This window comes from Panthera pardus, unplaced genomic scaffold (genome assembly GCF_024362965.1).
Source record: "Panthera pardus isolate Hobbes unplaced genomic scaffold, ASM2436296v1 HiC_scaffold_23, whole genome shotgun sequence".
Taxonomy (NCBI): Eukaryota; Metazoa; Chordata; class Mammalia; order Carnivora; family Felidae; genus Panthera; species Panthera pardus.
This window is the reverse complement of record NW_026526799.1, coordinates 5201004-5330740: the sequence shown is the minus strand read 5'-3', so window position 1 is coordinate 5330740 and position 129737 is coordinate 5201004. Positions and strand designations below refer to the sequence as shown.

Below are 129737 nucleotides of genomic sequence, written 5' to 3'. Positions count from 1 at the left end.
GCACTTACAAGAGAAGTTCAGAGCAGCATAAACTCTGGGACACAAGTAATGAAAAGGGTAATGCGGTAGTGCCTGGGGGAGGGGGTGGTCTGCTGCTCCTGGGGTAGTCAGGGAAGGCTTCTTGGAGGAGGTGATATTTGAGTCGAGGCTCAAGAGAGACACAGTGAGGTAGAGATCTGGAGAGAGGGCGTCCCAGGCCAAGGAAACCAGGAGGTGACAGGCCTGGACATGAGCTCGTGCGCTTGGAAAGCAGACGCTTCTTGGTGCAGTGGGAGCAGTCAGAGCAGAAGAGATGAGAAGGGAGGGGAGGCCAGGCTGGGTCATGGAGCCCGGTGGTGGGCTAGTCAGGGTATTGAATTGAATTCTCAGAGCACGGGACAGATTTTGGAGAATTTTGCTAATTTACCCTTCTGAAAGCTTCTCTAGGGTGGGGAGAGAAGCCACATAGGGGTTCAGAGGGGGAGCCCCACAACAGCCCAGCCCAGGAGGCACTGTCTGTGACCCTCCCACGTTACCTGTGAGGTCGGGGACTGCCTTGGGGAATTTGAGCGACTTTCGTAACTCAGTAAATGGGTTTGTGGGCTCCGGTGCAAGCCTGGGAAAGACGGGGTGTCTGTCACTCATCACCTTGAGAAACCAGCCCTTAGGCAGGTTGGCCAGGGTTGTTAGGCCTGGGGTCCCACTGCCCACCTACTTGGGTGGGTTCAGGTACCGCTTCCTAAACCATACCTACGTGGGCATCCTAGCAGGTGACTTGGCAACAAGAGTTTCTTTGGGAAAGGGCGCCTGGGTGGCTCAGTTGGTTACGGGTCTGACATCGGCTCAGGTCATGATCTCGCAGTTCCTGTGTTCGAGCCCCGCGTTGGGTTCTGTGCTGACAGCTCGGAGCCTGGAGCCTGCTTCGGATTCTGTGTCTCCCTCTCTCTCTGACCCTCCCCTGCTCATGTTCTGTCTGTCTGTCTGTCTCTCTCTCAAAAATAAATAAACATTTAAAAAAAAAAAAGGAAATTTTGGGCGCCTTGGGTGGCTCAGTCGGTTGAGCGTCCGACTTCAGCTCAGGTCATGACCTTGTGGTCCGTGAGTTCGAGCCCCGCGTCAGGTTCTGTGCTGACAGCTCAGAGCCTGGAGCCTGCTTCAGATTCTGTGTCTCCCTCTCTCTCTCTGCCCCTCCCCTGCTCATGCTCTGTCTCTCTCTGTCTCAAAAATAAACAACAACTTTTTTAAAAAAAGATATTTTTAAAAAATTATGAAAAAAAAGAAAAGTTTCTTTGGGTTAACACTGGAAAGTTACAGAGCACTCATTTGCTGATTCTCTAAGTGCTTTATGCTAATTGCTTCATTTACTGCTCAGAACGACCCTGAGGCAGGCTATTATTATCCCCATTTTACAGGTTAGGAAACAGGCCTAGACAGCTTGCTGGGAGTCACAGTGAAGAAGAGGGAGACCCAGGATTTGAACCTGGGGACCCGTAACGGAAAGCCCCCACCCTTAAACCACTCAGCTATCTGCCTCTAGAAGAGGGTGAACCATGGCTGAATCAGACGCTGGTTCCCTCGAGCGTGGTGGTGCGGGCTGCTCAGCTGTGATTCACATTTGACTCTTTCTTGGACGAGGCCCGTTTGCCTGTATCCGGCCCGTAGTACCTGTGGCTGCTTCTGGAATGTGTGTACCACTACTGAGCTGCCCTCCCCCCTCCCCCCCCCCCCACAAACGTTGCAGGAGACCTCCCAAGTGTGCTGATTACCAGTCCAAATCCCGCTCTGAACGCCCCTGGGCAAATGACGTAAACTCCTGGGTCCCCAGTGTCCTCATCTGTGAAATGGGACAAAAATCTACCCAGCTCATCAGGTGACGCCTGCAGAGTGCTCCGCACAGCATCTGGCCAGATGCACTGGCTGCTGGGATTAAGTGGCCTCCTTTTTCCTTCCGAGACAGGAATGCTTTTCCCATGTTTATTTATTTTTGAGACAGAGAGAGACAGAGCGCGAGTGGGGGAAGGGCAGAGAGAGAGGGAGACACAGAATCTGAAACAGGCTCCAGGCTCTGAGCTGTCCGCACAGAGCCCAATGCAGGGTTCGAACTCACAAACCGTGAGATCATGACCTGAGCCGAAGTCGGATGCTTAACCGCCTGAGCCACCAGGCGCCCCAGGAATGCTTTTCTGATGCTTCCACATGGGCCTCAAACCAGGCTTTTGGGGATGAAATCTCTGCCCTCACCCCAGCTCTTCTTTGGGAGCTGACAGATGACCTTTTCCTCCCCTAGCCAGGAGAGCTGCTAGCCTCCTCACACTGCTCTGTGCTCAAAGCAGCCTTTGGTGTGGTCTGGTCCCCGGGTGGCTCACAAGGTGCCTGTACCCATTTTACAAGCCACCTACTCCTTTGACCTCTTGCCTCCAAGGCCAGAGATCAGCGGATAGTGAGGCAGTGCTTCTGGACCGCAGAATATGCGGGCAGCCCACTGGGGCGAATGGACCAGCTGAGGGAGGCCGGCAGGCCTTGCTGGCAGGTGCCACTCCACACCCTGATGCCTGCTGGGGGGCTGGGGGCTGTAGAGGCCGTTTCAGGCACACTAGCGGGCACTGCTCTCCAGGGGGCACCTGGCAATCTGGCCACATGGGGGCCAGACCGCTAGGTGCCCCTCAGAGACCATGTCCCCGCACCGGCCGCAGCATCGTGCTTTCTAGGCTTTCTCATCAGAGTCCTGCCGGGGCTGATCTTCCTGACCTGCGAGTCGTTGAGAGAGAAGAAATACTTCCAGATAGGATTCTAGGAAGATCGTTCTCTTGGGAAGCAACGGGTATCTTTATCACCGACATCGCGCCTCTGATCTGAGCCCTTGCACATTGCCTTCCTGGGACAGACACTCCTGCAGCCTCCCCAGTGGTGATTGAGATAAATTATTTTTGTTATATTAGGTACACATTCCTTTTTCCAGTTCTTTTTTTGGGGTGGGGGAAGTGGGGAGAGAGAGAGAGAGAGAGAGAGAGAATAAGTGAGGGAGGGGCAGAGGGAGAGTGAGACACAGAATCCCAGGCAGGCTCCAGGTTCCGAGCCATCCGCACAGAGCCTGACATGGGGCTCGAACCCACGAGCTGTGAGGTCCTGATGTGAGCCAAAGTCCAGCGCTTAACCGACTGAGCCACCCAGGCGCCCCCCCTTTCCCCAGTTCTTATGCAACCATCAATCCAAAATGATTCAAAGGTCAAGACTGTACAGAAAAATACACATAAAGCAACCCTACCTCTGCCCCTACTGTGTAGTCCCCCTCCACACCCGAGTACCAATTTTGACTAGATCCGATTTATCCTTCCAGTGTTTTCTTCCTGAAAAAAAAAAAACAAACATACACATTCATCGCTCTCCATATGTATGCTTGTACTCTTTTTTTTTTTTAATCAAAAGGTAGCATATAACAATTTGTTTTCTATCTAGCGATACACGTTCTGGAGAAATTCACATGATAAACATAAACAAGTCTACAAACCCAATACAGTTCAGAATGAACATCAGTCTAAAGGGAAGGATGATGTCGTTGGGCCGAAACCAATGGCCGCTTGCAGGGATGTGGGACGGACCAATGAGAGCGGGTCTCCTCGCGGCTGTGACATGCCTACGGGACGCCGCCTTGTGCTGGGCGTGACTCAGTTCTCCCACTACTTTTCTCTATTTGAATTACTGCAGTGGTTCTGTTTACACAGCGGGCTGTTACATCATTTGGCCCTCACTTGGCTTCAACGCATCATTGACGCATTAAATCCGCCTCTGTTCTTTTCTTGTTAGCCAGCAGCAATTAAAAAGGACTGCTGGATGCCAATACAATCATAAACACAAATGCAAACTCGGGCAGTGAAATCCCGTGTCAAAAGGAGATTGTAAGGCGGTCAGGCCGACAGTAATGATGATGAAAATAATCATAGTGGCCAACGTGTACTGAGAACTTGCTATGTGCTGGCCCTGTGCTACATGCTGGACAAAGTCTTATGTAACCCTCCAAAAACCCCATCAAGAAGGCACTACCCATTTTACAGATGAGAACATTCGGCCTTGGAGGGATTAAATCACTTGCTCCGGGTCACGTGTACAGGAAGTGTGGAGTCAGAAGTTTGAACCCGTGTCAGGCTGACCCCAGTGACCACCCTAAGGGCTGGTGGCCGGCGCAGGGGGCTTCCTAAGCTCTTTGCCATCAGATCCTGGGCGTAATTGCTCACCTTGGCCAGGCCCTGCTGGGCTGGGTGAAGCAGGATATACGGGGGTCTGGAGCAGAGGGCAAAAGGGGAACGTGGGGGTCACAGTCCCTGATGGGACCTAGACTCCCAAGGGACCGGCCCCCTGAAGTTCTGCGCACCGAGCCTGTTACGTGACCCTGCCTCCGCTCTCTCGGTATCAGAGCGAATGAACACACACACAGATGCCAAAAATACCATTTGGAAGAAAACGATCTATGTCCGTGACTGTAACAATGACACTTTGTCAGGTCCTGGCAAAGGAACGGATTGAGAGTTCTAAATGTGCCTTAGAGTCCCCGGCCGGCCCTGCTGGGCTGGGGCCGGGCAGGGCCCAGGCAGTGCCCAAGATAAGAGGCAGACTCTGTGGCCGTCACCTCCCCGGTGGCCTTCTGCTTCCCCCTCCTCTTGCCCCGACTTGCCTCACCTCCCAACCCCCGCCCCTCTTGCCGCTGCGTGTTTGTTCTCTCCCTGTCCCCGGCCCCCCGGACAGTCAGGCTGCTGGGGCTGACTCACCCTGAGGTTCACAGAATGAATGGCTGGGTCCTCTCTGTGTCTGGACACTCCCACCCTCTGCCAAAAACTCTTCCTTGAGAGGCACTCACAGGCCCGAGGCAGCCGGCTTGGGGGGGGGGGGGTGGGGGTGGGCGGGGGGTACCATTCCACGCCCACCTGTGCACCCTTCCTCAGACCCAGGCCTGAGAACACGATACCCTCTCCCTCCCCCCAGCTAGGCCCATCGAAGCCCAGCCCTTTCTGTGAAGCCTCTTACCAAATCACGTAGTCATTTGCTTTCCATTTTCCCTACGTCAATACAATTGCTTGTAAAACGAAGTTGCCCCATCTCTTCGGCTCCAGGTGATGATGGGCCAGGCACCATGTGACTTCCAGAAATGCTGGTCCCGTCGTGCGGCTCCCAGTGCGGTCTTCACTTGGCTCGCCAGGATTGGATCAGGGCATTCTTTTCATCTGGGTTTGAGCTTCTATTCGAACCCCACCAACCCTTTCCTATTTAAAAAAGTTGGCTTCTTGCGTCACCAAAGACATCCCTGTGCCTTCCCGAGGTCCCATCTCCCAGTTCTCCACCTGGCTCGTTTGGCTTCAGCGCACTGGCCTCCCTGCTACTTCTCGGTCCCTCCAACAGCACTCTCACCCCAGGGCCTTTGCACTGGCCATTCCAGCTGGACTTCTCTTGCACAATGCTCATCTCTCTCAGGACTTTGCTCGACCATTGCCTTCACTGCCTACAGTATGTTAACATGCAAATACGTGCTCCCATCCCCCTCTCCTTGCTTCATTTTTCTCCAATGACTTTTCACCACTGGACATACTCTATATTCTCCTTACGGGTTGATGTATTGCCTTTCTTCCCTCACTAGATTGTCAGCTCTGTGTGGGCGGGGGCTTTGTCTGTTTTGTTCACTGCTTATCCCCAGGGGCTACAACAGTGCCTGGCACACAGTAGGCCCTCCATAAATATTTGGTGAATGAGGGGCGCCTGGGTGGCTCAGTCGGTCGAGCGTCTGACTTCGGCTCAGGTCATGATCTCACCGCTAGTGGGTTCGAGCCCCACATTGGGCTCTGTGCTGACAGCTCAAGAGCCTGGAGCCTGCTTCGGATTCTGTGTCTCCCTCTCTTTCTCTCTCTCTCTGCCCCTCCCCCACTGGCTCTCTCTCTCTCTCTCTCTCTCTCTCTCAAAAATAAATAAAATATTAATATTTGGTGAATGAATGGTTTCATTCATCGTGGTAGAAAACCTGAATCTACATAAAGGCACAAAGAAGGAAGAGAAGATGCTTTAGAATTTCCATTCCTTTCCAATGAGCTCCCCATCTCTGGAGGCGTCTCAGTGCAAACTAAGCACCCGTTCCCGGACGAGTTGCGGGACGGTGAGCGCTGCGTGGAGGTGAGATTCCTACGCTCTGCAAAATGCTCTCTGCCACTCAGAGGCATCCTCTGCAATTTAGAGCCACTGGCCAGCACAGGACTTTCCCTTTGGTGCCCAGCACCGGGTGGGGAGCCCTCTGACCCAGAAGGCCTGGGAAACAGGGTGGGGCGGAGTCACCTATCGGAGCCAAACAAGACTGCCCCAGGAGGAAATACAAGAGACCTGCAAACGGTGACAAAGGTGGACGGAAGCCGGTCCAGACGCTCACCGGCTGGACGGATTTGAGATAGGTCAGGCCATCCCCCCATCACCAGTCACGTCCCAGCCGCCAGCCACGATGTCTGGAGCTCCGGCACTGGAGAGACCACGTGAGCCACAGAAACCAGGCCCGAATTTGCGTGTCGGCCCTGAACGGGTCATGGGGGGACGGCGAGATTTGGTAACGGGGGCATTTATTTATTTTTTTTTTTTAACGTTTATTTATTTTTGAGACAGAGCATGAACGGGGGAGGGTCAGAGAGAGAGAGGGAGACACGGAATCTGAAACAGGCTCCAGGCTCTGAGCCGTCAGCACAGAGCCCGACGCGGGGCTCGAACTCACGGACCGCGAGATCGTGACCTGAGCCGAAGTGGTAATGGGGGCATTTTAGAAGCAGGGGCGCTGCCAGGAAAGGAGGCGGCCCGGAAGCCCTGTTCTCCATGACAGGAGTCCCCAGCGTCGAAGACATCAAAGGGAGCGTGACTTCACGGATACACCCCGGCGCAGGTACTGGAGAGCCAGTTATCTGGGACAGGAAGTGGCTACGAGAAACACGCACCAAGGCAAAATCCCCTCTCGAGAGCTGCGTAATCTCTCCAAGGAGTCCATCTGCACAGAAACGGGGTTACTGGGGCACGTCACCCGTGGGGCGCGTTCGGGGAACTCCTTGAGGGTTCACTTGGGACACTTGGGGGATCACAGGTACGGCAAACGCACAGCACACCCGCCCCCTGCGTCTGTCCTCGCTCGTGGCGGACCCAGCTAAGCCGTCGCCACAAGGCCGTGGGATCCTTCTCTCTACCGTGTTCCGGTCACCGCTAACCCACCGGCGCCCGCACGGCTCTCCGCTGGCGGAAGGGTCGTCCCTGAGGGAGGAGCCGACGAACTGTCTTCACCTCGCCTGCCCTGCGAGGATCATGGGGTCAGGATACCTCAGATGAGGAAACCGAGGCTCAGAGAGGGAGTGAGACCCGGCCAAGTCACGCTGGACGCTGGTGGGGAGAAGTGGGTCCGGAGCGCTGGTCTTCTCCCTGCTCACCCAGAAGCTGTCACCTATGGCGGGACAGTTGGTGCGGGAGACACGGCACACGTGTATGTCCCCGTGTCCCCGTGCCCGGTGGAAGAAAGCATTCCGGGTCTATCTGCCACCAAGTGCAGAATGTGAAGTCCCAGGGTGCTTGGGTTGGCCTTACAAAATTTGGACTTTCTGGGCTCCCTGGGTCAGCAGGGCTGCGGTGGGCAGGTGTTGGGGAGGCCCGGTGCCCGGAACGTGGCTGCTGGCTGGACATGTCCTTTTGAACCTTAGTCCCTGGCCTGTGTCCGGGGCCAACTGCCCAGGACCCTCAGACAGAGGCAGCCTGGCCCAGTCCAGGGGACAGGGCTTGCTTTAGGGTGGTGCCCATCCTGGGCAGGCCGTCTCTGCTCTCTTGGCCTCACACGCCTGATCCGTCGATGAGGAAGCTGACCTATGACTTAACTTTGCCGAGCCTCAGTTTCTTCATCCATTAAGTGGGGATAATGATACCTCCCTGCCGAGATGTCACAAGAATGGGATGGACTAATTCTATAAAATGCTTGGCACAATGCCCCGCACATGGCAGGAGCTGAAAGAAGGCAGCTGGAATTACCTGAGGACTTGTCCAGCTGTGAGAGCCCAGCCTGTGACCCACACCGTCCTGTGGGAAACAGGCCACCTGACAACTGGCTCTCTAGTCACTGGAACTGATATACCTTGGCCAAGCTTGGAGGGTGAGAAAATGGATTTCTCTTGGATTTGCAGAGCGGCCCAGAAGTCCCCAGACGGCTGCCCCTGGTGCCCACGGTCTGTGGCGAGAGCTGCAGACAAAGGGCCCCTTACATTCGTGGGCCGAGTGGCCGGCTGGCTGGGGACCGGGCAGGTAGGTCAGGGGATCTCCTGCTTGGAAGCAGTTTCTGGCAAGGAGAGGCCTGTGACTCTCCTTACCTCTGGCTTCCCAAGGGCCCTTCCTCAGTGACCTCAGCTCCTTTGTGCCCACCCACGTCACACGGGCAATGCTGGGATGGGAACTTTGGTGGCACTGAGTGGGAGAAGGACGAGCCGGCTGTGCCTTTTGTCTGTATCGTGTTTTCAAACAACAATATGGCTCATGCTGTAATTTTATTTTCTTAAAAAAATTTTTTTTAATGTTTATTTATTTTTGAGAGAGAGAGAGAGACAGAGACAGAGCGCAAAAGGGGACAGGCAGGGAGAGAGGGAGACACAGAATTGGAAGCAGGCTCCAGGCTCTGAGCTGTCAGCACAGAGCTCGACGCGGGGCTCGAACTCACAAACTGTGAGATCATGACCTGAGCTGAAGTCGGACGCTTAACCAACCTAGCCACCCAGGTGCCCCCATACTGTATTTTTAAAAGAAAAAAAAAAAGAGGAACTGGTTATAAAATAGTACATATAAATGAAGTTCATATGCATGCACCGAAAAAGAACTAGAAGGAAATACACCAATAGGCTGAGGGCAGTTGTCCTGGGTGACAGGCTTGAGGCTGGATTTTTATTTTCTTCCCCGCGCCTTTCAACCTTCTCGACCGTGAACACGATTTGCTTTTACCATCAGGGTAGCAACAACAAAACCTGCTACCTTTAAACAGTGTCCACGGGGCCGGCTGTTTAGGCCCCAGCTCTGAGCAGGGGGCAGACTTTGTCAAAGCACCCGCCCTCCGCCCGGGGCTGGGGACCCTCAGGCAGGAGCGGGGCCAGGTCCACTCCTCCAAAGGGTGAGATCTGGTTCTCCGTCCCTCAGGCTGGGGAGACGCCTCCTCCCTCTGGCTCAGGGATCAGAGCCAGCCCTCTGATCCCGAAGGTGGCAGAGGTCCCGGCAGCCACCAAGCCGGCCCGCTGGCCGAGCCATAGTTTGGACTCCCCCGCCACCCCGGGGAGGGGGGTGGCGACTCCCTGCCTGCCGGGAACTGGGCCAGGCGGAAGGACATGGTAACGGTGACGTTTCCCCCACTTCCTTTTACCTGCTCCACTGTGTCTGCTGCTGAGTCAGGGTCCCTTTGGGGACTGACCAGAGGATGTGGCATGACACAGCAGGATGTGGTGACGCTTTGGGCGGCCCCCTGGGGGCCAGGCAAGAAGTTCCAAGGAAAACGAGAACATGAGCGGAGACATCGTGTGTCCCTGCACACATCACCTCTTGGTCCTACAGTTGGTTCTCTCTCTGCCTTGGCCGCGGGCCCGCTCTCCAGATGCTAACATCTGCGTGTGCGTCGGCCTGAGCACTTACCCGTGCGCCTGGCAGCAGCCTGTGAGGGGAGGGTGGCCGCAGACACCCCTGGGCTGGCCGAATGGCCCACATTCCCAGCCCTTTCTGTTCCATTGCTTCCACTCTAGACACACAAGAGCTTCCGAGTTGAAAATGCTCGTGGCCTTTCCGGGGGAACGTTCTTCAGGTACAATTGTTCCATGAGCTGCGGTGCCCCACCCCGCCTCCACTAAAGGACCGGCCACTGTGACAACCTGAAACGTCCCTCCCACATTTCCAAACCCCCTGTTGAGCTGCGGTTCCGGCCCTTGGTTGAGAACCTGTGAGCTAACCCTCCGGTCTTCATCCTCACTGATGGTGGACTGCTCACGTGACCCCACTAGGGGCAATGAGATCAAGGGGAGGTCTTGGGCTGAAGAGATTTTCCTTTCTTTCTTTTTCTTTTTTAAATGTTTATTTACTTATCTTGTGAGAGACAGAGTGTGTGCGCGCCAACAGGGGAGGGGCAAAGAGAGGGGAAGAGAGAGAGAATCCCAAGCAGGCTCCACGCTAACAGCACAGAGTGTGAGGCGGGCCTTGAACCCGCAAACCGTGAGCTCACGACCTGAGCTGAAACCAAGAGTCAGACGCTCAACCGACTGGGACACTCAGGTGCATCCGAAGTCGGATGCTTCAACGGCTGAGCCACCCGGGCGCCCCTGGGCTAGCTCTTTATGCCTGTGCCTGGGTGCACTTTTCTTACCCCGAGGGGAGCATTCCATTCCTTCTACCAGATTCTCAAAGGGTCCACAACAGAACGGGAGCCCTCCTGCCTTCATGTTTTCATCTCATTCATGTTGTAGGTAATACAGGTAAGCCCCAAGGAGGACAGTGACTTGCGGCACTGGTGACCGAGCTGAAGTGATCAGTGGCCTCACCTGCAGTTCTGTCCCCTCCTCTTAACCGGCGGCCCCTCCTCACAAAGGCCTGGCCTCGTGCGGCAGCCTCCTCGCTGCCTCCCTGCCTCTGGTTCCCCTGAGAGGCCTTCAGGGTGCTGCGATTCTGCCTCAACTCAGTCCTGGCTCTAAATACTAGGGTTTTCTTATGTCTATCATCTAAAAGTGGCCACAGAAATCTCTTCAGTCCCACGTGGCCTGAAACCTCGCCCACGGGAGGTGGAGTCAGTCCCTCTTCTCCTTGAAACTGAGCAGGCCTTTGCGGCTGCCTTGATGAATAAACTGTGGCGGGAGCGATGGTGTGTGGCCTCCACAGCGAGGTCATAAAGATAATAAGGCTTCAGCCTCTCTCTCCCCAAGTCTCTCCTGACCTTTGAACCCATTGCCACGGTGCCAGGAAGTCCCTGGCAGGGCCTCTCGGAGGCTCTGGCCAATGCCAGGCCAAGGTCTCTGCTGATCAATCACCTCATAGGAGTGAAGGGCTTTCAGGATTCCAGCCTCTGCTTGCAAGTCTTCCAGCTGAGGTCCGAGGTGTGGCAGACAGATACAGTTCTCCCCTCTGGGCCCTGTCCCAATTCTTGGCCCACAGACTCTACGAGGCCAGTTAACAGTTGTTCCCTTGAACGGGAGACCCCTACGAGCTTGGGCTCAGAGGTCAGGAGCCACGGGCGCTGCCGGATGCTTTGTAGCAAAGGAGCGTAGTGACCACAGGGCTAAGAGAGGAGGGGGCCTTCCCGATCTCCTCCTCCAGCCACGTCTGAGGCTGGGGTCCACATTTGGTAGCAGCAGTTTTTTGTTTGTTTCTTTTGCTTTTTTTAAATTTTATTTATTTTAATGTTTATTTTTTGAGAGAGAGAGAGAGAGTGTGTGTGTTCAAGCAGGGGAGGGGCAGAGAGAGAGAGAGAGGGAGACACAGAATCTGAAGCAGGTTCCAGGCTCTGAGCTGTCAGCACAGAGCCTGACGCGGGTCTCGAACTCACAAACCACGAGATCATGACCTGAGCTGCAGTGGGATGCTTAACCAACTGAGCCACCCAGGAGCCCCTTATTTATTTATTTTGAGAGAGAGCATCGCATGGGTAGGGAAAGGGCAGAGAGAGAGGGAGAGAGAGAATCCCAAGCAGGGAGTCGATGTATGGGGCTCGACCTCACAAAACGTGAGATCATGACTTGAGCCGAAATCAAGTCTGACGCTTAACCGATTGAGCCACCCAGGCGCCCCTTGTTTGTTTTCTTTTAAGTTTTGCCAATCTGATGGGGGAGACAGAATATCTTGCTATTGTTGTAATCTGCATTTCTCTGATATCAGTAAGCAACAGCATCTCTTCTCCTGTGGTTGGCCTTATGGACTTTTTTTTTTCTGTGAGACGTTTGCTCACAACTTTTGCTGACTCTTCGGTTGGGTTGGTTGTCTGTCTTTTCTGATTTGCAGAAGTCATTTACATGTCCTGGAAACTAATCTCCTGTCGGTTGTATGTATTATAAACATCTCCTCCCAGATTGTGGCCTATCTTATCGTGTTGGTTGTGGTATGTTTTTGTGTTGAACTGAAGATTTGAATGTAAATGTTATCAGACTCATTTAATATTTTCCTTTATGGCTGATACTTTTTGTACCCAGGATAGTCTTCCTTATCGAGAGGCATGAGGGGACTTTCCAGGTTGCTGGCTGTGTCCTATTTTCACGGCCTGAGTGCTGGGTACAACGCTGGGTTCATTTTGTGAAATTTTATCACACCACACACTTATGACATGCACTTTTCTTTATGCATGTTGTTAATTAACAAAAAGTTTATTTAAAAAAGAAATCAGGGGTTCCCGGGTGGCTCAGTCAGTTAAGTGTGTGACTCCTGATTTCGACTCAGGTCATGATCTCTGGATTGTGAGTTCCAGCCCCGTGTTGGGCTCTGCTCTGACAGAGCGGAGCCTGCTTGGGAGTCTCTCTCTCCCTCTCTCTCTGCCCCTCCCTCTCTCAAAATAAGTAAACATTTAGAAAGTAAAAATAAATAAAAAAGAAATAATTCTTTCCCCTGACGTCATAAAAAGATTCTCCTAAAGCAATACCTATCAAAACAACACCAGCATTCTTCACAGAGCTAGAACAAACAATCCTAAAATGTGTATGGAACCAGAAAAGACCCCGATTAGCCAAAGCAATCTTGAAAAAGAAAACCAAACCAAGAGGCATCACAATCCTGGACTTTAGCCTGTACTACAAAGCTGTAATCATCAAGACAGTATGGTACTGGCACAAAAACAGACACTCAGATCAACGGAACAGAATAGAGAACCCAGAAATGGACCCACAAACGAACGGCCAACTAATCTTTGACAAAGCAGGAAAGACTATCCAATGGAGGGGTGCCTGGGTGGCTCAGTGGGTTAAGTGTCTGACTTCGGCTCAGGTCATGATCTCACGGTTCGTGGGTTCAAGCCCCGTTTCAGGCTCTGTGCTGACAGCTCAGAGCCTGGATCCTGCTTCAGATTCTGTGTCTCCCTCTCTCTCTGCCCTTCCCCTGCTCGTTCTCTGTGTCTCTCTGCCTCTCAAAAGTAAAAATAAAGATTAAAAAAAAAAAAAAAGAATATCCAATGAATAAAGACAGTCTCCAGCAAATGGTGCTGGGAAAACTGGACAACGACATGCAGAAGAATGAACCTGGACCACTTTGTTACACCATACCCAAAAATAAACTCAAAATGGATGAAAGACCTAAACGTAAGACGGAAGCCATCAAAATCCTCGAGGAAAAAGCAGGCAAAAACCTCTTTGACCTTGGCCGCAGCAACTTCTTATTCCACACATCTCCAGAGGCAAAGGAAACAAAAGCAAAAATGAACTATTGAACTATTGGGATCTCATCAAGATAAAAAAACTTCTTCATGGTGAAGGAAACAATCAGCAAAACTAAAAGGCAACCAACAGAATGGGAGAAGATATTTGCAAACAACATATCAGATGAAGGGTTAGTATCCAAAATCTATGAAGAACTTATCAATCTCAACACCTAAAAAACAGATAATCCAGGGAAGAAATGATCAAAAGACATGAATAGATACTTGTCCAAAGAAGACATCCAGATGGCCAACCGACACATGAAAAAATGCTCCACATCACTCATCATCAGGGAGATACAAATCAAAACCACAATGAGATACCACCTCACACCTGTCAGAATGGCTCACATGAACAACTCAGGCAACAACAGATGTTGGCGGGGATGCGGAGAAAGAGGATCCCTTTTGCACTGCTGGTGGGAATGCAAGCTGGTGCAGCCACTTGGAAAACAGTATGGAGGTTCCGCAAAAAATTAAAAATAGAACTGCCCTACGACCCAGCAATTACACTACTAGGCATTTATCCATGGTATACAAGTGTGCTGTTTTGAAGGGACACACGCACCCCCATGTTTATAGCAGCGCTATCCACAATAGCCAAAGTATGGAAAGAGCCCAAATGTCCATTGAGGGATGAATGGATAAAGAAGATGTGGTGTATATACAATGGAGTATTACTCGGCAGTCAAAAAGAATGAAATCTTGCCATTTGCAACTACGTGGATGGAACTGGAGGGTATTGTGCTAAGCGAAATTAGTCAGTCAGAGAAAGACAAATATCATAGGACTTCACTCATATGAGGAACTTAAGAGACAAAACAGATTAACATAAGGGAAGGGAAGCAAAAATAATATAAAAACAGGGAGGGGGACAAAACAGAAGAGACTCATAAATATGGACAACAAACACAGCATTACTGGAGGGGGTGTGGGAGGGGGGATGGGCTAAATGGGGAAGGGGCACTAAGGAATCCAGTCCTGAAATCATTGTTGCACTAGATGCTAACTTGGATGTAGATCTTAAAAAGAAAATGAATTAATTAATTTAAAAAATATTCTCTTGGAGTTTCTTCTAAACGTGTTAAACTTTTGTTACTCACAGTTAAGCCTTGAACCCACCTGGAGTGTGTGTGTGGCTTGAGGTGGGGATCTCATTTTACTTTTCTTCCATATGGATCACAACTGTCTCAACACCACGTATGAGTCTTTTCCCCACCCGTTGGTGGTGTCTCTCCGTCACAAGCACATGTTCTCCTTCATGCATGGTTGTGCCTCTGAGCTCTCCTCCTGTTCAGTTCATCTCTTCATAGCCTGATGCCAAAGCTGCTGTGCTCAGTTTCTTTAAAAAGCTTGAATAGCTGACAGGATCTGGTGGAGGCCAAGAAGGCGGGTGGGGTGTGGGTGGGGGCCTCAGAAAGATGGTGTGGCACCGTCGTGCCGACGAGTGGAGAAGGATTTTAGAGGCCAAGGCTGAGGGGTCAGGAGGTGACCCCAGCGAGGTAGGGTGGCTGTCCAAGCGAGAGGCGAGCAGCTTGGGCGTGGGTGGCGGCGGCCAAGTGGCTGGAGGTAAGGTGGACGGGACTTGCCGTGGGTTGGAAAAATTAGGATCGAAGAGGACTGCTTGGCTTTATGGGCAAGCCTGGGGTACGGCTGACAGGTAGGCCTCCCAAAGTGCCCTGATGGACGGAAGGAAGAGCGGGGGTAGGGGCAGGGTGAATGAGCAGGCCGTGCTGTCTCACCTCTGGCAGCTCTAGAATCCTCCGGGGGCGGGGGGGGGGGGGGTTGAGCACCGCCCTCCTTGTTTCACACCATTTGCTGTTCTAGGGCACCTGTGTCACACCCCCCCAGCGGCACTGTCCTTGTGGGAGGCGAGGTACACCTTCCCTGCCCTGCGAACTCCAGCTCAGGGCTGGGCCTCCCAGAGTTCTGGTCCCAGGACCCTGGCTCATGGACGGCTTCTGGTCCCACAGGAGGCCCCGGGGCATCCGGGAAGGACAGAAGCAGGCGTCTAGGCCACGGGTCTGGCTCTGTCACTCGCTTCCCTCCTGGGTTACAGATGCGGCTAGGTGCGTCTCCACGTTATTTTGGGAGTCTGTGCTGTTTGCCAGGACGAGCCCAGGGGCCCGTGGCCCCACCTGGGCGTGAAGGAAGCACCGCTGTGGAGAAGCTGACAACCTCGGAGGCCCTGCTTGTGGGCGGGAGCTCGGACCTGGGCGTTTCAACCAGATCACTGCTCTGTTTACAGCCTGCTGCTGGCTCATCACCCCCAGTTGTTATGAAAACACCTTTAGTTCATAAAACGTGGACAGGGCATCTGAGCACTCGGGCTGAGTCATTTCTCTGAGCAAGCCGTCAGCTGGGGCGACAGTGTTGGCCGGGCCTGGCGTGGGGCCCTGTGTGGGTCTGTGTGGCACCCGTGGACGGCCCCAGGTGGCCTGGCAGGGCCACTCAAGCCCAGGCCACGGGCTTCATGCACTGAATCAAGGCCGATTTTGAGCTCCTCCTTTGTTTTGTCACCAGGGTGGCTGAGGAGAACAGAGGGACTCCCGGGGTCCTCCAGTCACCAGATAACTGAGCGGGCACACGGGGGGGGGGGGGCGCGGCGAGGAGGAAGAGAAGAAGAAATGGAAGGGGGCACCTCAGCCGGTGGGGGAGAAGGTCAGGCCCGGCCTGGGGCTCTGTCTGTCCTACCACAGCCCTGGCCAGAGGTGACCTCCTGACTGGGGGCCCAGATGGCTGTTGGAAGGGAAGGAGGAAGGAATAGAAGAAACCAGTCTTTACTAAGCACCTACTTCATGCCAAGCCCTTGGCTGGCTCGTTCTTTGGGCCTCGTGCCTGGTCGGAGAACCTTGGCCCCCTGCCAGCTGCAGGGCCTTGTGGGCCTGTGAGTTCACCTCCCGAGCGAGCTGTCCTCGTTGGCCTTATCTTCCTCATCTGGCCTCAGCTGAAGTGAGGGTCAAGCAAGATGACACAAAGACAAGTCAATAAATGGCACGTGTTTTTATAAGTAATAGTGACACAGTTACCACTGACTGAGGACAGACTGTGCCAGGCTCTATGTTGCAAGTCTTCCTCCCAGAAATTCATTTAACCTCCTCCCCGCCCCCCGCCAGCCACTTTGAGGCGATTTCTCTTTCTAGTCCTGTTTTGGTTTGTTTTTTTAATGTTTATTTATTTTTGAGAGAGAGACAGAGCACAAGCGGGGGAGGGGCAGAGAGAGAGGGAGACAGCACCCAAAGCAGCTCCAGGCTCTGAGCTGTCAGCACAGACGGCCTGACACGGGGCTCCAGCTCACAAGCCGTGAGATCATGACCTGAGCCGAAGTCGGACGCTTAACCGACTGAGACACCCAGGCGCCCCTTTAGTCCCGTTTTATGGATGGAGCCATTGAGGTGCGGAGACGTTAAGGAACTTGTCGAAAGCCACACAGGAGCTCTAACGCTGGGGCCGGCACTCTGACACAGGCAGTAATGACGTCTGCACCACTCCATAAATCAGGAGGGCTGGATTAAATTGGTCTTTCTCATTGTGAATTTTCCAGAACCCTCATCTTTCCTTCATTTTTAAAGAGTTGCTTCGCCGTCAGATAAGCACGGAAGACGCCGGGATGTTGCCTGCTCCTTCTGAGACATTCACGGGGGACTTCGATACGGTAAAGGCTGTCGGAAGTGCTGTGGTGAAAGGGGAGAAGCAAACAACCCGTTCGTGTTTAACCTAGTACTTCTGAGCTTGTTTGCTCTCGGGGCTGTATTATCTGAGGGGCCCTGAGTAAGATCAAGCTTGAAACCGACACACTTCCACAACCTGCAGGTCTTTGCCTGTCTTACAGCGGTGCTCCACGACCCCTGGTTTTAGGCCGTTACTCCTTTGTTCGCTCATTAATTCATCTATTCAACCATCTATTCAACCTCGAGTGCTCCCTCACAATCAGAGGTAGACACAAGTGGTGATTTTAAGCATCTTACAAGACCGATGGGGGAGACAGAACGGTGTGATAAGGAGTTCAAGGGACTGGGGGCACCCGGGTAGCTTAGTCAGTTGAGCATGTGACTCTTGATTTCGGGTCAGGTCATGATCCTAGGATCGTAGGGTGGAGCCTGATGTCAGACTCCGAGCTCAGCGAGGAGTCTGCTTAAGATTCTCTCCCTTTCTGCCCCTCCCCTTCTCCAAAAAAAAGAAAGAAAGAAAGAAAGAAGGAAAGAAAGAAAGAAAGAGAAAAAAAAGAAAGAAGGAAAGAAAGAAAAAGAAAGAAGGAGGGAAAGAAAGAGAAAGAAAGAAAGAAAAAAGAAAGAAAGAAAAAGGAAGAGGTGTCTGGGTGGCTTAGTCAGTTGAGTATCTGACTCTTGATTTCAGCTCAAGTCATGGTCACACGGTTCAGGAGATCAAACCCCAAGTCAGGCTCTGTGCTGAGCATGGAGTCTGCTTAGGATTCTCTCTCTCCCTCTGCCCCTCCCCGCTGAGTGTGTGTGTGTGTGTGTGTGTGTGTACTCTCTCTCTCTCTAAGTAAACAAACATTAAAAAAAAAAAAAAGTTCAAGGGACTGGGGGAGTCCAGTGGATGGCATCATCCACGCTGGGAGCCAGGGGGGCCTCCTGGACAAGATGGGGGTTCAGTGGCCAGGTGGTCGGGATTGCAGGGAAATATTTGTACACCTGTGGAAAAGCGATGCATTATCTTGACTCTTGGGAAACACCTCTTGGATTATCTGATTCCATTCTATGAGGGTTATTTTACAACTCTGCAAATTATAGATAAGTAATGCAAAATTATTCTTGTTACAGACCTGTGGACTCTGGCCCGTCTCATAGAACACCAACTGACTTCCCTCCCCAGTGTTGCCTTCATTTGCGTGTTCATTTCAATATTCCTGATCGATAATTGTGCCTGTTCTTCAGATTCTCTTGTGAACTGGTAATAACATGTGCCTGGTTCCCCCATTGATTTAGGAGTTTAATAAACTTTAACACATGTTCAGTTTTATATGACAGTCATGAGTCTGTGTCTTTTTTTAAGGGCTGATAATAAGAGGTTCCCTGGGCAGAGAGACACATGTGCAAAGACCTGGAGGCTTGTTCTCAGCATCAGGCAGTGAGTAACAGGTAGCCTGACCCGGATCCTTATCAGCCCAGACCATCAGGAGCTGCCGAAATGGGCTAATTTTTCAGCCCCGACTCATGAGAGGTGGGGGCAGCTGGAGTCAAATGAAAACACACTGGTGATCACTTGTCAGGTGTTGATGTGCATATAACCGGGGACGGCATGACTCGGTGTCACGTTGATTGGTGTGTGTGCAGGGGAACTAAATGCACTTCTGTGGTGGAACCCATCACATCTGACGCTGCCGTTGAGGCAGGCATCCCTCACTCGTTGGGGAGCACAGGCCACTTTGTGTAATGAGCTCATTCTGTGCACAAATGCAGGCAAAGCTCACCAAGAACAGAGGGGAGCAGGGACACAACAGCCTTGTGTCTGAAACCTGGGGGGATTCCACAAATGCTTATCAGAGTTGCCAATCCTAGGTGCAAGAGGCCTTAAATCGATTTGCTAAGAGGCCTGAAATGTTCAAAAGAAGGCAAAAGAGGGGCGCCTGGGTGGCTCAGCCGGTTAAGCATCTGACTCTTGATTTTGGCTCAGGTCATGATCTCAGGGTTTGTGGGTTTGAGGCCTCCGTGGGGCTCTGTGCTGACAGTGTGGAGCCTGCTTGGGATTCTCTCCCACTTCCTGCCCCTCCCCTACTCATGTGCTCCCTCACACACATGCTCTCTCTCTCAAAATAAATAAATAAACGTAAAAAAAAAAAAAAAAGCAAAGAAACTGGCGTCTCCAATTTGGAACGCTAGGAGATGGATGCAGCATCTGAAGGAGACTGGCTTGGGCTCCTCCGGCCTCACCTGGACTGGCCTGCAGGCCCTGGTTAGCTTGAGGCTCTGGGGTGGGCTCCCTCTCGATTTTTGGCGGCAGCTCTGGCTAGGAACCCTGTTTCTCGTCATTCCCACGGACAGGCCCTGCGGGGGGCAGGGGGGTGGCCCTCAGCCAGGCAGGCACCAGCAGCTCCCGGCCAGTGTGACTTGGTCAGGATGTTCAGTGACAGGCAGCACTGGGCAGCTGCCACCTGCTGGGCCCCTGTGACCCACTCTGCTGTCCCGGAACTCACAGTTAAGGAGACAGTGTCACGCTGAGGGATCGGGGCTGGGATGGGCGCCCCGGGAGCTGTAGGCACCAAGGAGGCCCCACTGGACGTTCCTACATCACCGGTGGGCACTGTGGTGGGCAACTGGGATGCCAGCCTGGGCCCAGGGGAAGGAAACGGCCGTCCTATTATAGTATCTGTCCATACTGGACTCTGAGCTCAACACAGACACCCTGTAGGGACCTCTAGGAACACAGGGGATAGAACGGAGGGGCCAGGGCCATGGCAGGACCCATTCCCCTGGGAGTGGGTGGTCCGTGGGCCCTTTCCTGAACCCCTCAGGCCTCCTGCAGGGAGAGGGGATGCGCCTAGTTCAGCTTCTTCCCTGGCAGGGAGCCCAGAGCCAACCCTTCTGCTCCCCTGAGCCCTACTTCCTTGTTTGATTTGCATAACCACCTGCCCAGACCAGCTCTGTACCTTCTGCAGTTAGGGCTGGAGCCCAGCACTGCCCCCCCGGCCAAAACGACGACAAGGACAACCACAACAACGGATCCACCTGTAAAAGGAACACCTGTTGGGGTTCCTGAGTGGTCTCTCTCTGGGGAACCCGCTCTTGGGAGCTGGCTGGCTCTGGAGGGGTCCCTGGTGAGGGGCCCTCCTCGAAAATCTGCATCCTCTGGCATCTCACCTGTGGGACCTCGCAGAGCCCTTGGAAGATTTATTCTCCACACACCGCCGTGCAAAGGGATGTCCTCACAGCACTGCTCGGCTTTGCAGAAGGCTGGAAATAACCTGCATGTGCCACAGCAGGGGGTTGGTGATCCTGAGTGTCCGTGCAGCAGAGTCCTCAAGAGCCCTTAAAAAGATCAAGGTTGGGACATCTGGTGGCCCAGTCAGTTAGGCCTCTGACTCGACTCCATCTAGGCTCAGGTCATGACGTCACCGTTTGTGAGATCGAGCCCTGTGTTGGGCTCTGCGCTGACAGAGTGGAGTCTGCTTGGGAGGCTCTCTCCCTGCCCTCCCCTCCCCCTCCCCCATGCTCGCGCGCTCTCTCTCTCTCTCTCTGTCTCTCTCAAAATAAATAAACTTAAAAAAAATGGTGAATATGGGGCGCCTGGGTGGCTCAGTCAATTAAGCGTCCGACTTCAACTCGGGTCATGATCTCTCATTCCTGAGTTGGAGCCCCACATTGGGCTGTCTGCCTTCAGCAAGGAGCCTGCTTTGGATCCTCTGTCTCCTTCTCTCTCTGCCCCTCCCCCGCTCATTCTCTCTCTCTCTCTAATAAATAAGCATTTAACAAAGTTAAATTTTGCCTAGTGGGAAAGACAGGGGTGCAGACAGGGGCAGGGCCGGGCTCAGGGAGGCGCCGCGAGTCGTCTGCTGGCAGGAGATGTGCCCTGCCTGTCACATGCTCTGTGTGAGTGTTTCGGGTGTTGGGCTGGGCTCCCCAGGTCGCCCCCACAGCAGACGACACGCCCCTGAGAGGAAGAGTTCACGCCACTACTTCTGAGGGCGGAGGAGGCACGTCAGGCCACACCGTGGTGACAGCCACAGCCCTCATCCCTGCCTGCCCTGAGGTCCCCCCCCAGCACTGCTAGCGGTGGGGTGACCTCAGTTCACCACTGGTGCTGGGACTTGCCCTGGAGACGCGCTCACTTGCCCTGCGAGCAGAGCGTGATCTGGGGGGCTCTGTGGGAACGGTGGACACTGGGTGGCGGTGCCTCCCCAGGCCCTGGGAGGTGTGGGGGGCCGAGAGGGCAGCTCCCGCTGGGACTCAGCCCTGTCTGACCCTGCAGCCCCCACAGACCTTCAGCTGGCTCCAGGAAAGTGAGACCTTTCTCCCCATTTCCTATTACTTTCCTTCCCTTACTGACTTGATGATTCCCCCTTTCACTTCCCCCTCCTCCTTCACACTCATTGTCATTCTTTTAACAAACCTTAAAATAGAAATGCGCACTTTTTACTCCTTTCAACGACCTCAAGAGGAAGACTTGACTGTGACCCTATGTGGTCACTAGGCCACAGGAATGAGTAGAGCCATGCTGGCTGGCCTGTGGGGAGCTCAGAGCTGGTGGCGCGGGTGCCTGCCCTCTGGGCTTGGGAGTATGTCGGGAAGGCTTCCAAGGGAGAGACCTGGGATCTGGGGCAAGGGAGGGCAGGTGGGAAAGGGATTCTGGTGGAGGAGAAAGCATGTGCAAAGGCCCGGGGGTGTGGGGAAGGGGAGCTTAGGCCAGTGGGGCTAAAGTAAGGGTGCAAATGGAAAAGGGCAGGAGTCAGGGCTCCACCCAAGAAGTGAGAGCAGATGAGGGTACTGGAGTCAGATAGGGCTCCCAAGTCGGGAAGGAGGAGAGCCTTGGCTGTCAGGCTTGTCCCAGACACTCGTCAAGGCTGGGCTGGGCCCCCAGCTGCCTGGGTCCAGTGTCAGCTAGAACACGCATCTGTTTCACTGGCTTAGGATCCTAGGACAGGGACAGGAACCCCTGGCAAGGGGGGCTTGGGAGACAAGCTCAATGGTTCTTCCAGGCCAGAGAGGCTGAATTCCTCGGGGAGCAGCTCACCTCTTCAGTTTTTCCGAGGATTTAGCTGCCTGGGTTGGGACCTGCAGAGACTCTGGGTCCTCACACTGTCTTCCTGAAAACGTAATTCACACTAGAGTGTCAATGGCTCAAATGAAATGTAGCAGTCCTCAACTCTGGCTGTCTAGAAGAATCATCTGAAGTGTGTGTGTGTGTGTGTGTGTGTGTGTGTGTGTGTGAAGGTAATGGCCACTGCTTTTATAAAAATAATACATGCTCGTTCTCAAACAAGACAAACAATACAGAAAAGCACAAAGAAGGAAGCAACGCCCCCCAGCCCCACTAGAAGGCCAGCTTCCTGATGGCAGGGTCTTTACCTGTTCTGTTCTCTGCTGTATTCCCATCACCTAGAACTTCCCCCTGACACAAAGCAGATGCTTAATATGGCTCATCATCCAGTGTTAACATCTGGGGAAATGTCATCTACAGAGAACTTTGGAGACATAAAGAAGTTAGGTAGACAGGTAAATAGGTCCAAATAATTAAACAAAAATTAATGTTTACTTATTTTGAGAGATAGAGAAAGAGAGAGGGAGGGAGGGAGGGAGAGGGAGAGGGAGAGGGGGAGAGAGAGAGAGAGAGAGAGAGAGAAAACGTGAGTGGGGGAGGGGCAGAGAGAGAGGGAGTCACAAAATCTGAAGCAGGCTCCAGGCTCTGAGCTGTCAGCACAGAGCCCGATGTGGCACCTGAACCCACGAACCGTGAGATCATGACCTGAGCCCAAGTCAGACCCTCAACCCACTGAGCCACCCAGGAGCTCCTGGTCTAAATAATTTTAAAAGATGGGATTGTACCATACATGTTAGATATAAAACTAAAAGCAATTTTACTTGAGTTGAGCAGAAAAAAAGAAAAAAGCTAAAAAATTGCTGAATCTTAGATAAGTTTTTACTTTCCACAGAAATATTGGTTCATAATGAACTTCTCTCCTGTTAAGAGAAAAGATTATGAAATTCATCAAGAGATTGGAGTCTTGGGGGAAAAACAATAAATGCTTCACTTGGGCAGGCTCAATCATTCCTTGGGATGCAAAAGGCGATCACTTCCCTTACGCATCTTGCCTGGGTTCCTGACTTTGATTCTAATATTTTCCTTTTGTCAAGGTTTCTAACACTTAAATTCTGTTCTGCAACCATAATTCTCCTAGTATTTCATCTCAGTCCTGCATTTCAATAGATTCCTTTCCTTTTTTTTTTTTTTTTAAAGCATATTATGTCCCTGGATTTTGCACCCGGAGTCATCTCTTAGTTGTACCAAGAGAAATTGAGAGAGACTTTGAAAGCCACTCACCCCCGGGGGTCCTGTATTTCGTCACCTCTGAGCAAATCTAGGTGGTAGAAAATGCAAATCATTCTGGTTCCTAGAAACGCAAATGCATTTTGCCTGGAGGAATGCAACTGATTGATGCCCTGTGGCTACTGATCAGTTTTGCACCCGTCTGCAAATTCATTTCGGGGGTGTTCTAATTTTCCTTTAAACCAGTTGGAACGTATTGCTTGTTCCCTAATTATTTAATGAGTTAAATACAATTTTTGACAGGTGCTCATTTTACACTGTATCAGAGGCATGATTTTGCCTTCCAAAACATTGACCCTTTTAACTCTCAGCTAGATTTCATTGCTGAGTAATTTTTTTTTTTTTTTTCCAAAGGCAGCCCGAGGGTGCCGTTTTCCCCTGATCCTTTCCGTGTTGCCTATAAATCCGAACAACCTCATTGGGCGTAATATTCTCGGCGCCCCCCCCCCCCCGCCCCGCTCCACACACACACCTTTGAAGACTAAGTTCCCCTGTCTTCTCGTATTGAATGTTGCTGTGGAAAAATGTGAGGCCAGCTTGACTTTTTTCTCCCCTTGTTCGTGACTTGGTTTTTCCTCCTGGGCACCTGAACAGTTGTTTCCTTTATCCTTAGAGTCCATTAACTCAGCCCGAGTCAGCATGTTCCTGATGCTGATCATACCGAATCCCTCTTGTGTCCCCTCAATGTCTAAACATTCTTCCGCATTGCTGTTGGATAATTCACTTCAAGGACCCCGATCCCTCTATGCTGGAAGGTCTGGGCTCCAATCTCTAATTGTTGGGGTTTGTCCTTTTTCTCTGACTTCACTGTGATGATCTTGACTTTTTCTCCGTGCTGTTAGTTTGCTTTTCGGATGTGCGTGCTACGTCATGACTCGGTTTCTAGATGCGCAGGGGTCCTGTTCGGGTTCTCCATGTCGGTTGGTCTTCTGGTCTTGAGCTTGCTTTGCAAGCCCTGATGTTGTTCCTTGACTGTCTATTCTTCCCTCTGATTCATATGCTCATGCACTTTCCTCCAGTCTGGGGCTACTGGCTTCTTGGCCGCTGCCTTTGATCCTGGGCCCCTGCTCCCTCTCGCTTTCGCACCCTCCTGTGATTTCTTCCCTTTCCTGGCAGTTGGCAGGGTGGCCTTGCAAGTTCTTTTCATCTGCATGGTTAACTGGAGCAAGACCCAAGTCCTGTGTCCTACGGGAACCAGCCTGCGTCCCCCCCCCCCCGCCCCGGGACGGCCTCGAGGGCTTCGTGGTGTTCAGCCGCCTTCTGGGTAGCCCGAGTATCCAGGCAGGGGCTGGTCTTTCCTGCCGCCCTCTCAACACTCTGCACCCAGCCGGGGGTGTGCCCTTCTCCTGCCATGGAAGGTCCTGGAGGCAGCGGCCAGAGACTCTTCTTGGTTTGTGGGTCATTGTTTTCATAAACTGTCATTGTTAGTTGTCTGTATGGGGGAGGGGAGCCCAAGCTCTCCCCTCAGCCTGCCCTCCTGGGCCGCCTCCTAAACATGTCAGGCTCCAGGTCCTGCTGCCGAGGCCTAGAGAAGCTGATTCCGTGGGTCTAGGTGGGACTTCTCCCTCCCCAGGCAGAGGGATGAAGGTGTCTAGGCCTGGGGGAAAGACCTGCTGAGTCATCTACCAGGGCCATTTGCATTTTGGTCAAATTAAAGGAAGACAGACGGCTCTGATTATGTGAAATCACGTGGGTCTGAATGTTTCCCGGTTTTAGAACGTCTAAGTGGGTGGGCAAATTGGATCACTCGTTCTATTGCTGAGGCCTCTGAGGCCCAGAGAGGGGAAGTGACTTGCCCAAGGTCATACAGCAAGTTAGCAACAGGCAGGTTTGAAGAAGTAGAAATGCCAACCCCGGACCTGGGGCCTGGGGATCAGGTAGCCCACCTCTGAGGGCAGGAAGGTCTTTGTCCGCGGCAGGAGGAACCCCCTTCCCATCTACTGGCCTCAAAGAGAGGAAATGATCGTGGCCCTGCTCTGGGAAACTTTGGCCATGAGTTTCCCTGGCGGTGGGTGGTCGCCCCAGGAGGCACACTATCAAATCCCAACCCTCCCAGAAAGAGTGGCCCCCCTTCCTCTCATGCCTGCCCCCGCCATCCACCCACTGCTCTGGCAGCTGAGCTGAGGGCCGGGTGATGACTTAGGGCCAGGCAGCAGGTGCAGCGGTCCTGGTGAAGAAGCAGCAACAGAAAAGGCCGGGAATCTGGGACTAGTGCTGGAGAGGGCTCGGGTCAGGCCTTTCTGAGAGGGTTCCTCCATCTGCCAGGGGAAGGGGCTGCCAGAGCAGTTAGGGCCATGACTGGGCAGTGCGGCTTCACCCTCCCACCAGAGGGCCAGGGCAGCTGGGGTGAGCCACTCGGCGACTACTGGGTATGGTTGGCCCCCGGCTCTGTTCTCATCAGGCCCCACCAGCCTGGTGACATCAGGCAGCCTGAGGAGAATCCCGGGGCCACCCCCTTACTCCTTCCACGGCCCTTCACGACTCAGCTGGCTTGGGAAAAGAACAGGACGCTCTCCATGGGCTTGTGGCAAGGATTAATTCCTGCAAAGGCACATGGGAAGCAAGGCGCTCGGGTAACGGAGCCACTGAGCCCAAAATAGATCTATTCCACAAGGTAACAAGAAATACTTCATTGGAGTTTTTCGGTGAGGTGAGGAGGAAAAGGAATCTCACCGTTCACCACAGGGCTGCAATTTCGTTTCTCTCTGGGGGCGCTTCTGATCTTTTCCCGCTCAATTCCCCTCCCCCTCTCCCAACCCCCACCGTTGCCACCGTCCCTTCTACTGCTCAGTCCCAGCCCCCTCACCAGAAGGGGGCCGACAGCGGCCCCCAGGTGCGTCCCGGCAGCGTGTGAATCAGCGCTGAGGGTGTACACGGCAGGGGACACAGGGGAACCCCGGGAGGGAGGGCCGGCTCTGGATTCAAACTCAGGGGCCCCGGGCCGAACACATCGCCCCCATTCGTGGGCTTCCTGACTCTTCACAGCAACCCCAAGAGGAAGATGGGCCAGGCAGCTACCACCGGGATTCTGGCCCCAAGGAAACGAGAAGTTAAGGGCTCGTGTGGCTGACGAGTGCAGGGCCCGGACCCACCCCATTCAGAAAGTCATCCAACCACTTTTGTCTGAGCTTCGGCCCAGACTCCCATCATCCCTCCACATCCGTCCGGCTGGCTCCGAGGCTGCCCGGCCATCCCACTGTGCTATTCATCTGCCGGGTCTGTGACGGGGCCTGCCTCCCGGACAAGGCCGCACATGCCTCTTGTGACCCCCAGCCATCGTCCCCCAGTTTTGCCTGGGATCTTACGCTCCGAATTTCCTCTCGCCATCTTAGTGTGGCGAGTGAGCCCTCCTCCCCCTTTGGAGAAAGCCTGACTCTCTAGGAAGGAGAGGCTGGGCCGAGCTGCTCCCATCTCTGCCCCGGGGCCTTGATGCCTGTGTGTCCCGAGGAGTGGCTATCCTGTCCAGGCCAGGAGGGGTGGGGGGCGGGGTGCTGGCAAGGACTTCAGCCTCTCTGAAGTGGGTCTGTTAACAAATCAGGGGTGCTGGCCCCTTTGACAACCTGATGAAAGTTGTGGCCTCTTTCCCAGAAATCTGCACCGACTTACAAACGTAAACCTGACCATTTGGGAGGGGCACCTGGGTGGCTCAGTTGGTTAAATGACCAACTCTTGGTTTTGGCTCAGGTCATGATCTCACAGTTCGTGAGTTCAAGTCTCAAGTCGGGCTCTGCGCTGATAGTATGGAGCCTGTTGGGATTCTCTCTCCCTCGCTCTCTGCCCCTGCCCCACTTGCATGCACCTGCACACTCTCTTTCTCTAAATAAATACATACATACATACATACATAAATGAGTATTTAAAAAAACAAAACAAAACCCTCTTATAATTTAGGAGGTTATACATCCTCTGACCTCTCCTTGAGTTCTCCAGGGGTTCCTGGTCTGGATTAAGGCCTCCTATGTTACGGGGTGCTGTCTGCCAATCTCCAGGACCCCAGAATCTGGATGCTTCTGATGGCTGGATAGCTGGGTGAGGCCATACTTCAAGGAGGCAGCTTGGTTTGAAAGAACGATTTTATGAAAGGATCAGGTTGAAAATGGCCGAGCCCACTGAGTGAGAATGATGTCTGGATTATTCTGCAGTCAACTTTGGCACAAATATACACCACAGACGACAAATACGCAGAGCAGATCTATGCCAGGGTGACGACGCCCATGTTCAGTGGGTGCCAGGCACCGTGCTGCGGGTGGCTCATGCATTATCTTGTGAAGTCCTTCTCACGCTCGGTCCCACAGGGTTATGCTATTAGGAGCTCTCTGAGGCGAAGGAAAGCTAAGTAAATGACTCAAGGTCACACAATAAGTTGACCTGACTGGCCTCTGACCTCAAGTACTCTGACCCAGCAGCCATTTGACAGTCTTCCTTCCTACGAGCTGGTGAGACTCACCACCAGGGGAGGCCGGGCCCCATTCTGTTCTGAGCCTATTTTGTTTCCAGCTCGGCTGGATCCTGTTGGGTTTGGGCAGAGAGCAGGCTTCAAGTCAACACCGAAATGGTGTTTTTCTGGAAGGCCTCTGTAACACACTGGTGCCCCAGCCCCCTTGTCTGAGTCCCCAGTGGACCGTATCATGAAGTGGCATTTGCCTGGCCTGGCCGGGAGACAGAACTCCACTCTCAGGCAATTTTGGGTGGTAACGTGATTCCATTTGACCCCACAGGCTGGCAAGGCCTGGGAAATGTCAGCTCACACTTGTTTCCACAATTTCTAAGGGGGTTTCCTTTGCCCTCAGTATATCCTGCAAAGTGCCTACAGGGAATGGCCGTCCTGCTTCCTTGCTGCCGAGTCACTCTTTAGGGTGTCCCTCGGTGCCAGAAGGGGCTGTAGAGCCTTGGCTCCTGTGACACCAGACCCCTGTCTACAAAGGGCTCCCACCAAACAAGGCCGTTCCACTGTCATCTTTTTAAAAAAATTTTTTTAGGGGCGCCTGGGTGGCTCAGTCGGTTAAGCGTCTGACTTCAGCTCAGGTCACGATCTCGCGCTCCGTGAGTTCGAGCCCCGCGTCGGGCTCTGGGCTGACGGCTCAGAGCCTGGAGCCTGCTTCAGATTCTGTGTCTCCCTCTCTCTCTGCCCCTTCCCCGTTCATGCTCTGTCTCTCTCTGTCTCAAAAATAAATAAAACGTTAAAAAAAAATTAAAAAAAATTTTTTTAATGTTTATTTACTTTTGAGAGAGAGGGACAGAGCATGAACGGGGAAGGGGCAGAGAGAGAGGGAGACACAGAATCTGAAGCAGGCTACAGGCTCTGAGCCGTCAGCCCAGAGCCCGACGCGGGGCTTGAACTCACAAACTGTTAGGTCATGACTTGAGCCGAAGTTGGACACTCTACTGACGGAGCCACCCAGGCGCCCCTCCACTGCCACCTTCTTAAACACCCTCCAGACGGTTCTGACCCACCCAACAGGCACGTCCGACAACATGGATGGAGGTAGCCTAGCCATCACGGGAAACCAAGAGAGAAAGAGAGGAGAATGCCTTGCCCAAGGCCCAGAGCTAAAATTCCCAGCAGCTGAGGTCTGTATCCACCCTGAGGGCTGACCTCAGGGCACCGTCTCCTCTACCTGAGGCCAGTGGTTCTCAAAATGTGGGCTGGGGGTGACTGGCAACTTCGGTCTTACGGGGGGGGGGGGGGGGGAGCTTGAAAGGACTGCAGACCCTCGGGCCCCAGATCTTCTGAATCAGAAACAGATTTAACTGGCCCTCCAATGATGCTGGAGCTGTTGAGAACCACTGGCCTAAGCCTCTGCCTTCTCAGCTGGAAGGTGGAGCCCGATACCAGTAGGAATGACTGAAATTTGAATTCCAACCCCTCTATGCATCTTGGTCCTTCCCTGAAGCCTGCCCCACACGTGAGTGACACCAGATACACAGGGGGCTAGAAACAGACACTGGTGATCGTACAAATCTTAGCACATGGTGAATGATGCATTGCCAAATCAATAAATGGGGAAATCGGCTAGCTCTTTGAGAATAACACACTAACAACCAAAAACGTCAGCAAACACACACAAAAGGGAACCTAAGTGAAAACCAAAGCCAGCTTCCACTTGTCTTGGTGAATCCAGAAGTGGTGAGGGAAGAAGCCTTTAGGGACTGGTCTGCCACTGTGCTCCACAGGCCCGGAACTGCCAACTGGACTGTGGGAGTCTAAGGTTCAGCAAGCCCTAGGCCCCTGTCCCCACTCTCCTACCCTATCCTCCCATGAAGAGGGCAGTCTAGGCAGGTGACTTTACAGTGGCTCTCTTCATCCATCCATCTATCTACCCATAACCCATCCATCCGTCTACTCATCATCCAACCATCCATCCATCCACCCACCTATCTACCCATCACCCATCCATCTGTCCATCTACCTATTACCCATTCATTCATCCACCCATGACCCATCCATCCATCCATCCATCCACCTCCTGTCCAACAAATGTTATTAGGCAACTGCTGTGTGCCAGGTCCTCTGGCCAAAACCCCTGCCTGGGGCCAAGCACAAAGCTAAGCTAAGAACTATGTTGGAAGTGATGGGGACTTGTGTGGCGAGGGTCCTTGCAGGCTGACAAGGGCCCCCTCCCCCATCCCCTGTGCAGCACCTGCTCCTTGAGTGGGAGTTCCTGCTGTGGTCCTTGAGGTCACCTAAGCAGGTGACCCAGCCCCGGGCACTTGTCCTCTTGAAGTCAGGTGGCAAAGTGTCACTTTCTGCTCAGGAGTGGGTTCCTGGGGGGGCTCTTTGGCCCTGTCACCCTTCCCAGAAAGTGAGGAAGAGAGCAGAGGAGGGGGTACAGGGGACCCGCGTGGGGCTGCAAGAGCCTGGGACCCGTGACCTGGAGGCTAGGTGGCCACTCCAGCCTCCACCCCATGCAAGTCCCACGCCACTGGCGCGAGCAGGCCTGGCTTGGCCCTGGGAGAGGGTGGCTACCATGGCCCCAGAGCCTGTTCTTAATCCATGGGGGTCCTCCCCCATAGCCCTTCTGGAGCAAAGCTGAACCCCATGGTGGCTGAGCGGCTGTCTCCTTGCTTTATGTGATTATAAAAATGATACAGAGCTTGTTGTAAAAGTCAATCAAGTCAGAAAAGTAAAAATCACCTCAATCTGGCCACTTTTACTATTTGATGAGCAACTTTTTACACACACGCACCCCTCTTTAGCCTGTGCTGCTCTGTAGCCTGCTTTCAAGGAAAAAAGAGCTATTGTTTCCAAGGCGAGGACTTCTGAGCCCCCTGCGCTGGTGTGGCCCTGTGGCCCCAGGCTGGGCAGTGTGACGGGAGGGACTCCCCGTGAGGCGGTGGCCCCATCTGTTCCCCAACAACCACTGTGGGTGACTCTCCAGGCATTGCCCAGGGCATTCACCACATGCTCTTCGATAAAACATAAATTAGCACAGAGCTGGATTTCTTCCTGTGGGGGGGGGGGGTGTGGCCTTTGAAGGATTACTTGCCAAGCTTGGGGGAGGCAGCGTGGGCGAGAGAACGTGCACACGCACACCCCACACATGGTGGGAGATCTGGAGCCCAGGGGGCTGAGGTGGGGCCTGCTCCAGGGGCCCCCGGTTGGCCCTTCGGGCAACAGAGTGACCTCCAGCCTGCGGGCGGTAGGTACTGTTGATATCACTGTACAGACGTGCCATCTCGCCGGGATGTCATCAGAGCACATCGGCAACCCCTCTCCCTGCCCATTCCCCCTGCTTGGCCAGTGGGATCGCTCCTGTGACCTGTGACCCTGGAAGCTGCCATAGTCTCTCCCTGGAGCCAGAGCCTTACTGTGCGTCTGCTGGCGTCCAGCTCAACCGCTCTGGGCTCTTCCGACCCTGTGGTCAGCTCAGATCCTAGACCTCCCCTCTTCAGTGCCTTCCCCGGGCACAAGGCCACGCCCCTCGGTGGCGACCACCCGGGCTGGCTTCTCCGCCTCCCTCAGCCTGTCTTGAGCCTGGGCAGGTCCCCTGTCAGGTTACACTCTGTCACACCTCCAAGCTCTTTCGCCAGGGGCCTCCTTCTGTTCTGAATTCCTACTCCTTTTTCAGGGCTTGGGCCTCACTTCTTGTGTCCCCTGGACTGGACTAGGCCTCACCTGGGGGGGCTCCCCCAGCTGCCCCAATACTGCTTCTGTTCTCCTCCTCCTGGGCTGTGAGAGCATCTGTCCCTCACTGACTGAACCCTGCTGAGGGCCGGGGCCATGCTTGAGTCTCTGTGTTCCTGCCAGCAGGTGTTTGTGGAGCATCTGACCACAGGGGTGCCCACCACCACCTTAGGACGCAGGGGCCAGGTAGGTGGTCCCTTTCTTTCTTGTGTAGGTGAGAAACTGAGGTTCAGAGAAGCCACGGGGCTTGCAAAGGTCACTCACCTAGCGTGGAAGGAGCAGGGCTGCTCAGCTGGGCGCGGAGGAGCCGGCGGTGACAGATGGACCACAGTTCCCGTTCTTGCCTTGCACACGTGCAGTGAGGCTCGCGTGGGCGACTTCTCTCTGGCACTAACTGTCAAACCACAGCTGCCGCAGACACTCACGCTTCTGACTTGAGGTTAGCTGGGTTACAGCCTCCCGAGGGTCACGAGAGGCTCCGGGTCCCTCGCTGGGGAGGCCCCAAGGTGCTGGGACCGGGCAGGGCTCCAGCCAGAGGCCTCGGCTCCTCAGACACACTTCCTTCCCGGCTGGGATTCAGTCTGAGGCAGGCTCTTTGGACCCTTCCTAAATCAGCGAAGGTCTGCTGGGTCAGGGTTCGCAGCTACCCCCCTACCTCCTATTTGGGGGTTCACTGCTCTGGGTTCTGCCCAATGGAGGGGGTTTTCCCGTGGGAGGCAGGGCCCTGCGTGCACCACTCTGACCCAGAGCTGGGCAAAAGGCCAGGGCCTGACCTTTGTGGGGCCTCAAGGCTCCTGGCAGTGACTGAGGACATGGGGCCAGGACAGGCTGACGCTTGCAGCCTGTGTGTGTGCCAGGCTCGGTGTGGGACCCAAAGGGGCAGAGGCCCACTGGGGTGAACTCCAGCATCCTGAGTAGGTCTAGGTCTTCTGAGTCACCGATGGTCACTGACAGCCACCGAACCCTCTGTGGGATGGTGGAACCACGCGGTCAGGCTGTGAGGACACCAAAGGCCCAGCCTCAGGCCCTCATCCCTGCCTGGGGGATGCTTCCCCTTCCCAGCATTCTGTGGATTCAAGTTTGGACTTCTGTCCACCCCCTTATCCCGTCCTCTGTCCTCCCCCAACAACCAGGAGGACAGGGGCCCAGAAGCCACCCCAACCACTGTGGGGTTTGGTTCCCTCGCCTTTCTTTCCAGCCAGCAGGAAGCACGGGCCTGGCTGAGGAAGGCCAGTGGTGGTGGTGGGGGGGCCGGCGGAAAGAACAGGACAATGAGTGCGCAGCTGCAGACGTCGAGGCCTTGCCTCACGGCGAGAGGGCTGAGCCCGCGGACTGAAGCGCCGAGTGGGGTCTGGTCAGGGCTGGGTTCCCCTGAGCGCGTCCCAACAGCTGGCTCGTTCCGACCGTCTGGGAGGCCATGTGGGGGCCGTGGCAGCTGCACTGAGGGAGAAGTGGCTGTCGGAGCCTCTTGGGGACTCCACCCTATGCTCACAAGGGGCCCAGAGGCCACTGTCTCTCGCCCAGATGCCTCTGCCGGGGTGGGAGCCCAAGGCTGGATGAGACCCGTCCGTGGCTGCTGCCCGCCTTGGCAGCTGCTCAGAGGAGAGACCCGGGGTAGGTGGGCCTCGGGGGCTTGGAGCAGGTCCAAGTCAGAGGAGACGCCGTTTCTTGGGAAGAGCCAGGGGGCCTGGAGCACGGCCTCTGCTTCCTCTTCTCGCTTCTGGAGAAAAACCGCAGGTCAGCTGTGCTAGCTGATAATTCTGCAGCTCCATGCCCGCAGGCTCCCCCAGGGGCCTGGTGTCTTAGCAGGTGGCGGCAGGTGGCCCTCAGGGTTTTGGATGGAAAATCGGGGTTGGGAGAGGAGGCTAGATTGTCCAGGGAAAAGGGCACAGACCTGGATTCCTTACGGTTTATGGTCTAAACTGGAGCACTTTCCAGAATGAAAGTGAGCGGTCTTAATTACACCAGGACAGCAAATGTAAACTGGGACTCTTCAGGGCAAACCAAGGTGCATGTTACCCTACTTATCGGCCACTTCCTAGCTGTGTGGATTCGGGCAATTATATAACCTCTCTGAATTCTGGTTTCTGCATACAAAAAGCTCTACTATCATGTGCTTGCCTCTCAGGGCTGTCGGAGGGATTAAAGGAAAGAATGAAATTACGTGAAGATTTCTGGAACAGCCTTTGGCATAGAGTGGGCTTTGCTGGTCTGTTCTCCTCCTGTGAAGAAGTGGGGTCCCCGTCCTTAAAAGTAAGCAAGGACCTGTCAGCTCTTCGGGGTCCTCATGGCGGGAGAGCCTAGCGAGGGTGTGTATACAGCTGGAGTCGGATTCCAATCCTTGTGTCCTCCAGGGGGCTGACGGCGGCAGGTGGTAGAGCCCCAGACTCCGGCCCTGCCCTCATAACTTCCTGTATCTGACCAGGGTGGGACTCTGGCGGACTTGTCCCCTACCTTCCTTCCAGGCCGTGGTGGCTTCTGTGCACGTGGAAGCCCCACCAGGGCCCAAGAGCTTTGCTGACAGCGGCTCTTTGGCCGCCAGGAGCACAAAAAAGCCTGTGTGCTCCTGTCGTCCTGAGATTGCCCCCGTGTGGAAGCAGCCGCCTTCCCCGCAGGGGATCTGGGAAGGCTGGAGGCAGAAAAGGAGGACGCTGCTTGCATTTTCTGTGCCCGTTCCTGGGGCCGGAGTTAGGGAAGGAGACTGTTCCAACCCAGAATTTTTAAAGGGCTGAGTGCAGGGTGCCGCTCTGCCATAGGACCCTGGGCTGGTCACACGTCTCCAGGCCTCAGGTTCCTGCTGGGAGGTGGGGTCAGGGTCGGCTCTGTCCGCCTCAGCTCCCCGTTCCCGTGGCCGTGTCCATTGCTCTGGGAACCTCCGGAGATAGGGGCGCTCCCTCAGACACCTCGGTCTCCTGTGTCTGTCTGGGCAGAAGCAGCCTCAGCGAAGGAACGAACGCGTGAGGCCGGAGCCAGGAAGTGAGCCGCTATTTGTGGCGTCGGCGCTGTGCAGAGGCCGCCCCCACTCCCAAAAGCCGAAGCTGCTACAGGTGGAAGGGTGTGACCCGCCAGACGCCCTCGTGCGTCGCCCACACTCCAAGGTGGCCTTATGCGGGGAACACTGTCCCAGCAGCCTCAGCCACTGGCTCCTTTGTCCTCGGTTTCCTTTCTTCACCCCGAGAAGGTTCTGCTGGCTACTGGAGTCCGTGCTTGCTGGAAAGACGGTTTCTCTGAAGATGTCAGCTCCGGGGAGGTCTTGAGAATAGGGTACGGCCCTCAGCAGACTCCTGCCTGGCCAGTCTCCTCCACGAAACGTGCAGCCAGAGCCCCAGGTGGCAGTCAAGGAAACAGGAAGTAGGTGTGCAGCCCAGGGTTGCCTCTCAGGGTGGGTGCAGAGTCCACCTCAGTGCTGAGCCAGCAGGTGGAGGCCACATGGCTACCAGCCAACTCCGACTTCAAAACCTTCGTCCCAGGCAAGAAGGCCTCCTCACCCCCAACCCTCCGGAGATCAAGGAGAGAAACTGGGACACCAAACAGGTCACCAAGGTTACTTACAGCTAAGAAACAAGAGGTTTCCAAAAATGAGGCACTAAAGCTCCAAAGAGGAGCTAAAATCCCACTTTAAGACTTGCTGACCAGGGGCACCTGGGTGGCGCAGTCGGTTTAAGCGTCCCGACTTCTGCTCAGGTCATGATCTCGCCGTCTGTGGGTTTGAGCCCCACGTTGGGCTCTGTGCTGACAGCTCAGAGCTCGGAGCCTGCTTCGGATTCTGGGTCTCAAAATAAAACAAAAATAAACATTAAAAAAAAAACACCCCAACTTTCTGACCAATCAGCCTATCAATGGAAGGTCTTGAAAAGTCAAGTCTCCCTACTATTAAACATAAACAGCTCCTATATTCTTACCAAGAGAATGTTTGACCATTCTCAACAATCCCAAAAAACCACTTTTTGTGCCAGGGGGAAAAAAAAAGGCGATTCTCTTTGTTTTTTGGTACAAAGAGGTGATTTTATTAAAGCACAGGGACAGGACCTACAGGCAGAAAAGAGCTGCCAAAAAATGACCGTTCTCTTGTTGACCCCAGATTTGGGGATCTTCTCCACTGTTGGCAATGTAACTTATATGTTTTGAAATTTTACTTACTTTCATTTGAAGGGATGGGCAGAGGGAGAGAATCTCAAGCAGGCTCCACGTTCAGCGCAGACCCTGATGTGGGGCTCGATCCCAAGACCTGGGATCATGACCTGAGCCGAAATCAAGAGCTGGGGCGCTCAACTGAGCCACACAGGTGCCCCAGTTTTAATTTGTATTTTTAACTGGGGAGATTAGGTGTTTTCCCCATATTTGTGGGCTACTGTATTTCCTCTGGGAACAGCCTACTCACATCCTTTGTTCATTTTTTTCTACCGACTCTTTTTTTCTTCTTAATGATTTATAGGCACTCTGCATTATTGACATTGTCATGTATTTTTTTTCCTATTTTCTCTGTCATTTGTCTTTTAATTTTGTTTATGTCTCCTTCTGCAGTTTTACACTTTCACAGTGTCCCACGCGTGTCTCTTCCTGCGGCCTCAGTGTTTCATGTCGTGCTCAGAATCTCTCTGAGATGATTCAGCTGCTGCTTCAGATGTTCTGAGAAACAACGGCCACAAGGCTTGCCGTGGCGGCAAATCATGCTTATTCAAAAGAAAACGTTTATTTTAAAAATAAGAACTGTCACCCCAAGCATTTATTTAAATATTAATAGTTACGGGTAAAAATTACAAATGGTACAACAAAACTAACAGCTTTATGTTCACAGATGGTGAGACGCTGACAAACGAGAAAGGAGATCTATGTACATGGAGATTTGGTTGTTATGAAAATGCATACGAAGGCTTAAGAAACGGTCTATTTATAGGCTTTGGTGGAGCCATAATCCCCAATTTTCTACTGGCTCCCGGTGCTGCTTGGGGACCAGGCAAAGGCGAACGGGGTCCAAATATGTTGGAGGGTTTACTTTTAGCAGATATCCTTCTGCACGTGGTGGACCCCCTAAAATGTGACAAAGAAAAGAAAACGAAAATGTTAAATAAAACCAAAAGCGAACAGTCTTCTTGCTCTTAACCTGCGCGGACCTATATAATCAGTCCGTGATTTTCCTTGGTCTTCCGTGTCTGTGCATTTGCTGCCCGCAGGGGCCCCTGTAAGGAAGTTTCTGTTACAGTTCGAGGAATGAAGGATTACTGCCCTTCACACACTTTTGCCTTGAATTTGTCTTAGACGTTTCTTAATTCTGTGACTTGAGATGGACAGCCCTCCTGTGCCTGCCCCCACCCACCCCTTTCACCGCTGATCGTCAAACCTTCCCTCTGGACGACGACATGGCCCAGATCCATATTCCTTAATCTATTCTGACCAAGTGAAGGAAGCGAGAATACTTCGGCTTACGGTCCCAAATGCCCGGACAACAGACACTCTGGAATGACTGTGACTGCCCAGTTCGGAGAAAGGTAGCTGCGTGGGCGAGTGCCTGCCCGCAGGGCTGTGAGCAGAGCACAGAGGGGCCTCCTCCCGGCTGGACCCGCAAGGGGGAGGCTGCAGATGTGGCTCCCCGGGGAGGCGCTTGGGTCTGCGTGCGTGTCAGGGCCACGTCACCGGCAGCCGGCTCTCTAGCCCACTCTCACCTCCTGCTTGCTGCCTTTCGAACCAGGCAGGAGCCCTGGCCCAGCCAATTACAGAGTCCTTCCCGCACCTCACCTCCCTCACTGACCCAAAGATATCAGCTTTTCTTTTTCTCCCCACAAAGAAACCAAAGGAAAGGGTCAGGGAGCCAGCATTCTACTAGGATAACAGCAGAAGCCTCTCCCTGTGCGGGCATTTTCCAAGGCTTGTAACCGCGCTGAGTCTATGCCCAGAGGTAATTCCATGGCATCGGGGTATCCAAGTGGCCTCCTATCTCTGAATTTGGGGGCCAGGGTCTGAGGACATTCTGGTAGGTCTGGGTGAAGAGTGGTTTTTCCACATTTTTAAACTCTTGCTGGAGGGCAGTTTTACTGCAGAACTGGCAAAGATCTGCTCCACCGGCGGAGAAGCAGCCTTAAATTTCCCTACGCTGATTTCCTGCTGAGAAATTAAGCCCTGAGCGAAAACCTGCTGTTTATGTTGATTTACAGAATGAATCTGCCAACAGCAGTTTCCATTTCACCCGGGCCATCCATTTTACTCCCACTCAGAGGGCCCGGAACACAACCGGTTCATTGTGTGTTATTCTGGAGATGTAAAACTCTGAGGGCGGGGTGGGGACTTAAGGTCTCTGGCAAAGAGCCACTTGTATTCTGTTGCTGCGCAGACTCCCAGCCAGGTGAGCAGACTGGAGACTGGGAAACCATCACAGCAGTTTAGTGCAAATGAGGAGAATGAAGCACACGTTCGAGGCTGCTACAAGGGCGGGGAAAAAAAAAAGTTACAAAACTCCGTGGTTTTGGCCAGTAGGGATTAGAAAAGACTCCCATTGTAAACACGCAAGCTAATTAACAACCAGCATCAAAATTGGTACTGGCGTTTGGGTAAGTGTGAGTTTTACAGTTTCTTCTTAGGTTAGCTCTAACCCACAGGGCAAAGTGCTTCACTCTTATAAACAGAAGTCGGGAAAACTGGAAAGGGAGCCAAGGGCAACGAACACTGAAATATGGGGTGCTCTGTCCGAACAAGTAAGAATGGTCAGATCATAATCATGTGTGAGGGATCTCCGTGGGCGACGTGCAGAAATGAGGGTGCTCGGGCCAGGCGTGGGCCAGCCAGAGTCCAGTCCTACCTGGGACCTGGAGCCCCGGGGCTGGGGAGAGGCTCACGCAAGCCTTCCCCTCGTCATAAACCCCAGGGGTCTAGACCAGATGCCTTTTACATTCTCCTTCTACTCCATGATCTCCTGAGGAAATGGCTATTTCCCCAAACGGAGGAGTAAATGAGCAAAGTACGAAAATGTCCCCACCAAAGAACATCTGCTGGTCACTTGCGCACTAAAAGCCACAAAATTAAAGTAACATTTACTAATGCCTTTAACTTCTGTACCCTGGCAGAAGGATTAGCATGTACAAGATGCTTGTTTATGGACTTAACAGGAAAATGACAATTTGGTAACATTTGCCTTCCTTCCTCTTCCCCCAGCCCAGTTTTGTTTTTTATTACCCAGAAGGAAAGGAGGAGAAAAACTGCAAAGAAAAACACAACAGCTTGTAAAAGTTTACCGAGGACTTGTTCCCTCTTTTCTGTAAGCCCTTTGTGTTGGAATGTGCAGGTAGCTGGGGGCCGGGTTCTCCAAACTGATGGGAAGGTCACGGTCCCGCCAGACCTTACTTACCCACAAGGCAAAGGCAGAGGCTGTCAGAAGAAGGCGCTGTCAGGACCAGTGCAATTACCAAGAATAAGGACACTGCACAGATCATCACCCAGGACCCGACTCCCTGCAGGCGTGCAGACAGCGCCCCAAAGTCACCGCATCCCAGCCCAGGGGCCAGGAAAGTGTGGGGGAGGGGAGACACAACCCTTAGAGGCCTGGTTGACATGACCTTTGGGTTCACCTGCTGTGGCCTCTTCTCTGCTACCCTGCAAAGGTGGGGAGATTGGCTCTCCCCAGGTATAACCGAACTGGGAGCGTGGAGGACTGCCAGGTGGAGGCCCGCACATTCTGTAGCAGTGAAAGTGGCATAGCAGGTACTGATGGTCATAAAAAACAAAACCCTTTGTTTACTCAGCCAGGATATTATTTATAATATTTTAGGTGGAAAAGTCCCTTAAGAAGAGCACTGATAAAACCCCCCCCCCCCCCCCCCCCCCGCCCCAGGGTAATGTCAAAACGGGAGATGTTCGTGCAGACTAGAAAACCGAGGCGATAATCAATTTAGGAGTAGAGATTAAAAAAAATCTGAAACAAATGTTTCTGTTTGGGCTCAAACCTTAATCATCACCCCATTAACTGGAGAGGCGACGTTTAACGACAGTCTGTTTTAATAAGAGCTTCAAAGCGAACCGGGGCCGCTCCGCTTCTGGCCGCTCCTCCCTGACCCGCCACCCCACAGACCGCAACGCAGGACGGACGTACCCTTTTGTCTTGGAGCCACCGAAACCAGTCTTCCTCCTCTTAGACCTCTGGGAGGCTGGCATCCTTTTTCTCTTTCTTTCATTTCTGGTCTTATTTGCAAAGTAGTGAGAAGATACGGGCATTTCCTCATCGGACTCCACAGGGGCATTTCTTCTGGTGCCTCTGCTGCTGCCCGGACTCACCCGGGGGGAACCGTCATCGGCTGCAAGCAGACAAGGCAGACGTTTACACGCGATGCTGTGCTGGCCCGGGTGTGCTGATTGATGGTCCCTATGGACGGACACAACACAGGGGTGCGGTCTGGCGGACACCCAGCTGCTTCCCGGGGGTCCTCCTGCCACACGGGTTCAACAAGTCTGCAAGAACTGAACATTTCTCTTTCATGGCACAGAGCCCCAAAGTCCTCAGTGGAAATTTACTTTTAAAGCAAAAAGATCAGAATTCATTAAAAAAGCTTGAGATTTTTTTTTTTTTTTTTTTTTTTAAAGTAAACTCTACGCCCAATGTGGGACTTGAACTCACAACCCTGAGATCAAGGGTCACTTGCTCTACTGACTGAGCCAGCCGGGAGCCCCAGAAGTTTGTGACGCTCCTGAACTTAACTAGAGACGTCAGGTCTAGCTCATACTCTGTTGTGTATGGCCTTCGTCCCTGTGATCCTTCCGGCAGCTAATCCCGTGAGGCTCTTCGAAAAGTAGGGAGTGCTACATAAGACCAATTTACCATTTTACACGTGCTGGAAAAAGCGCCCAGTGGAAGAGAAACATAACCAACTATGTTCTGCACCTCATCTTTGAATGGTTACTTAGTGAACGAGTGTCAGAAAACCCTGGGCCCCATTTATATTCTTTAAAGTCAGAAACCACTTCTTTACGTTATAGCTGTAAACATTTCATATACTATGCAGGAAACGGGTCTGCATGAAAGCGCCACTTTGCAAAAAAGGTGGCTATTTCCACAAGCACTGGCACCCTAAGGCACCTAAAAAGCATAAAACCTCTCTGTAGGTCAACAGGGATCCCAGCTACATCTCCTTTCCTTTCCTTCCCCTTCCTTCCTCTTCCTCCCTCCCTTTCCCTTTCTCCTTTCCTCCCTCCCTCCCTTCCTCTTTCTTTCAGTTTTAACTAGGCTCCATGCCCAATGTGAGGCTTGACTGAATTCACGACCCTGAGGTTAAGAGTCTGAGGTTAAGAGTCACAGCCTCTACCGACTGAGCCCGCCAGGTGCCCCCCAGCTCCATTTTCTGAAGGAAGGTATTTCCTGGCCACTCCAGCCACCCTCCTGCCTGGCAGGAAGGGCCCTAATCCCCGGGCCTCCTCATCCGTCCAACACTGGTTCACACGGGGAGGCAGCGAGGCTCTGGCAAAGCTGTCGTCCCGTCATCCTAGCTGTGGGACTTGGACATAAAAAGGCTGTGAAATGGGCGTAGTTCTGAGGATTGAATGATACAAAACAGGCAAAGCTCTTGGCACAGCGTCTGTCCCTCAGTAAGTGGGAGCGATCGTCACCACACTGTGGGCTGTTTCCACAGAGCAGCCCGTCTTATGTGGGCAAGAATCCCCTTCCAGACAAGTTACTACACTAAACAAATGTTAAGTTCCTACCAATATTCAAAGCAAGGCTCTTAATGGAATAATTACCATGCAGAGGAATTTTTTAAAAATCCCACTTTTCAGCATTTTGTTAATGGATAAAAAACGAATGAGGAGAGACAGAACTTGAAACACAGGCTCACTCATTTCTCATCCTGCTAATCTTTTCCATTAGCCTTGAGAAGAACCCCCAGCCATTTGTTACAGAAACAGGAAAAACACTGAACTTGGCTTGTCTTTTGCGTCTCACTGCATGGCAATATGCTGGAGGAGGGCAGAGGAACCGGCATCTTCTATAACAAAACCTTCCTCGTGCCGATCTTCTCCTAGTTAATCCTGTCTGGTAGCTCAGTGATGAGGTTCACAAGGAGAGGGGCGACGTGACAGGCCGCATCCTCGGGATCGTCTGCTAACAACAAGCTCACTTGGGCAGATTCTTTCCAGTAACGATGAGATTATCTAGCATTCCAACTACACGTTCATTTTCCCCAAACATTTAAACTCCTGAATTTTATCTTTCCACGTGTTTGTCAGATAACGTGTGCCTTCCGCAGATAAGGAAACCAAGCACAACGAGGTTATTGTGGCCTGCCAGGGATAGCAGAGTGCGACGGTGGCAGATTTGGATTTCCTTGGGCACTTGCCTTTAATAGAACAGGAACTCCTGGGCCCAAAGGTTCTCCTCTGGGCCCTATTCCCAGGCCCAAGGACTGGCACTCCCCGGGGGGCTCACCAGTGTCCTCTAAGAGGTGCCTGGCACATCACAAACACCGGGGGCTGCTCTGGGCACTTGAGCGTCAGTGTGACAGGGTGTAGGAGGCACTGACACAACCCAGAAACCACAAAATTCTAATTCAGTGACGTGCGGTGCTTCACGTTAAAACAGGCTTTTAGAAAACACGTATTTAGCTGCATACTGCACCTGGCAATGTCCACTCCGAGTATTTCTGCAATATTGGAATCACTTCTGCGCCGTATTTTTCCAGTTTGTCTTCAGTAACGCCATCAATTTGAAGCAAAACCTCAGGATCGGAAGATAAAGATTCTGTGCATGGGCATAAAATTAGGAATTTAAATGACCACCCATGGAAAAGCCACTGAATTCGTGCTCATTCGCTCATTCAGCGCATGTCTGTCAAGTGCCAGCTAACTGCAGGGCACCAGGCACCCGGGCCAATTTTCTGAAAGGCAGTTAGTGCCAACAGAGGCGGCAGACAGGTCCAGAGGACAGGAGCCCATCATGCAATTCCAGCAGCAAAGGTGCGTGAATCTGGGCAGACGGTGGGGGACAGCACGGGACACGAGGCGGGGGAAACGGGAGGTGGGCACCCGTGCAGCGGGTCTCAGAGCTGAAGCACACTTTGCTGTCGTCCACTGTTCTCACAACAAAGACTTGTCTAGCTGCGACACTGATGCTCCCTGTTTCGGAGGACGCCCACATTTCCATTTCCGGCTCTGACTTCTCCCCTGCACTTTAGACACGCATATCCAACCCGAGGCCGTCACTGAATTCTTACTCCATCCCCAACCCAAACCCGTTCTTCCTCCAGTCCGTCCGCAGGTGGGGTGAAGCAAGTATTTGGACTGGAACAAGCGGGCCATTAAGAGTCCTCTGCAGACAGACGGCACATCAGCCTTGTAGCTGGACAAGCCCGTCATTTTAAAGATCGCTCTGGCTGCTGCATGGAAAATGAATTGTGGGGGAAAGAGTGGAACCTGGGAGCCTGGAGGAAGCCACCGCAGGGGCAGGCAAGGGCGCAGGGGGCCACAGTGTGGCGGTGCACTCGCACGGAAGAGGGGGATCCAGGGACACTGCAGAGGCTAGGTCTGCAGGATTTATAGATGCACGGGGCTAGGGAAGGGAGGAGGAGATCATTCCTACTATTCAACTTGAGCAAAGGAAAGAAAGGGCAGATCTCAAATCTGTGATTTTCACATCATTCCTATGTCGAGAGGAGAAGGGGCAGACCAGCAGGATCACGGAGGGTTAACAGAAGACGAAGTCGGACCGGCAAGCAGAAATGCAGACCCTTGAAAGAATCTGTCCCTTTTCTAGAAAGATGTCGGAGTTATCGGCCGACTTTGTGGAAGATTAAAACGTGCAGAATGTTCACCTCTGGAGTTAAGGAGGCCAGGGAGGAAACTACGCTAAGAGCCTACCAACAAAATGCCATATTCCATCAACTCTGAGATACACTTTTCCACGCTGTGGCGTTCCTGAGGTCAAGGTGCAGCTTACAAGTGCTGACGGCCAGATGCCTACTGCCGCCTGCACACGTGAGGCCTGGTCATGGCTGTCCGGGCTGTCAGCATGTGTGCAGTTCACCTGCCCCACGAGATGTCCACCAGAGAGCACAGGACAAGTGACTGTGGATGCAGAGAAGCTCCGGGTAACGGGGAACAGATCTGCCACTAATAAAACAAGTATCTGTCTTTGAGGAAATGGCCACGATTCTGTACCTTCTTGCAAGCAACAGCCAAGCGCTTCGCATGCCCTACAGAAGGGCCCCCAGAGCAGACAGAGCAGGGTCACATTCGTGCTTCTGAGATGTGCCTCCGCCCGCTGATGCTCTCTGGCATCATCAGGGAAACGCCACCATCAAATCAGCGTGGGTGACACAGGCTTTGATTAAAATACTGGTGAAAAGAGTGGACCATGCTAAAAAAGACCGCGTCACTAACATTCTCAATGACACGAGGGCAAACAAAAGACATGGACGACTGAGTCAGAAACTGATTCCGAAGAGTCAGGCTTTGAATATGAACTTTTACAAGTACCTAAATCAACTTGCTTTGATTCTATGCATTTTTCATATATGCAGAGAATTGTATAATGATAAAAATCTATATGTAAATAAGTAAAAAACAATTCTTTCAATAAAAGCACCATGTCACCACTTAATTAGCACCTTTTTTTCTTCCTTAATTGTCTATAAAATAGCAGTGTCTTAACATAGACGGTGGCTCAGAGTTGATGAAATGCTGTCATGCCCTACAGTGGCAGGAACAGGAATGGAAATGAGAGAAGGTGTTGATCATGGGATTTTATGAAGGAAGCGTCCAGAAGGTAATGTACACTCATCAGTCAACTATGTGGACGCCTAATTTTACAGGAGCAATCCTATTAGGATCTGAGCTATGGAAATAACTCAGGTCAGCACGTTTTTTTCAACTGAAGACCAGCAGTGTGCTAGGGCCGGGTTCAAAGAAGCATAAAACATAATGTCTTTTCATAAGGAACTTGGCTCCTCGTGGCAAAGGCATTTGTGCATAACATGGCCAAACATCATAAAGCGGGCAGATAATGGACACACAATCAACGAGTGACAGTTGGTGGTAGAGATTATAAATATCCACATCCTAATGTCTGGCATTAGAGGAAGAAGTATAAAATTAAAATTATACTGTATGTCTGAATAACAAAGTATTATATGTAACTTAAAGGCTGTATTTCATCTTACATTTGTTTTTCTGAGCTTTCAATTTATTTATTTATTTATCTATTTATCTATCTATTTATTTATTTATTTATTTATCCTTAGTCTGATCTCTATTATTTAGAGTCTCTTTTTTTTCAATATATGAAATTTATTATCAAATTGGTTTCCATACCTGAGCCTTCAATTTAGAGATTAAATAATGAAAATAAACGGAGCTATATCAGAGCACTTAAAAAGTTCCATAGCAGGATTAACTTTTGGTTTATTAATTTACGCCACATAACAGAAGACTCACACATACCCACCTGCAAGCTTCTTGAGAGTGACAGTATTAAAAATATTAAAGTAATGGACGCCAAAAACTTTTCCCAGAGATTTGCAGACTTCCGTCAGTTCTCCAAGACATTTCTTAACTATCTCTTCCCTCTGAGACATCTTTGCCACCAAAGCTTTCTGCTTCTTCACACTGCTGGAGTTTTCCGTTTCCATAAAGTCTACCTTTGTGAGAAAGAAAGTGATCATAGGAGTGGGGACACGTGCGCTTGTATCCAAATATAGGCTTCGTTTAATCCTTAACTGCATTTTTTGGCTTTTGTTTTTTTGTATTTCGGTTATGCCAAGTAGATACTGGAGGCCCCTTGGGAACAGGGGCTGAGCACTTCTCCTCTGTCCATCTCCAGTACCTAGCACAGAACGGCTTCTTAATAAATGTTTACCTAACGAATACAGGATGATTCAGAGATCGGACAACCCATCGAATTCACTTTGACAGGTACTACATTACTTGGGTTCAATTTTAAGATCTCTTTCCAAGTTAAGAGGAACAGAATACGTTCACATAGGACAGCATATAGAAATTTAGCATCCATAAGCTTTGGAAAAGATCTTTTAATGTGCGGTAATATATTTTCTGCCCACTCACTGTAAGGTAATAAAGTAAAATAAACATTTAAAATACCATACCTTTAAGTGCCCATTTAGTACAGTTTCGGCTTTATTTCCTGGCACCATATAGGCAATCGGTTGGTCATTAGCATTGATATATAAGTCTTCATCCAAAATCTTGTCAAGTATCAACTTTTTAAAAAGTCTTTCGGCATTGTGTCGTGAATAAGTAGATCCCTTTCCAAATATCCCCGACTGAATTTTTGCACTCTTACTCCCTGGTAAGAAATCCCGAGAAGTTAGATTAGTAAATATAGGTACGTCAGAAGCCTCCAGTAGGAGAGGCTGAAAAAGTCATTTATGTGACAGTCTGGATAAATGAGGTAGGTAATCTCTTCCACAGGAAAACCCATGGCACAAATAAACGCCCGTTCCCATAAAATGGGAATATTTGAGTAGAACTCTAAAATTTCGATGGTTATATGTACTTTTCCTCATCTTTTTATGATCTGCATTGGCCGAAACCAGCAGCAAAATAAAGCTTATCGTTTTAGGCTGTGGCATTTATAGCTTATAACATTACATTAGAGCAAAGAAATCAGAGAGAGTTTATATAAACTTTAAGCACTTTGTATCACTGTGCTACATCAGGATAACTGTGCATTACTGATCCAGTGACAAAAAAACGTGGACAATCATTTTTATAAATACTGTCTCTGGTCCTGTCCTGAAAGCACTTCTCACTTACAATCCCAGTATTTAAGTCTCTATTTTTTGTGACCCTCACAGAGGAAGCCTTCCCAAACTGTAAAACAAAAGCACATCAGGGCACGAGCCTACACCCTTCCCTCCTCCTCCTTCTGGCCGAGAGCACCGCACTGGGCTGGGTCCTGGGTTTCGAATCCAATCTGCTGTAATTATTAATGTCTTCATTGTAAACACAACTTTATTATAACAATCTACTTAAGAAGTCTTGTGACACTGATTATAACCAGAATGAACAGTTACTTTGTAAAGCTTTAGCTCTACTTTAAGAGTTTCAAATAATTACACTGTAAATGTCAGATGGGCTTCTGGTCATATATACTCAACGATTCAAGTTTTTCTTTCTTCAGGTGATTTTGTATCCCTGAATTGTCACACTGCAGATCAGACCACCGCTCTGGTATCGGTGGGCTGGGTGACATGGGCCAGCCCTCGTGCTGGGGATAGCTAAGAAGCAGGAAAAAGAAGTAAGCTTTGAAAGGGGGGAAGGGAGGAAAGCACCTGGCTGGCTCAGTTGGAAAGGCACGTGACTCTTGATCTCAGGGCTGTGAGTTTGAGCCCTACACCAGCTGTAGAGGTTATTAAAAAAATAAATAAATTTAAAGAAAAAAAAAAAAGAAAGCAAAGTGAAACACAACTTTCTTAATAACATGTAAGAGCTAATGAGAAATTGAGTATGTCAGAAAAACGTTTGATTTAGTAATCTAGGAATTTACATGGAAGGTGCAGAGACATAGTTGAAGCTGTACTTAAAACACCATTTACTGCATCCTTAAGTACAACAGAAAAAGATGTCCTTAAATAAGACTACTTAAAAAATACATTTTATCAATATGACAACATATATATTACTAAAAACTACTTTAAAAGAAAAATTAAGAAATGCTTATATATCTGATACAGAAGTGATATAAACTATATGTACAGTATGATAAGTAAGTGGTTGTACACAAACATGTTAAAATATTAGCAGTTTGGGGGCACCTGGGTGGCTCAGTCGTTTAAGCATCTGACTTTGGCTCAGGACATGATCTTGTGGGTCTGTCAGTTCGAGCCCCGAGACAGGTTCTGTGCTGACAGCTCGGAGCCCTGAGCCTGCTTCAGGTTCTGTCTCCCTCTCTCTGCCCCTCCCCGGCTTGCACTCTGTTTCTGTCTCTCTCAAAAATAAATAAACATTAAAAAAATCAATTATTTTATCTGCAACTCCTTGTTCTTCCTGACCCACCGAAAGAGGCCCAAACTAGAAGGCAAGAATCCACAAAAAGAAGATCAGCCTGAAAAGCAGCTTTGGTCCTGAGGAACAAGCACGTTCAGAAGGAACAAATGAGGAAATGAGAAAACCACCTTCCTATAGGCTAGTAATGTCTTCCTGTCTTCCTCCCTTCCTTCCTCTCTTCCTTCCTCCCTCTCTCCCTTCCTTCCTTCCTCCCTTCCTCCCTCCCTCCCTCCTTCCCTCCCTTCTTTCCTTTCCTTCCTCCCTCCCTTTCTGGCATGTGTGCACACTCGTGAGTCAGTGAGGGGCAGAGGGAGAGGGAGGGAGAGAATCCCAAGCAGGCTCCCTGCTGTCAGCAGCGCAGAGCCCGAGGTGGGGCCCGAATCCACAAACCGCAAGATCGTGACCTGAGCCGAGATGGAGCTGGACGCTAAACTCGCTGAGCCACCCAGGCGCCCCTCAGCTATTAATGCTTTAAAAAATAAATACACCTATTAATTGCTTTATCTGGTTTTTGAATTAAAGTAAGGCACACATGTGGGAAAAATAAAATATAGTACAGAAAGGTTTAGAATGAAGACCAGCATTCCTCTGTCCCACCCTCTTCTCTTCTGGAAGGCAATCATGTTTTGTGTTGTTCTTTTTTTTCTTTTCTCTTTTCTTTTTTTCTTTCTTTTTTTTTTTTTTAGTAATCTCTACCTCCAGTGTGGGGCTTGAACTCACAACCCTGATTTGGAGCTCTTTGGACTGAGCCACCCAGGCGCCCCAGGCAGTCATGTTTTAAGTAGCTTTTGCTTTTAGCCCTTCTGGTGGCAACCTCCACAGGCAACCCTCACTCTTGCTGTCATCCCACCAGCCAGAGCCACTGCCTGACAATTTAGCTGCTGACCCCCACTGTGAAAGATAAAGCTTTATCTCATTTTTACCTCTCACTTTCCCTTGCCCCAGATTTGGCTAGTTATACATTAATATTGGTTCATGTATTGATTATTTTCTAACTTTATTTATTAAAAAAATTTTTTTTTAATGTTTATTTATTTTTGAGACAGAGAGAGGCAGAGCATGAGCGGAGGAGGGGTAGAGGGAGAGGGAGACCCAGAATCCGAAGCAGGTTCCAGGTTCTGAGCTGTTGGCACAGAGCCCAACGCGGGGCTCGAACTCACAGACTGTGAGATCGTGACCTGAGCCGAAGTCGGACTCTGCTCAACCGAATGAGCCAGCTAGGCGCCCCTATTTTCTAACTTTAGATAGAACTTCTGGCTACTCCCTCTACCTTCTACCTCGGAGGTTATTAATACCTCGAGTATTCCAAGTACTTTCTTTTATTTACTGTACTTATATTTTTATATCATCAAGATTAACACATCCTGTCCTGCGCCCCACACGTTGAAGTCTGTACATTGCCTCTAACTGTTGTAGGTTGTCAGCAAAGTTTCCGTCCCTACTAAGAAAGTCCTGACTCCTGCGTAACCCTCCGGAGAATGTTTACTGCATCCAGACAAATGGATCATTTTTTTGGTACATTTTATCAATGACTCAAAATCGTGTGACAATTTCCTTTGTTTTATATTTGACCTTGGCTCTCTTTCCATAATCTTTCCCATGGAATTTCTAAGTGCCTTTGTCTTTCTGTTGAGAAATAATATGCGTCCTTCACTGTTCTCAAAAATTTTCATTTCTTATTCCTTCTCTACACTGCTTGGGACCTGTTTTTCTTGACTTTCTCTTACAATCTGCACAGACTGTTCATTGGACCTGCTTCACAGCTGTGGATCTGGGCTTTCTTCCCCCTGGACCCATCGGTCAGCTTCCCTGTTTATGGTATCACTTCTTTGCCTTCTAGTCTCTAGGGTTGCTGATATTAATCTGATGCCAGTTTGGCTTTGGTTTCTTTCTTTCCAGTTTTCAGGATTATCTCTGAAGGGGTCCAGAATATGCCACTGTGGCATAAAAATTACCTTGAGCAGAAGGCATCTGAGTTCCTGAAATCTCTTATCTGTAAAAAGCAGAGACCTCCCCCCAAAACTCCAATGTCATAAATTCTCTCCCTGGGAGTAACCAGAGAAGACCGGTTTTTATCACTGGAGATGAGAAGGCTCCATACCACTCCTAAACACTGTCACAAAACTATCTTATCTCCCTCTCTTCTATTCTAAGGGCCCATTCATCTTTCCAAAAACACCCCCAACATTTGTTTTCCTTTAAGTGTCCTTTCCCCTCTTCCCCTTCCCCTATTAAGACGGTATATAAGCTCCAATTTTTAAAAAATGATTATATATTTCTGAGAGAGAGAGAGAGCGTGAAAGCAGGGGAGGGGCAGAGAGAGGGGGACAGAGGATCTGAAGTGGGATCCATGCTGACTGCTGACAGCAGTGAGCCTGATGTGGGGCTTGAACTCACAAACCCTGAGATGGTGACCTGAGCCAAAGTCAGATGCTCAACCAACTGAGCCACCCAGGCACCCCTAAGCCCCAATTTTAATAGGCCCTTTGAGCCACATTTTGATTAAATCTGTCTTTTGTCAGTTTAATTCACAGGCCCCCAAACATTAAATCTAACAGGGTGGAGGAAAAGTTTTTCTTCCCCAATATCACTTTATTCTTGGTATTCTTTTTATCCTTTTTTTTTTTTTTTTAGTAAGATTTGTTTTATTTTTAGAGGGTGAGTAAGCTGGGGAGAGAGGGGCAGAGGGAGGGAAAGAGAGAGAGGGAGAGAAGGAGACGGAAGAGAGAGAGAGAGACAGAGAATCCCAAGCAGGCCCCATACACAGCGTAGAGTCCAATGCTGGACTCGATCCCATGACCCTAGGATCCTAATCTGAGCTGAAATCAAGAGTAAGAGTCAGATGCTCAACCGATTAAGCCACTCAGGTGCCCCATACTCTTGGTATTCTTAAATCTCATAAAGCATCTCCTTTGGCATTCGGTGGACATTTTAATCTGAAAGCTTTTTACTCTTTCATTCACGGAAATTTGATAATTCCTTCTAATTCTATTTCAAAAATTTTGTCAGACTTCACATCTCCTAAGAAGTGATCCATATTTTTTCTCATATTTTCCATATATCTTTTTGCTCAAGTCTTAAAAGATTTTCTTGACTTTACCTTCCAACATTTCCACTAAATTTACTACGTCAATCACTTAGAGTTTTTAATAGCTCTTTCTCATTCTTTGTTTCTTTCCCATAAATTCTAATATTACTTAAGTCTTTGCGAAGAAACTAAATTATGAGTTTGCCCTCCCTTCTCCCTAAAGCTACTACTTATTTTGTAAATTGTCTCTGTACTCAGGGTCAAACACTTACTTGGTTTCTCCTTTGACTGTCCAGTTGTAGTTAACCTTCAGGGATCAGGTTAAACTTCTGAAGTGGTTTGCCCCCCGTTATTTTGTATCTATTTCCCCCTAAATCCCTCCAGTGAACAGAGACATCCAGTTTGCAGGTTTGCTTTAGGCTGGGTGGTCCCCAAATGCCGCTTGGGGGCTCTGCCCCCTAACTCAGCTGCCTTTCTATTCCTCGGGCACTTGATTTTTGTTTTGGAATCAATTCCAGGCTGGCATTTGATGGAGTTCTTTCGTGGGCCGACTTTAACTGCCCCCTCCTGTTTGTGGCTCCTCTGCTTGCACTCCCACCCCCAGGACCTGGAGACTCAGTCTGAGGCCTCCTGATAACGGGAGTTCTGCCTAGTTGAGAGCCCTCCTCGTCTAAGACTCTCTCCTTCATTAATTTTGCACGGTGGCTTATTGTATTTCATTCCGCTCGTCAACATGCTTCCATTCGTTCCCTGAAAGATTTGAAAAATCTTGAATCTCATGATGGGCTCTCTCTGGTTACCGATGCCCTTGTGAATCAAATCCCCATTTTATTTCCACACTATTATTTTCACAGGGCCTCAAAACAAACAAAAAAAAGAAGACAGATACTTCTGCCCAGGCTGCCGTCCGGAAATGGGAGTCACTCGAAAGGCGACTCTCCAAGCAAGTTATAGTCCATTCATTCAGATGAGGTTGTATACGCGTTAATATTTTCTTTGTATCTATTTTTATTATCCCTATTGTTTTTATTGGCGTATCGTTGACATACAACGTTATATCAGTTTTGGGGGTACAACATAGTGATTCAACAACTATACACATTATGCTCCGCCCGCCACGACACCGACTGACACCACACGACGTTTTTACAACAGCATCGCCTACATTTCCTGTGCTGTGCTTCTCGTCCCCGTGACATCTGCATTTTCTAACTGTAAGTTTGTACCTCTTAATCCCCTGTACCCACTTTGCCCTATTACTTGCTCCTCTGAATGTGAAAACCTCACCTTAGTAACATATAAATTCTACACAAATAATTGTTATCATTCATAAAAGCTGATTTTCTTTTGTTACTCAAGAAGTTTTGTTCTGAAATCCTTAAGTTCTACAAGACAGACAAAAGAGATTTTTTTCCACGTACTTGAGATGATCTCTGTAGATGTTCAATTTCAACTGCTGTAACTGCAACTATAAAACAGAGGACTTACCCAAGAAAATGTCGACCAGCATATTCATAGTAAATCTCCCAGAAGGACCTGCAGGGGGCTTGTTTCGTGTTCCTTGAGCTGAACTATGTTCTTGAACAAATCTTACAATATCTTTTACATCATCAGTCACATCTCTTGTCTTACAATCCTATGAATAAAAAGAGATTACTTTCGGTGTAATTAAGATGATAACCTAGACTGCTAGGGTTTAACAGTAACAACGGCAGTCTCACAACAAACCGTTTCCACACCAAAACCAAGACCAAAACCCAAGTTCCAAATGTTCTTTCTTCTCTAAGTTCTTACACTGACCCTGTGTCTAGGACAATTAGCACTCCACTATGTATGTTTTATTGCTGTGTTACAGACATACCTCTCATCTTTCAATTACCCGATAGCATGCTGTGGGTGGAACTGTTGTCTACTTCTTTTCAAACCCTTCATACCTTCTAGAACAGTGCTCCGGCATTTACTTGGATGGTGACCTCTGATCACTTTTGGGGCTTTGATGGCACAGTCAACCCTTTTAATGGTCTCGTCAGTTTGCTCTTTCCTTCTCACTGGTCTCCCAACGCGGCCTACTTTTTTAAGCCCCCGTTACCACAGGACCTGTCTGCTTCATCTATCCTGGCTCTGTAAACTCGCAGTACTAACCACCCGCTGTTCTCAAAAGTGGCATCATGCTCCTGGCCTCCGTCTATGCAGCCCCCTTACCTTCTAACCCTTGTTCATCTGCTGCAGTCTAACAACCTCAAGACAAACAGGTTTCTTGTCTTATTCTACAAATTAGTGGTGATTCTGAGGCTCTGTCTGGGACCGTCATGAAACATGGCCCTGGCCCTCCCCTCCCACACCATTCCTGCCTTGATTCTTGGTGACTCAGCAGACAGATGATCCCCCACACCTTGGCCTCTGGCATCCTGATCTCCTCTGCCCTAGTGACCCTGTCCTCTGTGAGTGCCAGGTGCTCACGTCCACGGTCATGCCCACCACCTTGGCCTCACTAATAACGGCAACCCCTTCATTCTACGACTGCCACCTCACGCCATCTAGTACATTCTGAGCCTAACAATCCACCGGGCCTGCCCATCCACGGGTTCCCATCAGACGATCTCTTGACTCAGCCTAAATTCCACACCGGTCATTACAATACTACTGGTCCACATAACTTCAACTCCCTGGCCCTTAGGCCACCTCACCACATTCACTGCTTGACACACAGTAGATCCAATTCTTCACCACTCCGTGCCTGTATCTCAGTAGCTGAACTTGGCTGGAGAAACACACGCAACCACGCTGAATGTCTGCGCTTTCAGCAAATGGCCACAGAGCTCAGGGGGACCCTGACCGCGGCCAGGTGATCATCATACATCCCCAGTCTATCACTCCTCTGCTCTCTTAGAGCAGGAGTCGGCATACTGTGGCCTACGAGCTGGATGCCGGTTTCTGTAAATCAAATTTTACCGGAACGTAGCCATGGAAAATCGATGTATTTATGGTTTATGTCTGCTTTTGGGCTAAGAGAGCAGAGCTGGGTACCCGTGACAGAGACCCTGATACCGAGGCGCACAAAGCCTGACGGATTTCCTCTGGCCCTTTAAGATAAAGTTTGCCACACTGTCCTAGCCGGCCACTTCCCATTCTGCTTGCTCTTCAATCACTCTCTTATCCTGGCCGCTGCCGACCTTGCCTGCTTCTTCACTGAGAAAACTGAAGCAGCCGGAAGAGAGCTTTTGCAGATTCCTTCACAACATCGATCACCGGCGCCAGTCCTGCACGGCCTTCTCTTTCCTCCTGCTATTCCAGATGAATTCTCTAGGTTCCTGCCTAAAGCCAATCTCTCGACTTGCACATTAGACGCCCCCCCCCCCCCCCCCCGCGTCTATTCAAGGACACTGCTCCAGCGGTTCTCTCCTCTCTCCTCAAGTGTCAACGTTTCATCCCGGACAGGTGCATTCCTATCAGTGCAGCCACGGGCTGCTTCCCCTGCCAGCTGCTGTTTCGTTTCTCTGCTCATCCTTGAAGCACAACTGGTAAGAGTTCTCTATATTCACCGTCTCCAGTTTTGCCCCCATCTACTGAAACTGGTCAAACAAATGCAAGCCGCCTCGATTCCCGTGGCGCTAAATCCACTGGCGTCTTCCTGGCCCCTTCCCTGCTTAGCTTAGCGGCAGGGTTTGAGTGGCTCGCACACCCTCCTTTCTGAACCACTTTCTGGGCGTATTTTTGGTTTTCCTCTGACCTTGCTACTTCTCTTTCTTGGTCGCCTTTCCTTGCTCCTCCTCTTCTCCTTAACCTCTTAATGTCCCAGGGCTCAGAGGTTTGGTTTTCTTCTCTTCGGTCTAAACTTAAATCCCGGAAGATTTCATCTGCGCACGTGGCTTCGAACACCACCTATATGCCCAAATCCCTATGTACCACAAGCCTCTTTCCAGAATTCCTCAGTTAACAGACACACCTAACTCGATATACCATAAACCTAACTGATCCATCCTGCCAAACGTCCTGCCCCAAATGTCCTGGCTGGGGTGGGGGGGGGGGAGGGTCACACCACGCCTCCAGTTACTCGGCCCTCCATTTGCTGCTCTGGCCTGCCTTTTCCTTTCCCCTTAACTCTTGGCCCTGCTCAGCTACACAGGCTCCCCCACTATCCCCCCAATGCACAGGTATGCCCCCCCGCCCCACCTTGGGGCCAAGAATGCCCACATCCAGGGAACTGCATCTTTGCAATAAGACTTCCCTGAGCCACCTTACCCAATACCGCATTGTGCCCCCCACCCGCTACTCCTGACTCCTTATACTGCTCTGCTTGACACGCACTTATGCTTTTGTATTCAGCTTCCCTCTGCTAGAACATAAGCCCCACGAGGGCAAGGATGCTTATATCCTGTTCAGCGATGCATCCCAAACTCCTAGAACAGCGCCTGACCCAGAGCAGGCACTCAACAAATACTTGCTAAACGAGAAGTGATTGGCAGCATCTACAGGGGACGGCTGGGGGCAGGCTGAGGCAGGGGCGGCGGGGGGGGTGGGGGATGGCCGCCGATCCACGATTCCACCCCAAGGGAGGGTACATCACCCTCTGCTCTGGCCAGCGCTGCAGATCTTTGTAACTACTTTATTCTTCACATGGTATCACGATTATGTGAATCCATGTCTGTCTGTCCCCTTCCAGTCTATGGCCCGCACCATGTTCATCTGTGAATCCCTAGCACCTTGCAGACGTTTCTTTGTTTTGTTTTTTTAAAATTTTTTAATGTTTATTCATTTTTGAGAGACAGAGACAGAGCGTAAGTGAGGGGAGGGGCGGAGAGAGAGGGAGACACAGAATCCCAAGCAGGCTCCAGCCTCCGAGCTGTCAGCACAGAGCCCGACGCGGGGCTGGCTCTCGTGAAGCACGAGATCATGACCTGAGCCGAAGTTGGACGCTCAACCGACTGAGCCACCCGGGAGCCCACCAACATTTCAAATAATGTGAAAATGCTCTGTTAAGTACAGAGACATTAAAACACAGAATCACCATGATAGGTCAAATAAAGTACCTGATGAATGAATTTAACAACTTCTCACAGTTATTTTTAGGACAGACAATAGCAAACTCATCTAGAAGCTACTGCTATTCATTCTTTATAGGTTTTAAATAACCAATTTATAGAATAACGTAATTGACCTGATTCAAATGCACGGTCCACTAGTTAGTATAACTCTTTTGAAAAAGAGTTCTTCCAATATAAATTGGAATTTGATTTAAATATTCTACCTGTACATGTCAGATCTTTTTGGGTTATCTACAGATTAACGGTATTTCTAAAATATTCTGTAACCTTTGGTACACATCTATAACCTTAGCATTTTGGACAGGTCCAGTAAACTTTTCATAGGCTTCTAATTTGAAAACTATTCCACAGAATTAATACTAAATGTTTCCATTCCAAATTACTATGGGGAAGAAGCCACCTTCCCCAGTTCAGTCCCCGGGGGCCCACGTACGGTAACCTAACTTGGCTAAATTAAGAAAGAAAAAACGAAGTCCTAGCAATTTCCTGAATTACAAAGAATTTAAAACTTTCTCATTTTACCTTGGTTTTACAGCAATTATCACAAGAAACATCTGGGTATTTCTTACAAAAATCAGGATTAAATCCATTTTCACCAAAGTAAGCCAAAAGCTGTATTCTCCTGCATTCTGTTATATTTTCACAGTAGTGCACCATACTATACAAATTGTTGAAGTGAGTCTCTCTTGTATGACGGTTTCCATCCTTCTCCACTGAAAGAGGTGAAGCACATAGTAAAGACACTTATTAGAGTAGAAAAATAGAAGAAAACACTACAAAAATGTTTAGAATAGATTAATGTAATTTTAAATCTTAAATGAAATAAAATCACTAGTAGCCATTATATATCAACATAACATCATTCTATAGTATAATCAACTGAGTATGTTTATCCCTCAAATTTTTAGTTTCATAGGAATAAATGAAGATTGTCATCAAGAGTGGCTGAACAATTTTTTTCAAATCTTCGTTGTTCCCAACAGTGAAAATCTGACTGAACTTTACTGTACTTATCAGACACTCATGTACTTGACTGCACGTCCAAAGTCAGCAGAGCACGGAACTATGGCGGCGGGCCGCACGCCTCCCTGGGCATCTGGGATGGAAGCAGTTAAGCCAGTGGCTCCAGAACCGTGCTGAGGAGCCCCGGGTGCTGCGGTGAATACTGCGGGGTATTTTAAATGTCAGGGAAACACAGCAGTACCTAACATCTCCTGGCACCACACAAAATGCTAGTCTGCGGGGCCGCCCCATGTTCGTCTCTGTGAAACTGAAGTGTTGGAGGCTGTTGGGATAAAAACAAGTACCTCCAGAAAACCCGTGTGAAACAGGAAGTAAGGGTAGCAGCATCTAATCTAATTTCAAGGTTTGAGAATGACGCACACATACTTACCATTGGCAAGCAACTGCGGTTAGTTAAGAAAGAAAATAAAATTTGTTTTTCTAGTTTACGAGTACTATTTTTTTCCAAAATGTTGCTAAGTGTTTAAGACTTTAAATGCTTATTAAACTGTTTGGACCTAACTTAATACAGGTTCTGTTTAAAAACACACATGGACACACTGAGTTTAAAAGTTTCATTTTTTCACCGAGAATCGTCTCGTTACATAGAGTGCAAGGGGCGTGGGCTTTGGGGGTCAGGCAGACCCGGGCCCCGACAGGGCGCTGCCACTTACTGGCTCGCATCTCACCTCCTCGTCCGTGAAATGAGGGGAGAAATGGCAGCACCTGTCAGGCTTGTCGTGCAGCCTGAGCGAAGGGATATAATCAAGCAGTGAAGGTGGCAGCATACAGCGGGTGCCAAGCGATGCCCTCTGTCAGTATCGCTACCACTGTCCTTCCACTTGCCCCCCATCCTACTGCTGCTGCTGCTCACGGGGGCTCCTGGGGGCAAGTTACAAAACCTTAACGAAGCTCCCTTTTTTCATCGGACAAACTCTGCCTCAAAAGCTAGGGACTATGAGCAAAAAAGGTGATACAATATTTGGCACGGTGCCTGGTAAGTGTCACATCCCATATGTAGTATCTCTGGCGGGGTCCGTTCAAAAGCAGTCTCGAAATAGAAAACGTACTTAGGAAGTACATTTAACTAGCACAACGTAATAGAAAAACGGGCAAAGGGCATAACAAAACTCTGAAATACGTATCGGCTTTGACCTGGCAAGTCTACGTCTGGAAACGTATCCTATGTACACAAGCGCACAAACGCCCCAAGATACCCGTACAAAGATGCTCGATGTTGCACTGCTGATAACGTGAAAACCAAGAAATAATCTAGGTCTCTATTCAAAGAGGACTGGTTAAGTGGACATGGAATAAACCGTACTATGGAATTCTCGGTAGTCAAACCACACGTGGCTACATCTTAGTGTAGAATGAAAACAGTAAGGTCACTGTACGTCTACGTAAGAAAGGCACATCCCACTCACATTGCAAAATACATGCACTTGGCAGGGGTAAACAGCAAATACAAAATACTGCTTATCTCTGATGGGGGGTGGGTGGGGGGGTTGAGATGGGAGAGGGACATACGGGGGGTTTTATTTCTTAACCTGGTGGTACATGAGCGTTTGTTACTCCTTCCATTCTACCATTCTGCGTGTTTGAAATATGTGTTACATGCAAGGACGCATGCAGAGATTGAATCTGGAAGGACAAAGGAGACCAACAGCTGGGGTTCTTTCCTAGAGTAGAACTGTATACAAGCATGCTTTGGAAATTTTCTGCCTCATGCACGTCCATATACACACGCCTGCATCATTTGAGTTTTACATGACAAGCGTGTAATACTTGTGCAATAAAAGTGAACTGAAGTAAAATTTCCATATCTACATAAACACTTCTAGTTTTCTATGACTATTTGAAGGAAACTGGACCAGAAGTACCACAATAGCAGGAGGAGATTACTATCACGAGGCTGAAAAGGACAGGATGTTTCTACAACGGGGCTTGACTTACTCAAGATGAGTCTCTTCAATCTGGTCACATCATGATAGGTATAGAACAGCAGGCAGTGAGATATTTCCCCATCTCTCCCCGCTCTGCCCGATTCCTGGTAGTAACCCTCCACGGATTTAGGGAGAGACGCGTGGATCACAAATCGCACGTCGGGTTTGTCAATCCCCATTCCGAATGCTATTGTTGCACAGATAACCTGATGGGAGAGCAAAAGCCTGTTAGACTCATGACAGACCTAAAGACACATTTTAATCACAGATGCCTCTAAAAGCTCTATCCTCTATTTTACTTTAAAATGCACTCTATACAACTATCTAGTTTCTTCCTTCCTTCCTTCCTTCCTTCCTTCCTTCCTTCCTTCCTTCCTTCCTTCCTTCCTTCCTTCCTTTCTCCTATCGGTAGAGAATCATTTATTCCAAGAGAAACTGAGATAACAAGGACTGGAGACAGGAGAGCATGAGACAAATACATGAGTGGAGAAACAGGTGAGGGCGAGGGTATGTGTGTAGGTACCTTTAGGGTAAAAAATAAGTACTTCTGCTCTTACGGGAAGTGATTTCCTATCTTACTTGTATATCAAAATCAACATAAATATACTCGCCAATGTTCAGAAGGATTCTGTATCATCTTAAAGACTAAAGAGAAGCACAATATAAATTTAAAAAAATCCCGCTGGGCAAAGTGACCCCAGTCGTCTTGACTGCTCTGGGGTTTGCAGGGAACATTTAAGCATCCTTGCTCATGGTGGTTGTCAGCGTGGTCTTCTACTTGGGGGTGGGGTATTTTCTACCCAAGTCAGCACTCTTCTCCGCTGGGACGCTAAACACACGTCCGAAGGACTCCAGGAAAATGGCACAGCTGGGTTCAGGTACTGCTTCACGATGTGCTTTTTCCTTTAACTTTGACAGTAGTGAATGCGCTAAATGTCTTGATAGAGAAGGTCACATCTGGGAATATTCTTGGGATCAGTAAGACTTTGGACAATAAGCTTTCCCCTCACTGCTCCTCGATAAATTACTTCAACCACATCTATGAAGTCTTGCTTGGTTTTGAAACTTCCCACAAACTTAGTGTGATCAGGAGACCCCTAATTCACTTTCATGTGCTGCCCATCGAAGAAGAACACAGTAGATGGAATATAACTGATGTCAAAATAGTGCGTGTGAACGGGAGTTCGGTCCACATCTACCAGATACGTGGCAGCCATTCTACTCAGGTCAGAAGATGTCTTAGAAGGAATATCATCTGGCTGCAGACAGACAGGATCCTCATCTCTCCCAAACCTGAGAACCAACGCCTTCTCTGCAGTACTTTTTATTGCTTGGTCTTCTTCTTTTTTGCTAGTTAGCTTGGGCAACAGGAAGCTCACCTCGACATGATCCAAATATTTATCCTCACCGTCACTCTTTATTTGTGCAAGGCACCTCCTTCTCTTCCACTCGAGGACTGTCCTCAACCCCGACCACTTCTCCGAAAGGTTGGTACCCTGGCAGTTCCCTTCTTCTACACCAAAAGCAGCGACCCTAACTCAAAGTAACCCAGGGGTTACTGCCTCCCGACTCTGGTGGACCACTAAAAAAATATATAACAACAATCTAGTTTCTTAAGTTGGTCCCATTATTTTGCATGACTAATGTGAGATCTTCATATTGATAGAGGCTCATGTGGTGGGGTGGCAGGCACTTTCTCATGGATTTGGTATTGTCACGTAAGGGGCCAGACTCAAGAGCAATCAGTAACCTCCGAACGTGCTGCCACATCTAGTTCTCTTACTTTTTTTTTTTTTTAATTTTAATTTTTTTTAATGTTTATTTTTGAGAGCGACAGAAAACAAGCGGGGAGGGGCAGAGATGGAGGGAGACACAGAATCTGAAGCAGGCTCCAGGCTCTAAGCCGACAGCACAGAGCCCAATGCGGGGCTCCAACCCACGAGCCGTGAGATCCTGACCTGAGCTGAAGTCAGATGCTTACCTGATTGAACCACCCAGGTGCCCCTTACGTTTTTGATATGGAGGTATGAGGGGCACTGCCCACACAGCCATAGCACCGAGGTCATGGTCATGATCGGGTCGCTCAGGAGCTCCAGGGTGATGACCACTGCCAGTGTCTCTGATGCCTCAGGAACCGTGGCAATGTCACCTGTGCCCGTGTTTACCATCTGTTTTTCCCTAGTGGGAGCAGCTGATCAATCACACACCAGCTTCTTTTCCTCAACAGCTGATTTCAAAGTAAAAACTTGTGAAATTTTTATTGGAACTCACATGGGTAAAAGTCTGAGAGTTGCTTATATTAGGGGGAAAAAAAAAGACTGGAGACCATGCATCGTGGCTGATGCAAATTACTTAGGAAAACCAAGGTGACAGTTGAACTTCAGGAGCTTCATAAATTGATTTTTAGTAAAAAAAACCATTTTCAAGAATAACCATGGCAGTTGCAAACTTAGGGCTTATTAACCCAAAAACATTACATCTCCAGGCAAAATTATATTATACAAATAAAGCTGCGAGACCAGTATTTCAAAAGCAACCAAACTACCTGGCAGCCAGACTGAGGCCAATGACATGATTTCAGTCACTGGGCACCAGGGAGAGGAACGGCACGCGGTGGAGTAGGCTGACAGCAAACGGGCGTGTTTGTCCACACTGGTGACGGCTGTGGCCTGAACTACAGGCTAGTCGTCCCCCCAGATTTATGGCACTTTTATCGAAGGAAATGTCCTTGGAGAGAGAAAGTCTGCCAGAGCCTCTAGTGGCTGAGAGCAGGCGGGGAGGCTGTGCAGAGTGGGGTGGCAGCCCACAGGCCCACAGGGCGTGGCCTGCAGTGGTCCCACAAGTAGGGGGGCTCCCAAGGTCAAGTCTCCCAAGGTCAAGGTCTCCTGAGGTCGAGGGGTGGGCCAGGGGCAGTCTGCAGGCTCCCAGGGAGGTGACCCTGAAGCCAACTTCCCCTGAAAGCCTTTAGCCTTGTCACTGGGAAAACTGGCTTAGTCGAGCTGTTACTTCCTTCTTTATTTCTGTGTTGCTCTTAAAACGCCAGACTATAATAATTTCTTTGTGAAGAAAAACAATGAAGTTTTTATTCTATCTCACAAATCTAACAAGATCAAGGTTGTCCAGTGACTGTATTATTATACCTGAACGGTAAGGATTAGCTAGTCTGAAAACAAACAAAAACTCACCAATTTTTTAAAACCATATTTTTGATCAAGTGTTTTATGTACATATATACAAATACGTTATCTGTATGCATGTGTACTGTGGAATAGTTATACTATACGTAGAGATTTAAAGAACTTGAAAATATTTGGCTTTTTTCTCATCTATTTTTCTTTTCTTTTTTTTCTATTTTTCTATTTCTTTCTTTTCTATTTTTCTATTCAATTTTCTTTTCTTTTTTTTTTTAAATTAAAAAAAATGTTTATTTACTTTTGAGAGAGAGAGTGAGTGTGAGTGAGCGAGGGAGGGGCAGAGAGAGGGAGACAGAGAATCCCAAGCAGGCTCTGAGCTGTCAGCACACAGCCCGATGCGGGGCTCAAACCCACAAACTGTGAGATCATGACCTGAGCTGGAGTCAGATGCTTAACTGACTGAGCCACCCAGGTGTCCTTCAATTTTCTTTTTTATGGTTGAGATCTCACACTTCTGGATTCTATTTGTCCCTACGTTTTTCCATTGTTGACATTTGAACATTTTCAAATCATTATGAAATTCTTCACAAACCATTTTCAATGTCAGGAATGCTCTATAATGTACCCAGTCACTCTCTCAGGACATTCAGGCTGTTTATATAACACTATCATACAGTTAACAACATTGCAATAACCTTGTATGGTGATAAGTGGTAAGTACAATCGTCAAATCACTGTGCTGAACTGAAAGTAATATAACATTGTCTGTCAGCTATACTTCAATTAAAAAACAACAAAAAAAATGTAAAAAAACAGCCATGTAAATTCCATGCCCATATTTCGGATCTGAGGCTCTTGTACAGTCTACAGTATTCTTTTCCAGAAAGGCTCTCAGGAGCACTGTAGGAAATTGCCTCTTACAGCATCGACCCCAACAGTTAACAGAAGTCTGCTAGGGGCGCCTGGGTGGCGCAGTCGGTTAAGCGTCCGACTTCAGCCAGGTCACGATCTCGCGGTCCGTGAGTTCGAGCCCCGCGTCAGGCTCTGGGCTGATGGACGGCTCGGAGCCTGGAGCCTGTTTCCGATTCTGTGTCTCCCTCTCTCTCTGCCCCTCCCCCATTCATGCTCTGTCTCTCTCTGTCCCAAAAATAAAAAAAAAAAAAAAAGAAGTCTGCTAATACTAGAGGTGAAAATGGTCGCTCACTGTTTTTAAATTTGGATTTAATAATTAGCAAAGTTGCACTTTGGAATACATTTGTGCTTAGACTTTGCTGGCTCCTTTTTTCATTTTTTATTAAAAAACATTTAAGTTTATTTATTTATTGAGAGAGTGCGTGTGTGAGTGAGGGAGGGGCAGAGAGAGAGGAAGGAGAGAGAGAATCCCAAGCAGGCTCCTCACTGTGGGTACAGAGCCAGATGCAGGGCTCGAACCTGGGAATCATGAGATCGCGATTTGAGCCGAAGTCAAGAGTCAGATGCTTACCCGACTGGGCCACCTAAGCACCCTCAGCTCCTTTTCGATGTCTCTTGATAGCGTGGGGTAATTTACTATTTGAGATTCATGTCTTTATCAAAGTTTTACACGCTCTATGGGATGTTTTATTTGCTGAAGACATTATTTCCCCAGTTTGCTGTTGCCTTTAATTTTGCTCACCAACACGCAAGTGTTTAGGTATATAGGTTTTTAATCATTTCTATCAATTCCTTCCCTTTGAGCTCTTTTTAAGCTCAGGTTCTCTTCCAGCCAGGGCTCCTACATTTAAAAATACCAACAGCTTTACTTACCTGTGATTTTGATAGGAGGATCCAAAACAATCCCTCCCAGTAGGTAAGTGGTACCTCTGGTTGGATCACCCTCCTTTTTTAATTTTTCAGTGCCTTCCTTGCCACACACTGTTTTTACACGTTTTCCAGGTGAATTCTGGATTTCTGTGTCACTGATGTGTCTGTGATGTACTGCAAAGCCAGTGTTCATGTGTTTTCCTTTTCTTGCCAAATTCCTTCGGTTATTTAAACCGGGATATTCTTCCAGGCAAACTTTAGAAAAAGTCTATCAAAGGAATAATAATAATAAAAAAAAAAGCCCACTGGGATTTTGCTGAAATATACAAGGTAGGGAGGACTGGCATCTGTGATTACTCCACTGACAACAAGGCAGTGATCCGCTTTCTGGACTTCACAATCTGAAAGTGCTCTTCCGTTGTGTTCAACACACGTGACAATGAGCTGGCTGTGAAATTCTTCAGTCCCAGGCTTCCCTTCTCTGATTCTGAAGACCGCGTGTCCTGCTTCTGTCATTTAGTGAAACAGTCTCAGGTCTGTCTGGTTTCTGTAGAGTATCTTATTTCTTTATCTTGGTGAATGTAATTTCTTTTAGCTCTTCGTTAATCCAACAAAGCGGTGAACTATGTCTACATTTATCTTTTCCCCCAGTGACACGGAAATAAAGCTTTTACATTGGTTAAATATTTCTTATGTACTCATTTAGAACACATCTGCCTGTTGTATCTACCCCAACTGTCCTGACTTCTTTCTTGGACACACTTATTATTCTTAGGCGGATGCCCTGACACCAACAAATACCATTTTCCTCTTTTCCCCTAATTTTAATCTGTTTTCTTTCCTTCACATTTTCAAGTTATTCGCTACCTCATTGATGCAAATGTCTGCACTGATCTGAACCATTTGTGTCCTGATACATAATTTTATTTGTTTTGCCTTTCGTGCATTTTCTTATCTGGATAAATTTCATTTTTATTTGTGCCTTCATCTCAGCCTGTAATCTTCCTATGGTAGAGTGCGTCTGGTTCATATAAGTCAAGTCTTCTGACATCTTTCCAAGGACACTAGGCTAATATACTCTAAGATTTCTTCTGTTTTCCGTTAGAAAATACTTTTGAGAGATGTTTTTCCTCTAAATCTTCAGGGTAATTTCCCTTTTTGTGACCTGAAAACTTCATAGGCTAAAAAAGTTATTTAGTTGTTTTCCTCAAAGTCATCCATGTTACTGAGAAAGATCTATCCAAGGCCGGCACCTGCTGCTATAGGAGATGCCTAGAGTGTTCTTAGTTGTCTTCCTCTTGATCCACTTGGGTGATAAATCTGTCATCTCAGAAATCTCAACACCATTAGTTATTATGGAAATGCAAATTAAAATCACAATGAGATGCCACTTCACATCCCCTAGGATGGATACAGTAAAAAAGACAATAATGGGTAGTAATAAGAAGGCAGAGACACTGGAACCTCACACGTTGCTGCTCGAAGTGTAAAATTCTGTAGCTGCTTTGGAAACAGTTTGGTAGTTCCTCAAAAAGCTAAACGTACAGTTACCGTATGACTAGGCAATTCCATTCCTAGGTACCCACCTGAGAGAACTGAAAACGTGTTCACACAAAACACATACACAGACGTTCACAGAAGCATTACATTATGCGCCAACAGCCAAAAAGCGGGTGCAACCAAATGTCTACCAACTGATGGATGGATGACAAACTAGGCTATATCCCTACCATGGAAGCTACCTGGCCACAAAAGAAATAAAGTATGGATACATGCTGTAATGTGGATACATCTTAAAAACATTATGCTAAATAAATCAGCCACAAAAGAACACATACTGTATGATTTCACTCACGTGAAATGTCCAGGAACAGGAAAACCTATAGACAGACTAGCAGTGGTTAGGTTAGTGGTTGCCAGGGGCTGGGGGGTTGGTGGAATGGGGAGTGGCTGCTAATGGGTATGGAGTTTATTTTGGGGATGATGAAATACTCTGGAATTAGACAGTGGTGGTGGTTGCACAACCTTGTGAATATACTAAAAACCACTGACTTGTAAGCTCTGAAAGGGCGAATTATAGCTGAATAAAAAAAAATTTTTTTTTATTTAAGAAAAAGCAACTTTGGAAGTCTCAAAAAGATGTTTTTAAATTTCAGTCTTCTTTTGATGTTTATGGTATTTATTTTTTATTTAGTTATGTTTATTTATTTCGAAAGAGAGAGGGAAAGAGAGCATGAGCAGGGGGAGGGGCAGAGAGAGAGACAGGCAGAGAATCCCAAACAGGCTCCACACTGTCAGCAAGGAGCCCGATGCGGGGCTCGACCTCACGAACCATGAGATCATGACCCGAGCTGAGATCAAGAGCTGGATGCTTAACCGACTGAGCTGCCCGGGCGCCCCGACGTTTACTGTCTTTAAAGTAAAAACAATTTTCATCCTGTGTGTGCACGTTTGCTCGTGTCCTATAAAAGATCATTTCCTTGATTTGTTTATTATAGAAAATGTTACCTGGCAACCATCCTGATTAATCCACTTGTGCTGTACTTCATCCCTGGCAGAATCGCTGAGGCCGGCGTGATAAGCAAGAGCAGCGAGACCATCCTTCTGTAAAGTGTCAGCCATTGTGTCGCATTCTCGCCTGGAGAGGCAGTAGATGATCCCAGAGTCATCTGCCGAGAAACCAAAACAGAGTTTTAATCGTAAATAACAACACAATTTTCATTGTGTTCGTAGAAATATGTGCACCGCGAGCAGACCTCCAGGGTATTGCTAGAGTAGAGGGTGGTGGTCACAGACGTAGAGTGATTCAAGCGACGAATTCACACGCACTGGAGAAGACAGGATGGGACCTTCCGTTCTGCCCCCAGATGACTCCTTAGGTGGGCCTGGAGGAAGCCCGGGCTGTTTCACACTGGCCGTGCAGCGGGAAGGCACCCTTCCACGAACATTGTGGGAAGCGTAAGGCAGTGTGCATCAGCCTTAGAAATGCTTCTGCCTTTTGACCCCGTTCCTTCTATGAAACTCATCTAGGAAATAAAGGGGTACTATGGCTTCTGCCAAAAGTTTTGTTTCTACTTTTGAAAATTAGAAAAACTTCAATGGCCACCATCAGGGGATTAATTAAGAAAGGACATCATGAAAAAAACTATTCCGTAATTATTAAGTGGTTTCCAAGTTTTCTGAGGAACCCTGACGATGTTCAAGGTACAGAGCGGGTTAAGGGTAGAAAAAGTGCACACACAGTACGCTAATGGAAAGAAACACACACAAACAAGTGCTGGAGGGAAGTAAACCCCAGATGGCCCCGGCGACTTGTCTTGAGGTGACTCTTGTCTTTTGCTTCTTTCTTTTTGTTGCTTTCTTGGTTTCTTCAAGGAGCACGTATTCTATGTGTCGTTTTGAAAACCACAAAATGAGAGGCGTTAAAGAAAAAGCCCTCTCTCCGTGGCAGAGCCAAAGGTGCAGACAAAAACGTGCTATCTATATTCGCCACCCGGGACAAGGGGGTCTGGAAGGGAAATCACAGACGACTTCTTGGTCTACCTCTCTGCACGGTCTGATTTGCTCAAACAAACACGTATACTAATTTTAAAAACACGAAACAGAGGTGGTCACCAAGAACAATTCTCTCTGGGAAAGGAGCAGGGGGGGTTACGTGGAAAACTACCACGAGTTTCGCAATCTCTCATCTTAGGTAACAGAACTCCGAGGCAGACCCTCGGGAGAAGCCCCTAACACAGAGACTGCTAGAATCCGTACCGACAGGGACCAGAGGAGAGACGCCGAAACCACGAACTACAGCACGGGTGTGTGTGTGGGGGGTCATCTCATATACTTCTTCTTAGGGTTTATTGTTATCAAACCAAATGGGATTTTACAATTTCCAGCAGGGAGGCAGTTGTGATTTGCTGTTCTATAAATAGCTAGTTAGTGCTACTGTCATGGGAAAAGCGATGTTTAACATGCACACACACATTCTATCGTGGTACCAATACCACAATATTTACTTATTACTTCTAGACATAATTCGTCACATGTACTCACGTGGGTGATGCTTTCTGATCCACTCTAAGCAATCAAATGCCACCTTTTTGGGTTTTTTCGGTAACACGTAGTATTTCAGATTATGTCTGTTAAAGCTCATGCTAAACCTAGAAGCCCCAAAGAGAAAATTTTGTTATTAAGAGAAAATATAGTTTCACTCACTTTTATACATCAAACACCGATTTTCCACAATGCGAATCTAATGATCAAGCCACCTGAGCGGACGATGGTCCCTGGCAGCTTGCGTTACACGACGCTCGAGGGGAAGTCAGGTTAAGAGTTTGCGGAGGGAACGGTGATAGGGAACAAATGTCTGTGGGACGAGATGACAAGGAATCAGGAGGGCTGTGGAAGATAACACGTAGAGAGGACAGGTGAGTCAGGAGCCCGGTCCCTAAGACGAGGTCAATTACAAGCAGAGGTGGATAAAACTGAAAAGTCACAGAGAAAACACACACTTTAGGGCGCCAATGTTCCCAAAATTTGATGGCGGACATAAAGAGCTGATTGCAGGGCAGCAGCGGGAGCCAAAGCCCTCCGGATCACGGATCGCTGCCCTGTGCTCTGCGCCCCAAAGGGCATGGGCTGATTCTGACACACATGTGCCCCCTTTCTCTGCTGGCTCACCTGCCTCCTCCCTCCTGCTTCCTCAGGGGGCTTTTCTCCATTCTCTCTGCTCTTGTATTTCAGGCCCGTCTGCCAATTCTTCCCCTTTGTCTCTGAATATGTTCTAGGGCCACCAATACCCCCAACAGCAGAAGCTTCTCTTGTCCCTGCGCTCCCCTGCGGGTGGCACCTCACCTCTGCCTTGCCCGCCAGTGGCAAATTTCTCAGAAGACACTCACGCCCCCAACCAACTGACCACACAACCAATTTCAATTCTCGTCACCTCCATTCTGGCTTTTGCCATTACCATGCTACTAAGATTGTTTTATCTAAGCTTTTAAATTTTATTTTTGTATTTTTGAGAGACAGAGTGACACAAAGTGAGAGTGGGGGAGGGGCAGAAAGAGGGAGACACAGAATCTGAAGCAGCTCCAGGCTCTGAGCTGTCAGCACAGAGCCCGACGCGGGGCTTGAACCCACGAACTGTGAGATCATGACCTGAGCCGAAGTCGGACGCTTAACCGACTGAGCCACCCAGGCACCCCCCCCCGTATCTAAGCTTTTATTATTTATTTATTTATTTTTTTAAACTTTTATTTATTTTTGAGACAGAGAGAGACAGAGCATGAACTGGGGAGGAGCAGAGAGAGAGGGAGACACAGAATCCGAAACAGGCTCCAGGCTCCGAGCTGTCAGCACAGAGCCCGACGCGGGGCTCGAACTCACGGACCGTGAGATCATGAGCTGAGCTGAAGTCGGACGCCCAACCGACCAAGCCACCCAGGGGCCCCTAAGCTTTTAAAACTAAAGAAAGGTGAGGGGATTGTTACGGGGTCCCGGGCCCTGCAGGGACTCCCCCACTAACCCAGGCTCCAAAGGATCAACTTCTTTGGTTTTGGGATGAACGAACGACTTCCATGTGGGGGGGCAGCCACGTTCCTGACGGGACCGCCCTGCAGGTATGACGGCCGGGGAGCAGTGGGGCTGCCTGCAGGGTGTGCGCCGGTCTCCGTTCAGACCTCACTCTCCGGCCCCTCTGTCACTCCGTGTCGTCGGCATCGTCCCTGAAAGCCTCCACTGGCACCGATCGTTTCAGGTCCACGGGCTTGCTCCCTCCCTGCTGAGCCCTCGAGTTTCTCTGTCTCTTTCTCTGCTTCCTACGCTTGCTCCTGCAGTGGGGGCCTCTTTGCCTTCTTTAAGCAGCACTGAGTGTCGGCCCTACCCGCCCCGACTCAGGCTTCTCCTCACACTTCTAAACCGCCGTCCAACTTCTTTCTCAACCAGTGGTCTGAAACAGGGGTACGTGTACCCCAACTTCACAAAGATCTTCTAAAGGTACATCCGCAAAGACAACGACTGGCAACGAGTCAGTCTGCGGGTCCTCCATCTGCACGTGGACTGTCTCCCGAGAAGACTGATCTGAGGACACTCCTGTGGCCGAGACACCCTGCGCGTTACCCCGGCCCCGCCTGCCCCCTTTACGCGGCCGTCCTCTCACCTTATAAAAACCGACCGACCAACCAACCCTGCTCTTCACCTGTCCTGAACTTCACGGCCGCGCACTGGTCTGGCGGTAAAAACCTCCAGGACACCACACGGAGCAAACTGAATGTAGTGCGGGTGTGCAGGTGAAATTTTCTTTAATCAAAGTACGAGAAACGCTTGGTAGGGCTTCATGTCTCGTGAGGGTTTTCCAGATTTGTGTTGGGAGTAAAGTAGCGCCCTTGGCTGCTGTCACAGGATGCAGCACTCTGGGAGCCTGGCAAGACTGCTGCTAACCGGCACTTTGAACCTGCCTCTTAGGCTGTTCACGTGCACACAGCACGGAGTCCTCCCTTCTAGTGCTTGAAATGGCCAAAGAATGGGTGGGTAGTGGATCACAACGGGGGCGGGGTGGAGGCAGGAGGTAAAAGACTGCCTCATCCATGGACTGTTTTGATCGTTCTCAGTCAATTGTTTATAATCACTGCCACAGCAAAGGAAACCACGGTCCTGATAAAATGATGGCATAAAAAGAACGGCCCAGGAGTACCAATGATGTAGATAATGTTACAACTTATTTGAGTTACCTTGGGCGCAGGCTGGGAATGGTGCAGGAGCCCCCCCACCAGCATGACGCTGACATCATGACTACCATCAGGAAGTGTCTTGTCACCTACACTGTAACCTGTAACTCACAACAATGGTTATGGATTTAAAAAAAAAAAAAAAAAAAAAGGAGCTCGGGGTCAAAACGTAGAGGTGGAATCAGAACCCACTTATGCTGCCGGTGGGCATGTTTGGAAAAGTCTGGCAGTTCTGCAAAAGGTGAAAATCAGGGATACCGTACAATTGGGCAATTCCACTCCTGGGTACAGACCCAAGAGAAATGAAAACAGGGCCACACAAAAACCTGTATGTGAACAGAGCGATGTGTAATAGCCCCAAATGGAAACAACACCAGTATTCGCCAACAGATGAAGAAAATGTGCCATAGCCAGACAAAAAACAATATTACTCAACAATAAACTCTGAAAACATCGTGCTAAGTAAAAGAAACCACTCACAAAAGACCACAGATCACATGATTCCATTTACATGAGATATCCCCAAATAGGCAAGTCTATAAACAGAAGGTGGGTTAGTGGTTGCCACGGGCTGAGGGGGCTGTGAGGGGGAGACGGGTGAGTACTACTGGACGTGGGTTTTTGTGCAGGGTGATGAAAACGTTCTAAAACTGATTGTGGTCACGGCTGCACAACTCTGAGTACACTAAAAACCACTCAATTGTGCACTTTAAATGGGAGAGTTGTATGATACATGGACTACCTCTCAATAAAGCAGTGATCGGAAACTGGCACGTAATCTGAAAAAGTTTAAAACCTGTGACCTAACTGAAAAAAACTTAGAAATGTTTAACTAATTAACTTAGTCAAATTACTAAAAATAATAAAGTGACATGAGATTAGGAAATCAAGTTGCAGACCTCAGACTCAAAACCAAAACAAGAATCTCCACTGCAAAACGACTGCCCAAGCCCAGCACAGGGGCCACTGACTAAATGCAGCAGGTGCACCATGTGCTCTGATGAAAATGTTAACAGTCTCCTCGAGTTTGTCTTATTGGCCTGTTGGAAAATGGGATGTTTGGAATTTCCAAATATTCAGTCAGAGACCATTCCCACCAACTAAAGAATACGTAAGTGAATGTGGAATGCCCACACAACAGATCATTCAGCCATAAAAAGGAACGAAGTCCTGATATATGTGGCAACACGGATGAGCCTTGAAAACACCGCTCGGGGGGAGATGATGGACACGCGAGATGGGAAGAATGGGAAGTGACTGCTGGTGAGTGCTAGCTTCCTTTTTTGGGGTGACAGAAACGTTCTACACTTAGATATGGGAGGTGGTTGCACACCGCTGTGAAAATACCAAAACCCTACTAAATTCTAACCTTTAAATGGGTGAATTTTATGATGTGTCAATTATCTATTTTTATTTTCTAAGTAGGCTCTGCTCAATGTGGGGCTCAAACTCACGACCTGGAGGACAGAGGGTCACATACTCCACCAACTGAGCCAGCCAGGCACCTTGACTGTATCTCAATAAAGATTTTACTTTTTTAAAAAAAAGCTTGAGATTCCATTGTATCTTCACTGAGGGAGTACTGATATCAACTGACATTAACATGGTAACTATGATTAGGTCCAGGGTATCAAACTCCTGTCATTTTAAGTGATGTGTCGGGAAATGGAATCAATTTGTGCTCAAGCTCTAGTTGCTTTTGAAGCTGAGATAGTTGTCATGGGAATGTGCACTAAATAGTTCATGTGAACTGAGAAACCAAGACAGACTCTTCCCTTTAAATAAATGGAAATAACTTTAATGTAGGGGATTGGTTTGGCAATGAACACTTGCTTGGCCAATTACGTTCCAGAGTCATGTCCCGGGATCTGAAAGAGCTAACTGGCAGCCACAAAGTTCTGATAAGGCTGTTATTTAAAAGTGTATCCTACAATAAAAACACACGTCAAAATGTATTAGAAAAGGCCTACTGAAACTAACAGCGTTTTGATCTCCCCAACTCTTCCGAATATACTGGATACAAGACTCATTTAAGTGAAGGGGGAACAAGAACATGCAATGGTCATTAGATAAATCTTGGGAAAACCTTTTTATAGTATGTTTCCCAGAAAAAGTAAAGTGAGTAATGATCTGACTTATTTTGCCAGTCAGAGAGTTTACAGGTCTTTGCTTCTCACAAAATTTAAAGGACCTAGTTGAGTTGTCAGCTGACAGATCATAAAAAATAATTTTTGATGACAGATCATTATGTAATTTTGGCATAGACGTCAGAAAAAACTCAAATAATTGAGTGTCGCTGCTAAAATAAAATGCTTTCCATTCCCATCTACAAGTTTACGTGAGTAACAGTTCTCACTGCTTACATCTACGAAAACAAGAAATATGGACGGAGTCGATTCATCCACAGATGTATCAGCTAATTGAAAAAAATGTCTATTCTGATCAGTTATATATAACTAATCATTATAATAATTCAATCTGGAAGAAAATTTTAGTATGGGAAATTTAAAAGCAACTTTTCATTTATATACATACATTTGTATACATATTTTTCTTATAGATATGATAGAGTAAACAAGATTTCATGCAGAAAAATATATCACCTTAGGATAAAAATCTGTGAGGAAAACTGAAGAGAAATAGGAATTCAAAGAGGAAGAGGAAAGATGTAAAATATCTGTTAAAGATATTTTTAAAGACGTGTAAAATTAAACATTTTAATGTGTTTTGTGAGTGAAAGTAGGTATAAAATTGCTATTATATTTATATTCTACTGGATACATTTAAAAGGGCTAGGTAACAATTTACTTAAAAATGTTACTTACAATAGACCTCATTCTCTTTATTTAAAACTCGTGTTGAAACATTTTTGGTGTCTGGTTAGAGATATACAAGGGGTACAGTTTTCCAATTCTTTCAGGAAGCACACTGTGACCAAAGAAAGTATGAAGACCGAGGATGTGGCCACGTCTACTACCCCTTGAACACCCCCCACACCACAGATCTAAAAAATCACATTCACCAGCCATCCCATCCCTCCACCCCCTCTCCTGCATGTCCTGGTCAATGGTACCAGAAACTAACATAAACTTCCACCGTTCACCTTTCTGACGCCACTGGTTGCCAGTCTTACGGACGCAACTGTGCTTTCCCTTGACCCTGTCCCCTCCGTCCTCTTCCCGTTTCCACCACCGTCCCCTCTCTCCTAGAACGCTACGGTGGGGTTCCTACGGGCCGTCCTGCCTCTGATCTCTTGTTCCTCTGTTCCATCTTCTGTTCCACTGCCAGGGTCATCGTTCTACCATCAGATTCAGGTCACCACTTCCCAGGTCGAGCTGTCCACAGGATAAAGTCCACACGCTTCAGCATCACAAAACGCCAAGGCCCCCCCACGATATGGGATCAAGCCTCCTTCCCGGGGTTGGCCCTTCCCTGGGTTGATCCGCTTAGCCTACCGATTATTCACCGCTCCTTGGATCTGATCTGGACTCTGATGCCAGGAACTTCAGCCCTGAATTCTCACTCTCCACCTGTTAAAATGTCACCACTTCACACCCACTAGGATGGGTACCATTGAAAAGACACGTGGTGACATGGATGGGGAAGGGGAGGGTGGGGGGAAACTGCACCCCCCCCCCCCCACACACACACTGAAGTTAATGTAACGTGGTGCAGCCGCTTTGGAAAATGATCTGGCAGCTCTTCAAAAAGTAAAACAAAGAGTTACCATGTGACCCAACGATTCCCTGCTTGATATACGTCCGAGAGAAATGGAAGCGCGTGTCCGCGCAACAGCTCAGACACAGACGCTCGTAACGGTTTTCCTAAGAGCCAAGACGTGGAAACAGCCCAAATATCCACCACGTGATAAATGAATACGTAAGATGTAGAGTACCCATACGCTGGAACATTTTTTTGTCAATAAAAAAGAATGAAGTACTGATATACGCTACAACACGGATGGACATTGAAAACATTACACTTAAGTGAAAGAGGCCAGTCGCAAGAGGCCACGTTTTGTAAAATTCTATGTATGTGAAATGTCCAGCAGAGGCAAAAACCTATAAATACACAAAGCAGATTAGTGGTTGTCTAGGGCTGGGGAGATGGGAGAAAGTGGGAACTGACTGCTGATGGGTATGGACTTTCTTTCAAGGGAGACAAAAATGTTCTAAAATTAGACAGCGGTCGGGATGCACAACCCTGTGGGTAAACTAAAAACAGTCATAGAATTGCTTGCTTTAAATAGGTGAATTTCAAGGTATGTAAACTATATCTCACTACAGCTGCTTACAAAAAAGACTACTCATCCGACAAAGCCCTCTTCCTTTCTATGAAACCCTATCTGACCCCCGCCTCATTAACAAGGAGTTGTTATTCTGGGTTATCATCAATCCTGCCTTCCTGAGTTCCTGCAGTCATAATTTACATCTCTAATTACCACTTACTTCACTCTGCAATTTATTAGAAAGTATTTCAAGGGCTCTAAAACCAGATTGTTTGGGTTGAAGTCTCTTCACTCCCACAGTTGTGAGGCATATGACCTTGCTTCAATTATTTAATTTCCATGTGCCTCAGTTTCCTCATCCACAAAGTGAGGAAAACAGGAGAACTTACCTCAGAAGCCTTTTGTGTGGGTAAATGAGTCAATACACATCAAATGTCAAGAACAGTAACTGGCACGTTGTATAGGCTACATATGTGACTATTAGCTGTTATTATTGTTGTATTCTAATACTGTTGTTGTATCTACTGTCCATACATGGCTGTCTCTCTTCTCTTTCTCAGTTTATATTTTAAGGTCCTAAGGAAAAGGGATAAAGTCTATTTTATTATCCACCCTCGTATTTCCCAAAGAGGAAGAAGATTACCACAGACTAGCAGTAGGAGAAGAGCACGGGGGCCCCACCATGTCCCCACCTCTGGGGACACCTGCCTTCAGCAGGGCCGTGACGCAGCAGCAGTTGGGTAAATTTAATCCAAACAAGGGGCCTACTGGCAAAAAAGATCAGGAAAAAATGTACCAGAAAGTGTTTGTTAAAAATCTTTTACTTCCACTAAGAGATTTAAACCCTCCCAAATATAGAAGTACCAAATATATTAAGGAATCAACAGACTTGCCCAAATTTTCATATTTTACCCACATTTACCAAAATTCCTCCATATGTTCCATTTATTCATTCTTACCGAGTGCCAATTATGCACAGGGCACCACATGCTAGACTCAGGAAATGTACAATCTATTGCTTTTCTAGGCTGATCTCCCCACAAAACTAGGAAAAGATATTAAAGGTGTCTGTCTCTAAATACATATGTGCAATGTTTATTCAAACAAAAATGACAAATTCTATACTTATAAAAAGTTACTCAAAAAGTGAATTGAATTTACACAATTTTAGTTCCATGGATTTAGCAATTAATATTACTGGCCTAGAAGAACGGTAGGCTGTATCTGGTATAAATTGATGGAAAAAAAAGCTAAAACATTTGCCTATTAAAAAAAAAAAGCTTTCACAGATAAATGTAGTACTTAAAGAAGCAAATCTCTAGCATGTAAGTTATTCACTAGAACCTGAAGTATGACACCTAAAATAACGTAATGCATATCAATTACGGAAGCAAAATCTCCCCGTCCCGCAAATTCTACACAAACATCCTTCCCGCAAGAGATTAAATGAAAACCTTCCATTCCAAATTTGTGACTTCACACACAAAATTTGGAGGACTCTAAGATCTGTGTGCTCAAGAATGCCAGTTTAATCTGCAAAGGTCCTTACAGCTCTCTTCCTCTCCTGACCCCCTCACACCCTCCACATGGCCTTTCGGTTCTTCTCATAACCTGCTGAGAAATGCTGCTTTTACTGATGACAGTGTTGACAGAGCCGGCTTACTGTCTCTATTTCCAAAGGAACAAAAGAGGTGCTTTTAAATATTCACCCCAATATACTAGTCATTCCTTCATGCATTCCTCAAACTCAAAGCACCCACCAGTAAGTTAGAAGGGAAAAATATTTTAACCTTGGCACACAACAGCTGTTAAGTAAATACTTGCTGAGTGAATGAGCCTATCAGAGAATGCACCTGTCCACAAACTCACACAGAGGTAAGAAACGATCCAGTACAACCTATATATGTGGAGATAATGTTTACAGTGGTTTCCATTACCAGTGATTATGGATTCGGTGGCCAAAAGAAGCACTCTGCTGTTGAGATGAAAACAAAGTATAAACGTCATATACACAGTTTCTGGACTGTTTTCAACATCCTGGGACTTCAGGAAAACGACAAAGCAGGGTCATCCGATTATTTCCTGATGTATACTCTGGAATACGTAGGAGCCGAAATTCGATAAATCAAAGATAATTCGCTACCGGGACGATAACAGGTCCCATAAATTATTAACAGGTACAGTACATACTTTGTCCCTATTTCCAAAATAGGTATTTAGGATAGTTTTAATTTCAGTAAGTAAAGAAAAGCCCGAGGGCTTTGGTTCCCAAATTGTGCTGAGCGCTGGAATCGCTTGGGGAATTTTAAAAACATAAAGGCTCCCAGCCCCCCAAATTCTGATCTAACTGACATCGAGTGCAATCTGTGCACCAGGATTTTTAAAGCTCGGTACGTGATTCTCGCGTGCAGCGCTGTGGGAACCACTGCCCCAGGGTTTTTAAATTCATGCCTTCCAGCAACTTACACCTGAGGCTGGAGAATCTTCAGCTGAGTGAGGATGTCCTTCTGTACCCTGGGGTTAGCTGTGGCAGTAAGGGCCATCACTGGAACAGAGGGAAACTTCTGGCGAAGCATATTCATTCTTTTATAGTCTTGGCGAAAATCATGCCCCCACTAGTTGGAAAGAAAATACTGCTTTTCAGACTATTTGCATCTTTCTTACATAAACAGCAAACGCTGCTCACTGTATTCAGAACCACCTTATTCTTCAGCGAGATAGAATAATTCACTGTTCCCTTCTCTATTCTGCAAATATACAGACCATTGGCAGTACGTCTTTACTGATATTTCAAGATATAAAAGCTGGTGTTTACCTGACTGACACAGTGTGCTTCATCAATCACGAAACGTGCCAAGAGCTTCCTCTCATACAGATTCTCCAGAGTGGAAATCAGTCTATTACTCGCACACACCTAGACCAGAAGTATATGCGTTAGAGATGTGAAAACATTACACACCACATCACCTTAAAGACTTTGCTGTCTTCAAGCTCCACTATAACTGAAGCTGTATCACAACAACCTCCACATAAACGAGCACTTAACTTCAATGTACCAAGAGAATTAGCAGGAGTAATGGAAACTTGCAAATGAGACCTTCTAGCATATTCACTACATTTAGCAAGCACTGAGGTTTACCACACGTTTACACTGGTAACAGGGTTACAGATGTATACTGCAGGCATACACGTTGTCTGGGGACACATGCACACATGCACATATGGACCTGTGACAGGGCCTAGAAGCAGTGACCTCCCAGTAGCCATGACCACATCTGGCATCCATGTCTTGACAAGCATCCGACTTGTCTTTTGTCTTAAGTTCCCGAGTGGTTCAGCTGGTTACATGTCTGACTTTTTCTTTTTTTTTAAAGTTCATTTACTTGAGAGAGCAAGAAAGCGGGGGAGGGGCAGAGAGAGAGGGAAAGAGAGAATCCCAAGCAGGCTTCAAGATGTCAAGGCAGAGCCCGACTGGGGCTCCATCCCATGAACCTAACCAGGAGATCGTGACCCGAGCCAAAATCAAGAGTAGATCCTCAACCGGACTGAGCCACCCAGGAGCCACTCCCTTCTAGATTCTCAAGTAACAAGAGCACTAAGAGTGTCTTTTGTTTTCTGGAGGCAACTCTGGGTGGGCTCCTAGATGGCTTCTGCGTAGGAGCTGGTCATCAGAAAGACCAGGCCATGATCAGAAACTTGGAATTTTCAGTACCACCCCCATCCTCTAGAGAGGAGACAGGGGCTGGAAATGGAGTTAATAACTGGTCATGCCTACATGAGGAGGCTGCCATGAAGTCCCAATAGCGCAGGGTTTGACCAGCCTCCAGGTTGGTGAACACGTCCGCCGACGTGGGAGGGTCACACATTCCCAACTCCCTGGAGACAGAAGCTCCTGTGCTGAGGACCTTCTCAGTCCCTGCCCTGTGGGTCTTTCATTGGACTGTTCATCTGCAGCCTTTAGCACATGCTTTAACAAACTGGTAAACGTGTTTCCCTGAGTTCTGTGGGCCACTCTAGCACATTAATCCAACCTGAGGAGGGAGTCACGGGAACCTCCGATTTGTCAGCCAAACTGGACAGAAACTGTGGGTAACCTGGGGACCTTCTACTTGCAATTGGCATCTGAAGAAGGGTGGGAACCATCTTGTGGAGCCGATCCCTTAACTTGTGGTGTCTGACACTGTCCGTGTAGACCATGTCAGAATTGAGTTAAACTGCAGGACACCCTGCTGGGGTCACAGAGAGCTCGGTGTGAGGAAAAACCTCTACACATTTGGTCACCAGGAGTGACATACTCTGTGTGATGGTAAAGGAGGAAGACACAGGAGGGAAACTGGGTGTTTCCCTACTCAGGGCGGAGAACCAGATTGTTTTCCTAACACAGCTCTAGTATATTTTAAAATAATGACATCAATACAAACCTTCTCAGGAGTAACATACAGGAGTTTTATGATTGGGTCTTTTTTTGATAATTGCAGGTAAATACTTGTAGCTTCCGAGTCAGTCTTATCACCTGTCAGATAAGTAGCTGGAATCTAAGGATAAAAGTAGTAAACAATTTATATTTTATACATTAATCTGACTTAAGCATATATTTATCCTTAAGTTTCATAAATATTTCACAAGTCACATAGCAAACCTGTCAAAAGGAGAGACAGTCTCAATATAATTAAATAATTGGCACATATTTAAAAAGAAAACTTTTCTTAGCATAAGTCAAAATATTCCCATTGTTTACTTCCTTCTCTTTTTTTTTTCTATTTTCTTTACTGCTGTTACTTTTCCTATCTGTAGATATGAACTCAGTACCCCGGAGATTCCCATCCCAATGTACGGCTCTTGTTGGCGTAGGTAAAGGCATCTCCAGCATTTTCCCACACAAGGACACTGGAAGGGCCACAGGAAGCATCACGGATGGCTGCACAGTGGTGACTGGCACGGCACAAAGACATTCTTGGGAAGAAAAATCAAACCAGTGGTCTCGAGGGGTGGTGGCTCATAACCTCGAAAATCTGTGGGATTCGGGAGGATGCATTCATATACTTCCTCAACCAGAGCCAAGAGGAGGAGGGCACGTGGGCGGGGCGCTCACGTGATGCATTTTAAGGTATAAAGGGACCAGCCAGTATGCTTATCTCGCAGGAATAAAAGAAAGCCTCACATTTAGTACAAGAAATTCACATCAGCAAAACACAGGTTAAACGTTCTTGCTAAAGTACATTTTTCTAGACTCAACTACAGAAGGTTATCTCCTTAGAATTTTCAAAGACTCGCTCACATGCGTAACTGCTGATTGATTCTTATAATCCAGGAACTACTTAATAAAAAAGGTGTTACCCAGAGTACTGACATGTAACTATTTTCATGTTTTTATGGGTATTTTTTTAGTTATAATTGGTAGTGTTTTAACTTACATCCAAGGAAGTCAGCTTTTGGACCTGATCAACGATAAGTGATCTCAGGGGAGAAATGACAATGGTGACCCCAGGAGAAACACAGGCAGGGAGCTGGTAACACAAACTTTTACCACCTCCTGAAAGGACAAAACAAATAAACAAAACCTATCAGGTTCTATCTTGAGAGCTGAAGGCAAAAGTTGAAAAGTAAATCACAGAGTAATATTTAGAAGTAATTAACAGGACACCAAGTGATAGTCACCATGGTGCCAACAGTTTGCCGTATTAGAATGAGCCAAAATATTTAGACAATTTAAGTGTGTGAAAATTATCAGGACATCTTATGTAGGTACACGTGAAGCCAAAAGCAGGGATCAGGGCAGGGAACTGAAATGCAAGACAATTGCTTTAAAAGTCTACTTGAGAAATCCAAATGCAGTACAAGGGGTACTCTATCACAGTATTAGGGTGAAAATAATTACTTTAGATAATATTCAATATTTGAAGAGTTAAAACGTGATAAAATATACAACACTAAAGACCATGGTGAACACGGTTTAATATTTCTCTGATGATCCAGAAAGCGCTTTCAGGATCTGTTTTTTTTTTTTTTTTAATTTTTTTTCAACGTTTTTTATTTATTTTTGGGACAGAGAGAGACAGAGCATGAACGGGGGAGGGGCAGAGAGAGAGGGAGACACAGAATCGGAAACAGGCTCCAGGCTCCGAGCCATCAGCCCAGAGCCTGACGCGGGGCTCGAACTCACGGACCGCGAGATCGTGACCTGGCTGAAGTCGGACGCTTAACCGACTGCGCCACCCAGGCGCCCCAGGATCTCAGTTTTTTAAATCACTAGTAAGAACCTTTCAACGCTTAAAATCTGAGATTTTATTCGCTGTATTCTTTTATCGATAAGGAAATATTCCCAATCTTCCTTTGAGATCAAAGAAGGGTAGAACTACGCTTGTGTGTGCCAGCAGAAGATGAAGAGAAAGAAATTCTGAGATGCGTCCCCATCTCTCCGTGTAGCTCCAATTCAAAATGGTGAGACAATCAGTACACATTTAAGGATAACTAAAAAGATTCGTCTCTGATTTTCAACCTCCTCCATTCGCTAATGGTAGAAGCCCATGCCAGGCAGTTTCTAGGACTTCGACTGTTTTTGTTTGGTTGGTTGTTTAGAACTATCCACCACATTCCCCTCTTCTGCACGTGGAGTAAGTACATTTCATTCTGGCGTATACGTGTCAATGTCAAGGAAAGATCCGGAAGCTGAGTTCTCGTTTCTGCTCTGCCACTTTATAGGCTGTCTGACTTAGACGTGCCATCCAACCTCTCCGCACCTCAACGTCTTCACCTGCAAAATGTACTACATCGGCGGTTTTTTGGTTTTTGTTTTTGTCTGTTTTGTCTAAGAGAAACCTTATCTGGAATCTTTATCTGCATAAATCCAGAGGTTGAAATTGGGATGGGAAGACCCTTAAAAAGGCCCCCCAAACCCTAAAGAGGACCATGAAAAGCCCTGAAACCATGGGACTGGATCACTGTCAGGGTCCTTTCCAGCTTCAGTTCTGAAATAGCAAACAAGTCAAAGCATGAGACAGAGTGAACAACAAGTTAATGAGATAAGAAATGCTGATTATTGGGGCGCCTGGGTGGCTCAGTCGGTTAAGCGTCCGACTTCGGCTCAGGTCACGATCTCGCGGTATGTGAGTTCGAGCCCCACGTCGGGCTCTGTGCTGACTGCTCAGAGCCTGGAGCCTGTTTCAGATTCTGTGTCTCCCTCTCTCTCTGCCCCTCCCCCGTTCATGCTCTGTCTCTCTCTGTCTCAAAAATAAATAAACGTTAAAAAAAAAAAAAAAATTAAAAAAAAAAAAAAAAAAGAAATGCTGATTATTAAATCAGCGTCGTCTAAATTTTAAAATCAGTTTGAAAAAAACTCCAAAGCTCGGTCAACATAATTTTTATAACGATGGCTGTAACCAACTACTAAAAGTCACAGACGAGCTGAGTAAAAGGCAGAGGGAAGTCTACATCTAAGTCCGCAACTCCGATTCCTGTGCTTCTTACCCAGACTGCATCTTTAATATTCTTACTTGGACACGACGGAAAGTCCTAGATCTCTTCAACACTGAGGCCAAGGAAGAACCACGCTAAATGCTTTTCATTTAATCCCCAGGACATTCTGTGAAGTAGGCAGTTTACTATCACCCCTGCCACACACTCGAGGAAACTGGGGCTGGGGGTGAAGTGCCTCGCCCAAGGTCACATGGCGAATAAGTGGCAGAGCCGAGCGTTAAGGCCAGGCCATCACCCCACAGTTGACGGTCTCGACCACCCTTCAACATCAGACTGTACTGGATAAAGTGCCAGAGATGGTCGAGGTCTCTGGTGGTAATTTTTTTTATTCATGTTCCAGACTAATTTAGACCAGAGAGAGAGAGAGAGAGAGAGAGAGAGAGAGAGGGCGAGAGGGGGAGAGGGCGAGAGAGAGAAATTCCCCAAGAAAAATTCTAGATCAATTCAACACAAGCAGCCTTGACGTGAACACCTTGAAAGGTCTAAATGTTATCGCGTCAACAGAGGACGGAAGTAATACTGTTTCTCACGACGGCATGGGAGGTTCAGAGGTCCCTTAATGACAGAAATATCGTGTGGGTGTTCATTTTATTTCTATTAAAGGGTTTTCATTTAACATCTGCCAATGGACTCCTGCCAATTTACATCTAAAAATACCTACCAGTGGGCATTAAGATAAAACAGTCTTCACCCAGCAGCGCAGCATTGATCGCCTCTAGCTGATTAGTTCTAAAATTATGCAGGCCAAATTTTTTATGAAAAATCTTCATCATTTCTTTTGTATGAGGAAAACTAAGACTTTGGAAACGCTCACGCTTCAGATTTCTGGATGCTAAATTTTGCGCCGACTTGTCTGAGAAAATAATCGATGTTAAGAAAAATCAGTGCATTATTGTTAACAAGTCAGTTTTAGCATTTACCCTTTGCCGCGTAATCCAAGGCATACATTTCCCTGCAGCACGTCGTTCTTTAACCATTTATCAGGGTTTCATCCCCACCAAAAGTTAAAGCCACCAGAGACGTCCTGAGGGCCAAATTCAGCCTTTTTCTTGGTTTTTCGGTAGCACCTACCACTAACTATTGCATTTATTCCCTGCTTCCTGCTCTTTTGACCTTCGAGACAATCGTGGGTTTTCTATTTTAATTCTCTTCCCTGGCTCCACTTCCTCCACCTGCCCCTTAACTGTGGGAGTCTTTGCAGACCCTTGGGACCGGGCTCTTCAGCCATCCTTTCCTAGAATTTTCCAAGCCCTCTGATCTTCAACATCACCTGTGTGCACAGAATGCCCAGATCTCTTCCGTAAGGCCCCGCTGACGCCCTCCTAAGCTCCAGCCCTGCGCGCATCTCCAAAAGTCTGCAAGACATTTCTACCCGAACGACTTACCAACACTTGAAGCTCAACAAGTCTTAAAATAGCCCCCCTCGGCTTTCCTCCCAATCTGCTCTGCCTCCCGACTCCCCTGCTCTGCTAATGGTGTCACAGATTCCCCAGTCGCCGGGTCTGAAACCTCGGAGTCATCTCAGCCTCCCCTGGTTCTTCCGCTACCGTGTGTCTCACGTCCGCCCCCCTGCTTGGCACAGAGGACAAGAGGTGCTCACGCCAGCTGGGGCAGCCTCTCTAATCCCAACACTCGACTGTCTCAACGATAATTGCGAGCATCAAGTATGACACATTCTAACATGATATAAAAATAAATCCATTAATGGTTATTTTAAAGGTCAACGGCATAACTATGAGAACGACCTCCATGGTGTTAAGTCAGCGATGGCAAAAACAGGGAAGGCTGTACTTTATCAAACCTTACACATAGAAACTTGTTCCGGTTAAAACACACTTTGTGGCAACTTTATACGGTTGATGTAAGGTTTTAAAATTAATTTTGGCTTCTCTCTGCAGCCTTTACAGTGGCTAACTGCACTCCTCCCAAAACTTCTCCTGCTAAACTGGGAGCTCCAAGAGGACAGGAATGACCCGTTCTTCACCTCTTACCAGAACCTGACACCGAACGTGGCACGGAATGGCTCTCAATACATATTTGTTGAATGAATTAAAAGGATTTTAGGCCCAAAGAAAGAATCTGACTTAAGGAATTTCTGACTTCGTGTCTTTCTTAGATTGCCCTGCATTTTAATATTTTAAGACAGAAGATATGTTTCTCTACTTTATAAATTGATCAGTTCTCATCATCAGAGTTCTAAAAATACGCAATTACATTTTTAACATATAAATTGTTTTGCTTTTTACTCATCCCTCAAATGATTAAAAACTTGGCCCTTATGAGCTTTATTGTTTTAGGGACGAAAATATGTTAATTTAGAGGCAAAGCACATTTGTAATGACTTCAGAGCTTTACTACAATAGGTTATAATTACGCGTTGTATCAAACTACAGCTGCCGCAGAGACAAAGGAGCAACCTGCTTTTGAAACGGTGATTTGGAATTCATATTATCAGCAGAAACGTGCATAGAGACAATGTACTTTTCAGGCAAGGACGATGTGCTATCATTTTTCTTACACAATTCCGATTTTGGACAGTTATGTTTTCATATAAAATATAAGCATCAATTTATTTTAAACTTACCAGCGTAATTCTGAATTGACTCTGAGTTTTTAATTTGAGCAGCAGATGCCAATGGAAGACAGTTTGTCTTGGCTGAAGAAATTCTTTCTGATACTGGTTTAACTGGCCGACCTTCCTTAATAGGTTGATAGGCAGCTGTGGAAGATTTGCTGGCTGCTAAATTATGCATTATATCTTCCCAGTCATCATCATCATCAAAGTCATCTATGTCAAAATTATCAATATCACAGGAAGCCTGGATTTCTCTTTCTAAGTCATTTAGTGAAGCAGTGTGTTTATTCTGATCTTTCACAGCCGTGCTTGTGAGAACATTTCCCGGGAAATAAGAGCTTTCATTTCTTGTTTCTATCCTTGGTGTTTCAGCCCAGTTGCTACTTACAAAGGACTTCTGTAAATGGGGACTGAATAACGGTCTTTCAAAGGGATTCTTCGTGGTGGCTGAGAATCCTGTCTTTCCTGGGGTAGTGGCCAGGACACATTCCCTAGCAGCGTTGGAATTTGCGGGAAGGTGTGGAAAATGTAACTCCTTAACAAAAACACAACTTCCTGTAGGACAGGAATCACTGTTTGAAAATGCCTCCGCAGAGGAAAGAGACGCCATGTCCTCCGGGGGGCCACCAAGTGCATCGGGCCCGCACCTCCACACTGAACCAAGAACACGGGCATCGCTTGTATTTGAGTCGGCGTCGGCCAGGAGCTTCCTTCTGAAGGGAAAACAGAACACCACATTCAATGGGAGCAGTCTACCACGGTAGGCCGCACAAGTATATCGTTAGTTTCCATCCCAAATTGTGGCAAAACAGAGTCTCTTTTTCTCAATCTCTAAAGGGGCAGTTTGAAAACAACAAATAAATTTATAAATAAATAAGTTTAAAACACAAAACAGAGTGACAAGTATCCTATTCAATTTCCCAGCCAGAATGCCTGGAAATTCTGCCCCGTGTGTTTCTGACTTACGTTGGTGGGAGGCAATCAGATATATATTCCAGAAGAAAACGTCAGATACCTTATGTCCCGATGCTGACGCAGTTCCTGTCCACAATCCAGAGCTGTCAGTTCATCGTCAGGAATAGTATCAACTAATTTACAGATGTGGTCCATCACGTGAATAAGCTGCTGCTGTAAACTGGTCTGTCTAGCTATAAAATTTTATTTTGTCAATATTTTTCCTTGAAAAAGACTTAAAATTTTATAAGTCATGCATGTACAATTTGAAGTAGTTTAAAAACAAGATTGTAAACTACCACGTATTGCCCTATTATCTGCCTGTGAAATACTCTGAAATCACGTCATCTCCATTCTGTATCATGAGAGCCCGTAACTGTGTGACCATCGTTTCATTTCAGGTTAATTCTTACTATTTCGCTTAGGGTAACCTACGTCATTGTAAGCTACAAAAGTTGATCGATTTAGGAAAGTTTTTAACTAACCTCAGGGGTAAATCTTACCAGGCCCATAGAAGGTATATCATACAGGGCTGGACAGGCAAGAGCCCCGCCTGCTGTTCTGGTCCGCCTGGCATCCACACTTCCTTTCAGTGGTAACAGACTTAGACCTTCTTTGGGGAGACCCCTGCCCCTCTCCCTTGGTGGGCATCTGGTGTAAGGCAGCTCAAGAGAGAAACAGGTCTGGGAATTCTGTGACTGGAAAAGGAGACTTCTCTTTTCAAGAAGCTGCACAGGCTGCTGGTGGCCGCGTCCTCCGCCACCACACAGGGAAACACAGCCTGAAAGGAAGACCAACACGAGGGCAGCAGAAAACGGAGATGGAAAGGAGTGGGGGACTGAGATGGAGACATGGGGTAGAAGAGAGGCAAGCAGGTGTGAGAGAGAGATTCCTGATCAATTTCCCCATTTTCAAAATTTACGTTACATAACTAAGAAAAAGGACGTCAAAGGAGGTGAGGCTTTAGACGAAGGAAGAAAAGACTGGGTCGGGGTAGAAATGGGAAGCAAGGAAGATGCCTCCTCCACCCCTAAGGCCTCAGGTTAGCAGGAGAAATAAACAGGAAATCAACGGTTTAGGTGGGCTGCAGAGGAAGCTATTCTCAGGAGACAATGTGACAAGTAAGAGGAAGAGAATGTGCAGAGAAGAGAACGAGACTGCGGGAGGACAGCCAGTCACAGGCTCCGAAGGGCAGGAGGGAGGGGAAGAGCAGACGGGCAGAGGCTCGGGGGACAAGCATCCGTGCGACAGTGACTTGGGAAAAGTGGACTTTTACTAGAGACTGGCACGAATAAGGACGTGAGGTATGAGACGGTCAAGTGGAATTGCTGAGTCCCCATTTTGTGTGTTTGCGCGTTTTCTGTGCATGGCGAACCGGGTATCAGATTGGAAAGAGGAGAATAAACACTGGGCTGAAGGAAATGAAAGCCAAGATAGGCTCAGAGGTAGATACAGCTATTGAAAAGGAGCTCGAGTCTTCTTGTCTAGACAGGTTACACCTCAGAATACAAAGCAAACCCGCAAAGAAGATCCCGCTGATATGTGAGGAATCCAGTGAATAGGACAGTTAGTTGATGGAAGAGTGAAGACAAGCAGACATTGTTCTAATTAAAAAAAGAATTCTAAACAGATTGCCAAAAGCTACAGCCTGGTGATGTGGATGTTAATTCAAGGCAAAATTCTAGAACATGTTATCAAATGGCTGCTTTGTGAGCTTCAAGAGGAGAGGAAACAATTATAGAGTTAGCAAGAGTTCATGTAAATAAACCAGTAATCTTAATGTATTTCCTTCTTTGAAGGGATTACTAGACTGGCAGATGATAACAGCTACCACTTACTGAAGGCCTACAGTACTCTGGCACTTAACCTTGAATCCTGACAAATACCCAGCAAGATACCGGTCTCATGTCATAGAAGAAACTGAGGTTCAGAGAAGCTTAACTAATTTGCCATAATCACACAGCCAGGGGTAGGAGAAGGCAGGGTTTTGCACCTGAGGACCGCGTCACTCTAGAGCTGACGTCCCAGGCTCTTTCTCTTGCTGCCTTAGACCCTGGACCTGCGGAGCCACATGACCGAGTCTTCTGCAGCAGCCCCCCACCCCCCCACCCCCCCACCGTGGACAAGGGAGAGAAACACAGTCTGGAGGCAGATGTGAAACAAGTTGAGCAAGAAGGGATGAATGGACTGATGTCACCTGAGAGACCGCTAACGACATTCCATATGGCTCTGTCCTTGTCCCCGTCCTAGTCAACCATTTTATCAGTGAAACAATGCCACAGAACAGCACAGTGTGGCGGCTACCGGTGTCAACTCAAGAGCCTCAGGACTGCTGGATTTCGATCCTTGCTCTGCTGTTGTTTAATTCCACGACCATGTGTAGTTCTATTTCATTCTCCTGGGCCTCGTGTCCTTATTTGTAAAACGGGGATAGCAGAAACTGCCTTCAAGGCCACTGTGAGGATTAAATTAGTTGATATTGTCACACACCCAGAAGAGTGTCCTAGTAGGACATCAGGTATTTCAGGGACTTCCCTAACAATAAATTCAGAGACCAAAATAAAGAAAAAGAAATTTGGAGGAAACAGAAATAACGCACACCACCGCACACGTGCATGTACATGTGCACGCTACACACGTGCACGTATACACACAATACACATGCACACACACACCACACACGTGCGTGTGACACACACATGCCTGCACACACACCACTATGCTCATGCGTGTGCACACACACTACACACGTGGCTGTGCAAACACACACACCACAAGTACAGGACCCACTAGAAAAGACCAGAACAGGGGCACCTGGGTGGCTCAGTCAGTTGAGCATCCGACTCTTGATTTTGGTTCAGGTCACGAACTTATGGTTTGTGGGATCGAGCCCCGCGTCTGTCTCTGTGCTGACAGCATGGAGCCTGCTTGGGATTCTCTGTCTCCCTCGCTCTCCGCCCCTTCCCCAATCATGTGCATGCGCTCTCTCTCTCTCAAAAAAAAAAGACCAGAACAACATGTTACAGAAATACTCAGAGAATAAAACAAGTGCTCTTGGAAGACGGCTTGATTAAATGGAAAAATCCCATAGACGAGTTAAAGATAAAATTGAGTAAATCTCCCAGAAAGCAGAGAAGCAAGAAGCGGAAAATACAAATGATAACTCATGGAGGCCTACAATCCAAATTACAGAAGTTCCAGGAAGAGTGAAAGAGAAAAGAGAAAACAAATAAGAAAAGAAAAAGAAAAATTCCAAAAAACTCCAGGACAGAAGGACACAGATCTCCAGACTGACAGAGCCCCTGGGAAATAGAAATCAGGAGCAGGAAAGGAGGCTGCTGCGTTTCAAAATCTTGTAGTGCGTCTAGATTATTCGTATTAGTTAATAGAAAATTTAAAAATGGATTAGAAACATCAAATAAACAAAGTAGTAAACTTTGCACGGACATCAAGATGCAAACCCCAGAGTGCATACAAGGGAGAATCAGGAGGATGTAAGGTCTAGGAAAAAGAGTTAAAAGACCTGACAATATTTAGCCCTAAAAAAAGCAGGGGGTGGGGTAGGGAGAGAGGCTTCTAAGAACTTTAGACTTATTTCAGGAGGATTAAAGTTACAGGAAGACAAATTCTGGCTCAGTATGAGAAATGATTTTCTAACAAGTAGTGTTTTCAAAACACAGTATGAATTATCTTGTGAGAACACAAGTTTCTGAGTCGTCGAAGTCGATGCTGGCTACACAGCACCCAGGGGCGGGCGGTTCTATGTGGGGGGCCTGGTCCTGTAGGGGGCCCAGTTCTGTGTGACAGCCTGGTTCTGTGTGGGGGGCCTGTTCTGTGGGGGGGGCCCGGTTCTGTGTGGGGGCCCGGCTCCATAAGAGCCATCTCACGCACCTCATGCTAGACAGCCACAGGTTAAAAATATAATCACGCTTTGTTTTCAAACGTAAGTAGTTAAAATACGCGCTATGTCTAAAATAATTTTTGTACCCTCATAGTCTGTGCTGGTTTCTCGATCAGGCCGCCACAGTGTCGTCTCCTTGGGTTTTGCCGAGTCCTCTGATGCGCTAGGACCATCCTTTGTGTCAGAGGCGTCAAGGTCCTTTAATATACTGCAAATTAAAAAATATAAAACCAACCATAATACAGACTTAGACCAAATGCATAATTCTTTCTGTGATGTTTTTCCACCACTGGCCGGACAATATGGAACAGAACAGAGAAACAGGTTTTTTGTCTCTTCCATTCTAGAACTTCTTTGGCCAGCTTTCAAAGTCTCCCATCTTCTGGCCCCAAGAGACCTTTCAGCTCTACCTCCAAAGGTGTCCTTTCAGTAACCCCAGGTGGCATCACACGGCATCGCTCCCACTCCTCACAGAAGCCCGGCGTGGTCTGCCTCGGGGATTGTGCCTCGCTCTCCTCTCAATTTGGCAACCCCACCGTCTAATCTCTTCCGACCCAAATCACACTTTTCTTCTAGGCCCGGTCCAAGTCTTACTCTTCTGCTTCCTCTAGCACGTAGTTAATCACATTCCTCTCTTCTGAGGTTCCAAAGCATTTTTCCAGATTCTCTTGCTAGGCCAGCATGGCGAATACATTATCTGTACGTAAGATCAACTCATGCAGATTATACGAGAATTATCAACACATACAAACGTGGTCAGTCTGACTAGATACAAGAAATACCTGAAACAAAATAAATGCACACTAAATGGTGTTAGAGAGGGTACCATGGAAATACAGTGCCTTCTGGAACGTGAGAAGGCTTTGCCAAGGAGGGAGACTTGAGGAAACCTTGAATGGTGGGTAAGGGAAAGGTGACGGACCATGAGGGGAGACAATAAAGACAATTCTCTTTACTTGATATTCAGGAATCACTATACGTACCTAAAGCAAGATTTTAGAATGCAATCTTCTAAATAAATCAAACAGTGAGGAATAACTATGCTTTACACAGTCTTAAAAAATGATAATATAGGGGGTGCCTGGGGGGCTCAGACGGTTGAGCGTCCGACTTCGGCTCAGGTCACGATCTCACGGTTCGTGAGTTCGAGCCCCGTGTCGGGCTCTGTGCTGACAGCTCAGAGCCTGGAGCCTGCTTCAGATTCTGTGTCTCCTTCTCTCTCTGCCCCTCCCCAACTTGTGCTCTGTCTCTCTATGTCTCTCAATCAATCAATCAATAAATGTCAAAAAAAAAGATAATATAATCAAAGGAAAGGCGTTCTATTTTTAGCAACGCTTTCCGGATTTTCAGCTCGTCTCATTTAGCTCTTTGGAACTTAGAGCTGTTGTACGGGCATAACTGGAGACAGAGCTCAAGAGGTGACGTGGGACCTGAAGGCAGAAGTCTGGGGGCCAGCTAAGGAGGTTTAGGCACACAGGAGATACAAAACATGCTTCTCGTTTGGTTATTTACTATCCGACTGTTCCACCTTGGAAGTTAATTCAGAAGTCACAAGCAGTGTTTTAAAACAAGATAAAATACAAAAGAAAATTTACGTGTGTACTGCCCGCGGTTAGAGTACTGTCTGTGAACATTCTGTTTTGGTTTTAAAATATACACAAATATATATTTGAGGTTGCAATGGAAAACACAGAGAGAGAATCTACGCTGGGAATAACCTTGGAAATAAACATTTTCTAACTGCGAACAACCTATAACCATGGTATGACAACTCAAAAGATCACGCGGCCATTAAAAAGAATAAAGACCACGTAGAAACATGGAAAATGTTTTTAAAATAACGTTAAGAGCAAAGCAGCAGAATAAAACATTATAGTTACATGTTGATTACAGCAATGCAAAAATCACACACACATGCAGAGAAGGATCAGAACTTAACACGGGTAAAGAGAATGTCTGGTCTGAGGGAACCGCAGCACTCCAAGTGTCCCGTTAAACAGGCTGCAGTGTCATCTGGGCCACACACACTTTTTTGATGAACAGAGGAAAGAAAGGCAGGCGTTCAACGGGAAGCGGTCTGGCCCGGGGAACAGCCTTACACTGGATCTCTGTCCACCTGCCATTAAATGTACCATCCCAGGCAACGCCTGCTCCTCCCCGGGCCTTGGCTGCTTCACTGTTCTAGGAGAATCTGGTTTAGAATCTACGCCCCATATGAACTTTCGCTCAGTTCCTCCACTTCCTATAGCTCTGCCTGAATTTCTATGGGAAGGGCAAAGAGGACAGGGCAGCTCTTACAGTTTTTTAGTTTCGTCATCAAACAGTAATGACACTGTGACCTCTCCCATCTCTTCAAACATCCCAACCCACCTGTGAAAACACAAGCCCAGAGAAAGAGGTTATGCAGGCAAACACCTCCTTGTTGATGAAGGTGGGATCCTAGACGGACCTGCTCTCATTAAAATATTGATTAACAGCACAGTAAATCCTCTATCACTCAACTGGACTGTGGTCCGGATTGGGTGGGAGACAGAGGTAATGTGGACTATTAGTTTTTTAAGCTATTGACGGGCTATATGTACCATCTTTTTCCCACACTACCAATTAACCACAACCATGTCACCGATTTACTAGAATTCAGAGAATGACAAATACAATGGCCAATTCTATACTGCAAGACCAAAAAAAAAAAAAAAAAAAAAAAAGGAAAAGAAAAAGAAAAAAAGGGCATATTATTTACTAAGTCACTTTCCCAATGAGTTCATTTTATGTCATTTCAGGTCTAAGAGTTTGGAAATATAGTATTTTTAGGAATATATTCCACCTGTAAAAATCAACTCAATAAAACTGTTCGGAGGTCCCATGTAATTAAGAGTAATGGAAGTTTACAGCTTTAGAATGCCATCAATTAAATAAAATGTATAAAGAGGGATTTTCTGACGCTTTCATTGAGATATAAACTGTGCAGAAGCAGGATATAAATCTATACAGATGCTACCAAGCTAAAGAGGATTGTTTCAGACATCCCAGAAATAAACAACATTTATGAACTAGCTGTTTTACCTGAGACATTTTAAAGCGGAAGAAGAGGCAGAGGTGACTTCTTCTGGAGAAGGTGGAACGAAATCTGCATCGTAATCCTCTTTGTTGAGCTCAACACACGGAGACTTCTCAACTGGATGTAATTCCGTTTCTTCCGAGATCTTCTTTTCGCTACTCTCTGAAGTAAAACCGGGGACACGGGTTACTTTCATCACTCCGGGGACGTCACTCGAGTGAGCGGTCCGGGCGAGTCACACCAGGCGAGGGCACCCTCCTTTCACACCTGGGCGCGGGGGGGGGGGGGGGGTTCTTCCTGAAGAATTACTGAGTCAACCGGGTTAAGTCCAATGAACGTGGGAATGAGGCTAAAGATCTGCTTAAGGATTTCCGCGTCCGTCTCCAGGTAAATTACGGATCCCAACTGAGCGTCGGCACTTCCGTTTTGCTCTTTCGCTCTTATTTAAGAGGGAAGTAGAACAAGTCAGTATGATAAGTGCACAAACGCGGTTGACCGTACCGCCAAGGCATCCTAGTCGCTTGCGTCCTGCCGGATTCAGTGTTTCTCCCTCTCTCTCTTGACTGTGTGGGATAACGATGCCACATGGTTGCTTTCTAACTCAGCTTTTACCCAATTTTCTATCCATGAACAGCAACGCATTTGATTAGACTTTAGTTTTGCTTGCTGTCGATCATTTCTCCGTCCCCCCTCAGCCGCTAGTAACCTTGATGGGATTCAGGTATCTAAAAGTGTTGGTCTCGTATTTATACCTATTTCGTACGTCGGGTACTTCCACATATGGCTAATCTTAGCTGGTAGGTTCTGGACACCTAATAATTATGACAGCTACACAGAAAATGATTTGAATGTGTAAAACTTTAATAGCAGAATTAGGTCATATTCTACATTAATTTTAGGTGGGAGCAAGCCATGAAGGAATTATAACAGAAAGGCTTAGTTCCACATCCCAATTCTACCACTAACTAGCCAGGAGACCATTAAGAAACCATTTAACCTCTATGGACTTTATTTTCTTCACAAGTAAAATTATAGAGCTATTTTTCGTGTTTATATAATAATATCATCAGAATAAAATCTTTTCATTTCATCTGTAGGTCCTGCCTCAAGAACGTGGCCAACACACTGTTCAGTAAGTTCCTCCAAAGGGCCTAAGGAAAACAACTGTATCTCCTTGCTGTCGTTCCCAACGCCTGGCTTTGAATAAATTAATACAATCAACATACTAAAATGAGATAAAATATAATTTTTACCTCTTTCTTTTCCCAAGTGAGTTTTTACAGGGTGCCCATCCTGAGCATCTCCACCTAGAAGCTCTTCGGGAACAGGGTCATCGTCAATGCAAATCACGTCGTTACTTAACCATTCCGAGTAGTCGTTCTGTTCCTTAGTCACACATGCTTGCTGGCTTGCAGAGGAGGACGGAGTCACATCAGCCTTTATTGTATCTGCTTGAGATCGCTGTGCTTGAAAAAAGTTTCTCTTGCTCTTTTTCGATTTCTGAGCAGTGCTTACTCTTACAACGTGACTTTTGCACGGTGTCACAAATGCTTCTGAATTTCCAGAAATATCAAAGTCGTCCATATCATCCCAATCATCGACAGTAACAAAAGAATCTGATGAAGAACTAAATTCTAATTTCTTGAAAGTAGCATTACTGGGTTTCTTTACCACCGATGTGTTCCGGGTATTACAAAAAACTCCCCGTGGAACCTGCGGCAAATCTGGCAATGATGGTTTTGAAAGAGCTCTCCTGGTTTGCTGTCCTGCTGGAGCATTTTTAAAGTCACTGACCCTTGTCTGCTGACTTGTGACACGAGGTGAAGGTTCACTAAAGGAAAAGGTCTCAGTAACATTAACGCTTTTATCACTTAACACAGGTGCCTTTGCTACTGATACGCTAGTGACAGATACATCGTTGGCTGAAGATATTTTCTTTTTAAAAGTGAAACCTCTGAAAAATAATTGGAAAACCGAATTAGACCGACGAGTTTTAACAAACACACCAACTATACGAAACTCTAAAATCTGTTCCTGATTTATACAGCAACTCACCTTAACTATATCACAAGTGATCAAAGAACCTGTTCCCTCTCTGGTTTTTAAATGTGTAAGGTAACTTAAATTTTATTTTGTATGAGCTGATCTTTTTTTTTAAAGTTTATATTATTTATTTTGAGAGAGAGAGAGCGAGCGAGCGAGCACGGAAGGGGCAGAGACAGGGAGAGTGAGCCAGAATCGCAAGCAGGTTCCACACCGTCAGTGCAGAACCTAATGCCAGGCTTGAACTCATGAATTGTGACTTCATGACCTGAGCTGAAATCAAGAGTCAGACACTTAACCGACTGAGACACCCGGGCACCGCAGTATGCTCTGATCTTTCTAATGCAGAAGCTAATTATTCAGTTTTGAGAGTGTCGGGGCCATTCCCACTACTTTATTTCTCAGGCTGGCCATCCTCAGCCAGCAGCACCTCCAGTGGGAGGGGACAGCATCAAAGAAACAGAGAAGAAACTCATATGTGGCAACTTGTTGCCATTCTGATGCAAGTTTTATGGGGAAAAGAGGCAAAACCCAAAGAGGCTCCAACTGAAATCTGAAAAACAAGTAAAAGAGACAGGTATCCTGGGCGTCTGTGAGGTTTAGTGACATGAAGGTCAATGGTAACTTTAAAGCCAGCGCCCAGAACAGTGTCTAGTCTTAGTACAGGCACAGTTAAGAAGAGAAATTAAGTATCACTACAAGCAGTTTGGAGTCTAGCTTAGAGGAGAGAACAGAACTGGAGAGCTGTCATTTCCATATAAACTGTTCTTGGAATGGATATAAAATTATATTAAAATATTAAAAATACCTGTTTGGCCAAATTTATAGGATTCACTATTCATTCATCCCACAAATATTCACTGAGCAAGCATTATGCACCAGGAACAATGCAAAGTCACTGAACAATTTAGCACCTGGTGCTGCTAAAACATGTCCTACCATTAATTTGCAAAGTAGGAGAGTCACTGGCCCTCTCAGCTTCATTTCCTGATGTGCAGTGAAAGGGTCGAAAGGGAAGAGATCTCATCTGTATGATACTGTGGGTCAGTGTCTGTATGACAGCCAAAATACTTACGAAGATTTCGGTTTTGCAAGACTTAATCCGTTATTGAGTTTTCTGGCTGAGTGGCGTTCCAGTTGCTCCTGTAGATTATTCTGGGGAATAGCAGCCATGATCCTAAACAGCGAGGAAAAGAACTATCAGCAGAGTTATGTACATCACATTAATCATAGTATTCCTTGGGGGTGGGGGTGGAGCACTGTCTCAACTGTTCCCAGATTAATTAGGGTTTTTTGGGTCAATAAATTGTTTTGACATTTTTTACGAATGGTGAAATTTTAAATATATAATCTTTAGAGAACTCAGTGACTCATTAAAAAGGAAAAACATCAGAATCGTAGGGGTCTCAGAAGGTGAAGAGAGAGAAAAAGGGGTAGAAAATTTATGCGAGCAAATCATAGTGGAAAACTTTCCTAACCTGAGGAAAGATACAGACATCAAAATCCAGGAAGCACAGAGAACTCCCATTAGATTCGACAAAAACTGACCATCAACAGGCATATCACATAGTCAAATTCACAAACACTCAGGCAAGGAAAGAATCATGAAAGCAGCAAGGGAAAAAAAGTTCTTAACCTACAAGGGAAGACAGACCAGGTTCGCAGCAGACCTATCCACAGAAACTTGGCAGGCCAGAAAGGAGGGGCAGGATATATTCAATGTGCTGAATCACAAAAATATGCAGCCAAGAATTCTTTATCCAGCAAGGCTGTCATTCAAAATAGAAGGAGAGATAACAAAGTTACCCAAACAAAAATGAAAGGAGTTCATGACCACTAAACCAGCCCTGCAAGAAATTTTAAGGTGGGACCTTCTGAGGGGAGAAAAGACAAAACAAACAAACAAACAAAACAACAACAAAAACCCCAAAGACCAAAAGCAACAAAGACTTGAAAGGACCAGAGAACACCACCAGAAACTCCAACTCTACAGGCAACATAATGGCAATACATTCATATTTTTCAGTACTCTAAACATCAATGGTCTAAATGCTCCAATCAAAAGACACAACGTAATAGAATGGATAAGAAAACAAGATCCATCTATATGCTGTTTACAAGAGACCCATTTTAGACTTAAAGACACCTTCAATTTGAAAGTAAGGGGATGGAGAACCATCTATCATGCTAATGGTCACCAAAAGAAAGCCAGAGTAGCGATACTTATATCAGACAATCTAGACTTCAAAATAAAGACTGTAACATGAGATGAAGAAGGGCATTATATCATAATTAAGGGGTCTATCCACCAAGGAGACCTAACAATTGTAAACATTTATGCTCCAAATATATAAATCAATTAATCACAAACATAAAAAAAAAACAACTCATTGATAATAATACCATAATAGTAGGGGATTTCAACACCTGACTTACAGCAATGGACAGATGATCTAAACAGAAAATTAACAAGGAAACAACGGCTTTGAATGACACACTGGGCTGGATGGACTTAACAGATATATTCAGAACATTTCATCCTAAAGCAGTAGAATACACATTCTTCTTGAGTGCACATGGAACATTCTCCAGAATAGATCACATACTGGGACCCAAATCAGCCCTCAACAAGTACAAAAAGATCGAGATCATACCGTGCATATTTTCAGACCATAATGTTATGAAACTTGAAATCAACCACAAGAAAAAATTTGGAAAGATAACAAATACCTGGAGACTAAAGACCATCCTACAAATGAATGAATGGACTAATCAAGAAGTTAAAGAGGAAATTAAAAAGTACATGGAAGCCAATGAAAATGATAACACCACAGCCCAAAACCTCTGGGATGCAGCAAAGGCGGTCAGAAGAGGGAAGTATATAGCAATCCAGGCCTTCCTAAAGAAGGAAGAAAGGTCTCAGATACACAACCTAACCTTACACCTTAAAGAGCTGGAAAAAAAACAGCAAATAAAACCCAAACCAGCAGAAGACAGTAAAAAAATAAAGATTATAGCAGAAATCAATACTGTTGAAACCAAAAACCAATAGAACATATCAACGAAACCAGGAGCTGGTTCCTTGAAAGAATTAACAAAATTGATAAACCCCTAGACAGTTTGATCAAAAAGAAAAAGGAAAGGACCCAAATAAAATGAAGAATGAAAGAGGAGAGATCACAACCTACACTGCATAAATACAAACAATAATAATAGAATATTGTGAGCAATTATATGCCAATAAAATGGGTAATCTGGAAGAAATGGACAAATTCCTAGAAGCATATAAACTACCAAAACTGAAACAAGAAGAAATAGGAAATTTGAACAGAACCATAACCATCAAGGAAATTGAACTAGTAACCAAAAACCTCCCCAAAAACAAGAGTCCAGGGCTGGACGGCTTTCCAGGGGAATTGTACCAAATGTTTAAAGAAGAGTTAACACCTATTCTCTTGAAGCTGTTCCAAAAAACAGAAATGGAAGGAAAACTTCCAAACTCATTCTATGAAGCCAGCATTACCCTTGATACCAAAACCAGACAGAGACCCTAATAAAAACGAGAACCATGGACCAATTTCCCTGATGAACATGGATGCAAAAATCCTCAACAAGATATTAGCCAACCGTCTCCAACAATACATTAAAAAAAGTATTCACCACAACCAAGTGGGATTTATACCTGGGATTCAGGGCTGGTTCAATTTCCGCAAAACAATCAACGTGATTCAACACATCAATAAAAGAAAGGATAAGAACCACATGATTCTCTCAATAGATGCAGAGAAAGCATTTGACAAAATACAGCATCCTTTCTTGATTAAAAACCCTCAAGAAAGCAGGGAGAGAAGGATCATACCTTGGTCATAAAAGCCATATATGAAAGACCCAACACGAGTATCATCCTCAACGGGTAAAAACAGAGAGCTTTCCCCCTAAGGTCAGGAACAACACAGGGATGCCCACTCTCACCACTGTTATTCAACACAGTATTGGAAGTCTGAGCCTCAGCAATCAGACAACACAGAGGAATAAAAGGCATCCAAATTGGCCAGGAGGAAGTCAAAACTTTCACTCTTCGCAGATGACATGATACTGTATATGGAAAACCCAAGAGATTCCACCAAAAAACTTCTAGAATTGATCCATGAATTCAGTAAAGTCACAGGATATAAAATCAACGCACAGAAATTGGTTGCATTTCTATATACCAATAATGAAGCAGCAGAAAGAGAAATCAAGGACTTGATCCCATTGACAATTGAACCAAAAACCATAAAATACCTAGGAATAAACCTAACCAAAGAGGTGAAAAATCCATACAATGAAAACTATAGAAAGCTTATGAAAGAAATTGAAGACACACAAAAAAATGGAAAAATATTCCATGCTCATGGATTGGAAAAACAAACACTGTTAAAATGTCCATACTACCCAAAGCAATCTACATATTCAATGCAATCCCTATCAAATAACACCAGCATTCTTCACAGAGCTAGAACAAACAATCATAAAATTTGTATGGAACCAGAAAAGACCCCAAATGGCCAAAGCAATCTTGAAAAGGAAAACCAAAGCTGGAGGCATCACAATCCCGGACTTCAAGCGGTATTACAAAGCTGTAATCATCAAGACAGTATGGTACTGGCACAAAAACAGACACTCAGATCAATGGACCAGAACAGAGAACCCAGAAATGGACCCACAAACATATGGCCAACTAATCTTTGACAAAGCAGGAAAGAATAGCCAATGTAATAAAGACAGCCTCTTCAGCAAGTGGTGCTGGGAAAACTGGACAGCGACATGCAGAAGAATGAACCTGGACCACTTTCTTACACCATACACAAAATAAACTCAAAATGGATGAAAGACCTAAACATAAGACAGGAGGCCATCAAAATCCTAGAGGAGAAAGCAAGCAAAAACCTCTTTGATCTTGGCCGCAGCAACTTCTTACTCAACATGTCTCCGGAGGCAAGGGAAACAAAAGCAAAAATGAACTACTGGGACCTCATCAAAATAAAAAGCTTCTGCACAGCAAAGGAAACAATCAGCAAAACTAAAAGGCAACCTACAGAATGGGAGAAGATATTTGCAAATGATATATCAGATAAAGGATAGTATACAAAATCTATAAAGAACTTACCAGGGGCGCCTGGGCGGCTCAGTCAGTTAAGCGTCCAATTTTGGCTCAGGTCATGATCTCCCTGTTTGTGAGTTTAATCCCCATGTCAGGCTCTGTGCAGACAGCTCAGAGCCTGGAGCCTGTTTCAATTCTGTGTCTCTCCCTCTCTTTCTCTGCTTCTCCTCCCCCCCTCTCAAAAATAAACGTTAAAAAAATTTTTCAAAGAACTTCTCAAACTCAACACCCAAAAAACAAACAATCCAGTGAAGAAATGGGCAAAAGACATGAATAGACACTTCTCCAAAGAAGACATGCAGATGGCCAACCGACACATGAAAAAATGCTCCACATGACTCATCATCAGGGAAATACAAATCAAAACCACAATGAGATACCACCTCACACCTGTCAGAATGGCTCACATGAACAACTCAGGCAACAACAGACGTTGGCGAGGATGCGGAGAAAGAGGATTCCTTTTGTACTGCTGGTGGGAATGCAAACTGGTGCAGCCACTCTGCAAAACTGTATGGAGATTCCTCAAAAAATTAAATGTCCCTGACAGATGAATGGATAAAGATGTGGTGTGTGTGTGTATATATATATATATATATATATACACACACACACACAATGGAGTATTACTCGGCAATCAAAAAGAATGAAATCTTGCCATTTGCAACTACATGGATGGAACTGGAGGGTATTATGGTAAGCAAAATTAGTCAGGGAAAGACAAATATCATATGACTTCACTCACATGAGGACTTTAAGATACAAAACAGATGAACATAAGGGAAGGGAAACAAAAAGAATATAAAAACAGGGAGGGGGACAAAACATAAGAGACTCAAATATAGAGAACAAACTGAGGGGGTGCTTGAGGGGTTGTGGGAGAGGGGATGGGCTAAATGGGTAAGGGGCATTAGGGAATCTACTCCTGAAATCATTGTTGCACTATATGCTAACTAACTTGGATATAAATTAAAAAATCAATTAATTAATGTAAAAAAACCAGGATCAATGAAATAGAATAGAAAGTCATTAAACCAAAATATCCTACTTTGAGAGGAGGGATAAAACGTCCTCAGAGACTTAATGAAAGATATTGGAAATATGAAGTTGGATATTCAGTTACAAAAAAGAAGAACTAATTGTTTTAAAAAATAAAGTAGTTGCTACAAAGCCGTCAGTGGATGAGCTGAGTAGCATGTTAATCAGCTGGATCAGGCCTAGGAAATCTGTAGTCCTGTTACATAATGGTCAGAAGACACAGCAAAGAGGAGGAAGTGGATAGGAGAGATTATGCAAGGATGTCACAATGTAAATTTGGTCTCATAAGAATGACATGAGGAATTAAACAGATGGAACGTACTTGAAGACAAAATAAATAAATAAAATGTATAATCTTTAACTCACTGAAGGCTTAGTTAAATAGCAAAATGACCTGGACTCCCCCAATGCTAAAATAAGCACAAAAGACATCAGAGAAGAGATTATTTGGAAACGATCTGGAGGAAAACCGGACCCGGCTTGGGCCTGCGGAGCAAGCAGAAGCTGCCCGGGGAGGGCGGTGTGAGAAACTGAGGAAGGCACCCTGAAAACCCAAAGGACAGATGAACGCAGTTCTCGGCCCGAGGGGAAAATCGGGAAAAGAAGACAGGGATCGCCGACGAGAACGACGGTTTGCCAGCAAGAGGCCAGACTTCACCATTATCAAGTCTCAGCCTGAAAGAGTACTCTTTACCAAGCAGATTTACATCCCTCGTGTGACAAGCGTGAAATCGCTGAACTACAGCACAGGGTAACGCACGGCCTCAGCGACCCGAAAGTTCCTGGGGCTGAAGGAAGACGGGAGAGCTGAAATCTAGGCTTAAAAATTCTCATTCCAGGGCACCTGGGTGGCTCGGTCAGTTAAGCATCCAACTCTTGATTTTGGTTCAGGTCACGATCTAACGGTTCACGAGTTCAAGCCCTGCATCCGGCTCTGAGCTGACAGTCCGAAGACTGCTTGGGATTCTCTCTCTGCCTCTTCCCCCAAATAAATAAACATTAAAAGAAAAGTCTCACTCGAGCTGATAGTTACAATCCCTCTCCCATTCCATCTTTATCAGAAACCTACTTTTATTTAATGCCATGTAACTGAGGAGGAAGGGTTAACAACACCAGATGATACTCACGGAAATATGACGCTCCGCATAAATCACAATCCACTCACTGATCATTAAAATAAACTATGTTTAACAACTGTTTCACTTGTTTTTTTTTAAGTCTACTTATTTATTTTAGTAATCTCTACATCCAATGTGGGGCTCAAAACTCGTGACCTCAAGAGCAACATGACTCCTCTGACTGAACCAGCCACCCCTGTTTTCCCTTATTTTCATTTTTTCAAAAAATGTTGATTGATCTTTGAGAGAGAGAGACAGAGAGGAGAGCACACATGCACGCAAGTGAGCGGGGGAGGAACAGAGGGAGGGAGAATCACAAGCAGGCTCCATGCTCAGCGTGGAGCCTGACTCAGGGCTTGATCTCACGAACCTGAGATCATGACCTGAACCAAAATCAAGAGTCAGATGCTTCACTGACTGAGACACAGGTGCCCCTAAAATGATGTATTTGAATCCTGTCATCCCTCCTTTTTCATTATCTTGAATATTTCTATCAAGAGAGGCCTTCTCTAATCTACTATTTTGTTACCTAGTATACTACAGTTCACGTGGGAAAGACAGGATGTTAGAGTCTTGCCTTTATTAATTTTCAAAATAACGACTTGATTTTCTAACAACCTTCAATTATGCTCAATTATCTTTCATTATTATTATAAACTCATAGGTTAAACATATTTAGTGTATTTTATTTTTTTTTAAGTTTATCTTTTGAGATAGAGAGGGCACACGTACTCACACACAAATGGGGGAGGGGCAGAGAGAGAGGGTGAGACAGAATCCCAAGCAGGCTCCACACGGCCAGCACAGAGCCTGACTCGAACTCACAAACCATGAGATCATGACCTGAACCAAAACCAAGAATCAGATGTTTAATTGACGGTGCCACCCACGTGCTCCCGCTTTAGGCATATTTTAGTCCAATACACTTATCGTCCTTACTGATTCTCCAATTGTTTCATGTTTGGCCAGCGGGAGCCTCTTTAGTCTTTTTGACGTAACCTTGATAGTCCCTGCTAAAGTAGTCCTAAAATAGTCTTTGCGAGCTCCCTCACTATCTGGAATGAAAAGATATCCCAGGCTAATCTTCTGCATTTTTTGCTCCAGACTTAGAATCAGCCATTTCCCCAAAGGGCCCTGATTTCTTTTTTCGTGGTGTATATATATATATATTTTTAGTTTATTTGAGAGACAGAGAGAGCGCCAGACAGAGAATCCGAAGCAGGCTCCGCACTGTCAGGGCGAGCCCAATGCGGGGCTTGAACTTGTGTAACTGTGAAATCATGAGCTGAAACAAAGAGTCAGACGCTTAACTGACTGGGTCACCCAGGCACCCCTCGTAGAGAATATGTTAAGACCACAGTCTCTGTGTGTCCAAAGGCACCTTCCCATTTCGGTACCTTCTTTTTTTTTTTAAATGTAAGTTCTATGCCCAATGTGGGGCTCAAACTCATGACCCCGAGATCAAGAGTCACATGCTCCTCTGACTGAGCCAGCCAGGCATCCTGGCACCTCCCCATTTTGCATCTAGTTTAAAAGGCTTAGTATTTTGCTTAAATATGCTCTCTCCAAGGTCCGTCCAACGTGGAAGTCTTTCACAGTCTAAATGAGAAAGACTGAAGTCACACTGCTGCCTCTCAGAATTTCAACCTCAGCAGCTGATGTGGGGGGCAGAGGCACACAGACCTCCAGCCTTAAGACACTAAGAACAAAATGGTCCATAGTATCATTTACTTAACCTTGTCCTATATTCCCTCTAAGTTTTCATAGTTTCTATCGCATCCTTCTATGAATTTTCCATGTCTTACTTATTTTTGGATCAAAACCAGTCATGGTATTCTTTTTTTCTTTTAATTTTTTTAAATGTTTTTATTTATTTTTGAGACAGAGAGAGGCAGAGCATGAGCAGGGGAGGGGCAGAGAGAGTGGGAGACACAGAATCTGAAGCAGGCTCCAGGCCCTGAGCTGTCAGCACAGAGGCCAACGTGGGACTCGAGCTCACGGACCGTGAGGTCATGACCCAAGCTGAAGTCGGACGCTCAACCGACTGAGCCCCCCAGGTGCTCCAAAACCAGCCATGGTATTCTAATAGAGATTTCTAACATTACTCCGCAGCATGATGATATGTGTATATAGCCATCTCGAAAGTACAAATTTTGATGAAATATTTCATAACTGTAGTGATAACATTATGGATTTATAGTTGGCACGCAGGCAGCCTTAACCCTGGGCTATTCTCTACTTCTAGTTTTTTTAATGTTTTATTATTTATTTCTTTTGAGAGAGAGAGCGCACGTGTGCGCATGCAAGTACAAGTGGAGGAGGAGCAGAGAGAGAATCCCAAGCAGTAAGAGAGAATCCCGGGATGTAAGCACAGAGCTGGACGCGGGGCTCGATCCCACGAACCTAAGCCAAAATCAAGAGTCGGACACTCAACTGACTAAGCCACCCAGGGGCCCCTACTTTTAAGCTACATGACTCTGGTTATTGCTACAGGGTAGCAACCTTTAGCCAGAGACATACTCCAAAGCATGGTAGCAAGTACACAATTTTCTGCTCCAAATCCTTCAGTGAGAACACTTCGAAGACGGCGAACGGTGAGAAGCAAAAAGGGGTCTCCTTTGTACACTCCATTAAAACATCGTTAAGTTGTCTGACACACACAAAATTATTTACCAACAACAGCAAGTATCGGTGGTATAAAATTAAAGGAGGAGAATAAACTGAAACTAGAGACCAGCGAAAGGCTCTACAATACTGAAGGAGAGGAGCAAAGCAATGAGCCCAGAAAACTTTAAAGTAAATCTCCGAATCAGACCACCACAGGAATCACAAGTATAATTTGGAAAATGATCACAATTTTCTCTTACTTAAGGGGGGAAGTTATCCTTAAGCCATTGCAATAAACAAAACACTAATTCAACAGTGCAAAAAAATTTACCGAATGAAACATAATAAACCAGAAGACCATATCCATGCACAGACAGAATAAATAAATCAGTGAAAAGAAGGAAGAGGATGATAACAATCCAGTGCTGGAATACAAAACATACACCTAGCAAATGAGACTTAAAGTCTTTTGAATTAAAAGAAACCAATGGCAAAGAATAAAGGATTAAGAGTCCCATCTGAACAGTGTCTTGAATAAACAAAAATAGTTTAGGCCAGAAACTGAAAGGGCCTTTATTTAACAAACAGGTCATGATACTAAGAAGTAGTCTAAGGGCATTAAACTGCAAGGAACATTTTTATTTAAAAGATTTTATTATTATCGTTTTTTAAGTACGCTTTACCTCCAATGTGGAGCTCAAACTCATGACCCCGAGATCAAGAGCTGCACATTCTACTGACTGAGCCATCCAGGCGCCTCCACAAGGAAAATTTTTTTAAAAAATTCTACAAGTAGCTTAGAAAAAAAGTATCACATTTGTAGTAATAAACAGAATTACTTCCGACTATTTGAGGGACACGGCATTTATAAGATCCTCAGCATACAAGACCCAAGCAACTTTCATTCACATGTGACAGGAGAAATACCTTTTTGGTTTGAACATTGTAAGATTGAAGCCTTACCTTCAAAACTGGCTGTTAAGAAACGTACAAATAGCAACACTGATTTTAAAAACAAAAGCTTAGGTAGATGGAAGCGGGCAGCAGATTCTACGCCCCGGCCTCACCAGGAAGCTACTAACATCTCTGTGGATTTGAAGCAGAATTTCCTAAGAACCCTTAACGGATGGAGGGGCGCCTGGGTGGCTCAGTCGGTTAAACATCCGACTTCAGCTCAGGTCACGATCTCACAGTCCGTGAGTTCGAGCCCCGCGTCAGGCTCTGGGCTGACGGCTCAGAGCCTGGAGCCTGCTTCCGATTCTGTGTCTCCCTCTCTCTCTGCCCCTCCCCTGTTCATGCTCTGTCTCTCTCTGTCCCAAAAATAAATAAACGTTAAAAAAAAAAATTTTTTTTTAAAGAACCCTTAACGGATGGAGAAGAGAAAACTGACGATGTCCTTTAAGGCCCTGACATCATGTGCCAAGCTGCTATCTTTGGACGGTCGTGGACTTACGCTAACACCTGGAACAATAAAAGCCTCTTTGCGTGGCCCAGGACAGTCTGCTGCGCGGGAGGCTAATGAAGTCAATTTCGGAAGGATCCCTCCATCGGCGCTATCAAAAGTACATGCGGATCTCACCTACACGGTTCGCTACACTCACAGCTCCAACAGAGACGCCTGAACTCTCCCCACCCCTGAAATTGCACTGGAACTGCTGGTGGCCACGAACTTCCTCGGTTGTTAAATAAAAGAAATTATAATAAACTGTTAACTTTTTCCAGCATTTAAAAACCAACAAAAACAAAAATGTAAGAAGTTAGTGGAAGGAGCACATGATCTGAGTTAACCAGGTCCGTCAGACAACGTCCTAGTAACACTAGCAGGAAAAGCATTGTTATTGCGACACGCAGTTATTACAACAAAAGGTTAAAAAGAGACTGCAGGAAAACAGCAAGACATAGGACAAAGGAAGCGAAGTTCTCTTTCTTTCTTTTTTTAAAGGCAGAATTCCTCTTCTTTCAAATAAATGAGACTATTGCTCATTTTGGGATCAAAATAGACTATTGCTATTTTGGGATCTATCAAAATCCGTACTACCTTTTCTCTAGGTCAAGTCTTCCTTTTATTCTTTTTGTTGTCTTGAGATGGCTATTTCAGGACCGGGGGACAGACGGCCAAAAAGACCGCTCTTAAGAAATTCAGCGCCAACTAACATTCAGGTATGTCTTGCACTGCTTCCTGTCTTCCGCTAGAAGTGGAGGTTTCGGGGGTGAGCTCCATGTGGTTACTGTTCAAAGGCTAAGCTACCTTCTAGGGCAAGAGCGGGAGCCAATCATAACCTTATGAACCTCAAGGTCACCTCGATGGGGCACCAGGGGAAAGTAACACCTCTCTCCTGTAATCAAATCAAACATCAAGCAAACACAATTTCTAGACAGAGAGAGACTTTTGACTAGGATCTTATAAAAGTGGGTTTTCTTCCATTTATTGCCATACATAGTTTCTTCTGGGAAGAGGCATAGCTCTGTATGACTTACCTAAGAAAAGCAGAGCTGTCAAAACTTGTAATCCCACTGTATCCCACAAGAAGCAAAATTTATTAATTACTGGGTATCAGGTGGTTGCTGGGTCCATTTGCCCAAAGATCTTCTGTTTTTATTACACTGTTTTTTTTATTACACAGTAAGATCACTGTTTTTATTACACGGGTTTTTAATGGTCTCTCTTTTTAAAATCAATAGTAAAAATGTATTTAAATTAACGATATATCATTTTAACAGTTTAATCGATAAAAATCAGTGTGATCAGGGGCACCTGGGTGGCTCAGTCAGGTAAGCACCTGACTTTGGCTCAGATCATCATCTGGCAGTTTTGAGTTTGAGCCCCACATTGGGCTCCCTGCTGTCAGCACACAGCCTGCTTCAGGTCCCCTATCTCCCTTTCTCTCTGCCCCTCTCCTGCGTGCGAGCACACATGCCCACTCTCTCTCTCAAAAATAAACAGAAAAAAAATTTTTTTCAATCAGTATGATCAGATCAACAGATTTTAAAAATACCTATTGGGGTAAAACATACATGCAGTAAAGTGCACTGATCTTAAACATCTCAATATGGTTTTACTTATATATTTGCCTATAAAAGCAACACTCAAATCACAGTACAGAACATTTCTAACACAATATGCTTTCTTGTTCCTTCTCCCAGTTAATATATGCCAGATGTAACCACTATCTGACTGTATCACCAATGATTAGCTTTGCCTAATTCACATATAGAGAATCATACAGTATGTACTATTAGTACATTTTTGAAAAGCCATTTGATAAAACTCAAACCACTTCTGAGACATTAAAACACAGAATTAAAGTTAAAGTCAAAGGGGACCTGGGTGGCTCAGTCAGTTAAGCATCCAACTCGATCTCAGCTCAGGTCTTGATCTCAGGGTTGTGAGTTCAAGCTGCACATTGGGCTCTGTGCTGGGCATGAAGCCCACTTAAAAAAAAAAAAAAAAAAGACAAAAGACAAAAAAAAAAAAAAAAAGAAGAAGTTAAAATTGAGACCCACTGTATTATCTTGTATTTTACAATAGGGGTGAATCCATGAAAAAATAGGGGCAAAAAACAAGGCTGTTCTCCTATTTTCACTCTCATAGTGGACATTTTTGCCAATTCAAAATTATTCAAAAAGGAAATACTAGAAAAGAACAGATGAAAATATCATTACATGCAGACAATATGATTATATACCAACACAATCCAAAGAAAATCAGTCATAACAATAGATAATTAAAACTTCAGCAAAATGGTTAAATAAAAGATAAATATAAATCCACAGAAGTCAGATGCATTCTCATGTAGTGGTAATAACTAACCCGAAAATACAATTTTTAAAAAAGCATTCAGTTAACAATAGCAATGAGAAGTATTAAACTACCAATTAACCTAGCAAAAGACATATATCTTCATGATATAAAGAAAATGACCAAATATTACTGGGAGAAAAAAAGAAAAATTTAGAAAAATAGAGAAATATTTCATGTTCTTCAATGAAAAGGTTTAAACATCATTAAGATAACAATTTTTCATAAATTAATTCGTGAGTTTAACAAAATTCCAATTAAAACACCACAGAATACTTCACAAAACTCAACAAAAATGCTTCTAAAGTTCATCTGACAAAAGCACAAGACAAGAATATTAAGTAACACTGGGGTTGTAACTAGCATTAGAAATACAATCATATTAAATGTAACAGTCATTTAAATGTCATGGTACTCATCTTTAAAAAAGAAAAATAAGGGTGCCTGGGTGGCTTAGTTGGTTAAGTGTCCAACTCTTCGTTTTGGCTCAGGTGATCTCAGGGTTCATGGGATCAAGCCCCAGGTCGGGCTCTGCGCTGAGGGTGTGGAGCCTGCTTGAGATTCTCTCTCCCCCTCTCTCTCTGTCCCTCCCCCACATGCTCTCCTTCTCTCCCCCCTCCCTCTTCTCAAAATAAACTTAAAAAAAAAAAAAAAGAAATACAGGAAAATCTAGTCTCTAAAACATGTTTAATGTGTGATGAAAGAAACACAACAAAACAGGGAAAGTACTCAGTATTTAACAAGTGTTACTGGGATGTTCAGTAAGCAATAGACTCTAGATCTGGAGCTGGCAAACTATGACTCACGGGCCAAATCTGGCCTGCAGCCGGTTTTTGTAAAAAACATTTTAGTGAAACACAACCATGCTTATTTGTTCACATACTACCTATGGCTGCTTTAGCACCACAGCTGGGTAGTTATCACAAAAGACTATCTAGTCTGCAAAGCCTAAAATATTTGCTACCTGGCCCTTTATAAAAGAAGTTTGAGAGTTGCTCTAGATTATTGTTGAGTAAAAAAAGGACTTATTAAATACAACAAATCTCTGATAAGAAGTTAAAAAAATTATCAGGCCAAAATGTAAACGAAAGCGAGCAATCAGAGAGTTACGGAAAGCCCTGAAATTGCTTTTATCCTAAGACAGTTGTCTAATTCCGAGAATCGAGACATCAGTTTTGACAGCCTTGGAGTGAAAAGATGGACAAAGTCCGAGTTAAGGCCTAACCAGGGTGGGAAATGTTCTGCTACAAAACCAGCACCCCAAAGGGGTAAAGTAAAATTAAATTCCATTTCTATCGCTGGTATCTGTAAGTGAAGGAAAGTCACCAGTTGTTGAAGGACTGAGAGGGAGAGACCCTGAACCCACAAGCCCGAGAATATTTTCAAATCAATTTTTACACCTGAATAATTTTTTAAAACTTTGAGTCATGAATTTAGAGTAAAGCAATCCTAATGCCAAAGCATCCTAAAGCAAAGCAGAAACAAATGCAAAAATGTCTCCGGAAGAATGTACCTTTACCTTAGGCCTTAAGTAATTCCCACAAATAATTTTTCAAGACAATATGTAGCAAACACAGACAAAAAACAGCCAAGCACACAAGGAAACGAGGCACCAGGAAGAAGAATTAGTTGTACTAAGAAAGCCAAACAGTGTTGGGCATAAAAGTATATAAAGCAATTAAACTTACTGTGCTTAGAAAAATCAAAGACAAGCTTGGAATTATCTGCAGTAACCAGAAAACTATAAAAATGACCTTGCCAAGAGAACTTCTAAAAATGAAAAGTGCAATAACCAAAAAGAAGAATTCAGTGAATGGATTTACCAGCACGTTACACACAACTGAAGGGGTACTTAGAAAACGGGAGGGAAAATCAGAAGAACGTGTCCAGGATCTGTCTCCAGGGATTTCTCACATTCCTACATGGTCCAAGTCTTTTGAGCAAAGGACATGTTAAGTCTTTGGCAGCTAGAGACGGCATACCCCTCCAGAGAGATCTAGAGTCATATCTCCCCAGCGACATCCCACAGTAACAAAGACAAAGCCCTCTCCTTCCTCTCCCTGGAGACATTTCCTTACATTTCAGGGTAATAAACCTTGAGGCACCTTCCCCATCCCATCCGGGAGAGATGCGCCCACATCCTAGGGTAAGGAGCAATCTCTCTGGAGGGAGGATGTGCAGGTGTGCCAGCAACCCTTAAATGCCCAGAGTCTCTGAGTTTTGGTGTTCCTTTTGCTGGGATGCGCTGGACTGTATGCACCAGTATCATCTAGCCCCTATCACCTCACCTCGTGGGATTTAGGGCGCGGGGAACTGATGTAAGATATCGCGGGCTGTTGTTGCTGTAATAAACCATCTGTGTCTCCGGTCTTGTGTTCTGTCAGTACATACATAAAGGCGAACGTATGTGTGTATAAAAAAAACTGTAGCAGGCTAGCTTGCTAGTTTAAAAGTAGGGCAAAATCTAAGATCCCTCACAGTAAGTTGTCGACTTAACAAATGCACACACACAGAGAGAGAAAGAAAACAGGTGGATGCGGGCCTGGGTGGCTCAGTCAGTTGAGCGTCCGACTCTTGATTTCGGCTCAGGTGATGACCTCACACTTTGTCGGACTCTGTGCCGACAGGGCAAGGCCTGCTTGGGATTCTCTCTCTCCTCTCTCTGCCCCTCCATCACTCACTTTCTCTCTCAAAAATAAGCAAACAAACAAACTTAAAGAAAAGAAAAAAGAGGTGGAAAATACGAGAAGTAAGAAGACATGAGGTACGGTAAGAAAGTATTACAGAAATCTAAACAGAAATCTAGTTCCAGAAAGAGAGGAGAAACCGGGTCAGAATTAATACCTGAAAAGATAACAGCTGGGTGTTTCCATAATGAAAGACAAATCTTCAGATTCAAGAAAGCAAACAAATTCTGAGCAGGATAGATAAAAAGAAACCCACACCGAAATATATCATTGTGCAACATTTGGATAGAAAATTGATTTCTCTTCAAAAATGAAAATCAGAAGACGGCAGAATGTTATTTTCAACGTGCTGATAGAAAATAACCTAGAACTCTTTTCCCAGCAAAAACGTCCTTCAAAAATTGAGACTGAATTGTATACTTTAAAAGGATGAATCTTGTGATATATGAATTACATCTCAATAAAGCTGTTACTTTTAAAACTGCCTGTAACAAAAGCAACAGATAGTAAGTGTTGGTGAGGATGCAGAGAAACTGGAATCTTCATACGCTGTTGTTGAGCATATAAAATGGTGCAGCTGCGTTGGAAAAGTCTGGCAGCACTTTAAAAGATTAAACACAGAGTAACCAGCCATTTCACTCCTCGACATATACTCAAAAGAACTGAAAATACATATTCAATACTGATAAATGCTACGATAATGACGAACCTTGAAGTACTAGCCGAGTGAAAGAAGCCAGACACAAAAAACCACACATGGTACGATTCTATGTATATGAAATGTCCGAAATAAGCACATCTGTATAAAGAAAGTGGATTAGTAACTACCTGGGGGGGGGGAGGGGGAGGGTGGTGGTGAGCAGATTGGGGGGTGACAGCAAGGGGTGTGGAGGTCCTCTTTGGGCTGATGGCAATGTTCTAAAATCAACCGTGACGATGGCTGCACAAATCTAGGAATATAATAAGAACCACTGAGTTGTACTCTTTAAATGGGTTAATTTCGGACTACGTGAATTACAAGTCAAACTTGTTATTAAAAAAAATCAAGATGAAATAAAAACATTTTCAAATAATCAAAACCAAGTCTGCCACCAGTGAGTCTCATTAAATGAGATTCTGAAGGATGTATTTAATATTTAAGGTAGTTGAAAAGTGAGCCTAGATGTAAGTTCTCAGATGACGACGGCTGGACTGAAAGAATCAAGGAGGTGGTGAAATATGTGGCTAACTCTAAACAAACTTTGACTGCACAAAGCAACAGGGCTAAAAAACCAAACAGTTACAATACCCGAAGGTAATGACACATAAGTGAGGTAAAGAGATTTAATATGCTCCAAGGCCTCTGTGTTATGAGGGGTGGGAGGTGCTGATTAATTGCCGACTTGAGAGGACAGATACGCACGCTGTGCTTTCTAGGTAACCACTGAAGTATAAAAACAGAGCATGCACCTTAAAATCTAGAAGGGAAAAATGAAATGATCTAAAAAAAAAACTCACTTAAAAGGAAGCTATTAAAAAGGAAAGAAAGGGAAAAAAATACAAAGTACAAAAGAAGGTAGTAGATTTAAGTCAAAATTTCTGTTGATTACAATAAATATAAACTGAACAATTACTTTGGCTAAAAAGTTTATCAATCCGAACTTAAAAAATGAGATCTAACTACTGTATTTGCTGTTTGTTAGAAACATGTCCAAAACACTGGGTTGTATAGAGAGGTTAAAAGTAAAAAGATAAGGAGCATCTGGGTGGCTCAATCGATTGAGGGTTAAACTTCGGATCAGGTCATGATCTCACAGTTTGTGGATTCGAGCCCCACTTCAGGCTCTGAGCTGATAGCTCAGAGCCTGGAGCCTGCTTCGGATTCCGTGTCTCCCTCTCTCTCTCTGCCCCTCCTCCACTCGTGCTCTGTCTCTCAAAAGTGAGTAAGAAGATTAAAAACACGTGAAAACTCACCAGAAGACAGCTAAGGTTTTTATATTAGTAGCAGACAAAACAGATTTTAAGACAGAAAGCCTTACCAGAGATAAACAGGCCACTGTTATAATGACAAAGAATTCAATTCACCAGAAAGATATGACAACTTTAAATTTGTATGGCCCATAAAGTAACTGCAAGACACGTGAAGCAAAACTGATAGAATGACAGGAAACAGACTATAATTCTAGATTTAAAATTAGCTCTCAGTAATGGATAAAACAAGCAACTACAAAAATCAGGAACCACCCAGAAGACTTGAATAACGCCACCTTTGCAACTACAAGATGTACATTCTTTTCAAGAACAGACACTTACACAAGCTGACCACGAACTAGGCCATAAGGCAAGTCCCAACTATTTCAATGGATTAAAGTCACATGTTCTCCAACCAAATGTAGTTATGCCAGAAATCAATAATAAAAAGATAATTGGAAAAAAGTAACTGTTTTAGTATCCGCTAATGACTCATGACTGAAGAAATAATAGTATGACTGTAAACAGTACGGCCGTATAATGATGGTTTTCATAACCCCATCCATCACTCTTGTAGCTGGCATGCTACTGGAAAGAACTTTCCCTTTTCCCCTATTCGCTTTTTATCAGTAAGGATTGATTCCTCATGTATTTGGTGGGTTGTAATCTATTGCTGTCATTATTTTCATGCTCAAATGGTTTTGTATTTGATTAGGAGTAGTGAGCTCCTTCAAGCTGGCTCGTGCACTCTTTTTTATTTTTATTTTTTAATTTATTTTTTAATTGTTTTAATGTTTGTTTATTTTTGAGAGAGAGAGAGAGAGACAGAGTGGAAGGGAGGGAGGGGCAGAGAGAGAGGGGGACACAGAATCTGAAGCAGGCTCCAGGCTCCTAGCTGTCAGCACAGAGCCGGACACAGGGCTTAAACCCACCAACCGTGAGATCATGACCTGAGCTAAAGTCGGATGCTTAACTGACTGAGCCACCCAGGCGCCCCTCTTCTTTATTTTCAAAAGCGCTAAAATACACATAATGTAAAATTTACCATCTTAATCATCTTTAAGCGTGCAGTTCAGTGGTATAAAGTGCGTTCATGTTGTCGTGCAACCAACTGCCAGAACTTTTTCATCTTGCAAAACTGAGCTTCTACCCCTGTTAAATAATAATTCTCTCCCTCCCCCTCCCCCAGTCCCCGATCATAACCATTCTTTCTGTTTCCATTTGATTATGTTAGTGGAACCATACAGTGTTTGTCTTTTTGTGACTGGTTTGTTTCTCAGCATATGGTCTTCAAGGATTATTCACGCTGTAGCATGTGACAGAATTTCCTTCCTTTTTTAAAGCTCAATGATATTCCATTGTATGGATCTCACACATTTTGCCCATCCACTCTTCTGTCCACAGACATCTGGGTTGCTTCCACTTTTTGGCTATTGTGAATAATGATGCTGTGAACACGTGTGTACGAGTATCTCTGAATCCCTGCTTTCAATTCTTTTGGGTATACACCCAGAAGTGGAATTTGTAGATCACACAGTAATTCTATTATTTTTCGTTTTTTGAGGAATAGCCATACTACATTCCACAGTGTCTGTTCCATTCTACATCCCCACCAACAGTGCACAATTTCTCCATATCCTCATTTCTCCACATCCTCACCAACACTTGTTATTTTCTGTTTGTTGTCTTTGTTTTGTTTTTACAGTAACCATCCTAATGAGTGTGAGATGATATCTAGTGTTTTCGACACGCATTTCTCTAATAAATTAGCAGTGGTGAGCATCTTTCCATGTGCTTTTTGGCCATCTGTGTATCTTCTCTGACAAAATGCCCATTCAGATCCTCTGCCCACTTTTAATTGGGTTGTCGTTTGTTTAAGAACTATAGGAGTTCTTCATTCTGAACTAGGGGAAGGAGAGCAGGTGGGAGGCGTTACAAAGGGGCACGAGGAAGCTTCTGGGAGAGATGAGTATGTTCATGAACCTGACTGCAGTCATGGTACCTCATAGCAAAACTGATCAAAGTGTATGCTTTACATATTTGCAGTTTATTGTAGATCAATAAAGTTGTTTTTAAAAAAACAAAACCCAACGACATCTTAGAAGACTGAAAAGTTTTGGGCAAATTTTATTTCACTTTAGCCCTTCACCAACTAAAGACGACTAAACTGATGATTGTAATAATACAAAGTAACTAATAAAAAAAAGAATTTGGAAGTTTTCCTTCATTTCCTATGCTCTGAAACAATGTATTTAGCACTGGGATTATCTGGACTCTTAAAATTTTCAACAGAATTTCTCTGTGAAACCATTTACATCTAGTGTGTTTTTCTGCTTCCAGTGAGACAGTTTTTTCATAACCACATGCTATGAAAATTGAGTTATTTAACTTCTAATCTTTGCTGGCATCAATTTTGGTAAATTGCATTTTTCTAAATAATTATCCATTTCATTTGAATTTTCAAATTCATTTAACACAGAAGTATGCAAATTAATATCATTAAAAAATTTTTTCCCACTTGTCATTTGTTATTTTGTATTTGTGATTTCTCCCAATTTTCTTCAATTAGCATTAGCTTACCTGGTTTGTTAAACTGTCTAAGATCTAAGATTGTGATTTCTCAATCAAACGTTTTTCTGTTCTCCATCTCATTGACCTCTGCTTCGATCTTTATTTCTATTCTCTTGTGCTTTCTCTTGTTTTACTTTGTTGTTTTTATTCTAACTTTCTAAGTCTGGAATTTACTTCAGGTGTTTTCTTCCCTAAGTTTATAATGTGTTTAAGCCAATAAATTTCCCCCCAACCACTACTTTATACGTATCTTACAGAATGCTATTTGTTAGGTTTTCATTTCATTAGTTTTCAGGAATCCTTTATTTCAATTTGTATTTCCTTTCCAGCCAATAGTTCTTTATTCATTCTTTATTTATTTTTAACGTTTATTTTTGAGAGAGAGAGGGAGGGAGGGTGCCAGCAGGTGAGGGACAGAGACAGAAGGGGGCAGAGGATCTGAAGTGGGCTCTGCACTGGCAGCACAGAGCCAAACTCGGGGCTCGAACCCACGAACCATTTAGATCATGACCTGAGCTGAAGTCAGACAGTTTACTGACTGAATCACCCAAGTGCCCCAACATCTAACAGTTCTTCAATTAAAGGGTTTTAATGTTCCATATGGGTTTTAAAGTTTCTTTTTAAATTTCTAGTTTTGTTGCATAGCGGTAAGGATTGTTTGTAACATTTCTACTTTATGGAAATTACTAACCTTTTTCTTGCGACCTAACATACGAACTATTTTTATGAATGTAAATGTACACTTAAGCAGATATTTCATTACTGTACTGATCTTGCTTTGCCATAGATTTTTTTAAAAATAAAAAATGTAAGGGGCACCTGGGTGGTGCAGTCGGTTAAGCATCTGACTTTGGCTCAGGTCATGATCTCACGGCTGTGAGTTCAAGCCCCACATCGGGCTCTGTGCTGACAGCTTCGAGCCTGGAGCCTGCTTTGGATTCTGTGTCTGCCTCTCTCTGCCCCTCCCCTGCTTGTGCTCTGTCTCTGTCTTTCAAAAATGAATAAATGTTAAAAATATTTAAAAAAAAAATAAAAATTTAAAAAATTAAAAAAAAAGAAATCTCATGTTTGGAAGTAAATATACTTGCAAATAAACCATGGATCAAGTAAGATATCACAGTGGGTACTGGAATATATTTGGAACTGAATAATAATGAAAGTCCACATATAAAAATGCGATATGCAACGTAAGAGGTAGTGACAGGGAAATGTACAGCCTTCATTGTCAGAAAAGAAGGCTAAATATGAGCAGAAAGCATCTATTCAATGAAGTTAGAAGATATAAAACAAACTAAGCCCGATGAGAAAAGAGAAAGAAGTGTTTCTGTGAAAACACTTAGCAAGAACAAGAGAAAAGACACAAATCAGTATCAGGAGTGAAAGAAGAGACTTAAAATTAACTACATTCCCCACAGACATTAAAACATCGTTTTCAGGGGCGTCTGGGTGGCTCAGTAGGTTAAGCGGCCGGCTCTTCGTTTTGGTTCAGGTCATGATCTCACCATTTGTGAGTCTGACCCAGCACTGGGTTCCACACGGACAGTGCAGAGCCTGCTTGGGATTCTCTCTCTCCCCCTCTCTCTCTGCCCCGCACCTCGTGCTTCCTCTCTCTTTCTCAAAATAAATAATAAACTTAAAAAATGTCGTAACAGATTCCGAATAATGTGCCAATAAAATTAAATTTAGGTGAAATGGACAAATTTCTTTAAAAATTAACTTGCACTCACAAAGAAACAGAACTGTCTGTGGTCAAGGCTTGCCCTGCCAGACATACAAAGATTTAACAACACAAACAAAAAAAAGTCTTTAAAAACATAGGGGTGATGGTGTAAGGACAGGAAGGCCAGTGGAAGAGAATAAAGCACCCAGAAACAAGCCCGTGCACAATTTATAACAATTTATGACATTTATCACCACAGAACACTAGCAAATGAGTCTTTTCGGTAGTTGGTGCTGGTACCCTGGATATCTACATGGGGAAGAAAGGAAATTTACACCCTACTTCACTCCAGACACATAAGTCACTTCCAAGTGAATAGAACTTGTCATTTTAAGGGATTTCTCAAATAAGATACAAAAAGCACTAACAAAAAAGAAAAAAATAAAATTGAATTATTTAAGAATCTTTTATGTGTCATTTAGCTTGGAACAGCACCAAGACTTTTGAAACAGCTGAGTACAGAGAAAAGCAAGGTACCGATTACACAAAAGTCAGGATAACGATTATCTTTGGGATAGAGGATGAACAGGGCACACACAGGGCTTCTGAAGGTGTTAGCTATGCCCTATTTCTTACCCGAGACATAAGTACAGGGGTATGTGCTTTGATAAATACATCATTAAGCTATTTCAGGAGTCCCCAGAGACCTCGCCCTAACATTCGCTGATTTGCTGGAATAACTTACAGGACTCAGCACACAGTCCTACCGACAGCTAAGGACACACAGCCAGATCAGCAAGGGGAAAAGACACACCAGGCAGAGTCTGGGGGAATCCAGGTGCCACCTTCCTGTGCTCTCTCCTCTCACGAGGGCACATTCTCTCAACGAAGACGCAGCTACGTGCAACATTTCTGCCCCAGGAAACGTGTCAGAGACTCAAAGTCTAGGGTTTTTATTGGGGGCTGGTCCCAGAAGCACCCTCTGCCCACCAAAAACGTGGACTCTCAGAATAAAAGCAGGCGTTAGAGTTCCAGGTGGGCAAAACAACCATGTTGACGTAGGAGAGGTTTCAAAAGCCCAGTTCCCACTCGCCAGCCAAGAACCAATCTTGCAAGCAGGACTTTCTAAAGAGAAGTCTCAGGCCTGCGATGTTAACTCATACACAGGTGTTCTTTGCACTTTTCTCTATGAAATAGAACATATTTCACAACAAAAGATATTTTAAAAACAGGTGACCAACATACTATTAAATCTGTGTTTAAAAGCCACAGAGAAGACATTTGCAATATATACAACTGACAAATAGTGTAAGGAACGTATAAACAATTCCTGTAAGACAGTTGCAAAGAAAGACAAAAAACCTGAACAGGCTCTTTTAAAATGCAGAAACAGTCCATAAACACAATTAAGGTCCTCAACTTCACAATAGTCTAGGGGATTGAAACCACAAGAAAATACTACTATACATATACCTACTAAAGAGGCAAAAATAAAAACACGATATCAAATGGGGGGCACCTGGGCGGCTCAGTTGGTTGAGCTTCCGACTTTGGCTCAGGCCATGATCTCGTGGTTCGTGAGTTCGAGCCCCACGTCAGGCTCTGTGGTGACAGCTCAGAGCCTGGAGCCTGTTTCAGATTCCGTCTCCCTCTCTCTCTGCCTCTCCCCCACTCGCGCTCTCTCTCAAAAATAAAATAAAAACATAAAAAAACATTTTTTTAAACACAGTATCAAATATTAGCAAAGATGTGGGACAATGGTTAAGTCTCACACACTGGTGGAAGGGAGGTGCAACCACTTTTGAAAACAATTTGGCCTTTAGGAAGGTAAAAGGTACACATATTCTTTGACCCAGTAGTTTTCTGAGTTACGTGTACAAATTCATGAACACGCACCCGAGGACATATGCACAAGAAATTTCCAACAACATCAATGGCCAAAATCTGAAACCAATCCAAATGCCATCAAAGCAGGAAGGATAAAAATAAACAAACAAAAAAACTCCAGAATGGATAAACGGTAGCAACAATCACATAAAGGAATATTCTATAGTGATCACATAAATTTTTACTAAAAATAATTTAAAAAATTAAAAAAACCTGTATCTACAATATGAAAGAATCTCACAAACATAATGTTGAAGCAAACAAGACAAAGTAGAATACATAAATTATCACCCTATTTGTAGATCTCAAAACCAGGCAAGACTGAACTATATTACTTATGGATGCATACACAGGATATACCACGAAGACAAGAAAATTACCACAAAATCAGAGTAGTTGTCTCTAGTGTGGGGAGGAAGTTACGATGAGGGGAGCCACACTTCTGGGGTACCAGTAATACCTATTTTTCGATCTGTTTGAGGGTTATGTGCAATTGAAACTTTATAATTATCTTTATGTTTACATAATTTTAACGTGTAATTAAACTTTATAATTTTTTAATAATTATTCTTTAAATTATATATACTATGTACTTTCTAAGGTATTACGTATCTTGCTCAAAAAATTTGAGAAAGAAAAATCAGCAAAAATAACAAATAAAGGATTAACATTACAAACATACAAAGAAGGGCGCATGGGTGGCTCAGTCGGTGTCTGACCCTTGATCTCGGCTCAGGTCTTGATCTCAGGGTCACGAGGCTCCTATGTTGGAGCCTACTCAAACAAACAAACAAACAAACAAACAAAACCATACAAAGAACATCCAAGTTGCCATGAACAAATGATCCAGGAGTATAAACACACAGTTCACCAGAATATATAGACATTAAATAAACTTAGGAAGAAACATTCAACTTTTCTAGTAATTAATAGTATGAAGCAACATTTCATACCTATTAAATCAAGGAGAGTGGAATACTGTGATAATTTATAAGGTAAATGGCAACCATGAAGACTGAGTAGCTGCATGGAATAATTTAATATTGGGAAAACAAAAGACTAAATCATGAGTGCATTATGCTTACAGCTAAGAAGGCTGCATAGCTAAAATCTGTAAAGGACTCATGAAAAAGGAAAATAGCTGATACGATTTAAAGACACGATCATGACTGTAGTATTTTCCTGGATACTGCAAATATGTTTCATTAAGATACAGGAATTTTTAAACAAAGAAAACTCAATAGTTCCTTGTGATTCTAGAGAACAAAGTCCACGTCATAACCCCAAGACCTTTCACAAATTGACTTCAACTTGTATTTTTCACTCAACGCCAGGCATCGTGCTAGGCACTAGAGTACAGAGATGGGCAAGACATGATTACTCCCCTCAGTGAGCTCCTAGGCTGGCAGGAAACAGACATGCCGACAAATAATTACAACTTAGTGAAGTAAGTCCCACGAGAAAAGGTTTCTTCTTAAAAGTCTAGGACTTCCTGGAGCACCTGGCTGGCTCAGTAGGAAGTGCACCCAACTCTTGATCCCGGGCTTGTGCGTGCGAGCCCCACGCTGGGTGTTGAGATTACTTAAAGAAGACTTAAAAAAACAAACAAACACAAAATGTGACTTCCCACAGAAACAGACACACAAATACGGAGAATAAACTCATGGCTGTCAGAGAGGAGGGAGGGACATGGGCAAAATGGGCAAAACAGATGAGTGGGAGGTACAGGCTTCCAGTAATGAAATGACTAAGTCTAGGGGTTGAAAGGTACAGCCTAGGCAATAGTCAATGGTACTGTAACAGCCTTGTGTGGTGACAGATGGTAGCTATGCTTGTGGTGAGCTAGCATACAGAGTCGTCAACTCACTATGACGTACACCTGACACTAATGTAACATTGTGCTTCAACTATACCTCAATTTAAAAAGGAGGTGGGGGTGAGTCTATGGCTTCCCAGATGAAGGAAAAACTCAAGAAAATCGTACAGAAGCTTTCCAAAGAACACTGAATTGGAGCCCAGGTGAAACCTTCCAGACAGGGTGCGGATGTGAAGGGTAGTCTATGCACTATTTGTACCAAGTCTGAGGCACATAGCAGGTGGCTGGAGACTGTTTAAAAACCTCGGGGATCCCACTACGGGCAATGGAGACCCACTGGGGCTTTCAGCATTTAGCTCCCGAGAGTATTTTGCAATTACTTTGGACCTCTTTGTTCTATCCTTTTTTCCCTTAAGAGAAATATATATTGGGGTGCCTGGGTGGCTCAGTTAAGCATCCAACTTCGGCTCAGGTCATGGTCTCACGGTTCACAAGGTCAAGCCCGACACTGGGCTCTCCGCTGTCAGTGCAGAGCCTGCTTCGAATCCTCTGTCCCCGTCTCTCTGCCCTCCCCAGCTCTTGCTCACTCTCTCTGAAAAATAAATTAACATTAAAAAAGGAAAGAAATATATAAAAATATAAAAAATATATATTGATGTTAAAATATCTATTTAGTTAAAATTAGTATTTTTAAAAATATTTATTTATTCATTTTGAGAGAGAGCAAGCAGGAGAGGGGCAGAGAGAGGGAGAGACAGAATCCTAAGTAGGCTTCATACTGTCAACACAGAGCCTGACTTGGGGCTCGATCCCACGAATGATGGGATCATGACCTGGGCTGATATTAAGAGTCAATGCTTAACTGACTGAGCCATCCAGGCACCCCTTAGTTAAAATTAGTATTAACAATATATTTATGTTTAACTTTTATACATATTCCTTTTAATTTTAAATTTCAAACATACAATAAAAAGTTGACACCCATGTATTCACCAACCAAATTTAAGAAGTTAAATTCTGTCCTGTTTCTCTTTCAAAGAAATAAAACGTTTTGGATGTATTTAAAATCACACACATCCATCATTCACTCCACTCATCTCCTTCTCTTTCCTCCCTCCTCACAGATAATACTGACTACCCCAAAGTGGATGCATACGATTTATCTGAATGTTGTTCTTTTACTACACATCTAACACTATGGGCTTTGCCCAGTTTTTTTAACTCTGGGTTTATCAGTAAAATGAAGGCAAGAGCTACCTTTCCCAGTCAGTGGATTAGAAATAGAACGCTGAAATGCCTGGGTGGCTCAGTTGGTTGAGCATCTGACTCTAGATTTCGGTTCAGGTCATGATCAACCCACGGTTGGTGGGTCTGAACCCCACATCGGGCTCTGCGCTGACAGTGCAGAGTCTGCTTAGGATTCTCTCTCTCTCTCTCTCTCCCTCTCTCTGCCCCTCCATCATTCTCTCATTAAAAAAAAATTAAGAAAAAAAAAAGATACAGAACGTATGTGGTAGCTATCAACATCACGACTGCCACTGAAAGGAACTCAAGACCCAGAAATTTTCGCTTCTTCCAAGGAGACCATAAGCTGCTTTCTAATGTTTATTTATTTTGGGGGGAGAGAGAGACAGAGAGACAGAGCATGAGCGGAGGGGCAGAGAGACAGAGACACAGAATCGAAGCAGGCTCCAGGCTCTGAGCTGTCAGCACAGAGCCCAAGGAGGGGCTTGAATCCACTAATCATTTGATCGCGACCTGAGCCGAATTTGGACGCTTAACTGACTGAGCCACCCAGGCGCCCCTATAAGCTACTTTCTGACAGCAGCCTAGCTAACAAAATGTTTGTTCAATTTAGGTCTATTTTCATTTCCCATACGGAATACTTCTGCCTTCTTTCCCAATTTCTGACCTCTAACCCAGGCTCTGCCATTACTGTCCCTTAACCTTGACAGGGGCACAGGAACGCTACTTATCTACATTGGTGGCACCAGGAGCTGTCAGGTGCCTGCTCCATCTCAGGCCAATAGGTGCCCAAAGTTCTGAGTAACCTGAGGGCAGGTGAGGACTATGAGAGGAAGCGTGGTGTTGTGGCAGATGCCTGGGAGTCAGGCAGCTCTTTCCACACAGGGACAAGCTCTTTGTGCTTTAGATTCTCCCTGTCAAAAATGAGGACAATTTTACCTACTTCTCCGGGTGATGGTGATAATAGAACCCTTACCATGTAGCAAGTCCCCTTTGGAGCATTTATTGCATATATTAAGCCACTTAATCCTAACAAAACCTGCAGGGTGCAGAAGACATGATTTCCCCTACACGACAGAAGGAAACCGAGGCACTTAGTTTAAATGACGAGTGGACAATCACAGAGCTAGTAGGTGGAAGAGCCCGGATTCGAAGCCAGGAAAAGTGATGCGGTCTGTGTCCTTAACCACCTCCCTCTGCGGAGGTATTGTGGGGCTACGATTGTAAGCAAATGGGTCCCAGGCACGTGGCACACAGTACGCCCAAAATACAGTAGCCCGGCTCGCGACCGTGGAAAGCTCGAGAAAAAGTACAGTTTCGGTCTTCACCGGGGAGATGGGGGAAGTGCCAGAGGTCTGGGCTGGTATCATCCACAGACTGCAGTGTGCCTGGCCCTGTGGTAGGTACCGGAGTACACCAACAACAACACAATGGGTGCCAGGCCGGCTCTTCCACCGACACCGGGGGCGATCCCGGCCCCACCCCCGGGGCCTGTTTCCCCATCTGGGAACACGCGTGCTTTTTCTCGCGTTCTCTCGGGCTACGGGCCGCGACAGAGGGCTCCGCGGGCCTCGCCCAACTGGGACGGGCAACGGAGAACCTTCCTCTCCGGCCCCGGGCCGGGTCGCCGGGAGCGGGGCTGGGCTGGGCGGTGCCGGGCCCGCAGTCCTGTCAAGTTCAAGCGCGCCGCACTCACCTCTCCGGCAGGCCCGCAGCGGGCGGAACCCCGGTCCAAACTCCCCGCGCCGCCGCCGCAGCCCCCGCGCCGCGCGCCAGCTCACTTCGCGCCGGAAGCCGGCCGATTCCGATTGGTTGCTTCCTGAGGAGACCGACCAGTGCCCTTGCCCCGTGGTACCTGTCCCCGCCCCCGTGGGCTGCTGGGGCGGGGTGTTCCCAACGCCCAATCAGAGTCTGAGATCCGAGGTCAGGTGACCGTGGTTCAACGTGGGCTTCCGGCACGCTCGGGATCTTTGTTGTCCTTGTGTTTCTTAGCCTCGGGGGAGGCTTTAAAGAAGACGGGCGCCTAGAAGCGAGCTGGGGTGAAAAACCCCGGAACTGAGAGGAGCCTGAGACTAGGCAGTTCCCACAGGCCAGGTCAAAGCTCTGCACCCCTGCCTCTTTGGCTCTTATCCGCTGTCTCTGTGAGACTTGGGGGAATTCTGCTCTCCACCCCCTTGTAGAGCTGGCCTCTGCCCCAATACGTGAGCGACTGTAAATTGTCATTGACGGGGAAAGGGATCTCAAACTCAGATGCCTCGGTGGACAGGTGAGGTACCTGAGTGAGAAGCCATGCTGCTGTTCCAGTTGATTGTTGACACGCGCGACTGTGGGCTCTGTGATGCCAGATCTTTTTTTTTTTTTAATTTCCTTCCCTTCCTTCTTTTCCTCCCACCCTTCCGCTTCCCTCTCTACTTTTCCTCCCTTCCTTACTTTCCTTCTCTCCTAATAAAAATTGAAAACGTGTTTATGTGTGAAATCCGCCGATTTTAAAATGCTACAAAAATAACACTGCAGTCAAACAAAACACATTATTGTTAAATTACTGTCTACAGGAAAAAGCAAAAGCAGGTTTTTAATAGCCAAATGGCCAAATAGGAAGCAAGATGGAGACAAGGTACAAGGTATGAAAAATCTACCAAAAGAGAAAGCTGAGTACACTTAGACTCAAAAGGAGGGTACTACCCAGAATGATCGGGTGGTCTCAGAACTCAATGAGGTGTGAAACCCAGCTGAAATTGCCTGGGCCACACACTGCCTGAATTCTCCTTTAGCTTTTTTCTTCATTGTCCTTCACATTTCTGCCTTCCCTAGTGCCAGTCATTGTGCTAAGCTCTTGAGAACTTTCTCATGGAGCGCACAGGATGTTAGATGTAGACGTCGGTGAAGGAGGCGGACACTTGCACATTGATGACAAAAGCGATAGGAATAGTGATTATGGGAGTACCTAGGAAGGACACATCCACAGAGTGGCAGCTTTAGGTGGGATTCTGAGAGATGAGTAAGAGGTATGATTTGGAAGCAAAGGCCAGGAAACTGGAAAGACGACAATAAGGTACCTTTGAGGAAATGGCAGGGAAGTGAGCAATATGGAGAGATGATACGCGAGAGGAAACGGACCAGATCTCGGTTTGGACTTCACCCTAAAGGTAAGTGGCAATTGTCGGATGTGGCGACAAGTGGGATAGGGGAGAGCCTGGTGCCATAATATTAAGTGAAATCAATGATTTTACATATACGTGTATATGTATGGATCTCCACCACCCAGATCAAGGTATGTACCATTTCCAGCACCTGGTAAGATTCCCTTGTGGAGCTTCCCAGCTCGCTATCCCCCCAGCAGCAACCTGGTATTACACAGCGTATATTCTTCTATAACTGCTTTTTTTTTTTTTCTCAACATAGTATCTGTGAGCTTTATTTATATTGTATGTACCAGAGACTCATTCTCTTTTATTACTAATTTTGTGAAAACTGTTTAATGGCCCCCAACATCCTTTTTGTCCAGTGAAAAATAAGGTGTTGTCTAGCACACCCTCAGGGGTATCTGATCCCATGTAGGCTCTATGCCTTTCATTGTCTTCGAGGTAAAGAACATCTCTAAATTGTTTTAAAGACAGGTTCTTGTCTATAGAAATGCAAATTGTGTCCAGAGGAACGCATTTAATTATTGTCAATTTGATCAGTTCTGCCAGTTTTGCATCTATTTGTAAAGTATTTCATTATTTCTCTATAGTATATATGTGTGGTACTTTGAATTTTCCTTTGTACTATCTTTCTGGATCTCATTCATTAATGAGTTAAATAAAACCTTTGACATGTGTTTATTTTATGTCTTTATAAGAGTCATGATTATACTTGATTTTAAAAACCATTCTTTTATCAACAGTATGCAATTGTATGAGCATGCTACAATTTATTTATCCATTCATCTAATGATGGACATTTGAGTTTTTTCCCTTTGGCTATCATAAATAAAACTGCTGTGGACGTTTTTACATAAGTCTTTTGTGATCGTATGCATCACTTCTTCTTGGGGGGTAAACAGTATCTAGGAATAGGGTTTCTGGGCCATAGGGGTAAGCGTATATTTACCTTTGGTAGAAACAGTCATGTTTCCAAAGCGGGTGTATCATTTTATACTACCACTAACACCGTGTAAGTGTCCCATTATCTGTATCTTCATCAACATTGAAATCGCCAATCCTCTTCATTTTAGCCATTCTGCAGGGTGTTTAATGGTATCTCCTTGTTGTTTAACTTACTATAGAAGGTTTTCAGGAGAAGAGTAACTTGGATAGTTCCTTTCCAACCCTGGGCCCAGCAGAATGGCTCCTGCATAGCAGGGTGGTGAGAAGGAGACGGGCCATTCTGCCATCACTGAGGTACTGACCAGAGAACACATCATCAACATTCACGAGCACATCCATGGAGTGGAGTTCAAGAAGCGTGCCCCTCGGGTACTCAAAGAGATCCAGAAATTTTCCAGGAGGGAGATGGAAACTCCAGATGGAAACTTTCTGGGCCGAAAGGTGTAAGGAATGTTCCACACCGTATCCGTGTGCGGTAGGCTAGAAAACATAACGAGGATGAAGATTCACCAATACAGCTCTATACGTTAGTTGCCTATGTACCTGTCACCACTTTCAAAAATCCACAGACCAGTAATGTGGATGGGAGCTAATCGCTGATTGTCAAATAAAGGTATAAAACTGCAACAAAACAAAACAAAACACAAGTAACTTGAACAGATTTTAGAAAGCTCTTTTTGGTTATGTGGAGAATGACATTTGTACACCAATGCTCATAGCAGTGTTATTGACAATAGCCAAAAAACCACATCTATTGGCAGATGAGTGGATAAACAAATATGATATCTATAGGCAATGGAATATTATTCAGTCTTTTTTTATTTTATTTATTTATTTATTTTATTCAGTCTTAAAAAGGGATGAAATTCTGACACATGTAACAATATGAACCTTGAAGAAATTACACTAAATAAAATAAGCCAGGCACAGAAGGACAATTACTGTGTGATTCCACTAACATCAGGTACCCAGAATTCGGAGGCAGAAAGTAAAGTAGTGGTTACCAGGGTTTGGGGCGGAGGGTATAAGAAGGAGGTACTGTTAAACAGGTAAAATTTGTTTGGGATGATAAAAGAGGTCTGGAGATGGATGCTGGTGATGGTTGCACAACACTGTGAATGTAACTGATGTCACTGAACTGTACACGTAAGATGTTTAATGTTAAATTTTATGTCCTATACACTTTGACACACACAGGGACACACAGGTATGCACACGAGCCTGGTATTCTGGGTCTGAGAACTGAGCAGTGGCTCCTGTCTCCATTGAACCTGTAAAATTTTAATTTATAGAAGTGACTGAGTGAGGACACAGAGAGATTTTATTACTCCGTGTTTCCTGAGAGGAGGAAGCACGCCACACGGGGCCACGTGGGGAAGCGACAGGTGTGGTCAGGACGCAGAGAGGAGCAAGGAGAAACCTAAGCCAGACACTTAATCGGGGTTCGTACAGGGAAGGCAAGCCAGGGCAGGGAAAGTGGCTTGGGATTGGCTAGTGTGAATAATCCTGTGACGTGTGAAGGCCCCAGGCTTGGGGACTGTTCCCAGATGTCTAGTACCTGGCCCTGAAATGATTTCGTCCAGGGCAAACATTGGCATAGTGTAGGAGAGTCAGATAAGGAGGCGGCTGTGTTAGGGACTTGAGATTGGCTGCAGGGTTTCTGATATGACTTTCCATGCTTGAAAAAGTAGGATCACACGCTTTGGCTCTTCATTTGGCAGTGTGTTTAGTAGATGTCAAAAGGGCAAATACAGAATGTAAAAAACAAAACAAAACACAGAACAGTTGGCCCTGTGGCTGTCTGGTACCAAGGAAACTTTCAGGTGACAGTAGCGGAGACTTTCAGGAAGTAGGGCCTAAGTTGCTCGAAACAACACAGGAAACATTTTCAGAACATTTTACTATGAGCGTGAAAAAGAGGAACAGGTGGGAAGTATAAGGAGTCCTTCCAGGCCAGCCCATAACTCAGTTTTCCATTTATATGGCATTAGCCAAAAAAAAAACAGACTTGAAATTTTTGGCCTCTAATAATGTATTTTTAAATTTTTTTAATGTTTATTTATTTTTGAGGGAGAGAGAGAGAGAGAGAGAGACAGAGCACTACCAGGGGAAGGGCAGAGAGAGGGAGACACAGAATCCAAAGCAAGCTCCAGGCTCTGAGCTGTCGGCACAGAGCCCGACGCAGGGCTCGAACTCACAAACCGCGAGATCATGACCTGGGTCAAAGTCAGCTGTCCCACCGACTGAGCCACCCAGGTGCCCCTCTAATAATATTTTTGTCAAATTTGCAAACTGTATTAAAAACATGTTGAAGGGGTGCGTGGGTGGCTCATAGGGTTAAGCGCCCGACTTCGGCTCAGGTCATGATCTCAGGTCATGAGGCAGGTGTCTTGTGGGAGTCAGTCTCCATGACCCAAAGCACAATGGGTGGCCCAGCTGGATACGGAAGGTCACAGCCTCAGGGTCTATGAGAGCCTCTATTCCCAGGAGAGTCCAGTGTGTAGCCAGTTATCATTGTTTTAATAGCGTACAGCATGAGGCTTAGAGGGCTCGTTTCTTGCATCACAAGCCTTTGAGCAACTTATTGCCATCGTAAGTAGTCTAGAAACTCCAGGAGGCATAAGAAGAGGTTGCCAAAGACTCTACAGTGAAGGGGTTTCTGAGGGCATTAATGGGAGTGCCCGCTGATTTTAATTTGGAAGTAAAACTTGTAAATGAGGAGTATGTCGCCACCAGCCCCCCAAAGGACTAAAAGGTACAGGAACTATATGTCCGCAATGAGCGTGTCAAATGAGTCTCCTTGGAGAAAGATGTCATCATGGCATACCTGTGCTCCTGGTGGACACGGTGAAGATCTTATCTGCACAGACTGCATGCAGTGGCAAATCTGTTGAGGCTCCCCATGCCTGGAAAAGCTACGTTGTGTCCCCTCCGAGGTGAAGGCAGGGCACAGATGAGAGGCTGTTGAAACGGGGATTCGATGTAATGTATTAGCCACATTTATAAGAGCAAAATATAAACCCATTACTGACTGGATAGATTCAGTAAATTTATTTTTGAGAACGAGTGAGAGTGAGCACAAGTTGGGGAAAGAGGCGGGGAGGGGGGAGAGAGGGGGAGAGAGAGAGAGAGAGAGAGAGAGAGAAAATCTTAAACAGGCTCCACGTTCAGCACAGAGCCCCACTTGGGGCTCAATCCCATGACCCTGGCAACACGACTTGAGCCAAAATCAAGACTTGAAATGCTCAACCGACTGAGCCACCCAGGCGCCCCTAGATTCAGTAATTTTAATAATATTAGATGTTGGGTATGAGGGCCAGAGCATTAATGATGCAGTAACCCACCACGAGTCACCTGTTGTAGACTGAATATTAGTCTCCTTCCAAAGCTGATACATTGAAGCCCCACCCCCACTGGGACTGTATTTGGAGATAAGGCCTTTACGAACACAACTAAGATTAAATGAGTTCATGAGAGGGGCGCCTGGGTGGCTCAGTCGGTTAAGCGTCCAGCTTCAGCTCAGGTCACGATCTCGCGGTCCGTGAGTTCAAGCCCCGCGTTGGGCTCTGGGCTGATGGCTCAGAGCCTGGAGCCTGCTTCCGATTCTGTGTCTCCCTCTCTCCCTGCCCCTCCCCGGTTTGTGCTGTCTCTCTCTGTCTCAAAAATAAATAAAAACGTTAAAAAAAAAAATGAGGTCATGAGGGTGGGCCCCTAGTCCAACAGGACTGGTGGCTTTACAAGAAGAGGAAGA

The 129737-nt window shown here is 46.2% G+C and overlaps 1 protein-coding gene and 2 pseudogenes across 5 annotated transcripts; 1 reads left to right on the top strand and 2 right to left on the bottom strand.

Moving 5' to 3' along the window:
- Window positions 1-36179: 36179 nt before the first annotated feature.
- On the bottom strand, window positions 36180-123722 carry BLM (BLM RecQ like helicase). Of its 5 annotated transcripts, XM_053888650.1 has the most exons (24): window positions 123595-123687; window positions 107608-107715; window positions 106513-106619; window positions 95453-95554; window positions 93588-94288; window positions 92340-92496; window positions 89363-89484; window positions 85437-85569; window positions 84431-85134; window positions 82508-82699; window positions 79785-79903; window positions 78792-78905; window positions 77186-77284; window positions 76837-76985; window positions 67471-67577; window positions 65935-66095; window positions 58521-58716; window positions 56085-56275; window positions 52006-52153; window positions 45587-45786; window positions 44929-45121; window positions 42106-42228; window positions 39592-39793; window positions 36180-36542 (listed from the first exon to the last, which is right to left on the bottom strand). In XM_053888650.1, exons 4-24 carry the CDS (start codon window positions 95548-95550, stop codon window positions 36365-36367), a joined length of 4287 nt encoding a protein of 1428 aa, XP_053744625.1. In that variant the 5' UTR covers window positions 95551-95554; window positions 106513-106619; window positions 107608-107715; window positions 123595-123687; the 3' UTR covers window positions 36180-36364. The 5 variants fall into 5 exon arrangements, with proteins under 5 accessions (XP_053744625.1, XP_053744626.1, XP_053744624.1 ...); XM_053888651.1 differs by lacking the exon at window positions 107608-107715 and having other exon boundaries at window positions 123595-123696; XM_053888649.1 differs by lacking the exons at window positions 106513-106619; window positions 107608-107715 and having other exon boundaries at window positions 123595-123722.
- LOC109273481 (thioredoxin-like protein 4B) lies at window positions 58913-60098 on the bottom strand (annotated as a pseudogene).
- Window positions 123723-124172: 450 nt separating the features above from the next.
- LOC128772711 (60S ribosomal protein L31-like) lies at window positions 124173-126647 on the top strand (annotated as a pseudogene).
- The last annotated feature ends 3090 nt before the right edge of the window (window positions 126648-129737 follow it).

What these genes read in the sequence shown, in the direction of transcription:
- BLM (XM_053888649.1), bottom strand. Translation starts at nt 95,550, where the DNA reads ATGGCTGCTATTCCCCAGAATAATCTACAGGAGCAACTGGAACGCCAC. An exon ending in TTTTATCTTAATGCCCACTG is followed by an intron (nt 79,904 to 82,507) that starts GTAGGTATTTTT and finishes TTGTCCTTTCAG; the next exon opens with GAGGTGGTAAAAGTTTGTGT. An exon ending in TACTAAATGGGCACTTAAAG is followed by an intron (nt 45,122 to 45,586) that starts GTATGGTATTTT and finishes TTTCTCACAAAG; the next exon opens with GTAGACTTTATGGAAACGGA.